At 33.5% G+C, this 129,432-nt stretch overlaps 4 protein-coding genes, 1 long non-coding RNA gene, 3 other non-coding genes and 2 pseudogenes across 9 annotated transcripts; 8 read left to right on the top strand and 2 right to left on the bottom strand.

Annotated features, from left to right (window-relative positions):
- Positions 1 to 21,221: 21,221 nt before the first annotated feature.
- On the top strand, positions 21,222 to 22,736 carry LOC105643941 (putative GDP-L-fucose synthase 2). Its single transcript, XM_012229186.3, has 2 exons — positions 21,222 to 21,512; positions 21,628 to 22,736. Exons 1-2 carry the CDS (start codon positions 21,494 to 21,496, stop codon positions 22,578 to 22,580), a joined length of 972 nt encoding a protein of 323 aa, XP_012084576.1. The 5' UTR covers positions 21,222 to 21,493; the 3' UTR covers positions 22,581 to 22,736.
- A 569-nt stretch (positions 22,737 to 23,305) lies between these two features.
- LOC105643942 (Leucine-rich repeat (LRR) family protein) lies at positions 23,306 to 28,324 on the bottom strand. 2 transcript variants are annotated; one of them, XM_012229187.4, is made up of 10 exons: positions 27,043 to 28,324; positions 26,894 to 26,965; positions 26,717 to 26,809; positions 26,532 to 26,613; positions 26,381 to 26,437; positions 25,031 to 25,095; positions 24,840 to 24,953; positions 24,528 to 24,614; positions 24,352 to 24,432; positions 23,306 to 24,265 (listed from the first exon to the last, which is right to left on the bottom strand). In XM_012229187.4, the coding sequence occupies exons 1-10, from the start codon at positions 27,139 to 27,141 to the stop codon at positions 23,531 to 23,533; spliced, it is 1,485 nt and encodes a 494-aa protein (XP_012084577.1). In that variant the 5' UTR covers positions 27,142 to 28,324; the 3' UTR covers positions 23,306 to 23,530. The 2 variants fall into 2 exon arrangements, with proteins under 2 accessions (XP_012084577.1, XP_012084578.1); XM_012229188.4 differs by having other exon boundaries at positions 24,840 to 24,935; positions 27,043 to 28,323.
- A 23,805-nt stretch (positions 28,325 to 52,129) lies between these two features.
- On the top strand, positions 52,130 to 54,924 carry LOC149498996 (uncharacterized). The gene is made up of 3 exons (XM_089721037.1): positions 52,130 to 52,400; positions 52,833 to 53,015; positions 54,613 to 54,924. Exons 2-3 carry the CDS (start codon positions 52,854 to 52,856, stop codon positions 54,775 to 54,777), a joined length of 327 nt encoding a protein of 108 aa, XP_089577163.1. The 5' UTR covers positions 52,130 to 52,400; positions 52,833 to 52,853; the 3' UTR covers positions 54,778 to 54,924.
- An 11,984-nt stretch (positions 54,925 to 66,908) lies between these two features.
- Positions 66,909 to 67,009, top strand: LOC149498995 (small nucleolar RNA R71; annotated as a pseudogene).
- Positions 67,010 to 76,068: 9,059 nt separating this feature from the next.
- On the top strand, positions 76,069 to 90,157 carry LOC149498992 (uncharacterized; annotated as a pseudogene).
- LOC149498994 (small nucleolar RNA R71) lies at positions 79,280 to 79,385 on the bottom strand. The gene has a single exon (XR_016319054.1). It is a non-coding gene; the product is annotated as a small nucleolar RNA R71 (small nucleolar RNA).
- Positions 79,689 to 86,655, top strand: LOC149498993 (uncharacterized). Its single transcript, XM_089717310.1, has 7 exons — positions 79,689 to 79,712; positions 80,921 to 81,093; positions 81,541 to 81,803; positions 82,374 to 82,424; positions 82,812 to 83,445; positions 85,341 to 85,690; positions 86,651 to 86,655. The coding sequence occupies exons 1-7, from the start codon at positions 79,689 to 79,691 to the stop codon at positions 86,653 to 86,655; spliced, it is 1,500 nt and encodes a 499-aa protein (XP_089573436.1).
- A 9,267-nt stretch (positions 90,158 to 99,424) lies between the features above and the next one.
- LOC105643944 (uncharacterized) lies at positions 99,425 to 100,152 on the top strand. The gene is made up of 2 exons (XR_002285524.3): positions 99,425 to 99,562; positions 99,681 to 100,152. It is a non-coding gene; the product is annotated as an uncharacterized LOC105643944 (transcript).
- Positions 100,153 to 117,267: 17,115 nt separating this feature from the next.
- LOC149498991 (uncharacterized) lies at positions 117,268 to 119,728 on the top strand. Its single transcript, XR_016322620.1, has 3 exons — positions 117,268 to 117,760; positions 117,898 to 117,977; positions 119,490 to 119,728. It is a non-coding gene; the product is annotated as an uncharacterized LOC149498991 (long non-coding RNA).
- Positions 119,729 to 120,214: 486 nt separating this feature from the next.
- Positions 120,215 to 120,320, top strand: LOC149498990 (small nucleolar RNA R71). Its single transcript, XR_016319069.1, has one exon. It is a non-coding gene; the product is annotated as a small nucleolar RNA R71 (small nucleolar RNA).
- Positions 120,321 to 129,432: the final 9,112 nt, after the last annotated feature.

Genomic DNA, 129,432 nt, shown 5'->3' with positions numbered 1-129,432 from the left:
TTAGTTACTCTTTTTGGGTCAGTAAATGCGTCTGGCAATTGATTTGTAATATTTTGCAAATGAATTTGTACTTTTATTTCATACTGCTTTGTGCGAGGATCTTGATATGATAATTAATAATTCTTTCCAACTAATTTATTTTTCCAACTGCTTATTTTCTCTCCCTAATGTTGCAAAAACTGATTCATCAAAATGACAATTGGCAAACCTAGCTGTAAATACATCTCCAGATAAAGGCTCTAAATATTTAATTATAGATGGAGATTCATATCCAACATATATTCCATTCTTCTTTGAGGATCCATCTTTGTGCATCTTGGTGGAGCTATTGGTACATATTCCACACATCCAAAAATTCTTAGACGGGAAGCATTTGGTTCCTAACCGAAAACCAGTTGTAAATGAGAGTATTTATGATAATTTGTTGGCCTCATGAGAATAAGTGATGCCGCATGTAAAATAGCATGTCCCTAAACAAAAATAGGGAGTTATGTTCTCATAAGTAATGGCCTTGCAATTAATTGCATTCGTTTAATAAATGATTTTGCCATACCATTTTGTGTGCGAACATGGTCAGCAAGATGTTCAACCAGTATTCCATTTGCCATGCAATAATCATTAAAAGCTTGAGATGTAAATTCGCCAGCATTATCAAGATGAATTGTCTTAATAGCATAATCTGGAAACTGTGCTCTTGATCGAATTATTTAAGAAAGTAATCTTACAAACGCTAGGTTTTGAGTCGATAATAAACATAAATGTGACCAGGTTGTAGATGCATCTATCAAAATCATAACATATCTAAATGGTCCACATGGTGGATGAATTGTGTAGACACTTTAAATTTGCCCCTAAAAAGTTCAATGATAATACACTGTTTTTCACATAAATTTTGATTGGGACAGCCGATCGTCTCGGTTCTCGACCAATGGTCAGTGGCTGAAATTATCTATGTATTTAACCATTTTTACTTTTCAAGGTCACCGGGCGTTTCACCACGAAATCGGGCCTAGGGTTTTCAGCTTCTTTCGAAATGAATCAACGGTTTGGGTCACAGTTAAGAAATTAAAAGCTAGTGTTTTGCATGAATGTCAGTTTATCAATGCATGGTCATACTAATAATGCATGGCAATTATAAACAAAGCATTAAAAGCATAAATTATTGAAAAGTGCGTAATTCGGAGGGGAACCCGACTTTAGCCTCGTTTATCTAGGATTCTAGGTCATGCGACACATTGCCCTAAATCCCAACCGGTCAGTTTAGTCGGGGGCCCGCTACCTAGGCTGAAATCTATAGGTATGCCTTCATACCTTGTTTGTATAAGAATTAGGGCGCACAAAGTTCTACCATCGATTATGATGGTAGAGTTTTAAAGGTGCCACTCGGGGAGTAGGCTTTAAGGTTCGCCGCCTAACTGAGCTTGCTTGAAACTGGTTTTGTGGTTTTGCCAGACAGACCTAGCTTAATATGCCAGACGGGTTCGGCTTAAAGCATGCAAAGTGCCAGACGAACCAGGCTTGATAGTTGATATAATGTCGGATGGACCGGGCTTAATTGACAAAGTTTTGAGTTTGAGTGATTATACCCTTGATGCGGCTGGATCGGAGCTCCACAGTTGGTAATCGACCAAAGGGTCGAGCCAAAATAAGCTAAGGTAGGGCTCGAGGACCTGAATTAGGGTCCTATATTTATACTAGTGTTAATTGATGGATTATTAATTAATTCTTAAATTAATTAATAATAAATCAACTAACTAATATCTTTGGTCTAAGGAAGGCCAAAGTGTGATTGAAAGTCAAAAGGATCGACTTTTGAGTATCATGTCGGGCTTTAACTTAATTAAAGAAGAAGAGCAAAGTCAGACTATGTTGCCTTAGAATCGTTAAAAGGGAGAATGAGAGTTGTTGATGCTTGAGAAGTGCTCGATTAAGCAATAAGAGGTGTGAAATGAAGGAGAGGAATGCCATATTTATAGGCCAAGGGGGCCCGAGCCTAGGAAAAAACAGTGTTGAAGTCCTCCATATCGGCGCTGATGTGCCCCTAATCGATGCCGATCAGAAGTCCCGGTGCACCATGTATTGGTGCTGATCAAGGGGAGATCAGCGCCGATGCTTGGCTCATTGACGCCGATTAGGGCCTTTTACCAAAGTGCCCTTGCCCTTTGATTTTAGGGTTTTTGGGCTTTTAGAGGTCCGTTCGGGGCCAAACGACATTCGGTTGAGTTGATTCTCATACTGTTGGAACCGTGGTGGAATTTTCTAGATCCTAGTGCTGAAATCATAGTCAACAGCTTGCCCCCTCCTAGAGAATAGAGCCGATAAAACTACAGTCTTTCAGACTTTGATTTCAGCACATCTAAAGAGAAATTTGGTCTGAGAACCATACCTGGAAGATCATGGCGATGTCTGGAACATGTTGTGTTAAATATTTTTTCGAAGCCAATTCAATCTGTCTAGATTTTTGGGCTTTTCCGTGATCATCTGTCAAATCAGAAGGTATGACTGCGTTTTGAATATTGTCACTGACGTTTTGACTGTGATCGTGCGTCAGTCTAAGTTTGGATAGATTCCGAAATGTTCGATCTTCCGGGTAAGGGCAATGCTTATCCTCCCCTTTTCCTATAAATAAGGGAGGGGCGAGCTTCAAAAGCTCACATTTGTTCATTCCTCCTTCTCACTTCCCTCCCAAATTTCTAAAAACTTTTCATTTTGCGAAAACTTTTCAGCACAAACTTCATCCTGAAGGATAGGGAGACCCACCTCTCTGTCCTCGACCAGGGTCCAATAATTATTTGATTAACCCCTTAATCTTTACTCTTTTTTTTTTGCGATTTAGTCCCTAATTGTATGCCTGATAGATTCTAGGTCCGATTTAACATTGATCATTGCATATGACCCATAGAAGCATAGGGTATTAGGATGGTGTTATGAATCACCTTATTAGAAAATGCAATTAGGTCCTTAAATTTTTAGAGAATTGCACTTTTGCCCCAAAACTTGCTCTGTTTAGATTTCAAGTCCGATTTTGTCTCTGATTTGAAGACATAACGTCCTTAGACCCTATGGGTAGTCCCAGTCAGAGTCTAATTTTAATTTACCGTTTGGTCCCCTATTTTTTAGGGAATTACCTTTTGCCCTTATGGCCTGTTTCCAGCTCCGGTTGAAGCTCCAACCTCCTGTGACCCTGTAAGTAGTCGTGAAAGGAGTCTGATAGGTCTGAGAATCATACTTTGAGTCTAATAACTCCTGTAGCTGGTCTGAAAATCTTGATTTAAGCCTGATAACTTCTGTAGCTGGTCTGAAGATCATGATTTAAGCCTGATAACTTCTGTAGCTAGTCTAAAAACCCTGATTTAAGCCTGATAATTTTTGTAGTTGGTCTGAAAATCCTGATTCAATCCTCATAACCTCTGTAGTTGGTCTGAAAATCCTGATTTAAGCGTGATAACTTCTATAGTTGTTCTGAAAACTTGATTTAAGTCTGAGGTTAGTATGAAAACCCTGATTTAAGCCTGATAACTTCTGTAGTTGGTCTGAAAACCCTGATTTAAGTCTGAGGTTGATCTAAAAACCCTGATTTAAGCCTGCTAACTTCTGTAGTTGGTCTGAAAACCTTGTGTTGGGGCTGATTACCCCGTGATTAGCCTGCTTGCTTACTATTATCCTGCATGATTTGTTAGTTCTGCTGTATATAACTCTTTTGTTAGTCTTTTAGTTTGACATGCTTTGAATTCAAAATTCTAAAAATTGACATTCGTGTTATTGTGTGATTGTGTACATACCTGGCAAGCGAGCACCCGTTCCAAAGGAGGGCGAGGGGATCTCTTATAATATGTTATTATAAGAGATTTAATAACATATTATTTCTCATCCTATTATTATTAAAACTCAAACATTTGAACAATAAGACTATTGTCAATTCAGGAAAAATCAAATTTTCTAGTTAAAACTTATAATCTATATTCTAATTGATTTGTTTCTCATCAAGAGTTTGGAGTATAACATCAATTCCTTCATGACATACCAAGAACTCAAGCAAATAACTAAAATAGATGCTCATACTAATAATCCTTGGTTTCTTTATTAAAAGTATGATATAATTATGAAAACCTACTCACCTCCATATTGAAATTTAGTTTATATCTTCCATTTACTAATTTAATAAGAATTCCCAAGCTAAATCACATGAACAGTACCTAAATCATCCTAAGTTCCTTATAAACATGATTCAGACTCAACTCCTACAAATCAATTAAAACATATCATGCTACATGAAGGAAGGAGTCGTAAACCACTTACTTATTCACAAAACATGATGGTTTTTTTATCAAATGATTAAGTTGAAATTTTTCTCTCCAAATTTTTATTTTCGCCAATAATTTGATCGAAAATGAAGAGAATTGTGACCGGGGGAAGTGTTGGTGGCAAGGAGAGGAACAAGTTAGTCGGTTTTGGGCAAGTGTCACTAAAACGTCGAAGGGGAAGCTGAAACTGATGCTATTCCGATCAAAATAGCCATTTCTCTCACTGTTGAGCAATACCGGACCAGAATGGAGAGAGAGAGAGTGGCAGAGCAAGGCAGTGGTGACAAGGAGGAGGTTAGTGCTAGCCAAACTTAGCTGCTCTTGCTAGAAAAATGAAAGAAATAGGAAGTGTGGACTATGTCGATAAGAAAATGACATAAGCTCTCTCATTGTTGCGCTGTCATCAGACTGAAAATAGAGAGAGAGAGAGAGAGAGAGAGAGAGAGAGAGTGTGTGTGTGTGTGTGTGTGTGTGTGTGTGTGTGTGTGTGCGTGTGCAGGGAAGCTGAGGGTTTATGGTGGAGTCACCGAAAAAAAAATGAAATGGAGGAGAGGAGGGGCTATCCAGAATCGGGAAAGAGAGGAGGGGGAGGACTTGTTAGGGATTGACATTTCTGGAGCCTTCTCATTGGCTCTAGAACTATTTGGTTCAACTCGGGTCTAATTAGGATTAAACTATTGGTTTTGAATGGTTTTCAGCTTGATTTAAGGGTTCTCTATGAGATTAGATTGGTTTCAATGTTTGGTTCAATACTTATAACATTAGTCAATCATAACTATATGAAAAAGATGATAATTATAATACTATTAAAATATTAGTTTTGATTATAATATTTTGATTATAGTACTAGTTATCATTAGAATGTCTATAATTCTGATAAAATTAGAATTCAAGTGATTGCAATAGTTATGATTACACTATTAGTTACTACATGGATAGGAATACTAAATATAATGATGATATTAGTCATTATTCATGTTCAATTTTAACATTATTCCTAGTTGGTACATGTGTTTTATCACAATACTAAGTATTTTAATTATAGAATGGTTAAGAATAAGTATTATAATGGTTATTTCAGTTATTTACATATAATTATTTTTTTTAATATATGTCACTCATAAGTTCAGAATATAATGTCATCTATTTAACGTATATAAAAACTATTATTCTTCATAATTATATGATAAAAATTAAAGTACTTTTATATAAAAAATTATATAATTAACTATGTCAAAATAATAATTATTAAAATATTTACTATAATATACTCATTTACCATAATTTTCATATGAATATGATTTTATATATCTATTTAAAAATATTTTTATTTTATTTATTGTAATTACAAAATTGATTTAGTTTAGCATATATATGTGTGCGCGCTCATGCGCCTTCTAAGAAACAATTGTCAAAAGTGGTTTAGTGGTAGAGTGCTTTAATTATATAATAAAGAACATGTATTAGATTCCATCATTCACCATTTTCAGCTTGCTAACACCAAATTCGATTCTAGCCCTAAAAAATAAATTAATTATTTTATTTATAGGTTATAACAAACTCATATTTAATGTCATAAAAAAAACTTAGAAAATTGGGTCCATAATAATTGGTCAAGCAAAATGCCTAACTTGTTCAACATTATGTGGGTCCCATATATGTATGGCACAACCCAAGAGGGGGGGTGAATTGGATTTTCTAAAAATATTTTAGAATTTAAAAACAACAATATAGAATTCTAAGTGCAACGGAAAAATAAAGAACTCGTGAGATTAGATTATGGATTATAACTACTTCACAATGTTCTATTCATAAAAGATAGAAAGACTATGCAAAGTGCAGCTATTAATTAGAACTGCTTCACAACGTCTTATTCAATATTAGAACTTCTTTATGATGGAAAGCTATTGTATTTAGAACTTCCTCATAAAGTTTAAAAAATCATATAAGAATATGTGAAAGACAGTTATTGAAATTAGAACTGCTTCACAATGTCTTATTCAGTATCAGAACTGCTTTATGACGGAAATCTATTGTAATTAGAACTTCCTCATAAAGTTTAGAAAATTAATTAGAAACCCAAGTAGTGAAATATACTGTGAATAGAAGAACAGTTAGAACTTGGTATATTCACTTATCAGAATTCCAGAGTTCTAATATTCAGAGAAGATAAGACTTATTCCAGTTTTTAGAACATCTGAATCATTAACAACTTTAGCATTTCTAAAATATAAACAGGAGTGTAATTAAAGCAGTATCAAGCAAAACTTCAGAAATTAAAAGATCAACACAGTGATTTATAGTGGTTCGGCACTAACTCGCCTACATCCACTCCCCAAGACTCATCTTGAGATCCTCAACTATGTTATCTCTTTTCAAGGGTAAGAGACAAACCAACAGTACAAGGCAATAGATCAACACCTAGATCTACCCTTTATCCCACTAGATTTTCCAAAGGTTCTAGTTAACCTCAACCCTTTCTGTTTTTAGTAGAGTATATAAACTCAATTCAAGACATTAGAATCTCTCTTACGGAGAAGGTTGCTTGATAACCTCTTTCTCAATAGCTTTTCACCTAAGCTATTACACAAATGTTTATCAAATAAAAACCTGTCTACTATAGATTAAAAAATCTAAATAGACAGAAAGAAATGCACATATAAGCACAGGAAAAACAGTTTATCAGATTAGAAATTCGTTTAGAACACAGATTAGACTTTGGATCATTTTGATTTCTTTAAAGAGTATTTTCGAAAACAAATTTTTGACGAAAGAATTATTTTTGAAGAATTTAATTTCCAAAAAATATTTTTAATGAGAGAAAAATAAGTTTTTGTGCTTATAGATGAATTTTCTCTCTATCCTACAATGTGTCTTAAAAAATTTAATCACTAGGGTCCTCGGATATCTTCACACAAAATGTAGGACTTGCCTTATTCATTTTCTTTCCATAAGAATTCTGCATAAAATAATATTAGCACAAATAATATAATTTAAATTTATTTGTTTTGTTTTAATCATCAAAATTTCCGAGATTAGAATTGACCCTTGAGCCAACAATCTCCCCCTTTTTGATGATGACAAAACCAATAAATTTAGCAAACGTAAAAACATGTGCTTCCCCTAAATTTTATGCATATAAGTTCTAAACATGCCAAATGATCTTAATATGAAGCAAATTAGAGCATGCATTTTGCTCCCCCTGAATAGGTGCAATAAAACTATTTTGTGAAAATTAGAACTAGGGAGACATTTTAGAAACTAATTTTAGAACTAGCAAAGATAGACAAGATATTCTAAGTTCTATCAGAACATATGGTCAAAACACAAGAATAGAATAGAAACTGATATTAGAACACAAGATCTTAAAACCAACCTATAGAGCAGATACAGACGCTAGAATAAGGATCTAAGTTCTATGACACTCAGGTCATTATATAAAATAGACCATATAGAAAGCAATAAACACCAACACAAATTAGAAAACAATAAACACTAAGATATAAGAAGTAAGTACTTTGATTACCAAGTACGTACCAAAATATTCAAAATACCACCAAAATACCTGCATTCTCCCCCTTTTTGTCATCATACAAAAGGATTAGAAAAAGGTCAAAACATAATAAAAGAAAATTAGAACAGAATTCCAACAATATAACCTACAAAGAAAAAGCAAAATATATTGTTCATAACACATAAAGACTGATTAGAGAGGCTTGGGATCAGTTCTAAGCCTCTTAGAACTTCTCAAATTCTGAGCTGGAGCAGTTTTAGAGGAGCTTTCTAGACGTTAAAAGAAGGGTGCAATGGAGGCTTTCTTCCATGAGTCCTATGTTTACCCGCAGTGTCCTTGACCCTCTTTGGTTTCTTTGAGGTAGGAGTGTAGGGTGTGCCTTTAACTTTCAGAGTAGCTAATTTCCTTTCATTCACATCTTTCATCCTTTCCAAGGTCTCAATGAGAGACTGATTCTGTTCAATCACAGTCTTGCAATGCTTTATTGCCTCATCGAGTTCCTTATTGTGCTCTTTTTTTAGCTCTCTCTCCATCCTTCCTAGCATAGCTTCCCTACTCATTTGAGCTGATAGCATCTCAGATTCTTTCTCTATTTTGACCTCAATAGACTTTTCCTCATCGCTTATTTCTAGCTTTTCTGTCTCAGCATCACTAACTTCTTCTACTTTCTTTCCTTTCTCAACTTTTCCAAACTCCTTTTTCTCTTCTATTTCTTCTTCTTTTTCTAATTTTGCTTCCTTTTTAGCAGCTTTCTCTTTTTCTGTCTCCTCCTTCCTTTCTTCTTCTAATTTCTTTTCTTCTTCTCCTGCGTCCTCTTCTAACTTTTCTTCTTCTTTTGCTTCCTCTTCTAACTTCTTTTCTTCTTCTTTTCCTTCCTCTTTCTTTTCCTCCTTCTCTATTTCTCCTAATTTCGCATTTCCTTTGTCTTCTCTCTTCTTCTTTTTCTTAGTCTCTTCTCTTCTTTCCTTTTCTTTCTCAACTTTTTCTTTTTCTTTCTTTACTTTTTCAACTTCTCTTTTCTCTTTCTTTTCTTTTTCAATTTCTTCTTTTCCCTTCTCTTCTTTTTCCTTCTCTTCTTTCTCCTTCTCTTCTCCTCCTTCTTCATCTTTCATTTTTAATGACCCGCTGTCTAACCTTGAGACATTGTAACCATCACTCTCCTTTAAATCAACATTCAGAAAATCAAACACTGGTGTAAGGATCATACCATAGGGCAGTTTCTTAGGATTGTTCTGCATCTTGTCAAAGATAATATGACATAGGTTGAGAGGTTTCTTCTCAACTATGTGCCACATTATGCACAACTCAACCTTGTTCACATATGTGAGTGAGGCAGTATTGGGATAATGTAATGTACAATTAGTTTGTACAGCCATTTCATACTATCTGTCAGGTTTGAGCATTCTATTGTACCCTGTTTGTCTGCAGAACCCTCTTTCACAATCTGCTTCACAAATTCTTCCTTTTTGTACTCACTAACCCTAGAAATATCCTTAATCTTTGTCACCCTAGACCCAGTATTTGGCACATCAAAAATCTTGGTCAAGTCAGCGTAAGACAACGCTTTGGTCTCACCCTTAAGCTTAATAGAGATCGACTCTGTTCCACTAACTTTAAGAGAACCGTAGAACTCTTTTACTAAACTTTCATAACACAGTTTATTCAGTGACAGAAAACTCATCCAGCCTTGAAACTCAAAGAGTTCCTTGAAATCAAACTCATTACTACCAAAGAATTTCCAATCAATGACATACGAACGCATGAGAGGATATGGCGAGAGGACAGATTTACCTTTATTGCGTGCCCTAGCTACTTGTTTCTTTGAAGTAGCAGTTTCAGTTTTTCCCTCCTTTGGTTCCTCTTCTGGCTTTTTCTGTTTCGACTCCTTTTGCTCATATTTCTTTGAAAACCTTTTCAGGAGTTGTAGTTCTTGCTCAGTTAAGGAATTGGATAAAGAGGTGGAGCTTGATTCGGCCATTGTTGAGATTTTCGAAACACAGAACAGCTTAGGGTTTTGTTAGCAAGAAGGCGATAGAAAGAATACGAAGCAGTTAATAGAGAAATAAGAACACTTAAGTGGCGGAAGAAAATAAAGAACAGTTTTTAAAGGGAATTCAAAACGACAAATAGGATAAAAGAAATAAAAGGAATAAAAGGAATAAAACAATAAAACCGCCAAAGCACTAAGTATACGAAAACATAATAAAGACAAACACACACAATAAATTAACTGTTTTTGGATTTAGTCTAAGGCAAGATTCTGATAATGACATTAGAAAGTCATATCAAAGCAATATGCGTTTCTTTTTAGACAAAAATCGATTTTCACACAGAACAAAAATTAGAACATAGCAAGTCTTTTATTTTTGAATATAGAAAGCAGTTTAGAACATACTTACAGAGTTCTAAAGTTACGAGTTTAGAACTAACATACCAAGTTCTCTTCTAATTGAGCAGAATTAATTTTCATTCAAAGGTTTAGTAAAGATATCTGCCAATTGCTTTTCTGTAGGAATGAACTCAATTACTATGTCACCTTTTTGTACATGATCACGTATGAAGTGATGTCTGAGTTCTATGTGGTTGGTTCTAGAATGTTGAACTGGGTTTTTAGATAAATTGATGGCGCTTATGTTGTCACACTTGATTGGCATTGTTTCTAATTTCAGTCCATAGTCTGCCAACTGTTGTTTGATCCATAAAACTTGTGCAACACAACTTCCAGTAGCAACATATTCCGCTTCTACAGTAGAAAGAGCAACAGATGTCTGTTTCTTGCTAAACCGTGAGACAAGGGTGCTACCCAGAAATTGACAAGTCCCAGACGTGCTTTTTCTATCTATTCTGCTTCCTGCAAAATTAGAATCACTATACCCAATAAGATCAAATGTATCACCTTTAGAATATCGCATACCCAGATTAGAAGTTCCACAAAGATATCTTAATATTCTTTTTACAGCAATTAAATGAGATTCTTTGGGACACGATTGAAATCTAGCACATAGACAAACACTAAAGTGTATGTCTAGTCTGCTTGCCGTTAGATATAGTAAAGAATCAATCATACTTTTAAACAGCTTGATATCCACATCCTTACCTTTTTCATCTTTTTCTAATTTTGAGGATGGACTCATTGGTGTACTACATACCTTGGCATTTTCCATTTTGAATCGTTTCAACAATTCTCTAGTATATTTTTCTTGATTAATGAAAATTTCATTCTCACATTGTTTGATTTGAAGTCCAACGAAGAAGTTTAATTCTCCCATCATACTCATTTCGAATTCACCTTGCATAATCTTAGAAAATTCCTTACACAGAAGATCATTAGTAGATCCAAAGATTATGTCATCAACATAAATTTGTACAACTAGAATGTCATGTGCTTTATTTTTAATAAACAGTGTTGTATCAACCTTTCCTCTTGAAAAACCATTTTCCAATAGAAACTTACTTAATCTTTCATACCAAGCTCTAGGAGCTTACTTCAAACCATAAAGAGCTTTAGTAAGTTTGTAAACATGATTAGGTTTATCAAAAATTTCAAAACCAAGAGGTTGTTCTACATACACTTCTTCATTCAGAAAAGCACTTTTCACATCCATTTGATACAACATGAAGTTTTTAAAACATGCAAATGCACAAAGCATTCTAATGGCCTCAAGTCTAGCAACCGGGGCAAAGGTTTCATCAAAATCGATGCCTTCTTCATGGTTGTACCCTTAAGCCACTAATCTTGCTTTATTTCTCACAACATTACCTTATTCATCAAGCTTATTTCTAAACACCCATTTTGTTCCAATAACAGAATGGTTTTTAGGTCTAGAAACAAGTTTCCAAACTTGGTTTATCGCAAATTGATTTAGCTTTTCTTGCATAGCAAGAATCCAACTTTCATCATTTTGAGTATCTTCTAAATTTTTAGGTTCTATTTGAGAAACGAAAGCAACACTACCAAAATATCTTTTAAGTTGAGCTCTAGTCATCATCCTTTCTGAGGGATTATCCATAATGTCTTCTTGAGGATGATACTTATGAAATAGCCATTCTTTTGGTAATTGAGAATCTTCGTTTTCTGTTTCTGGCGTTTGACTTTCAACTGTATTCTGATCTTCATGTTCAACTTCTGGTTCAACCTGATTTGATGTTCTGATCACTTTCTGGTTGTTCTAGTTGTTTTGATTGCTCATTCTGCTTTTCATGATTAGAATCTACAACATCATCATTTTCTAATTTTCTAGATGTAGAGTCAGATTCATCAAACACAACATGAATAGATTCTTCTACAACTAGAGTCTTTTTATTAAATACTCTATATGCTTTACTATTACTAGAATATCCCAGAAAAATACCTTCATAAGATTTAGCATCAAATTTAGCAAGATGATTTTTCTTGTTATCTAGAATAAAACATTTGCACCCAAAAATATGAAAATAACCAATATTTGGTTTTCTACCTTTGTATAGCTCATATGGAGTCTTTTTAAGTTTAGATCTTACCAAAGCCCTGTTTAGAATATAACAGGCAGTGTTAACTGCTTCTGCCCAGAAATACTTTGGTAGTTTAGAATCACTTAGCAAGATTCTGGTCATTTCTTGAAGTGTTCTATTCTTGCGTTCCACCACTCCATTTTGTTGAGGTGTTCTAGGTGCTGAGAAGTTATGGAAGATTCCTGACTAATTGCAAAAAGCATCGAATTTTTTATTTTCAAATTCTCCTCCATGATCACTTCTAATTGCTGAGATGTTGTATCCTTTCTCATTTTGTATTCTCTTGCAAAGATGAATAAACACGTCATATGACTCATCCTTATTTCTAAGGAAGAGTGTCCAGGTGAATCTAGAGTAATCATCTACAATAACAAAAGCATAGAATTTTCCTCCAAGACTAGAAGGAGTAATTGGACCAAATAGATCAAGGAGTAGCAATTCTAAAGGTCTAGAAGTAGAAACCATGCCCTTGGTTTTAAAAGATGTTCTGGTTTGTTTGCCCATTTGACAAGCATCACAAATGTGATCTTTTTCAAATTTCAACTTTGGCAAACCTCGAACCAAATCTTTCTTAGACAGTTTAGAAATAAGGTGCATGCTTGCATGTCCAAGTCTTCTATGCCATAACCAACTAGAATTATCAATAGAAACTAAACATATATCTTGGTTATGCATATCAGAGAGATCTACTAGGTATATATTTCCAAACCTTTTTCCAATGAATAAGGTTTTATTATCATGCATGTTCTGAACTTCACAATGAGAAGGTTCAAAGATCACTCTTCTATTTTGATCACAAATCTGACTAACATTTAACAAGTTATAGTGTAATCCTTCTACTAAGCATACATCTTCTATTGAAGGATTAGAACCTATACACCAATACCAACGATTTTACCTTTTGCTTTGTCTCCACAGCTTACTGTACCTCCCTTTTTCTTTTCTAATCTGGTGAACTTCTTTCTGTCACCAGTCATATGCCTAGAGCAAGCGCTGTCCATGTACCACATTTCTGTTTTCATCTCACTCCTTAGGCACACCTGAAAAGATCAAGCAGATTTAGGTACCCAACTCATATTGGGTCCTGGAGGGTTAGTGGTAACAAGTGCATTTAGCATACTGTGATTTTTCTTTCTGTCAAAACTTTGATATTCTAAAGTCACAACATTAGAAACAGCATTTTTCTTATTAGAAACAAAATTCTATTTAGAAATGCTATCATAGCTAGAACTTGTCTTTTCTTTAAAAAACGATTCTGAAATTGATTTTAGAATTCTAATCTCAGTTTTCAAATATTCATTTTCAGAATTCAGATTTTTACATTTTTCTCTAAGAAGCGTTAGATTTTCAGAAAATCGATTATTATTATTGTTGAGATCTTTGATTTTTGTGATGAGATCTTTGCATGTAATTTCTTGAGAAAAAGCATCTTTTAAATGATTACTTTCAGACTTTAATTTTCTGAAATCTTCCCTTAGAACTTTATGCTTTCTAACCAGCTTTTCAAACTCATTGCAAAGATTATTGTAAGTATCTAGAAGATCATTTTCTGATTCAGGTTCTGAAATACTTACAGTGCTTTCTTCATGCTTCTAGACTGTTGCATTTGTTTCGTTGATTTCAGCTTTCTGCGTTGAAGTCAGAGTACTGATTTCTTTGGAGTCAGAATCGACAGTAGCCATTAGACAGATATTAGCAATTTCTTCTTGATAATTGTGGCTTTCAGAATTAGAATCATCTGAATCACTCCAAGCAGCTACAAATGCCTGCTTCAGCTTCTCTTTTGTTGACTTCTTTTTCAATTTAGGACAATTAGGTTTGATATGTCTGGGTTTGTTGCATTCATAACAAACCACTTCAGAAGGTTCTTTCTTAGGTAAGTTACTATTTTTGGGTGGAAAGCTCTTTTTGTTAAGCTTTTTCTGTGGCCTTCCACTCTTTCTATAGAACTTTTTAAATCTCTTAGCAACGAGTGCTAAATCATCACTATCAAGATCAAAAGAACTTTCTTCACTAGAGTCTACTCTCAAAGCCAGTTCTTTCTTTTTCTTATCTTCTATGGTCAAAGAAGATTTCATTTCTTCTGAAACAAGAGCTCCTATAAGATAATCATAAGTGACGGGAGTCTCTTTGTAATTCATGACAGTTCCTATAGAATCCCATTTTTTAGGTAGAATTCTAAGGATTTTCTTAACAAGTTCATCTTCTGAAATTTCCTTACCGAGAGTTTTCAAAGGATTAACTATATTAGTAAATCTAGAATTTAACTCTGCAATAGTTTCTCCTTCCTTCATACTAAACATTTCATATTCTCTCCAAAGGATATTTATTCTGGATTCCTTTACTCTATCCGTACCCTTATAGGTGACTTTAAGTTTTTCCCATACTTCCGTCGCAAATTTACATCCAGACACTTTGTTGTATTCTGTTGCGTCTAGATCACAATGAAGAATATTGATTGCTTTTGCATTTATAGCAATATCATTCCAATCAGCATCTGTATATTCTTCTTCTGTTTTTCTAACAATCTCATCTCCTACAACTTTCATGGAAATAGGAGGACCAGTGATAACATTCCTCCAGCAGTTTATATCAACTGATTTCATGAAGTTCTCCATTCTAGTTTTCTAATAAGAGTAATTAGAACCATTGAACAAAGGAGGTCTAGAAACAGATTGACCTTCTAAAGAAGTAAGAGGAAGTGAGGTTGCCATGGGATCTTATCTCTTAAGCGGTTAAGCTTCGGTAAGTCAAGAGCCAAGGCTCTGATACCAGATTGTGGGTCATGTATATGTATGGCACAACCCAAGAGGGGGTGAATTGGGTTTTCTGAAAATATTTTAGAATTTAAAAACAATAATATAGAATTCTAAGTGCAACGGAAAAATAAAGAACTCATGAGATTAGATTATGGATTAGAACTACCTCACAATGTTCTATTCATAAAAGATAGAAAGACTATACAAAGTGCAGCTATTAATTAGAACTGCTTCACAACGTCTTATTCAATATTAGAACTTCTTTATGATGAAAAGCTATTGTATTTAAAACTTCCTCATAAAGTTTAGAAAATCATATAAGATTATGTGAATGACAGTTATTGAAATTAGAACTGCTTCACAATGTCTTATTCAGTATCAGAACTGCTTTATAATGGAAAGCTATTGTAATTAGAACTTCCTCATAAAGTTTAGAAAATTAATTAGAAACCCAAGTAGTGAAATATACTGTGAATAGAAGAACAGTTAGAACTTGGTATATTCACTTATCAGAATTCCAGAGTTCTAATATTCAGAGAAGATAAGACTTATTCCAGTTTTTAGAACATCTGAATCATTAACAACTTTAGCATTTCTAAAATATAAACAAGAGTGTAATTAAAGCAGTATCAAGCAAAACTTCAGAAATTAAAAGATCAACACAGTGATTTATAGTGGTTCGACACTAACTCGCCTACATCCACTCCCCAAGACTCATCTTGAGATCCTCAACATGTTATCTCTTTTCAAGGGTAAGAGACAAACCAACAATACAAGGCAATAGATCAACACCTAGATCTACCTTTATCCCACTAGATTTTCCAAAGGTTCTAGTTAACCTCAACCCTTTCTGTTTTTGGCAGAGTACAGAAACTCAATTCAAGACATTAGAATCTCTCTCGCGAAGAAGGTTGCTTGATAACCTCTTTCTCAATAGCTTTTCACCTAAGCTATTGCACAAATGTTTATCAAATAAAAACCTGTCTACTATAGATTACAAAATCTAAATAGACAGAAAGAAATGCACATATAAGCACAGGAAAAACAGTTTATCAGATTAGAAATTCATTTAGAACACAGAACCGTTTTTCGAAAGTAGTTAAACAAAATTCTTTTCTCTTTAAAGATAAAAACGTGAAGTGTAAAGATGAAAAGAAAAATGGGGGTAGAGAGTAAGTTTTGAGAGATAAAGATGTGATCAATGAGAGAATGCTCTTAAAACGAAAACTCTTACTTCCTCCACGTTCAAAGAGTGAAAAACTCCTTTATATAGAGAGCTTTGTGACTCTCGCTTTTGGAAAGTGGATATTTTATTTTGAAATCAGAATATTTGCTTTCCTTATTTAGAAGATATGAAAATCTTAGTTACCAAAAGTTTATCTTATCCTTTTGGTAAGAGGATAAAAGACGATTTTACTTTCTTTTAAAAAAAAAAAGATTTTTGGCAGCATTTTATTTGGAAAATATTTTCCGAAAAAGATATTACTTACTAAAAATGAAAAGATACAATCTTCCTTCGTTTTAGGTAAGAGAATAAATTAAAATTCTTTAGATCTTCAAAGGGAATTTCCGAAAAAGAAAGTGTATGATTTATTACCAAAAACGTTAGAGACATAATCTCTTTAGTTTTAGGAAATTGAATCATTTTGATTTCTTTAAAGAGTATTTTCGAAAATAAAATTTTGACGAAAGAATTATTTTTGAAGAATCTAATTTCCGAAAAATATTTTTAATGAGAGAAAAATAAGTTTTTGTGCTTATAGATGAATTTTCTCTCTATCCTACAATGTGTCCTAAAAAACCTAATCACTAGGGTCCTCGGATATCTTCGCACAAAATGTAGGACTTGCCTTGTTCGTTTTCTTTCCATAAGAATTCTGCATAAAATAATATTAGCACAAATAATATAATTTAAATTTATTTATTTTGTTTTAATCATCAAAATTTTTGAGATTAGAATTGACCCTTGAGCCAACACATTATAATTGTCTAATATATTTCCCTTCAAACTTGTCCAAGACTATATTTGTCAAATCAAATGCAACAAGTCAGCTCATGATGAGCCAAAAATCAAAGCCCATTATAAGATTTGAAGGTCCTAATATTACAACATCATCAAACAGTATAGTTGGAAATACGCCCAATGCATAATTTCTCCCCTAAATTTTTTTCAAATTGCCATTTGTGCCCCTTAATTTTGCGAAGAACTGCTTGTACCCCTTAACTAGTGTTTTTTATAGCTTTTTTATCCCTTACCATGCTGGATCGGTGGAAGCATGGAGGAAATCGCTGTACAAAGTGTGAACAGTAATATTTCTATCCGACGTGTAAGAGACGATGTCATATTGGACTCTATTTGCTTAAATCTAGCGTCTTTTTAATCAACAAACTCATTCCCAATCTTCTATCTTTTCTCTCTCTTTGGTCTCCATTCCCATCCCCAGTCTTCTATTTTTTCTCTCTCTTAGTTCTCTATTCTCATCCCCAATCTTCTATCTTTTCTCTCCCTTCGTTCTCCATTTCTCCCAAGAACAGAAATAAAATTTTCTCGCGAAACAAACAAATACAAAACAAAAAATAAAAACTTTCCCAACAACCTTACCCATACCAAAACTGAAAATTTACCTTAATCCATTACTCAAAAACTTCTCATTCCAAATATGAAACGATAATCACGAAATTGAGAAGAAAATCCCAAATATTTAAAGAAATAAAAATTAGAGATTTGAAAAGCTGTTGAAGTTGGAAGTTTTATTTTAGAAATACAAATGCATGCAAACCCATTTGCGATATTGATTTTGAGACTGCAAATGAAGAACCTTGAAAACTATTCAATGCAAATAACTGAGTCGAAGAGAGAGGGTGAAACAAGAAAGAATTTAGTTTAAAGATAAAAGAGAAATTAAAGTCTGAGTTCAGAGATGAAAGAGAGAAAATGAAAAAAGCAAGAGGAGCAAGTCTTCAAATCTATATTGCAAAGGCATTAAAAACTCTTTCAACTTATTCATTTAATTTTTCGTTTTTCTCTTTCCTGTTATTTCTTGAACATGTGGAAACCAATATGTGGCGTCTAAACTGATGACATATCAATCAATTGCTTATGATAGGTCAATGCGAGTGTAATTCACGCATAAGCTTCAGTTTGCTCAAGAGTAAAAAAGCTACAAAAAAAACACTAGTTAAGGGGCACAAACGGTCCCTCGCAAAGTTAAAGGCACAAATGACAATTTGAAAAATGTTTAGGGAAGAAGTTATGCTCAGCCATTTAATTTTTTGTTTTTCTCTTTTCTATTATTTCTTGAACATGTGGAAACCAACATGGCGTCTAAACTGATGACATATCAACTGCTTATGACAGGTCACCACAAGTGTAATTCACACACAAGCTTCCATTTGCTGAGGGACAAAAAAGCAATAAAAAACACAAGCTAAGGGGTACAAGCAGTCCCTCACAAAGTTAAAGGGCACAAATGACAATTTAAAAAAGGTTCAGGGGGGAAATTATGCATTCGTCCATTGGAAATAACATTGACATTAATTCATATATATAAAGTGAATAAAAAAATCCATATAAAATTTATAATCATTAGTGGTAAATCCTACTAGTATATTGGTAATGTAAAGCGTTTTCAAAAAAAAAAAAAAAAAAGAAATTGAGAATATAAACCGTATCTATTAATTTATTGATAGTTGGATGTTGGAGAGGAGAGAATGAAATTTTAATTTTCATTTCGTCTAAACAATATTTTAAAAGGTTAAAAGGGACAATTCAGGTCCTCTACGTAGGATTGATTCGAATCATCATTTCCATATTGCACCACTCTAAAATAAAAAGATAATTGAATTCAATCTATCTATATAAATATATAATCCTGAAGCAAAAAAAGCGCTCTGTTCCTTCAGCGTTCTATTTTCTCTTTTTTAAGAAATCTTTGGATTTTTTTCTTTTTTTATTATGATTTTTTCTTTGTTTTTGATTGATCATTAAAATATTTTTTAAATTTAGAAATTAATATTTTATGATAATAGTCAACATTTTTAAAATTGTTTTTAGGATTTGATTGGCCATCAAAATATTTTTTTAAATTTAAAATTTTATATATTATGATAATAATCAACTTTTTTTGAAATTTAATCTTATTTAGCTATATACTTTTCTTTTCTTCTGTTGAATCTTTATTTTTATCTATTTATTATCTTGTATCTCTAGGCCTTCTGTCCGTTCTCTACTTCTATTGTCTCATCTGATAGGCTTTATTTGCTTGGAACTTCTATTTTACAGATTCCTCTATTGTGCGACAAATCATATTGATGAATCAAGGTATGTACTTTAGTGTATTTTGCTCATTATTTTCATTTGATGAGCAGGATTTGACTATAAAGAGATTGAGAGAGCTTAAGTCACGCCTTAATGATCTTCAAAATGAAAAGGTTTTTTTGGAAACTTCTGTTGTGAATTTGCAATTAAAATAGAACTTTCATTTCAGTTTTATTTCATGCTTTTTATTATTTAATTTTTAGAATTTGTGATTAAGTAAAGAGGAATTAAGAGTAACTAAGAGGATTAATAATAAAATCTAATTAAAAATCTTGATGGAAAATTATAATTTTTTGATTGTTTTTTCGGTGCTTAAAAACATAAGACAAGAGAAGAGAGGAACATAAAAAGCTCTCAACCAGCTTGGTCCTCGCCAAAAATGGAATCTGAATCTCGAATCATTCTTAGGTTAGGTTTTCTTGTACTTTCTTTCTTTCCTTCCTTTCTTTGAATTCTAAATAAATAAAAAAACGAGATTTATTTATAGGTAATTTCTCATTTAATCTTTGATCTTCTTTTCTCATAATTTAATTTCTATTTTTTTCTCTTATGTTTCGCTTTGATTTCACTGTTTAATCTATGGTCATTGCTTTTTTTTTTTTCAATTTTTTCAAAGCAGAAATTAATATTAATATTAATTAATATTTTATATAGAGGTAATTGCTTAACTTAATATTTTAGAGTGTGACATGTAATTGGTCAAAATTTGCAGAGATAGAACAATATTCTAGAAGCACATACGTGATATTTTTGTTTTTAATTATATATATACATTTAAATCATTTCCTGACTAATATTTGACAATTGAAAGGTTATTAGTTTCTCTCGTCTAAGGATATTTTTTCAATATATATATATATATATATATATATGCGCGTGTGTGTTTACATAAATTCTAAATTATCAATACCTTATGTCAATCTTATAAAGGTGGTTACATATATAATGATAAAATTTAATTAAATTTATATTTTTATCTAGGAATTAACATTCTCGAGAATGATTGTGAACCTAGTAGTGTTATTATATAACTAGAGATGCAGTGGGATGAAAATTCAAATATTATACTTCAAATTAATAGAAGTAATTGGTATATGATCATAGTTAGGAAGTTAGCCATCTTCTTTTTTTATTATATGATTGTAATTGATGTATTTTTTTATTAAAAAAATAATTTTTTCCATGTTTTGATTGGATCGTTATTTTAATTTAAAATTAATATTTAATTATATTTTACCATTAAGTAATAAATAATTAAAATTATAAAAGAAATATTTTATCATATATTATTCATATTGAATTATTTAAATAATAAAATGTTATGATAAGAAATAATATTCAACCTGTTTGAATTATAAACTCTAATTAAAACTTAGTTATGATTAATTGAAGTCTCTTCAAAAATAAGCTACAAACTCATCTTCCTCAAGTGTCCAATGCTATGCCGAAGCTGCAAACTCACTTTCCTTAAGTGTCAAATGTGATGCATTGATGCTTTATTTGCTCGATGACTTATAGACTTGCTTGACCACTTGAGTTTATAATTATCTTAAATAAATTAATGGTATTATAACGTTATATAAAACCAGAATTTGATAAAGAAGAAAAATAAATTTTATAATATATATTAAATATAATTTATATATTATAAATATAAATTATTTATAAATTAAAAATTACAAACTATTAGAGCCTCCATCTAGTTACAATTAAAGTGGAATACAGGAAGTTTGAAGGACACTTAAAGTGGATAAAAGAAGTAACATCTGTTCTTGTGTAATAAAAAAAAAGAGTCTGGATCTTGAATCAAGACCTTTCTGACTTTGTTGTTAATATATATACTAATACATCTGTTGTCTAGTTTTCCCACTGTTCTGTGAATCGACAAAAGAAGGCTCCCTACTTTTTTGGTTTCTATAGAGGCTGGGCCAGATTCAATCACTAGGCTCAACTCAACTCTAGCCCCTAATTTCTTCCTTGTATTTAGAAGTTAAGGCCTGGGCTTTACGCTTTAGCAACCGACTTTAACTGCCTTGGAGTTGTGTCGGTGAACTCCGCTCCTCCACATCACCACCACCAAGTGAAGGCGGAGATTCACCTTCTGCAAATGGGCGGCCACAACAATGGTATTCTCTGCTTCTCTTTAATCTGATTTGCACAAGTTCGGTTTATCTATCTTCTTTTCCTTCAGCTACCTAACGTAGCAACTATCTTCAGATCTCACTTATTGTCTTTCTTTAGATTCATCATCTTTCGTTTCCAGCAAATCCTCCAAGATCTTCGTAGCAGGCCACCGTGGTCTAGTTGGCTCTGCTATAGTCCGCAAACTCCAGGCCCTTGGCTTCACCAATCTTGTCCTCCGCAGCCACGCTGAGCTTGATCTCACTCGCCAATCTGATGTTGAATCTTTCTTTGCGGCTGAAAAGCCAGAATACGTTATCCTTGCTGCCGCAAAAGTTGGTGGCATCCACGCCAACAACACTTATCCGGCTGATTTCATAGCGATCAATCTCCAGATCCAAACCAATGTAATTGACTCCTCGTATCGCTATGGCGTCAAGAAATTACTCTTTCTTGGTTCATCCTGCATTTACCCCAAGTTAGCACCCCAACCGATCCCTGAAAATGCCTTGCTCACCGGACCTCTTGAGCCGACTAATGAATGGTATGCGGTGGCCAAAATTGCTGGAATCAAAATGTGTCAAGCCTACAGAATTCAGTACAATTGGGATGCAATCTCTGGTATGCCAACCAATTTATACGGTCCATATGATAATTTTCACCCAGAAAATTCTCATGTGCTTCCTGCATTGATGAGGAGGTTTCATGAGGCAAAGGTGCAGGGGGCAAAGGAGGTGGTGGTGTGGGGAACAGGGAGTCCATTGAGGGAGTTCCTTCATGTGGATGATTTGGCGGATGCAGTGGTGTTTTTGATGGAGAGCTATAGTGGACTGGAGCATGTGAATGTAGGGAGCGGGAAGGAGGTGACAATCAAGGAGTTGGCAGAGTTAATGAAGGAGGTAGTAGGGTTTGAAGGGGAGCTTGTTTGGGACTCATCAAAGCCTGATGGGACTCCCAGAAAGCTCATGGATAGCTCGAAGCTCTTGGGGTTGGGATGGACGCCTAAGATACCACTCAAGGATGGGCTTGTTGATACTTACAAATGGTACTTGGAGAATGTGATCAAGCAATGATGCAGGTGAGATTATACTGTATGATGTGTTTCAACGATGATTTTGGTAATATTACTATTGCCTCGTAATAAATTTTAGCATTCATTTTGTATTACTACCTATATTGGATTGTAAAATGCGACACTTTATTTAAGGTCACTGAATTTCATTTCATAATCTTTTTTGGTTCTTTTCAATGGGTAATTTCTTTATGGATGTATTTGGTGAATGCTTGATTGTATGTTTGGGGATGGTTATCTATAGCCTATAGCCAAAAGAAAAATGGGAAGTTTGAAATTTGGTTTCAGGCTTTCTGGTTAATATTTTTGAAGGCTTAGCAGATGAAATTTGAGTGGTTCATCCATACAGACTCCATTAACCCTACACCATGTTATGCAAGCATTGCCTGTGTATAAAAAGACCTAGTTAGTTGTAATAGGGGCAATACAGCCTAAAAATTGGGGAATTCTAAAATTAATGCGTAGACTATTAAAAAAAAAATGAAATTTAGGAAGAAGTTAAATTTTGAAATTCTGGCCTTCTCAGACGAAATGTAGTTCCACCCATAGTTTTAGAACATCTAAAACATCAGTATGAAGCAAGAGTGCAGGTCACGACCACGAACATAGTCACATGCATAAATATGAATTGATGCCAAACGAAATACAAGCTGAAAAGTTGAAATTCTCCAGTATTCAGACCATAAAGGTTCCATTCCAGAAAAAAATCGTAAACTGAAAAGTGCATTGCAAAAAGTTCAACTCTGGTGATTCATATGGCATCATAATGCAAGCAGAAATGGCTCAAACTGAAAGATCAGGATATTCCAATACATTTTTGGTAGTTCTGTGAAGGCATTACAGATAATGTATAATACGCAAGATTGCAACAGAACTGGAGAAGGAATAGCCTTTCACTGGTTTGGCTTAAAAATGAATCCCAAAGAGCCTTGAAAGATTGTTGCAAAATAATCAATCATCCCATGTTGACGGCCCACCCATTCCAACTTCAACCTCTGCAGGCAACTGGACTGCATGATTAGCTACTCGGTTCTTAGTTTTCTTTTTCTTTGCAGACAAAGTAACCAAGCCACCTGTAGAATTTATGTTCTCACCAGCTTTATCTATCAGTTTCTTTTCAACACTATGTTTCGAACTTTCCACATAATTAACAGAGAAAAAGTCTGCAAATGATGTTTCCCCATTATCAATTGCATCAAGCTCATCCAGTTTCTCAGTTGATTTTTTACTTTTGCGTTGCTTTTCAACTGTGTTTTTATCGTTCCCTTTGACTTGAACATCTTTCTTTGGTAATTTCTCAATTGTTTTCTTCCTTTCCTGCTTTGACTCATCCATAGTAAGATCATTATTACTATTATCTTGGTCCTGTGATTTTTTCCTCTTTAGTTTCTTTTCAACCACATTGTCATCCCTTTCATGGACTGGAACTTCTTCCTTCTTTGAGAATCTACTTAGATCCATATTAACATCACTAACATTATCAAGATGAATGCTTTTACTTTGACCCATATCATGCTTGGACAGCGTATTTCTGCTCATAGATTCCCTTTTCTTTTCTTTAGTAACTTCGAGCTCATTACTAGGAATGAATGAAAAATCATCAACTTCGCCCGTATCTCCCTTTTTGGTGCTTTTATCTATTGGTCTAGCATTGAATATATGCAAATTTGGCAATAATTTTAAGACCTGCAGTAACAATATTTAAAACAACAATGTGAAACAGCAAAAAGCTAGAAAGATACTGAAAAAGACATGCATGAAAAGAACATGACCTTCTTTGTTAATTTCTCCCTTTCAGCAATGGGGTTTCCTTGTATATTTAGGTTTTTCAGATCAGCTAAGAATTTCAGCACCTGCTATTTCTTTAGGTCATGAATATACAAGCTATAATAACTAACATTTAAAGCAAAACAAAAAAGAAGCAAAAAAAGATCCCCAAACGCCTTACCTTCACATCTGACCAGCTTGTGATCACGTTATTCCCCAAGTCCAAATTCTGGAGTTTCTTATTATAAGCCAACTCAGCCGGGAGAGTCTAAGCAATTCAGAGAGATTACAATGCAATTCAGCAAGCAATCAAATAGAAATCAGAAAAGGGGGAAAAACACAGAGAGAGAGAAAGAGAAAGGAAAAGAAAACCATGCAGTAAAAAGCAAAAAGTTATGATATAAATTATGATGCAAGCAATTAAATTACTCCTAAAATCCAGTCTTACCGGATGAGAATTCCATAAAAATCAATGGATAAATAGAACATCTACCTTAATCTCATTATGAGCAAGTCGGAGCTCTTTCAGTGCAATACAAGACTTAAGTGATGAGTCTATGGTCTGAAGTTGGCAATTTGAGAGAGAAAGCTGCAAAACAGAAAGGTTCTAAAAGCACTGGCAATAACCAACAGATATTGCAGCTGAAGGATGATGACCATTGACCAACACATAAAACTGCTTACCTTTGTGAGGGAGTTCACCTTGGCTAGTGACTCACCAATTTCACGGATTGGATTTCTGGAAAGAACTACAGAGTTTACCAAAGCCAAAAAGCATGATTTAATATTTCTGAAGTTTATATGCTAAACAATCCGGTACATATGATTATTCAATTTTGGTACTTATTTGACAAATTCTATTCCAAAAGATTCATAAACCAATGTTTCATCAATCTAAAAAGGTTAAGCAACTAGATTGGAAGAGTTATTCAGACATGAACTACATTTTTAAGTCAAAGAATACACCATAGTCAAAACGATTTTCAAAGCAATGTACAGTCTAAACTGTAAAATGGGTTAAAATCAAATATTAAAATTACTAAAGGAAGAGAAAAGGTCAAAAGAATATCTGTTTTCAATGGAATAATAATAAAAACTACAGCTGTGTGGGTTGAAGACTGCACCACAGAAGGATGAGCGACATAGATTTTGTTTAAATTGCCTTCAGGCTTCATCATCACAAAGGATGAAATGAATATGATTCAACATCATATACACAGCCACATACATATATTAAATTTCTTTCTTAAATGACATTGCTTTATCTGATCTTGCTTGAAGTAGCTATTGTAAGAGTTCAAAGACTTCTGTCTCTGATACCCAAGAAACTGGAACAGAATATAATCCTCCTAGAGTTTCAAATTGTTAACCATCCCACCATTTACCAAAGATAAAATTAAAAGGTTGTAGAGATTGGGAAGGCTTTCAAAAATATTAAGAAGGCCCCATCCTCCATTAACATTGGTTTTCTCAAAGGCCCAGAAGTCTGGAAAGAGCAGAGTTCAAGGATTTCCTGTGTGCTTTTGGAAAGAAACTGAGGAAAGATACTTCAAAACTTGGGGCAGGAAAATGTAATAGAGACTAAGAAGGCTTCTATAAATATTAACAACGCTACATCCTCCATAATCTTGGTTTTCTCAAAGGCCTAGAAGTCTGGCAAGAGCAAAATTCCAGGAAAATTGGACAATATTTATTAGTGATAGATTGGAAGGTAATATGACCCAGGTAAATCACCTAATAAAGGGATTGCTGAAAAGAATAACCTTTATAAGCTTCCAGTTCATTTTGCAGTAAAGGGGAAAAACCAGAGAATAATTCGGAAGAAAATTATAGCACATACTAAAAGCATTTAGCTAGCATGGGACTATAATCCAGCTTTTCTACTTTCTACAAGGTCTCTCCTCTCTCTCTTTTTTTTATCCATTAACCACAAAACTAAATATAATAGATTTTAATAAGCATGAACCCTGGAAAAAGTACCATGAGAAGCCACAGCACAGTAGATAAAGAGTGAAATGTGTTAGTAACTCATACCCAGGGTGTTCAATTCTTTGTTTTGATCCAGCTTGCAAATGGAAACAATTTCATTGTCTGCAACAAAGATATCTTTATAAGTTTGGTAAAAATAAACGACATTCACCTTCTAGGAAACAGCATAAATGAGTATGACAACTACACAACGCACCGTTTAAGATCAAAGCACGTAAGCTTACAAGTGACCTAATTTCTTCCATTGATTTAAGCTTATTTTTGCCTGCATTCAACACCTGATTCACAAGCAAAACATTTTTTGCTGAATGTGCTTTTAAACAGAGTTATTTGAAAGATTATTCACAAAAAGTTTGAAACTAGTGGTTTAGTGCTACTCACAGTGAGCTTAGAAAGCCCTTCAATTCCTTTCAAGCTTTGCAATTTGTTTTTGACAACTGATAGCCACTTCAAGTTCAAGCATGAACTCAATCCCTAATTGGATCATGCAATCAACTAAATATGAAAAGCCACTACAAATTATCTAAAATATGAAGATGAAAAAGGAAATAGATATACCTCGAGTGAAGTGAGGCTATTGAAGGCGAGGTCCAGTCTCTCCAAGTTGCTGAACTCATTCAAGCAAGATACCTGCAAAGAAAATTAAATAAGCAGATTTTCATTGACAAAGATATTGAAAAAGACTGGAGAGGAAAACTGCGTTCTACATCGGAGAGAGCTTTCTGTGTGAGCGAAAGAGACGTAATGGAGTTAGGGTCGCGAGTCTGTTTATCCTTCAAAACCTGTTCAGTGGTTAGACCAGTCATATTCTCTGCAAACCAATAAAATCCCTAAAAAACCTCTTTTTTCTCCGCCCCGTGTTTGTCGCTTTTTGTGGTGTGGCCTGAAAATTTGGGTGCTGCTTCACTTTTCCGGCCAATATGAACTCTCTCAGTGTTTAAAGACAACTGTTTGAGGCTTTGGGTTGGATTTGTTTAAAACCTTTTCCTTATTTCCAAACAACGGAAAATAAAGTTTGTGGGCATAACAAAATTTCTTAACTTTTTTGGGTTGCGAAACAAAAAAATTTTCATACTTTTCAAGGTAAAATGTAATTGTTTTATACCATATAAGGACTAAACTTTGTATGAATCCTTTTTAGGCTAAATCATTAAACAAACTCCAGATTTTGCTGGTAATTTTAATTGTAACCTAAAGTCAATTTTGTTTTTCCAGTATCATAAATTTCAATTTTAGTTACAATAAAAAAAAATGGCTGAATACATAAATTGCTTCGTGAACTTGCACGTAAAAGTCCTGTGACCTCTTCTATTTTCAAATTGATCCTGCGACCCTCTAAACTTATTTTTTTGTAATTTATGCACATCTGGCCGCGTCAAAAAATGGTGGGATGTGAAATTCAAGCGTGAAATGAGTGAGTTGGTCACATAAAAACAACTTGCATGGCAACCTACTGCTTTTTCTCTTCCTCGATTAAATCCCACTTGATTTTCTTCAATCCCAAATGCCCATCTCCTTCAAAACTCGATTTTGAACAACAGTAATGGCACCACCAAATCCAAAAATAGCACTAAGAAAAGGAAAATTCATACAAAATCAATTATTATGCAACAAAACTGAGACTCAAAATTCAGTAACAAATCCCCAAGGCTTTATCGTCTTTCCCGTATAGTATCACTTGCTCTGAAGCTTCCTCCGCAACTGAGGTATGGCAAGTGCCCATACTGATTTTTGGAGCCCAAAATAAAGCCTTGCACAAATTGGATGGAGCGATGACTTGTAAATCGACTGTGAGCTTATATTTTAAGGATTGTAGATAGGAGAGAGAAGGAAATGTGGGATTTTTAATATGGGCGGCGGCAATGGCGGAAGCCCCTGCTTTTATTACATTGCAAGGCGAGAAGAGAGAGAAGGTTTAGCAAGAGAGATATTTCAGTTTGTCCAACAAGGTTAGGATTGTGGTGATGGCTTTGATGGTGGTTCTTTAAATGGTTTTGTGGATAAAGGTGGTTTTGATGATAGGTTTTTTGTTGTTGCATTGATGGCTGGCGTTGAGGCCATTCAATTTTTTTTTTTAATTTCTTAATAAAGTTACAGTTGTCAATAATTTTAGTTACAGAGAGAAAAACTAATTAAACCATTAAAGTGACATGGCAATCAGCAGGGTATCATAATTGCCATCTGTATTGTCATTAATCCAAGTCATGCGCGTGTAATTCACTTAATGTTTTTCATTCAGTTCAAGTGTGTATAGTTTATAAAAAATAAAATTCAAAGGGTCACAAGATCATTTTGAAAATAGAGGAATCCACAAGACTTTTATGCTCAAATTCAAAATGCAATTTATGTCTTCGGCCAAAAAGAAATGAGTATAAAAACCCATGTATGACCGAATGGGTGCACAAAATGAAATTTTATGTGCCTATGTTCTTCCTTGTTACATTCCTTGGTTTATGAATTTTAAATGAGATTGACAAAGTAATTGGTTTAATTGAGAAGGTTATTGATAGTTGAGATGGTAATTATTGCTTAATTTGTCTAAATGCCATAAATTGACGAATCTAAGGTTTTTATTTGTAAATTGAGCAAAGTTTAAAAGTTGTTGCGTAGTGATATATTAGTGTTTAATTACATGATTTTAGTTAAATGTATCCTAAATTTCAGTTTGTGAAGCTATTTTAGGACGGTATGATATGTTATGTTATTTTCAAAGGAGTTTAAACATTAAATGAAACTAATTGATCAATAAATTCTAAATATAGTTTGAAGAACTGGAATTTGTAAATTAAATAGTTAAATGTACCTTTATGTGTGTGTATTTTAATGATTTCAGTTTGTGAATGATGCACCCTTCGTTTTTTTTATATAGGAACAACTAATTTTTCACCAAGATTAAAAAAATAGTTTAACCAACTTTTTTTATCAATTTTTTTTGTAATTTACTCCTAATATCTCATTTATTCATCCTCTAATATCACTATATATCTTAAATTATATTTCAATCTTCAATAAGACTTTAAATGTTTTGTTGGAATGGAGAAAATACAAACAATTGCAAAAATGAAATTTATGCTATAATCTATGAAGAAAGTTTCATTTTTTGTCCTTTATTTGAGAAAGTTGTGTAGAAATATGAAAATTTATACTCATTTAACCTTTCAACTGCTTTTGGTTATTGAAAACGTACTTTAAATAGTGTACAATTTTAAATATTCAGTAAAGTCCGTAAAAATTCCTCTCAACGTGCTTTTTCTATTTAAATTTCATTTTAATCAGTGGTCATATAACCTATACTAGCATATTTTTTTTTCAACAGAAATTGATGTAAAAAATTTATTCTCCAAAATTTATTTACATTAAATGCTCTATACTTTTGTCTCTCACTATCTCAAGAATCTCCCACACTAACAGCTTTACAGGGGACTAAAATAATAGTAAGATAGACTTTTTCCATTGACATGATTCCCAAAGTTACCAAATTAAGTAAATTTTTCTACATAGAAAGAACACTCAAAATATAAACTTTTCCTGTATAAAAAGAATGGATGGAGTAATAAATAATTAACCTAAATGATTTAATTACTGGAAAGTAACTACTGTTAAATGAAGATGTTAATTTAAGTGTAAGTGTTATTTATGAGACTTGTAAGGATTATGATTTAAAAAATAATTTTACTATATTTACAAAAAAGCAATTGATTTTTCTCTCGGTAATTTTTAGTTAATCAAGTTACCTAACTTCTTTGCTGAAATGATTAAATGAAATCAAAGCGAAAGTTGTTAAAAGGTTGAGTTGACTTTCAAGAGCCCTTTTACGTGACTTGTAAATTTGTGATGTAATGTAATTTACTATTGTCATAAGAGTTAATTGTTTTACTTCGGTGATTCTTACTTGATTGGGTTACCAATTTTTTATGCATAAATGAATAAGTTAAAGTATAAAAGAGGCAATTGTGTATATTTGTACATCTTTATAACCAAATGTGCATACTGTGTGCATACGAATATATGAATCCTCGTTTCGTTCAAATCCAATATATTTATATAATATATAAAAGCAGGGTAGTTTGTCTTTTATAGAAGTAAAGTACAAGTAACACAATTTGCCACTTGACATTATTTTGGATTATAGAATAATGAATGTTAGAATTCTAACACAATTTGTCACTTGGTAGTATTTTGAATTAGAGAATGACATATGTTAAAATTCTAATACAATTTAGCACATTTGTAAAAACTGTAAGAAGATCAGTTGTTTTATATTTTCAAACAATCCCTTTATCAAGATAATATCTATAAAAAAGATTATCTCTAGCATATAATATATTAATATAAATTTATTTTTTCTTGCAAAATAATTAATAAGTATTCTACACGCTTAAAAAGTGTGAACAAACAATATATTACTATTAAATAAATAATATGTTAAAATTTTAAAAAATATAAAGTGGAACGTACTGGATATGATAATTTTTAAAAAGTAAGACATCCAAATACTTAGGATACACTATACTAAATAAGTAACATATTAATATTTTAAATAAATAAATAATCATTTATAATAAATCATAAACGTAAAATAAAAAATATTTAATTTCTTATTTCAATGACATAAAAACAAATTAAAAAAAAAAACTTCATTTTCCTTGGTAATGAAAAAAAAAAATATCTTGGTTGATTAGCTTGGTGTATGGAGTAGTCTCATATACTAGAAGTTAGGTTGCACGAACATGAGACACGAGATGCAGAAACGTACAGATATGCCAATTTTTAAAAAAGTAAGAAATCCACGTGCTTATAACGCACTACACTAAATAAGTAATACATTGATATTTTAAATAAATAAATAATCATAAACATAAAAAAAAATTTTAATTTCTTATTTCAACAACACAAAAACAAATTAAAAAAATACTTTATTTTTTATTGGTAATAAAAAACCTTGGTTAATGAGCTTGGTGTATGGAGTAGTCTCATATACCAAGAGCTAGGTTGTATGGACACGGGACATGAGATATGAAAACGTACGAAATCTAATAATTTTTAAAAAACTAGGGTATTTACACGCTTAAAACACACTACACTAAATAAATAATACATTAATATTTTAAATAAATAAACAATCATTTATAATAAATCATAAATATAAAAAAAATACTTAATTTCTTATTTCAATGACACAAAAATAAATTAAAAAAAAAAGACTTCATTTTTTATTGGCAATAAGAAAAAACCTTGGTTGATTAGCTTGGTGTATGGATCGGTCTCATATATCAGGAGCTAGGTTGCATGGACACAGGACACGAGATACGAGAATATATGAGATACAATAATTTTTAAAAAAGGTAAAACATTTACATGCTTAGGATATACTACACTAAATAAGTGATACATGAATGTTTCAAATAAATAAACAATCATTTATAATAAATTATAAACATAAAATAAAAAAAAAAACTTAATTTCTTATTTCAATGACACAAAAACACAATTAAAAAAAAAACACTTCATTTTTTATTGGTAATAAAAAACCTTGGTTGATTAGTTTAGTGTATGGAGTATTTTCATAAACAAAGAGTTAGCTTGCACGGATACGGTACACGAGATATGAGAACGTACAGGATATGATAATTTTTAAAAAAAGTAGGACATCTACCCACGCTACACTAAATAAGTAAAACATTAATATTTTAAATAAACAAACTGATAATATATAATAATAAAATACATAAAAGAACAACATATAAATATATTAAAGGATATTACATTCCTAAGTAAATTCTAACTAAGAGATAATGCAGGATTCTCACAATCCTTATCCTAGTAGAATTTATCTTAACTCTAATATATATATCCCAAATTTACTCCAAGCGAGGATAAATTATCAAATACTCTCAATTCTCAATTCTGATAGTTAACAAATGGTGCGGTGAGCGTGGAACACACCTTCTATTCTTTTTACCTTCTGTTCTTTCCATTCTTTTTACTTCCATTCTTTCCATTTTTTTTTTTTTACGTCTAGGGTTTAAGATTTTCTGAAAGAAAAGAGTAAGCTACGAAATAAAAGAAAAAAAAAGGAAAAATCAAACCGGTCCCAAACCAAGAGAACCAAAAATAATCAAACCGAATAAAAGATTTAAACCGAATCAAGGCATTGATCAATCAAATCAGGAAAAAGTTCTCTTTCCCGATCGTAGAATGGCAATTCCCTCTCCCCTTTCCCGATCAGTTTTCCCGGCCATCGGTCGACGGGAACAAAGCGGTAACTTGCCCACTTGAGACACTGAAGTAATATCCAACTTTTCCTCCATCGATCTCCTTCTGCGACGTTGCCTCCTTCTCCAATCGACATCTCAGGCTAATGAAGCCTTACCGGCAATCGAGCATCCATAGCTCCTATTTTATTGTGCGATTTTGACCTATAGCTTACGTCGCTGAATTTGGGGCCTTCTTGATGTCAGTCTCTTCTCTGACGTACCCAAGCAATTTCAGCAAACTTTAAAAGCAAAGGAATGTTTGTGCAGAAGCTAGATAAGGTAGTGCATTGAAGCAGTAAAAGACTCATGTGGCCATGTTCAGTGTTTAGGTCACCGTCATCCGAGTTGCTCCTTACATTCTCCATTACCTCTCCATGAAAAAGGTGAGCTCAACCTCAAATCTAGGCCACTATATCTCTCTCTTAAGGTAACTCATGGTCCAATCTTATTTTTATTTCTATTTTGGCAAATGGCAAGTTACTTTATGTAGTGATGGTTTCAATATATGTAATATTGTCTATAGAATAGTGGGCAACTATTCTGTTTGGTGAATAATTGACAATGGGACATATTTTTAACATTAGCATGTTGAGAGTGCTCATTCAATTGATTTTATATAATCTGTTTCAAAGATATGATTTTGTGTTTCTAATCGATTGTAGCAACTATTAATAGAATCTGAAGATTTTCATGCTATGAATCTTGTCATGTCCTTTACTAGGTATTGGAAATTTTTAGGGTTTTGTCACTTTTTGAGTTAACTACGCTGCTTCTTCTTTATTGTGACATAATGGACTCTTTCTAATCAAAACATTTTAAAGGGTATACATATATAGTGAGAGATTGATAAATAGATTACTGAATCAATAGAATTAGCTGCTTTTCTCTCTGGTAACTAAGAAATATGCAATCTAGTAGGAATGACGAATATGTTACACCATCTCTAGCGTCTAAGATAAGGAATCAACACAGATATGAAGTAGGACACAACTCGTATCCAGTATCTCGTTGTGGATAATTAACACAGATATGAATTGCTAATTTCAAATTTTAGGCTTGAGAGAGGGAAATAGAAGTGAGCATAGGAAATTCACTTTTTTAGAAGGACATGACAAAGATTGTGCAGAGGAAAATTGTGTAAGAATGCAATTAAGTTATGCTTAATGGATAGCGATAATCTAGTAAGAAATAGCAATCATTTGTTACTTATGGTTTTAGGTGCTTGAAATTAGCATATCAATGAGCTGTCACACTACGGGTATATTTTGTGAAAGAAATTAAGAATTGATTCAGATTTGAAATTAATAGATATTTGAATTTGATGAATTCTATGATTTGATTATCCAATTTGCATTTTGCAAATCTATTTCTTAGAACTTGAAAGACAAAATCTTTTTGCTTCTACTTTTTCGGCTTATTTTCGAGGGGAGGAGGGTTAAGAGATTGTTGGCTTAATTAGCAAATTCATTTTATTGTTTAACTATTTATCTTTTTTCTAATTTTAAGTTCTATTCTTAGCATTTGGAACATTTAATGCTTGTGTCATTTATGAAGTTTTGGGTAAAGTATTGATCTTGCTAATGGTCATTTACTTCATGAAGAGGCCAACTTAATTTTGGTTCTTTGCATTCTCTAGGTTTTCTTTCTTTTAGTTAGTTAGTTAGTTTGTTCCTAGAGTAGTGCTGCACAAATTTATACTCGCTCTTTATATTATCAGATGTGGCAAAACGAGAACAGGCAAACTCACTAGCGCACTGTGCTGAAAATTCATAGATAGATAGAGACTATAACTTGATGAATGATGATAAATTTGGTGAAATAATGGAAGCAACATATGACTATATGAGTTAGATTGGAGCTGTGATGATTGCTGGAAAGGTTTCGTAATTTAGCTCCTATGATTTCTAGTCTTAAATATCTGAGAATTTGCATAACCTATAGTTCTTAAGATTTGGATCCTCTTATGTTTATGGAAATCTGATCTACCATATTTGTGCAATCTCAACCCTTGATTTAATAATGAAATAGTAGAGGTTTTATTAGAAAGATTTTTAATTTTTGTTAAGTGGCTGGTATTTACTAAATATATAAATCTCAACCATCCATTTTGAATTCAATAGTTGAGACTTGAGATTGCAAAAACATTAGAGGACCTTAATCCCATTTTTTTAAAAAAATCTTGTTTGCACAAATCCAGGAAGAAGAAATGTGGATCTTTTTAAATTACTCTTAGTAGGCATTAACATTTGCTTCTTACGTAGATGATAATGCGATGGTACTAGTCTTTGCAAATTACTCTTCCATGAACGTTTAAATTAATCTCTTACAGATTGTAAAATGGATAAAGAGAACTACTAATCTAATTGTGCTTAAACTTGTTCTTCTTATTAATGCTTGTGATCTTTCTGAGTCAGTATTGAAAGTTTTCGGATAAACTTTTCATCCAACACAGCATCCTGCTTTTTTATTTCAATCCGTTCCTTCTCCGCACATGTATCAACATCATCTTCATGCTTCTCATATGGCATTGGTAGTGTCAACAACATCACAAACACTGCACAATTCATGCTAAATTATATTAGATGGAGATTTTCTTGTTAGAGTTTGATTAGAAGATGGTGGATATTAGTGTTCTAGTATAATCAATTAACAATTCCTTTTCCTTCATTATGGAGGAAAAAGAGAAACATCCCAGTTGATTTCTGGAAAAATTTGCAAAGATAACTAGCTAATTATTAGATCAGATGATACCAAACAACTCTCTTATCCAAGACTGATAATTTTGCAGGTTAAGATTCAATCCTGTTGGCTCAAGGGTCAATTTCTAAGCTCGGATTTTGATGATTAAAACAAAACAAATAAATTTAAATTATATTATTTGTGCTAATATTATTTTATACAGAATTTCTTATGGAAAGAAAACGTACAAGGCAAGTCCTACATTGTGTGTGAAGATATCCAAAGACCTTAGTGGTTAGGTTTTTATTTAGGATACATTATAGGATAGAGAGAAAATTCATCTATAAGCACATAAACAAATTTTTCTCTCATCAAAAATATTTTTCGGAAATTAGGTTCTTCAAAATAAATTCTTTCGTCAAAAATTTTATTTTCGAAAATATTATTTAAAAATCAAAATGATTTAATTACCTAAAATTAAAGAGATTATGTCTCTAGCGATTTTGGTAATAAATCATACACTTTCTTTTTCGGAAATTATTCTTGAAGATCTAAAGGATTTTTATTTATTCTCTTACCTAAAACGAAGAAAGATTGTATCTTTTCGTTTTTAGTAAGTAGTATCTATTCGAAAAAATACTTTCCAAATAAAATGCCTTCGGAAAATCTTTATGTTTAAGGGAAGAAAAATCATTTTCTATTCTCTTACCAAAACAATAAAATAAAACTTTTGGTAACTAAGATTTTCGTATCTTCTAAATAAGGAAAGAAGATATTCTGATTTCAAAATGAAATATTCTCTTTCCAAAAGCGAGAGCTTCATATCTCTCTATAAAAAGGAGCTTCCACGTTTTGAACTATGAGGAAGAAAGAGTTTTCGTTTTAAGAGTTTTCGCCTATTGATCACATCCTTTATCTCTCAAAACTTACTCTCTACCCCCATTTTTCTTTTCATCTTTATACTTCACGTTTTTATCTTTAAAGAGAAAAGAATTTTTATAACTACTTTTGAAAAACGGTTCTGTGTTCTAAACGATTTTCTAATCTGATAAACTGTTTTTCCTGTGCTTATATGTGCATTTCTTTCTGTCTATTTAGATTTTGTAATCTATAGTAGACAGGTTTTTATTTGATAAACTTGTGTGTAATAGCTTAGGTTAGAAGCTATTGTGAAAGAGGTTATCAAGCGACCTTCTCCTTGTGTGAGATTCTAATGTCTTAAATTGAGTTTCTGTACTCTGCCAAAAATAGAAAGGGTTGAGGTTAACTAGAACATTTGGAAAATCTAGTGGGATAAAGGGTAGATCTAGGTGTTGATCTATTGCCTTGTACGGTTGTTTTGTCTCTTACCCTTGAAAAGAGATAATATAGTTGAGGATCTCAAGATGAGTCTTGGGGAGTGGATGTAGGCGGTTAGTGCCGAACCACTATAAATCACTGTGTTGATCTTTTTGATTTCTGAAGTTTTGCTTGATACTGCTTTACTTACACTCTTGTTTATATTTTAGAAATGCTAAATTGGTTGATGGTTTGATGTTCTAAAACTGGAATAAGTCTTATCTTTTCTAAACATTAGAACTCTGGAATTCTGATAAGTGAATATACCAAGTTCTAAACAGTTCTTCTATTTACAGTATATTTCACTACTTGGGTTTCTAATTTGTTTTCTAATCCTGGTTAAGGCTCTGTGAAGAAATTCTAATTTCAATAACTGTCTCTCACACAGTCTTATATGATTTTCTAAACTTTATGAGTAAGTTCTAAATTCTATAGCTTTCCGTCATAAAGAAGTTCTAATATTGAATAAGACATTGTGAAGCAGTTCTAATTAATAGCTGCACTTTGCACAGTCTTTCTATTCCCTATAAATAGAACATTGTAAGGAAGTTCTAATTCATAATCTATTCTCATAAGTTCTATATTTTTCCGCTGCACTTAGAATTTGATATTCTGTTTTTAATTCTAAAATATTTTTAGAAAATCCAATTCACCCCCTCTTGGGTTGTGCCATACTCATACGGGACCCACAAATCCCGTTTGATCCCTATATAAAGAAAGGCCTCAATTTTGAACATGCTAAACTAGATTGTTCTATTGGAATGAGATTTAGTGATTCAATTTTAGGAAGACATTCATCTCACTCCTGATATCATGCAAAACAAGAATATAATTAGGAAGAGAATCTGAAGGACCTAATTTTGCATGGATTTGGCATAAAAAAAGAAAGCGATTAGAAATAGATCAATAAAAGAACTAACCCAAGTAAAAGAGGGTCAAAAAAACTAAACTAATTTCCAATAACAGATATGACCTAGTAGACACTCAAATTTTGCCCCTAAAGGCTCAGTGATGATAAATCATTTTTCACATAACTTTGGATCTGGATTCCAGATCGTCCTAGTTTTCAGATCAATGGTCCGTGACTGAGAAAAAACATCTGTTTAACCATTTTTACTTTTTCAGGTTACTAGGCGTTTCGCGACGAAATCGATCCCGAGAAGCACGTCGAGCTCACCGATGCACTTTTTTAGTGCACCGTCCCATTTTGCATGCCACCCAATCCAATTTGATGAAAATGGATCGACCCTATTGCGGGGCCCACTAGTGGCATTATGGATAAGCCTGTGGCTCACGTCACTTTAACCTAGAATCCCTTGTTCGGCTCTGTTCTTCCCTGAAGCCTTCCTGATCTGGGAAGCTTGCGCCATTATGTGGGGTGCACGCCACTTCCCCCTGTGGCTCTAGGCTCTTCAGTTCAGAGGTTCAGAATGTAAACAATCAATAAAATGGCCCTGATACGGAGATCCAGTGGCAAAGCTCCAACCTTAAGTAGTCTGGAATTCATTTCTGTCCAAAAATGGATCAAATAAATAATAGTAAACAAGATTAAGAGAAATGATTGGTGTATTTGTTCATCATTATGATGAACATCATGGCCATGAGCTTAAATCTTGTTCAATCTTTTAAATTACTGCTTTTTAATTACTGTTCTTTACTTTTCAAGCTCTTTATTATTTTGTCTCTTATATTTACTCCTTTTAACTTAATGTATTATGATTATTATTGCACTAACCCTCTATTTATCAACTTTGTAATTAAAAAATGCATCATTTGGGCATTTGTTGAATGGATGTATGTTTAACGATGGTGGATGTATGATTTTGTTTGTGAATGTTCTTGTAGTGTGATTGTATTATTTGGATGGTTTTGTTATGCTTTGTTTTAACGTTTTATTATGGTAACGTGTAAGAGACCTTAATGGGTCTCAATTAATGCATGTTTATAATAATTAGTGAATATTGGAAAATTTGGAGGGCATTTGGGTAGAATGTATCTTAGGTGTGGTTTGTAATCTTTTCTCCTCACCTCCTTCTTTGGTTGTTTATGTTTGATGTTTTATTAAAATGTTTGATTGACATATTCTCTAAAAAGTGCATCAAAAGTATTTGCATCTCATTTTTAGTTAATAATATTATTAAGTGAATTGTGAATTAATAGACAATGAGGAGGCCGGTTTGACCGGATGATTTGGGTGCCTAACACCTTCCCATATCGTACCTAATTCCCGAATACCGTCTCTAGTTTAAAACTGAGTTAGTCGATTCCATAGAATCAATTAATTCGAGAATTTTTCCCTAATACGGTGGCGATTCCAAAAATAAAAAACTCTTACCAAAGTAAGTGATGTTTTTTCCAAGGATTAAAAAATGGGTTAAATAAAGAAAACCGATTGATTGAATAAAAACAACCATGCCCATTCCACTCGATTCTTTCCATATTTTGAAAAAAAATCCCGCGTCACAACATGTCAATCACCAAATTGTTATGAGAAGTTCCTTTTTGTGGCATTTGTTAATTGTTTAGGCAAAGGCAAATGAGATATGGTTAGCTTTATAGTTTTTGTTGTTTGTTTGTTCTCTAAAGTTGATTTTCCATATTAGCAATTTAGCATTACACTGTGCAACAATATTTGGTTAAAATATTAGCAGCTAGGATTATTCTGATAGACATGAGTAAAGAAACATGTGAATACAAAATATTTTTTCTTCAGTTAACGGAGATAATTTTCAGAATAAACTTCACTTTTATGAATTAAAGAGCAGAAGATGCAAAAGTAGCTTGTACATGAATCAAGAGAATAAGAAATAATTAAATCAAAAGATGAAACCAATAGATTGTCCCACCTATATTTCCAATTATGAAAATGTGTCAATCAATCTTTACTTGATTGTTAAAACAAATGCATTATTTTCTTCCTTATCATTTCAGTTAAGAGCAAGCCATGTAAGCTGTTATTTCCTCTTTGTTAAAAATACATCTACGGACCTTGCACTCAGTACTTTCTAAAATGCATGCAATTAAGTAATTTAATTCGTACCCCCATTGTGTCATTTTTGGCTTAAGGTTCAATTTTATCTTGAGATTTTGATGAATATGCAAAACAAATAAATTTAATCTTCTTGTATGTGCTAAAGTTATTTTATGTAGATTTTTAATGTGGAAGTTGCTAATAAAATCAAGCTCCTAGAATCCAATATTCCTTGAAGACCTTGAAGATTATTGAAGATCTTTTAGGGGCCAGCATTTTAGAAAATATTATAGGATAGAGAGAATATTCCTTTATTAGCACAAAATCTCTTTTCTTTCTCTCAAAATCATTTTTAAGATATTCTCGAAAATTGCCTTAAAAAGAAAAGTCAAAATCTTTGCTCTTTTAATTTCACTTACCTAAATTAAAAAGATTTTGGCAAAAATAATTTTTGGCAACAAATCAATAAGTATGTAAAAGATTTCCGTGCATCATCTATTTTTGGAATGTCAAAGATACTCATTAAAGCTAAAGATCAACGTCTTTTATAAACAGAGTTTTTATTCCTCTTATAAAAACATTTTCCACTTTCAAAAATCTGTGGTTTTTACAAGAGTAAGAGTCCATTGATTAAAAGTTTTAAATCTCTCAAAGCTCTCTCTTCAACCCTCCTTTATTTCTTTTCATCTATTTGCTTCAAGAGATATTTTTTTAAGAGAAAAGAAAACCGGTAGCAACTATTTTTGAAGAACAGTTCTGAACTTTATTTTTGTTTTCAAAATCTATTTTATATTCTTCATGGGCTTATAATTGCGTTTCTCTCTGTCTATATAGATGCTTGTAATCTCTTATAGGCTAAAGGCTTTTAAACGAAAAACATTTGTGTAATAGCTTAGGTGAAAAGCTATGGTGTGAAAGATTATCAAACGACCTTCTCCTTGTGTGAGATTCTAATGTATTGATCTGAGTTTTCTGTTCTCTGTAAAATAGAAAGGGTAGAGGTTGACTAGAACCTTTAAAAATCTAGTGGGACAAATGTGAGATCTAGGTGTTGATTTATTTCCTTATAAAGTTGATTTGTCTCTTACATTTGAAAAGAGATAACATAGTGGAAGATCTCAAATGTAGGTGAGTTAGTTCCGAACCACTATAAATCTCTGTGTTTATCTTCTTTATTTTCCAAAGTGTTATTTGATTATATTCTGTATACACAATTGTTAATCTTTTCAGAAATGCAAAGTTGTTTAAGTTTCTAATTCTAAACGTGAATAAGCTATATCTTTGTGGAACATTAGAACTCTGGATTTTTGTATTGTGATTATACCAAGTTCTAATATATCCTTTTAGATTCAGTATAAATCACAATTTGAGTTTTAATTAGTTTTTTAATCTTGCATAAACTTTGTGAAGTAGTTTTAAATGCAATAACTATTCTTCACAAAGTCTTTTTAATCTTACAACAGCTTTGTGAGAAAGTTCTAGACTTGATAACTGACTCTCACAAATGCTTTCTAATTCCACTGCAACAGAATTTTGATTTTGTGTTTTGAAAGTCGAACTTTTAGAAAACCCAATTCACCCCCCTCTTGGATTGTGCCTTACATAAATAGGACCCACAATCTGGTATCAAAGCTTTGGCTATTGACTTATCAAAGCTTAATCGCTTAAGAGAAAAGATCCCATGGCAGCCCCACTTCCACTTACATCTTTAGAAGGTCAATCTATTTCTAGATCACCTCTGTTCAATGGTTCTAATTACTCTTACTGGAAAACTAGAATTGAAAATTTTAGAAAATCAGTTGATATAAAATGCTGGAGGAACATCATGACTGGTCCTCGCATTCCTATGAAAGCTGTTGAAAATGTAAGAGTTCGAAAGACAGAAGAAGAGTGTATTGATGCTTATTGGAATAACATTTCTATAAACGCAAAAACCATTAATATTCTTTCACTATGCATTAGATCCAACATAATACAACAAAGTTTCTAGATATACGTCTGCAACGGAAGTCTAGAAAAAACTCAAAGTTACCTATGAAGGTAATGACTAACTAAAGGAATCCGGAATTAATATCATTTGGAGAGAATATGAAATGTTTAGTATGAAAGAAGGAGAGACTATAGATGAACTAAATTTCAGATTCACAAATATTGTTAATCCTTTGAGAACTCTCGGAAAGGAAATTTCAGAAGATGAGCTTGTCAAGAAAATCCTTAGAATTCCACCCAACAAATGGGATTCTATAGGAACTGTCATGAACTACAAGTAGACTCTAGTAACCTATGATTATTTGATGGGAGCTCTTATTTTAGAAGAGATGAAATCTTCTTTGATTATAAAAGATAAGAAAAAGAAAGGACTAGCTTTAAAAGTAGTTTCTAATGAATAAAGTTCTTTTGATCTTGATAGTTATGGATTTAGCACGTGTTGCTAAGAAATTCAAGAAGTTCTATAAGAAAGGTGGAAGGCTACAGAAAAAATTTATCAAAAAGAATTTTTCACCTAAAAATAGTAACTTGCCTAAGAAAGAACATTCTGAAGTGGTTTGTTATGAGTGCAACAAGCCTGGTCATATCAAGCCTAACTGTCCTAAGTTGAAAAAGAAGTCAAAGAAAGAAAAGCTTATGCAGACATTTGTTGCTGCATTGAGTAATTCGAACGATTTTAATTCTAAAAGTCATAGTGACCAGGAGGAAATTGCAAATATCTGTCTGAAGACCACTGTTGATTCTGACTCCAAAGAAATCAGCATTCTGACTTCAACAAATAAAGCTGAAAGTAGCAAAGCAGATGCAACAAGCCAAAAGCATGAAGAAAGCGATGTAAGTATCTCTGAACTTGAATGTAACACCCCATCTACGACCCTGCAAGGCTAGACAAGGGATGTCACATTCTATGTCAAAGGCACGTACATGCTTGCTTATATACGGAACTAGTTTCAAATGAAAATATAGTACAATAAATGCTAACTCAATTTATAATACAATACAGCAGAAATCTGATGAAAACATAAGCTGCTTAAAACAATCCTATTATAGAAATTAGAAAAAATTAAAATCTTTAACCAGTAGTGAACCCATCAAATATAATTAAATAGTTTAGGTAAACCGTATAGAAAACTGCAAGAGATCCCTTTGAAAATGTAAGTTAAAGTAATAGTTCAAAGCTGTTAATAAAACATTTCAAAAGTATTAACAAAATTTTCAAAGTCTCTTTTATATAATAATCCATATTCAAATCCAATGAAACAAATTCTCGAGAGAAGTTAACCTTAAATTCAATCCTAATAAAATCCATAACAATAATAAACTCAAGCTATCAAAAAAATTCAAATCCCAAATGAGAGTCCATGTGCATATGGGACTAATCAAAATCCTCAAAAGTTTCAAAGAAATGAAATAAATGTACTCAAATAGATAAATTACAAATCCCACATATTAAACTAACGCTCTCATTATTTTAAATTTAACACATGCCATGAGTCTGCAGTATAGACTCATACTCTAGTCTAAAAGTAGAAGATATTCTTTTTGGACACAGATACTCGAGATCCATAGCAGACAAACCTTCAACCTATGCGAGTTAAAAACATCACGCTGAGTATAAAACTCAGTAGTACTCAACAATTCATATGTAATCACATAGCATATAAGTATAGTCTATTGAAACCATACATAATATTAAAATATCATTTACTATAATAGTTTTTATTCTCACACCATATTCCCATGCATATGCTCACAATCAATTCACATTCATGGTTTACCTATATCCTGAGTAACAATATCAATCATAACATAATAACTTGTTTCGCAAGCAATCTCATATATATGATTATTCACATAACTTGCAGTATAGGTAATCTCATATTAGTATCAAATCACATATCCAATAGCATTTTTACTCATATTATCATATACTCAAGGTAACTTGTTGCTCAAGTAATCACATAATATCTTTGATATAAAGATTTGCATTACAGAAGATTATATAACAAAGTCTGAGAAACTAACCTACATCATAAGCACACATTTTACATACATATATCGGTTTCTTGCTTTACAAGTAATCTTACAAGTATTCTTATAAATAACTTGCATGGCAAGGAATCATATAACATCAATCCATGAGTAGCTTATATTACAAGTAATCATACATCATCAACTTATAGGCAACTTATATCACAAGTAATCATATACCATCAATCTGTAAGTAACTTGTATCACAAGTAATCAGTAATTTATAATTGTATTATCATTCCCTTAATCATATATCTAGATAATTGGGCTTAATAGTGACTCAGAAGAAAAAGAAGTAGAACAGATAAGAGAATGGTGTCTGATAACAGTCAGACTAATGTTGGCTAGTTATCCTTTTAACAGTAGACTTATAAAGTCTTTCAGATACAGAGTGAGTCATGCACTCATCCTGAAGACACCCACGTGTTTGGAATATGATCATAGTGCAATCCAAATCAAATCCAAGTATGCTTTTATTTTCAGAAACAGATAACCATATTCTAGTAACTACTCAACCAAGTTCACAGTAAGAGCCCTTTAGTTCTCATTAAGTCAATTCAATTATTTCATTTCCAGGTAACAACTTAATCATTCAAGTATCACTCAATAGTCATAATAAGTAGGCGTATCTGATTCCAGCTTGCTCATGATTTATAGAAGCTCATTTGCTTCATAAAAATCTCAATCATATATGCTCATATAAATCTCAATCATATATGTTCATACATATACATACATAATAATCTCATATCCCTAGGATAGTCAACTCAAACATCTCAAGTCAAACCACATCTATCTTGACTTAACATATTCCAACATTACTTAAATAGTCAAGTAAGTAAGCGTACTTGGTGCATAGCATTAAGCTTTCCATAGCATAATACCAAATTGGTGGTATTATATTATAGTCAAACATAGGTCAAACATAGATAATTAAGCATTTCAAAATTTTAAGTTTTATCATTTTTAAATTTATTTTTTAATATATTATGATAAGGAGACAGATGAAATTTTATATTTTATTTTTCAATTTTATTTTTAAAAATATGATTCTATTTTTATTATAATTTACAATGTTCTGAGAACAAGACAGACAATAAATTGGTGGAGGTAGGTGTTCACAAAAACTGGAGGGTTTGATCTGGTTTAATACAGTTCCACCATAATTTTATATATAATATTTTGAAATATATTTTTACAAGTAAAAATATAAAAATTTATAAATAATAAATAAATTTTACAAAAAGAATTTATAACTACTAAATAATTTTTAAGACATAATATTAAATTTTTTTCATTAAATATATAAAGATGAATTTATGTGTTTGATTATTAAAATTTAAACCTACAACTCCATATAATAGAACTTCAATACAACTATTTCAAAGATATATTATAATAATAAATATAAAATATAATAAATAAATAAATAAAAAGAAAATAGATATTTTTGGAAATGTGAAGTGAAAATTTTGAATTTAATTGACAACTAATGAGCTTTTCAAGAGGCATATGTATTGTTCCTTTTTGTTTCTCCCTTTAATTTTTCTTTTTAATTTAATTTTTTTCCAATAAAAATTGTCAAATTATTCAAATTTTATTAATGGTAATTTACTGATTTGATTGATCATGCATAGCAAAACGTGCATAGGAAGACGTGTATATAAATAGTGCAGTTTTAGAGAACAGTGTGTACAATATATTGGGTTATGTGAATTTATTTGAATAAACCGTGTTATATGCCGGTTCATATCGTTTTTTATCCGATTCTTTAGTCATCCGTTTTAAGTATTCAACCTGGATCGGACCACAAATTGATTTTCTGTTAAATTGGTCGGACCAACCGGTCCGGTCCGATTCTTAAACCATGATAATTAAAATATTTTATTTAGGAGAGAGATAAAAAAAAAGAAAAAAGCATATCTTTTTATACTATTTTTTATATTCACATTAATCTCGTATGAAATTTTGTTTTAACATTATAAAAATCTAAATAATATGTAACAAAAATTATAATATTTTATTTAGGTGAGAGATAAAAAAAGAAAAAAGTATATTTTTTATAATATTCTTTATATTCACATCAATATCATATGACATTCTATTTTAACATTAGAAAAATCTAAATAATATAAAACAAAAATTATAATTAAATGAATATAAATAACAAGTAAAAGTGAATAATGACATAAAAAATTAAATAAGTATGAATAATAAGTATAATCAACATGCAATGCACGTTATAAAAAAACTAATATAGATAAAAGTATAAATTGGGGGAGGAATTTTGGATTCCTAAAATGCTCCTGTTAAGTTTATGAATTTACAAAAGTATCATTAAGGATTTTAATTTTATTGGTTAAAAATAAAGTTAGTTTAATTTTGATTGGTTATGTTAATTTAATTCTATTAAGAAGTTTAATCTAATTCTAACTAGGAAATTGATATATAGTATAGATTATAGTTTTTTTTGTTCAATTTAGGAATCTTATCATAAATAATATACTAATTAACCTTAACTATTTAATAATAAATATATTTATTTTTTAATTATTTTTAGTTATTTTAATGTTATAAGGCTATACGTGAAAATTAAAAATTTTTTTTATTTAACATATATGTTTTTAATTTTATTCACTTTAATTTTATTCCTTTGTTTCTCTTTTCATACAATTGTACCTAAATGTATTTGATTACTTTAATTTAGTCCTAATTAAACCTTAATGCTATATCTTAGATGTTTAATAATCAATCCATTAAATGATAAATCAAAGTGGCAGCTTAAGGAGCTTCATGTGGTAGCTTCTTATCGTCAAAACTTAAGCTCATTTGCCTTTCTTCCAATTTGATTCTCATGACATAACTTATCTTTAAATTGCATTATAACTTCCAATTAATAGTTCTACATATTAAAATCAAGGTAAACCTAATTATTCTAGCTTTCCAGATAATATTAATAAGATGATAGTCTTATGTTCCCATTTCAGCTATAGGAACTCCTCTATCCTAGCATCAATGTAAGCAGAAGGGAGATATTTCTTCCTAAACAACCTCAGGAAATTAGCCAGGTCAAAACTGGTGGCTGTACACTGCTCCTAGGGACTGTCTTCCACTATTCATATGCATCCTCTTAGAGTAATGAGACTTTATAATCATATTTCTGTGCACCGTCACACTGAAGCTTAGTGAAACCCTTTCCATCCTCTCTAACCATTGCTCAACTACCTTAGGGTCAGTGGTGCCCGAGAACTTAGTAGCTCCATACTTGATCATCTTATTTATATGCCTTATAGTTTGCTGCTACATATTACTTGCCATCTGCCTCAGTAAAGCAGCCATCTTCTGTGCTATAGGATCAGCAGCTCAAACTGGAGAAACTGGATGTGCATGTGGATTTGAGCCTTGAAGAGCATCACCAGCTCTCTGCCCACAAATGACTGCTCCTCAAAAAGATCAACATGATCTTCTTGTTTGAAACTATCCATAATATCACTCTAAGGAATATCTTCTATAGAACTCCTATAAAAGAAAACACTCGTCTATTAAAATAGTGTATGATGTAGATAACCAACAATTAACAGTCATTTCATAATTGAGCAAACTTATAAATCACACTATTAACTTTAAAATTTAATCCGGTATGGAACTAAACCGTGGTCTGATACCAAAATAAACATGTCACATCTTACCCCACTGTAAGACATGACAAGTCGCCCGTCATATGCTTATTAAGCACCTATACTGCATAAGAACTCAATAAACATACTACAAGGTACTTAAATAAAAAAATTTCAAAACACATCTTTATTTTTTAATTGAATTAAGAAAAAAACATTATTTAGAAGTAGGGTCAAGAACTCATTCCATTTTTTTTAAATATACATTTATATATATAGGGAAAGGTACTTATAATTAGGCTTGGCCAAATCACGGTTCCTGGAACCGGAACCGCCGGTTCGAACCGGTCCGGAACCGGAACCGGAACCGGTGAGAACAGGAACCGGGACGAACCGGAACCGGAACCGGAATATTTCGGTTCGGTTCCGGTTCCAGATTTTCTGGAACCAGAACCGGCGGTTCCAGAAAACCGGTCGGAACCGGTTGGAACCGCCGGTTCTCCGGCCGGTTAGAACCGCCGGTTCGAACCGGTTCGAACCGGAGGTTCTTATAAACTGTCACACCAAAAAAAAAAAAAAAAAAAAAAGCTCCTTTTAGAGCAAAGAAACCCCAGTACCCCACCACTCTGTCCACCCAACCTTAGACACAATAAAATTATAAACCCTATGCCTACACCCTACAAAGGGACAACAGAAAAATGAAATAAAAAAATAAATACATATTCTTCTTATAATTATTGGTCTGAACGTTGTGTTTTTTTTTTTTAATTTTATTGTGAAATCTATTAATTATTCCTCCCAATAGCTATAAACGGCTATATAACGGCTAGTTTCAAGGGTATTTTTGAAAAATTAATTTTTTGAATTTATTATAAATACCTCATTTCATTTACAAATTCATTATAAAAAAATCTCTACTCTCTCTACTTACTCTCTCTACAATATTTTTTTAAATTATATTCAAACTTTTTTAAACAAAAAATAATTTCAGTTGAAGAATTTTTTTGTAAAAAATAATTATATTCAAGTCTTTAAAAAAATAAATTTAATTGTAGAATTTTTTAATTTTTTAGGTGTATTTTTTTTACAAATAACTTTCACAAATTTATTAAATTTTGAAAATCGATCTTCAAAATTTAAAATTTAAAATTATGTGATTCGCCGGAAAATCGATCGGAACCGTCGGTTTTATCACCGGACCGGAACCGGAACCGGAACCGTCCGGTTCCAAACCGGAACCGGAACCGGACTTTTTCGGTTCGGTTCCGGTTCCAGTTTTTTTGGAACTGGAACCGCCGGTTCTGGAACCGGAACCGCCGGTTCCGGAACCGTGGCCACCCCTACTTATAATGTCATAAATTTTTGTTTTATAATTAAGAACATTCATTCATCGCAAATGGATCCATAATCCATAAGCCTAATTGAAAAGCAGTCACATACTTGATTGATCTCATTTCCGCTTATAAATAATAATAATAATAATAAGAGTAAGTTGCCTTAAGTAAAAATAAAAGCATATATATATAGTTTTCATAAACTACAATTATATATGTCTACTCATATACATATGACTGTTCTTCTAGCGTTCTATACATCATACAAGATTCCAAAAAGGAACTATATATAATAGCTAAGTGGCTCTTATATTTACAATTATTCAAAAAAGAAATCCTGCAACTAGCAGGACTCACTCTTCTGCTTTCTCCTTTCCCTTTCCTATGATAATACAGAAAACACTATCGCTAAGCAAATTGCTTAGTTGTGCATATATATAAAATCAAGTGTAAATTTATATTTTTCCAATGTTAACCATAATTATGAATAAAACTTCATATGAAAATATTTTTCATTTAATCTTTCTTGAAAATCAATCTTTCTCTCAACTCAGTAAAGAGTTTAGTAAGAAGGTATATCAACAATAGTGATAGAAATTCTTTGCTAAAAAATCAATAATTGTCTTTTTATGAAAATGGTTATAGAGCATTATAATCATAAGGAAAGCACTAATTCAATTATAAGTAAAACCTTCAACTTGACCTATTTTCCTGCAAGTCCTACTAAAGGTGTACGAATAGATTTTAGCTTATCAATGTCCAATTGTAAAGCTTTAAAAACATCAAAGGTTAGTAAATTCACAGCACTGCCATCATCCACCAAAATGTGCTTGACTCTGTAATTTTCAATGATTACTTGTACGACCAAGGTGTCTGCATGTAGATATTGTACCCGAGCACCATCTTCCTTCGTGAAAATGATCAGGGGTTGCTTGGTTGGAATCTTTTTCAAGGATTGAATAGATTTCCCTCGCATGATGCTTTTTTGCTGTGTTACTATCTCCACTTGTAGGTTCACCAAAGATCATATTAATTACACCCACTATTTTTATTTTTGCTGGCGCTTTCTGCTCTTTCTTTTCTCCAGTGGGATTTGCTATTCGTCCCTGCACAAAATTCTTAAGCATACCACGTTGTATTAGTTTCTTAATTTCTTTTTTCAATTGCCAATAATGTTTTGTATCATGTCCTATATCCCTATGGAAATCACAATACTTGCTCTTATCTCTATAAACAGATGATTCTTCCCTCATCTTCCCCGATTAAGTGATATAAATTGCCTCATTATGCCTTTGGATCCAATCAAGGATATAGGTTCGGCTTCTTGTTAAAGGTGTGAACTATCACTCCTCACCATCTCTTGCTCGGGAGTACGAAGTTTTAAAAGCATAATTGGTCTGAGCAAGAGGCGGTCTACTAAACCATGGAGGTGGTATCCTTCTGCTTGGCTCTTCCTGCTTCCTTTCTTAAGGGATTTTAGTTTGCAGCTGCTGCTGCTTCCAGGCTTCATCTAGTCGAGCATAATTATTTGCTCGGGCATGAGTTCTATAAAAGAGAGTGGGGGATCAATATTAATTGAGTTGAATAACTTTCCATACTTACAGTTCTTTGCCATGGCACTAATCGCCACTTCTACATTCAAATCTTCAATCTGTATGGCTAACTTTTGAAATTTGCTGAGATAAGCTTTAAGTGATTCGCCATCATTTCTCTTTAATTCGATCAGATCAGAGGAAATCTTTTTGCTCTGTATGCACATGATGAACCGTGCTTTGAAAGCCAAGGCAAACTAAGCGAAGGATGAAATTTACCCTGTCTTGAGCATCTAGTGCCACTTTTTGACTGGACCCTTTAAAGTTGCTGGGAATGCTCGGCATAACAAAGCATCTATAGTCATCTGGATATGCATAATTATTTTGAAGTTGGAAAGATGACTTTTGGGATCTGTTGTTCCATCATATGCTTGGAAGTTAGGCATCTTAAATTTGGATGGAAAGGATACAGCCAATACCCCAGGTGATAATAGGGAATCATTCCTGAGCCCGTAGTCATTACTGTCTCTAGCTACTCTGTACTCCTGTAGGATTTCTCTAATCCTTATCAAAAATGTTTATCATTCTCCCTTTCCAAACATGTTTTCTACCTTCCTACTATGAGTAGTGCCTGTCTTCCAAGAGGATTCAGTTTCTTCTGGTAGATTCATGTGTTCTTCTCCTTCCTCAGGAACAACCTGTCTTCCATTTTGAAGAGAATAGTTATGTCGCTGGGAGGGTTGCAAGGGAGGTTGAGAGTGCATGAAACTTTCCAAGATGGATGCAAAGTTGTTGTATGCTTCTGCCAAAGCTTTTGCAGCCTATGGTTCAATCGCTAGAGGGGGATTGGAAGCAGATGGGATATCACCGAGTTGAACCTTTGGGAGGAATCACAATATTTGAATTTAAGGTTGGAGAAGACTCCAAACCTAGATTCTAGATTCCATCAGGCAAGTTCTAGGAATCATGGGATGCCATCGTGCCTTAATGAGAGAAAGATTGCAATATATTGAATGTGAAATGAAGGTGTGTTCCACGCTCACTGCACCAATTTGAAAGAGGTAAACTCAGAAAATTATAAAGAGATGTCAAGATTGCTGTTTATGTATTAATCGGATGCCCTTTCTAGGTTTTCATATGAATATTTATAATACATCTTGAATTGTAATTAACTATGTATATCTATGGTAAAATTCTTAGCTATGAATATCGAGCGAGACTGTTAACAATTAATTACTTTTAATGATTATTTTGACTGTACTTTAATCAAACGAATATAAACGCTGTTCGGTCTTAACTGGTTGCTCAGCTCTTATGTCGCTTGGGTCTTAGACTTGTTCAGTACAAATTAATAATATGTTCCTATTAGTAATATTTATGATAATTTTGAACAACAATTTGAATGCCAAGATAGAATAAAATACTTGAAAATGTAAAAACAGGTTATTTGATGACAAACAAACCTTACCAAAGTGATATAACTTATCTTTTTTATTAAATTTATTACTTGTTTGATACGGAGTGAGTACAAAATTAAAAAAACTGCACTAGGAAGATAACTATGCGAATTTAAAATGACTCAGGGTATCTTAATAAGAAGTCCACCAAGATAATTTGGAGATCAAGCCTACAATGGAGCAAAACCCAAAGCATGAAGGTCCAAACTTACAAGAAGGCTTGAATCCAATTGTTAAAGATTCCAACATGAACCTTCTTCACTCAAAACGGTAGAAAACTGTTAGTGGAAGATGATGAGAGAAAATGGCAGCGACATGGAGATTGAGAGGGGAAAGATGGTTGTGAGTCTTGACATAATTATGGTGATGAATTTTATCTTTTCACTTCAAAATAACAGCAAAAACTACACTTTTTAGACGAAATGATTAATTAATCTAACAAAAAAAAAAAAAAAACACCTAATAAACGTTGTTATTATTTGACCAAAATACAAATATGAATAAGTTAAATTTGTCAAACCTCAACTTACTACTAAATAAATAATTGTCGTTATTTTATGCACGTTACAAAGGCCCGATAGTTTCAAGTGCATATCCAAATTGAATTTGTGAACCGACACGATCAACACAGAACGACCGCATGCGAACAATTGGTTCCGTCGTTTTCAATATTGTCTGTGCAAGTTCAATCGTTTCTTCAAGGCAGCAAACCATGAAACATTAAGCCTCTCTGTCGACTCTTCACTTTTCTTTCCACTATTGGATTACGCTTCCGTCTTTTCTTTCAACGAACCTCTCAACTTAGCCTACTCACGTACTAACATACCATGAATTTGGGGTTTTCTCTTCGGATTCGATCTGTAAGTTTCTATTTTATTTTATTTTTAAATCAGATTCACTATTTTTGCTGGAATTGGGGTTCTTCTTTGCTTCTGTTGGAGAAGATATTTGAAGGGAACTGAATTCCCATAGCTAATACCCAGAAAATTGAAGTAAAGATCATTCCATGTATCTTATTTTCTTTCTCACCAGCAAGCAAAAGTTGTAGTTCAGTTTGTTGATGGGTCGATTCTCCTAATTGTTTTTGTAATTTTTATATTTTAGTCCTAAGCTTTTGGTTAGGTTATCAAAATTTTTCTTTTAAATTCATTTCTCTATCAAAATTCATATGATTTCAAAACAAAGATAAATCCTCTGTTTAGAAGTAATTGCATACCAAGTGTTTCATTTTTTTTATTGAGAAGTTTAGCATTATTATCATTGTCTGACTTATTGTTTTCCTCTTTGACTAGATATTGTGAGTGCTTCTTGTCATGATGTCTAGACCTATGCTACTTGTGTTTCTATTACTTGTACTCATAATCACCTCTCAGTTTGAGTGGAGACAACAACTTGTAAATGACATTGATGCCACCCCTGCTGTTACCCAGAAGCAGCAACACGTATCAAAGAGGGAAGAAGCTGTCAAGGAGAAGGTAGGAAGTATTGTTATTTTTAAATTTTTAAGCATCTACTTACTGAATGTTTGTTTGGATTAAGTTGCACATCGTTTGATGCTATCTATTAAGCCTGTAGGTTTGTTTATATTAAGTTTAACTATTCCTAAATGGTTATTATTGGGTAAATCCAACATTTAAACTTTAGCATAAATTAGATTTATCTTTTGATACTATTAATTGGTCATCTGGGTTGTTTGGTTTTGATTTTATTGACTGATGTATGGTTTGATTTCTTTCTTTTGTTTTGCAATAGATGTCCCTACTTGACTGGAATTCTCCTAATAGAACACCATATTTTTATAGGAAGGATATAGTTGTATTGTAAAAGTGCAGCTGAAGGCTCTGTGACCATGTCAACTAATTGCATCATTGTTCTTATGCACTTGTCTTCCTGTTAAAGTGTGAAAATTTTTAAAGGTTTCTGAGTGGAGATATTCTCATAAATTTGGAGATTAGACCTTTTTTTTTTGTCTTTTGAACCCAAAAAGTTCTATGTTTGCAGAGAGTAAAAGAACTTCCTTTTTCCAATCCCCGTGCAATATTTAGGTGGGTTCTTTCCTCATTTTTAATCGACAAGCATCTACAGTCAGTTGCTGTGGAAAACTTTGTTTCCGACGTGATAAAACTTTATCTCTAGTGAACAAACTTCCTTCTGCTGAAAATTTATACTGTTATAAATCTTGTTATGCTGCTACATATGCTCACTAACCCTACTTCTGTATCTTAAAGTTCCATATGCTGATATGCCATAGAGATGACTTAATATTTCCCAAACTGCAAAGGATAAATGTGGTTGTGGGTATAGATAACAATGGGTTCAATTTCTCTGCTTGCTCAGCAAAGCTATGTAGAATCATTAAACATGCTAAGAAAGATATTGTGCTAAGAAAGATACTGAGGCACAGAGGCATATCTTCATTATCACAAATAACATAATGCACATGTATCAATTTTCTGTTGCAAATTGATCTTTGTTACAGAATTTTAAGATATAACTTTTTTTTTTCTACATATATATATTTAAGAGGGTGGAGTTGAGTTTCCTGTGTTTCAAATTTTGAATAAATCTTTTTTTTTTCTGGGAAAATTTCAGATTGCAGATGATCATTGAAAAACTAATAATTGTGATGGTTGTGAAAACCATAGGATTTGATTATGAATACTTTAATGTTCTTAATAATACAATGGATATATTGTGCATATTGGTAGAACATATATAGGCCTTTTCGGTTTATACTAGTAATCTGGTACTTTATAAGCTGGTTTTTGTAAAACTTTGGCTCGCCAGCATTGCTAAAAAGATGAAATTCACGATTCCCATTTGTATTTTCATTCATGTTCATGCTTCGTAACTTTGTTTCAAAAGTTTCATGGTTATCTATGAAAATTCCAGGCAGTTTGAGAATTGTTTTAGCCTTTTCTTTTCTTTTTCTTTTCATAAATAGTTCTATCCTTGGTTGAAATTTTTATTTTTTATTTTTTCTCACCAAGCCAGTTTGGGAAGTTATTGATGTTGGCATAGGGTATGTTCTCTTACTTGGATATTTAATTGGGCATGTGGAACTTGTTGCAGATTATCTTATCACAAGAGAGGAATATTTTTAGACTTAATGAGCTTGTCCGGAGTCTTCAACAGCAACTATTGCAGTGCAGGTGCAATAATGATACTAGAAATGGCACTGTTGATTTGACAGAGCGTGTTATTGAGCTTGAACGGCAGCAGATTCTGGAGGACTAGAATAGGACCTTGTTCGGTGTTCTTTACTTCTTCTAAGTAACATTGAAACTGTAAACCTTGAGTTTTCTGCTAACAGTTTGAAGTTCTTTTTGATGCATAAGTGCATCTTATTCATTTTAAATGTCATGGAGAGCGTGTTTATAGTCATTGATGAGCAAATCCATTGTTGATCTGGTTCCAGTTGTAGCAGCCTTTTAATGAATATTGCCAATATGATTTACTGTGTTTGAGGTACGAAAATAGAAAACCATGCAAGTAATTAGTTCAAACAATGGCCAAATTTCATGTCTTTTCAATACGAGGTATGAAAACATCCAATCGAAACATCACAAAAGATGGAAACTTTCCTTTTATTTTTTCTATCTGCAGCCAAGTGTTGATCCCCACTCTACCTTGCAGGGTCAGAATCAACCCCATCTCTGCTGCTGCCAGCAAACCTATTTTTATGGAGAAAAGAGCTTAACCTTCAATTTGCCCCAAATTTTTTGACGGTTATAATCTCACTCTAAATCGATTTTTGTATTTTAAGTACAATGAACTTATCAATTTAGTTGCACTTGCACCCTAATTTGAATTGATATGTAACTCATTATTTCTATGGATATGTAACTCATTATTTTTGCATCTTAAAATTGGTTCAATTTGAAAATCAAATACTAAATCTTGATTTTCTTTTTTTATTACATGAATATTTGGATTTGATTTTATTATTTATTGTGTAAATACTTAGGTATAGAGTCTATTTTTTTTACATTATTTTTTAAAATTCTAACCTTAGTTTACTTTTATGGTGCAATTGCAATAAATCGACAAGTTCGGGTGTTGTAAGTCTCTTTGCACCCTAAAAACAAATTAGGTATAATTGCAACTAGATTGATAAGTTCAAGGTGCTCAGGAAACAAATGTCGATTTAGAGTAAAATTGCAACTACTTGAAAAGTTCAGGGTGAAATTAAAGGTTAGGCCGAACAAAAGTGGTATAGTTAGTTAATTACAATTAGCATGATAAGGGAACCATTTCTGCAAGTGTAGAAGCAAATGAAAAAATGAGAATACATCCGGTTTTGCAAATGAAAAGTGGTATAGTTAGGCTTTCTCGGGCTTCCGCTGCTGAATATATTAGAATGAATTCAACAATTAGTTTATGCGTCTGATTGTTGCCTTGAAGTTGAACCAAATGTTAACGGTCTATCACACAAGTTAAATCAAAAGTAGGTTTACGGGCTTAATGAATATTAACTAGTTTTTTTTGTATGAATCTATAATTGATTTTAAAACAAGTTTCAAACATGAATCTTTTTCGAATTAATTTATAAAGAGCTCTACAAATAACTTTATTTATTGGGTAAAATTATTCTTAATTTTGTGTTAGAATCTTCTAAATTGTTAAACAACTTGTAATTAGAGATGGAAGTAATACGGGTATTTTACGATATCTGTCACGAGAGTAGTTATAAATGGATTTGGGATGAATATAGAAAGTGAAATTGCTACTATAACAGATACAGATAGCGTATGAATATAAGTGTTTTCATACTTGCTGCTGTTATCTACTATATTAAACAGGTTTGTTAAAGCTATTGCAACTTGTGGATCTGTCATCATCGGGAGATTAGAAGCAGATGGGTTCTCATTCAGAAGAAGATTATTTGCAATGACCAATGTGTTTGAGGTTAGATTAGGAGTAGATTCTAATCCGACATTTTAAGAGTCATTGATCATATTCTGAGATTCATTTATTACGATTTCTAGGATTTTTTTAAGATGTAAAATTGAATTACTGAGATGTGGTCCACGTTCACCACACGAAATTGATAGAAGAAAAGACAATTAGATTTTGAAGAAGATCGAAAGAATTTGACAAAAATGAGAATGTCCCTCGCTGAAGTATGACACAAGTATTTATAGTATTTTCAACTATTCTAGGTAAGAGAAAAATGCCGACCGAGAATCTCAAATATAAATTGTACAACAATATAATCCTTTCACTAAGCATTACTTTATTTTAAACTAGTCTAACGCCTCGGTTGATTTTTTGAGAATTATTCTATCAGGTACTACAAGAAAGTTAATAAAGAGATCATTTTAATTTTTGGAAATGAGTTTATTATTTTGGAATGGAACGTGGGACTATTTTTTTAGATAGATGGAGTATTACTTTCAAAAAATAAATATTGAAATTCAATAAACTACAGTTAAGAAAAAATATTCTTAGAAATTTTAAAGCATAAAAAATTTTTAACCCCACAACATAAATAGAAATGAACAAAACAAAAATAAATATAAAAACAGGCGACAAGAAAAATAAAACATTATATGAGACCTTAGGTCTGCTTATTGGGTCAATATTATTTATTCAACTTGGACCTCACAACACTGAAGCACAACACACTCTAACAAACAGGCCAATGACAGGGCAAATTTGTAAGTGCACAAACTTGCAATAAGTAATAAAGAATGAGTAGAATATCGTCCCATGATGATTGTTTACCAAGTATCAAAATTGTGTTAACCTACTATTATTTAAACGATAATAAGAAAGACGATTGTAAAAATAAAAGAATTAAAATAAAACAATGAGAATGAGATCAAGCAAGTAATTGTTGAAAAGAAATCAAAGTTTAAAAGTTACTAGTAATTTTGATCGCACTTAATTCTATCCAATTTATCCTATTAGTTTGATAATCAATTTTAATTATTCAAGAAGGAAAAATAACCTAAAATCGCTAATAGCACCCTCGATGTTTTATTAGCTATTTTAACCTAATTCAATTACTCATCTCTCAATTGCCCAGTCAAATATAGATTAAATCATTGAGTTCTTGTGATTATTCTAAAAAATTTACAAATTAAGGCCTTTAATTTTATGAAAACCCCCACGAGTCAAACCTTCTAGCTCTTACATTAAGTTGTTATTTTCATGAAATTTATTACCCTATTCATATCAAAAACCCTTCTCTTGAAAGTGATTAATAAAATAAATCAATATAGGGGAGAAACTTTGTCTGAAAGTATTAAGATCAATAATAAATTTTATTTGAATAAAAAAAATCAAATCTAATATTATAAAATGGAGTTGAATTTAAGCTTATAAATCAATCTAATATCATATCCCTAGAAAAAGATTTAGTTCGACATAGAAATAAATTAAACTCAATTAAACTTGTAAATAATCCCATAAAGAATAATAAACAAGAAGAGAATTTAGAAATAAAAACTAGTTAATAATTGATTTGAGCGGCTTTCTTGAATCTTGGCACCAACTTAAATACTTGAAGTCTTAAAGAGAGAGAAGCTATATAGAGAACAATATGACAAAGGATGGAATATACAATGGATGTCTCTAAATTATGGCTAGTCTCTCTCTTTATATAGACTTTTTGGAATATTTTCGACTTTGTTTAGGAAAGTGAATCTCTACTGAGAAAGAAATCTTTTGAAAATAGGAAACTGTTTATACTTTGTATTTCTTCCTAATTAGGACTCTTCTAGTGTCTAAATAGAACTTCGGCTTTAATAAGGCACGTCCCACAATATCTTCATGTAGATCCATGCAAGCAGCACAAGTTTAGTCTGGAATCTTAGCCAAGTTGAACTTTGCAGAGTAGCACGGGGGTACTGGATAGCACGCTCTGGGTGTGCTACTTGCTAGAAGTCTTGACAATTGATCTTCCTTTGAATTTTTGCTGATTTCTTATAAAATCTTACAAAATTTCTCAATGTCAAGTGAAATATTATTGAAAGAAATTTTATTGAAAAACATAAATATTTTAACTAAAATAAAACAAAATAAATAAAAATGAAAAAGAAATCCTAGAGAAAACTTAATAAAAATAACTATAAAAATAAAATCTATCAAAAATTCCTAAATTAAACCATGGCTTGTCCTCAAGCAATAAAACTAAAAATAAAATAAAAATAAAAGCTAACAAACTAACAAAGCTAGCTTAATATGGTAGGAAACAATTATTCACAATCTAAAAAAAATATCAAAAATTTCTTAACATGAGGATAAACTAGGTGTTTCTTAAACTAATTATTTTCTTGTAAAAATTCAATTATCAACAAAACACATTCTTTAGTTTAAACACGAGTTAACAAGGTCTTCAACACCAATAATTATTCAAATTATGACAAACAGACTATTAATTTTGAAAAAATAATTACCCAAAAATAACATTTTTAACAATATAAATTTAACATTCCTATAAGCAAAATTAGTGATTCCTTCTCCATAATTGAAATGCAAAACAGTTGAAAAGATCAAAAGGTCTTTAATTAGGTGATAATGGATTTTAGGGGATATAAATTAGCTAAACAAATAAAAAGGATAAAAGGATAGACAAAAAGTACAAAGTATGCATAATCTCAAGATTTTCATTACATCAAAATAATTTTTTTTTTCAAAAGAAAGATTACTATGGAATTTACTAGCACAACATTAGAGACCATTTGGCAAGGATTATTCTTCTTAATATTACTATTTTGATAACAACTTACTATAATTTCCCAAACTTGAATTTTGATTACTTTTTATTTCATAGGATGATCTTCTTTTTTTCTCTTTAATTGCTAGCATTACTGAATTAACTCTCTTTTTTATTCTTTTTTTATTTATTTATGTTTTAACGTAGCTAAATCCCATAATTATAAATTCTTATACTTAGAGTAAGGATTTGAACTTGGTTTAATGGCTAGGTTAAACAAAGGGTACAACAATAAAATTTGGATATAGGCTTCTAATTGATTGCAAAGATCATAATTTAATTTAGAATGGCCTAGACTAAATATGAAGTTCAACAAATAATACCTAAATCATTTTTTTTAAATGTAAGCATATGAAATTTTGCCTCAAAGGGAATTCTAATTTATTCTAGGAATGCCAAGGTTAAATAAATTTTGATTAAAACATACCTATATACCATAAAATCACAAAAATTGGTATTCATAACCTTAAAAACAAATAGTTAAACCAAAGAATCATGTTAAGTCAAAAATTAAAATTTAAACTCAAAAGCAACTAGCTTCGAACAACAACTAAATTTATCAAAAGTTATTAAATTATAATAATACTCAAGTTTGGTCACAATTATCCCAATCATATTAAGCTATAAAGAATCAACAAAATAAAGTAATAAAAAAATATTTAAAATTTATAACTAAAATTTTCCTTCTCCCAACTTAATCTAGTACATTGCCCCCAATGTACTTAAAAGAAAACTCATTCCCCAAACTTATCATAAATTATCATCAAGGTGAAAAAAATAATAGTAGAATTTGAGAAAATATTACCACCATTGTATTAAAAAATAAAATAAAAATCAAGGACAAGATTGGAAATGGATCGAGCATGCTGGAAATTGGAAGAGCCACAAAAAAGACAAACTAAAGAAAACGAACAATATCCAACATACTGAAAATAAATAAGAACAGGGTTCGAAATAAAATGAAAATCAAAAGAACTACAAATTCAAAACATAAAAGAAAAACAAGAAAAAAAATGATAAAAACTAGAAAAATCACTCCGCAGTTGGTGGAGGTGGATATGGCTGCAGCAGTTGAATGATTGTCTGGAGCCGATTGCTGAGTCCATGATATTGGTCTTCATGGTATCCATGCGAGACTCGCGACTCCCATGCATAAGCTCTATAGATTGGAATTGGTCAGAAATCATGGTCTCCATCCCTGAAAGCGAGTATCAAACATGTTCATCCTTAAGGTCATGCGTGTGACAACTTCTTCATTGGACATGTCAGATGCCTGCTGAAATGATCAACCAACTCCAGATGTACCTGCACTAGAAAAAGTACCCAAACTGGGAGAGGTATGCGGAGTATCCTCCTCCATCTTAATGTCATCCTCCCCCGAACCTACCTCAACATTAGGTCTCTCCTCTTGGTTACCCACTAGATAGAACTCGTCTCCAACTTTCTCTACTAATTTCATATGTCCCATGCATCTAAATCAAGCCTAGCACCCTTGCCACCCTCCTGCAATATCATACACAGATCGCATGAGATTCCATGCATTTAGATATGAAGCAATACGAGTCATAAAACACCCCATCATGATAGCGCCCTTATTTCCCTTTGCAATTTTAGCCCATTGTTGAAATAACCCAAAACCAACATTAAGATGTATACCTTGATCTATAGGCCAAATAAAATAAATTTTGTTTAGGCCTAGCACTCCATCACTCTCACTGTGCCCAAAAATTATACTAGCCAAAAAATTTGTGAATATATTTGTATGACGTGTTTCTCAGGTTGGATGCTTGAGAATATCTAGCATTATACCCAATTTAACTTGGTTAACTTAGTCCATGTACGATGATCATCAAAATCTTTGGCTACCTATTTCTGGGCATCCTCCAAATATGTGGCTAAACTCATTCACAATAAGTTCATAGTCCTTGCTAAAAAGCCTAAACTTAATTTTACTCGGATATTGATCATGCAACATAAAAATATCACTAGAGTAAGAACTCAAAAATTATAGAGTAAATGGTGCATAAACAAAATCCTTTATAGCAATAAATCTCTCCCACCCAATTCTTTTAAGAGGTCCAACACGACATCTCTAAGTCCTACTTTTGCTAAGGCATACTCATCCATGAAATGATTTAGCAATATAGGTCTTAAAGATAAATATATTGTACCTTTCTTATTGCTCGGGTGTGATGATTTCAAAAGGTGATAATGGAAGAGCCTTAGGAGGGGTGTAGGAGCCGTGGGGCGAATTCTTGTGGCTATAGAGGCGGCTGAGCAGCTATGTTTGTATCTTGGAGGCATGGTGAGCAAGTGAAAATCAAAGAAATAGAGAGAGATTTGCAAAGGTTTTGGGAGAGAGAAGGAGGAGACGTTGAGAGATTTGTGGAGATAGGAAGTGGAAGATGAGAGGGTGTGGGTGGTTAGGGTCTTTTAAAGAGAAAAGAAGACTAGGGTTGGATTTATGCGTGGTTTCCCAAGTCAACTCGTCTTTTTTAAAATCTGAAACTGTAGCATGGCTAACCTATGCTTTGTTCTAACTTGCTAAAACAGGCTGTCCTCAGGTGAGCATGCCCTAGCTTTGACTTCTCTTCATGGCATGGTTGTGCTAGTGGGCACGGCCTGACCGTACTTTTCTCTGGATCTGTAAAACAAATTAAGGTTCTTACTTGGACACGGGCGTGCTGGCTAGCATGCCCTAGGCATGCTGGGGCTTGTCTGTGGTAGAAACTGAATGGCACGGTTCGTGCTCAGGTGAGCACACCTTGAGTTCGACATCTCCTTGGAGCATGGTCGTGCTATTTAGCACGGTTAGCCTATGCCAGAGCCTGGACTTGCAAAACGAAAAACACAAAGTTTTGCGCGTACCTTGGCATGGGTGTGCAGTTGAGCACAGTTAGGGCGTGCTTTTCTCTGGACCTCTAATGAATTTTTAAAGGATTAGAAGTATGGGGATGCTGAGTGGTGCACCTTGGCTATGCTAGGGCCTAAGACCAAAATTTTTGATCTATTTCCAACTCTTTTCAACCTTTCCCTGACTTGTACATGAGTGTAAAATAATAAAATAAGAGAAAATAATGGTTAAAAAGTGGGGAAACGACAATTTACATTATAAACAAAATGAAAACTCAAGAATTAGAAGAAAAACATGTCCCATAAGCGCTTTTGTTTAACATTGTTAAGCTTGACTCACTGGACCCCTTTTAGGTTAAGGCTAAAGAACTCTTTTTGGGATAAAAACCCCCCTTCATGGTAGCTTTTAGTCTTTGAGCATCTACTTTAAAACTTTTATTCCTTTGATCAATTCAACAGCTCCATAGGAAAATATCTCCTTGATGGTGAAAGGTCCGGTCCAATGTGAGTGTAACTTACCCGGAAAAAGATGAAGTCTTGAGTTATAAAGCAACACCTTTTGCCCTACCCTTAAATTCCTTTTGATGATATGCTTGTCATGCCATTGCTTGGTTCTTTCTTTGTATATTCGGGCATTCAAATAAGCATGTAGCCTCACATATCCATTATATTCACCTGGAGTAGTCTTTTCTCACCTACTTCTTTAGCATTAAAGTTGAGAAACTTGATTGCCCAATATGCTATATTTTCCAGCACTACCATAGATGATAAGCCTTACCATAAATCATTCGATATGGAGACATACCACTTGGAGTTTTGAATGCAGTCCTATAACCCAAAGTGCATCATCTAGCTTCTTAGACTAGTCTTTTCTTATTTGTCCAACTGTTATCTCTAATATATTCTTAATTTTCGGATCTATAACCTCTACTTGTTCACTTGTTTGTGGATGGTATGGGATACCTACACGATGAGTGATAGCATATTTTGAAAGAAGAGTCTAGATACTTATTGCAAAAATGCTTACCTCCATTCGTGATTATTGCATGGGGGGTACCATGATGTGTGAAGATGTATTTCTTGATGAAGTTTATCACACTCTTGGTATGATTATTAGGAAGAGCAACAACCTCCGCCCATTTAGAGCAGCAATCCACCACCACTAAGATGTATATGTTGGAATAAGAAGATGGAAAAGATTCAATGAAATGTAAGCCCTACACATCAAAAATCTCCACTTTAAGAATGTTGCTCAGTGGCATCTCATGTTTCTTTGAGATATTTCTTAACCTTTGGCAATGATCACAAAAACAAACATAGTTAAAAGCATCTTTAAATAAGTTAAGTCAATACAAACCACTTTCTAATATACGTGCCGCCGTCTTGCTTACTCCAAAGTGCCCTCCACACTCCATTAAATGACAGAAACAAAGAATACTCTCCATCTCTTCTTCCAGCACACGTCGTCTAAAGAGCTGATCACTACAACACTTAAACAAGAAAGGCTCCTCCTAATAACAATATTTAAGATCATGAAAGAATTTTTTTTCTTTTGTTGATAGAAAGATTGGGAGGAATAATCTTACAAGCAAGATAGTTGACTATATTCGCATAACATGGAGCTTGCATATTTACTAGAAGAAAAAGATGTTTATGGGGGAAAGTCTTCATTAATTTGCATCTCTTAAAGCCTTTCTTCCCCTAACTCAAGCCTTGACAAGTGATTAGCTACAAGGTTCTCGATTCCCTCCTTATCATGAATCTCCAAATCAAATTCTTGCAAAAGAAGAACCCAACGAATTAGTTTAGGCTTTGCATCTTTCTTATCTAGCAAATATTTGATTGCCAAATGACCAATATATACTATAGTTTTAACTCTAATTAAATATGCTCTAGATTTATCAAAAGCAAAAACAATAGTTAGCAGCTGCTTCTCTGTGGTGGCATAATTTAGTTGCACATCATTTAATGTACGACTAGCATAATAAACGACATGCAACTTCCTTTCTTTTCTTTGCCTAAGAATAGCTCCTATGGCATGATCAGTAGCATCACACATGAGTTCAATAGGCTCCAATCCGATGTTGCAATAATAGGAGCTAATATCAATTCCTTCTTTCAATCTATTAAAAGCAATTAAACACTCTTCGTTAAAATCAAAACGAACATCTTTAACCAATAAATTACAATTTATGATTTTTGAGAAGGCTTTGATGAATCTCCTATAGAAACCTGCATGGCCAAGAAAACTTCTTACCCCCTTCACTAAATTTGGAGGAGGTATTTCTTTCAATTACCTCAATCTTGGCTTTGTCTACCTCAATTCCCTCCTTGGAAATTTTATGCCCTAAAACAATACCTTCACTAACCATAAATTGACATTTTTCCCAATTTAAAATAAGGTTGGTTATCCTCTTACATGACTAAAGAGAGGTTATAAAGACAAGAATTAAAAAAAGGGCTAAAAACAGAAAAATTATCCATAAACACCTCAATGAATTTTTCAACAATGTTAGAATATATGGACATCATACATATTTGAAAAGTCATGGGTGCATTGCACAAACCAAAAGGCATTCTCCTATAGGCAAAAGTACCATATAGGCATGTAAAATATTCTTCTCTTGATTCTTGGGAGCTATGGGTATTTGGAAATACCCCGAATAACCATTTAGGAAATAATAATGAGGATAACTTACAAGTCTCTCAAGCATTTGGTCAATAAAAGGCAAAGGGAAGTGATCTCTGCGTGTTGGTTTCTTCAACTTTTGATAATCAATACACACACGTCAAGCCGTGACAATTCTAATAGGGATTAACTCATTACTTTTATTAGAAATAACTGTCATACCTCATTTTTTTGGAACAACTTGCACGAGACTTACCCAACTACTATCCGAGATTGCATATAATGCCAACATCTAAGAGCTTAATGATTTCAGCATTTAACCACTTCTTTCATGTTTGGATTTAGTCTCCTTTGATGCTCAATTGGAAGCTTATAGTCATCTTCCATCAAAATTTTATGCATGCACACACTTGAATTGATACCCTTTAAATCTAAAATTGTCCACCCTAAAGCCTTCCTATGCTTTCCTAAAACCAGCAACAACCGTTTCTCCTGATCGAGTGATAAATGAGAAGAAATAATAACAGGAAAAGAATTATTCTCACCTAAAAATACATATTTTAAATGGAAAAGGAGTTGTTTCAGTTCTTGCTTGGGTAGTTCACCCTTTTCCTCACCTTTGATGCTTTAGAAGTTCATGTTTATGTCACCTTTATCAATATTCAACTTTTCTTTAACTTATAAGGTGTCTTTTACACAATCATCAATAACATCAACTCTAAAATCATAATTGGAGTCCATAGGATAGTTACAATATTTAAGAACATTAAAAACAACCTCCTCTTGACCTACCCTTAAGGTTAGTTACCTTCATAGGCATCAATCAAGGCCCTTGCGGTTGCAAGGAAAGGTCGACCAAGGATTAGTGATCCCTCTCTATCTTTGTCTATGTCAAGGATAATAAAACCAACAGGAAAAATAAATTTACCTACCTTAATGAGCACATCCTCTACAATACCCCTTTGGATATTTGATTGATCGATACACTAGTTTTTTTAATAGAGACGTAAGATTAATACTTACACCTAAATCAACCAATGCGTTTTCAAAATCAAGATTCTAATATTACAAGGGATAGAAAAACTTCCTAGATCTTTTAACTTTAGAGACAATTTATTTAGAATAATTGCACTAACTCCTCTGTTAACCGTTCCTCGATCATCAATCTTCCTCTTCTTTGAAAGGATCTCCTTCAAGAACTTTGCATAAATATGCATTTGAGCAAGAGCTTCAACAAAAGGAATGTTGATTTGGAACTTTTTGAAGACATCAAGAAATTTAAGGAAGCTTTTATCATCTTTTGATTTTTTTAAGCCTTTGTGGAAAAGGGATGGGTGGAACATAAGGCTTTACTTCCTCTTTCTCCTCAAGATCAATAATAGGAATCTTCTTCTTTTCCTCCTCTTGCTTATGTACCTCCTTCCTAGGTGGATCTTTTAATTGCTTCCCATTCCTTAAAGTGATAGCAAGTACCTGTTCTTTAGAATTTTTTTCAATGTTACTAGATAACATACCTTGAGGTCTAGAAGCCATCATCTTAGCAATTTGTCCCATTTGAATCTCCAAATTCCTTATCGCAGCTTGTTGGACTCTATGATTCTCCTGAGTTTCATTCATAAAATCCATGTGAGATTTAAAAAGAGCAGTGAGGAGGTCATCATTAGGCTTTTTCTCTTAAGGAGGAAAACCTGGTGGTGCATTCAAGGCATTGTTTGGATTCATATAAGAAAGATTAGGATGATTCTGCAGCCTGTTATCATAAGAGTTAGAATCCTTCCTTGATTCATCACGTAGTTGACTTGCTCCAAAGTTTGAGGATTTAGATTATCCAACACACATTCCCCAACTCCATGTTTTCCATTACGTCTATCATATGCTTGCACAATAGAATTAATAGACTTAGTGGTCAACAAATCTAGTTTCTTTACCATATTGTCCACTTTGGCATTTAATGCGATGATGACAACAATCTTATAAATTCTAGCAGGCTTCTTTCTTTTGGAGGTATTTTGGTAATGGCTATTGCTCGCCATCTCTTCTATCAAATCATATGCCTCATCAATCCCCTTTCTTTCAAAAGAACATCTAGCAGTGACATCCAAAGTGATCTTTGTGTTCTGAGACAATGCTTTATAGAAAGCTTGTACCTGCAACCACTTGGGTAAACTATGGTGACATTTCCTATACAGGTCTTTGAATCTCTCCCAAGCTTCATACAAACTCTCTTAATCATGGTGAGCAAAAGTCATCTCATTTCGAAGCTTTGTAGTATTTGAGGATGGAAAGAATTTCGCCAAGAATTTTCTAGCTAGTTCCTCCCAAGTAGTGAAACTTCCAACTGGGCATGATTGCAATTAGGAACGTGCTTTATCCCTTAGAGTGAAAGGAAATAGTCTCAATTTTATAGCATCTTCAGAAACTTTGTTTGCTTGGAAGTATCATTTAAAATCTCCAGGAAGTTTGTGATGTTGGCATTGGGATCTTCACTAGGCAAACCTCCATACTGAATTGAGGTGGATAACATTTGAATAATTATAGACTTAATCTCAAAGTTGTTAGCTTCCACCCTCAGCCTGGTGATACTTGAAATGGCCCCGTTAAGAGAAGGAGTTGTGTAATCATGCAAGGTGTGAACATGAGGTTGGGGCCTTTGATTGAGCTGATGTTGCAGAACATGCTGTTCTTCTTGCACTAATAAATCTCGTAATTCCACTTTGTCAGCCATGGTTGATTGTCTTCTTTGTTCACGTTCTCGACCTCTTTTGGCAGCGTTATTTCTTCGCCAGGTCCTTTCAATTTCTAAGTCAAAAATCAAATGTCCAATGCTACGAGATCTCCTTTGCATAAAACACCTGAAACTTGTTGTAAAAGAAAAAAAAATTAAAGTAATAGAAAATAAATCTTTAAATTAATAATAGGGTAATTAGTAGAGTATCGTCCCACAAGGTTTGTTTACCAAGTACCAAAATTGTGTTAGCCTACTAGTATTTACACGAAAATAAGAAAGATGACTGTAAAAAAAAAAAGAATTAAAGTAAAACTATGAGAATGAGATCAAGCAAGTAATTGTTGAAAAGAAATCAAGGTTTAAAAGTTATTAGGGATCTTGATTTCACTTAATTGTATCCAATTTATTCTATTAGTTTGATAATCAATTTTAATTATTCAAGAAGGAGAAATAACCCTAAAATCGCTAATAAGCTCTCTCGATATTTTATTAGGGTTTTTAACCCAATTCAGTTACCCATCTCTCAATGGCGCAACCAAACATAGATTAAATCATTGAGTTCTTGTGATTATTCAGGAATTCACAAATTAAGGCCTTTAATTTTATGAAAACATCCCATGAGTCAAACCATCTAACTCTCACATCAAGTTGTTATTTTTATGAAATATATTACCATGTTCATATAAAAACCCTTCTCTTAATAGTGTTAATGAAATAAATCAATCCATGAAAGAAACTCTACATGGAAGCATTAAGATCAATAATACATTTTACTTGAATAAAGAAAATCAAATTTAATATTATAAAATAGAGTTGAATTTAAGCTACATCATATCCCTAGTAAAAGGATTTAGTTCGACATTGTAAATAAATTAAACTCAAGTAAACTTATAAATAATCTCATAAAGAATAATAAACAAGAAGAGAGTTTAGAAATAAAAACTAGTCGATAATCGGCTTGAGCGGCTTCCTTGAATCTTGGCACCAACTTGAATACTTAAGTCTTAAATAGAGAGAAGATATGTAGAAAATAATTGGACAAAAGATGGAATATACAATGGAAGTCTCTAGATTATGGCTAGTCTCTCTCTTTATATAAACTTTTTGAAATATTTTCGAATTAGTTTAGGAAAGTGAATGTCCATTGAGGAAGAAATTTTTTGGAGATAGGAAACTGTTTATGCTTTGTATTTCTTCCCAATTAGGACTCTCCTAGCATCTAAATTGGACTCTAGCTTTAATATGGCACGTCCAACAATATCTTTATACAAACCCATGCAAGCAACCCGGGCTTAGTTTGGAACTTTGGCCAAGTTGCACTCTACAGAGTAGCACAAGAGTGCTAGGTAGCACACCCTGGGTGTGCTACTTGTTGGAAGTCTTTGACAATTGATCATTTCTTGCATTTTTGGCTGGTTTCCTATAAAAATCCTATAAAATTTCTCAAGGTTAAGTGAACTATGATTCAAGGAAAGTTTATTGAAAAACATAAATATTTTAACTAAAATAAAATAAAAAAAAATTAAAAGAAATCGTAAAGAAAACTTAATAAAAATAACTATAAAAATAAAACCTATCATCCAACAACACTTGCTGACTTGGCTGACGGTTACAGATTTGCTAGCTATAGTTTCCTTGTTACATGCAATATATAGCTAATACAATGTAAATATCTTTTCATTCGATTACAATCAATACAATAAATAGATATTTTTCTCTCTAATCTTCTTCTTCTAATGAAACTTAACATTAGTTTCTTCTAAACTTCATCATGGTATTAGAGCCTGTAAAACTGATGCCTTAATTGTGATTTGTCTTCTTCCTTGGATCTAGTTATTCTTAGCAGAAATCTTTGACCTAAAAAATAAAGTTTTCATCAATGGCGACAAAACCACCACAGAGAACAAATCAAGAAGATTCAGATATACTAATTCTAATTTGGTTAGTGTATCTCTCACTAGCAGTAACTATCCGTCATAGAGTAGATCCATGCTAATTGCTTTAAGAGCCAAAGATAAACTAGGGTTTATCGATGGTAGACATCCTAAACCTACAACTAATTCACCATTTTATGACAAATGGTTGAGGGCTGATAGTACGCTTGTATTTTGGATCTTGAATTCCATATCCAAAGATATTGTTGAAGCTTTTTTGTTTACAACAGTGCTCAGGAACTATGGGAGGAATTATCTTAGAGGTTTACTGAGAGTAATGGACCCTACTCTACCAAATTAAACAAGAAATATGTAGCTTAACTTAGGGAAACTAGTCTAATATGGTGTATTTTACAAAACTCAAGAAGCTATGGGATGAATTGGCATGCTTAAGACCACTACCTACCTATGATTATGGTACATCTAAGGCTATGGTAGGTTTGGATACTGAAGATAAGCTCATTCGGTTTCTAATGGGCTTAAATGGAAGCTGACAATATAAAGAATCAGGTCTTGCTTATGGAACCCTTCCCATGTGTAAATCATGCATATTCAATGATACTAAGAGTGGAGAAACAAAGAGAAATACACAGTCCAACATTTGAATCTAACGAAACTACAACTTTGATGTATGCACAGAAACCTTCCAGAAATTTTCGAAAACCATAAGGAATACAATGAAGACCAAACAACAGGGAAGAGGTTCTACAATAAGAAGAAAGAGGAAATATTCTGTGATTATAGTAAGGCTGGGGGTCATTCAAAGGACAGTTTTTTCAAGCTTTTTGGCTATCCGGAGTGGTATTATGAGTTGAAGTAGAAAAATGTAAAAGCTAATGCAAGTATGAGTTCACCAAGCATTGAAACACCACTCACAAATTCAATCAACTCCTCAAATGCATATGGTGACATTAATGAGAACATAACAAAGCTGATACAAAGTGAAGTCATAAGAGTAATAAAGGGGAAAGAAGTTTCTGAGAATCACAATTATGAAGTTTCAAAGATCAACACAACAAGTTTTGCATCTGCTTTAAACAGTAATCATCCTGATTGGATTGTGGACACAGGAGCCACAGACCATATGACATATAACGTACATCTCTTTGACACACTTTATAAACTTCCTAAGCCAAAACCAATAAAGCTACTTGATGGGTTTTTCAAATATATCACTCACATTGACACAATACTTTTACATAACAATTTGACTCTATACAATGTGCTTTTTCTACTTAGTTTCACATGCAATTTAATTTCACTTCATACATTAGCAAAAATAAACAATATCTCAATTAAGACTTTACCAAACCATTGCATCTTGTTGGATTTGGAGAAAATGTCATCATTGCCATTGGGAAGGTGAATGGGAGCTTATACCACTTAAATTCTAGCTCATTCCTTGTAAATACAAACAATGCTACCCCCTCTTTTGCAACTATTGATTTTTCAGCTAATAATGCCTGTCACAATCACAGAAAACATATAAGCCTATTGTGGAACAGTAGACTAGGACACATAATGGATCAAAGATTGAAGCATATAACACATTTACAGAATATTAATGTGGAGCCTCTTGATTGTTTTGTGTGTCCATTATCCAAACAATATAGACAGCCTTTATTTCCTACTAGAAGTAACACAAGTGACACAAGTAACATCTTTGAGTTAGTTTACATGGATGTTTGAGGGCCCTATTTAGTAACCTCTATAACAGGAGCTAGGTACATGGTTATTATAGTAGAGGATCATATCAGATACGGGTTTATATGGCGACAAATAAATTTCAGGTATTTGATGTCATCACACATTACTTGAATCTAGTTAAAACCCAATTTAGAACCATAGTTAGAAAGATAAGGACTAATAATGGGACAAAATTTGTAAATAGTAAAATGAGAGACTTGTTTCAATCAAAGGGAATTTTACACCAATTAACTAGCCTATACTCCCCTCAACAAAAAGGAAGAGTTGAAATCAAACATAAAACATTGTTGCAGATTGGTAGGGCTATCATAGTTCAATCCATTTACCAAAAACCTTTTGGTCAGAAATATTAGTCACAGTAACACACATAGCTAATAGAATCCCAATAGAAACATTAGAATGGAAATCCCCCTATGAAATCTTACATAACACAACTCCTGATTTAAGTCATTTCAAGGTGATTCGATGCCTATGTTTTGCGTCAAATGTTAAACCCCAAAAAGGAAAGTTTGATCATAGAGCCATTCCTAGTGTCCTATTAGATTATGCCCCACAACAAAGAGCTTACAGGTTATATGATCTAAATACTAAGGTCATTTTTCATTCTACAGATAAAAACTTCAAGGAAAATATCTTTCCCTTTCACAATTCTAAACCAGAATGCATAACAGATTTTACCCTACTAACTTGTCTTGAGGACCACAAAACAGAACCCTTTTATACCACCATAACCAGTACATATATAACCACAAACACAGAAAACCTGTCAGACACACAAACAACGCATAAACAAATATCCATACCTAATCCAAATCATTCAAATACACCTCATATCACAAACTCAGATACAATAATTCCATCTAACCTAATTCCAATTGCAAATACCTTAGTTTCACCCTTACTAGTTACAGCACCACAAAACCCTATACCAAACCTGAGAAGAAGCTCCAAAACCCATTCCAAGCCCATATGGTTATCTAACTTTATTGCTACTGTCACTTTCCAAGGCACAACATCATTTCCTGCAAATGCAAAAAATACATTAGACATGTCTAGTTGTTCTTTTTCATCTTCATACCTGCTTTCCAAAATAATGTCACATATTCATGAACCTACATCATACTATCATGCAAAATTGAATGAAAATTGGGTAAAGGCTATGCAGAATGAGCTTGGCCCTAAAAGCTAATCATACATGAGATCTGACATAGTTACCAAAAGGAAAGAAACCCATTGGTTGCAAGTGGGTATAGAGAATATAAGTCAGATGATACAATTGATAAATTTAAAGCCAGGTTAGTGGCAAAAGGGTTCAATCAGATGCTAGGGCTTGACTATACCGACCTTTTTTCTTATGTTGCCAAAATAGTCACATGGCTATATTGAGGAAGATATACATACACTACAAAAAAAAAGCGCCGAATTGCGACCGATTTGCGACCTATGGACAAACAGTCGCTAACTGTAGCGCTAAAAATTCCCGCGAGTTTGTTTTTCAATTTGCGACCAGTGTACTACGGATTTGAGACCGATTTGCGACTACCTTTCATTCCGTCGCAAAATTGCGCGCTTCAAAATGAGGAATAAGTTATGAGACCGATTGGCGACCGATAATATGCGATCGACACTTTTAGTCGCAATTTTATTGCGAAGTAAAACGACGTCGCAGAGTTTAAATTTGCGACCGATATTAATGAAATTTGTGACCGATTTGTCGGTCGCAAAATTTAGGGCTTTAAACGCCAGACGCCCTCCTTCTTCTTTCTTCTTCTTTCTTTCTTCTCCTCCTCCTCTCCTCTCCTCCGTTCGCAGCGCCGCTCCAGCTCTTCCTGATGCTGCTCCAGCCCGCCTGACGCTGCCAACTCCGCTCCGTTGGAACTCCAATCACTCCATTGCTGTTTGGAAACAATTTCAGGTAAGTTTTGGTTTGCGATTCTTTTTTGGATTTTTTTTTTTTTTTTTGCGATTTTATTTGTTTTTATTATAATAAATTATGGTTGGTTTTTTATAGTTGCGATTAGGAATATTTAGGCACTGTTATTATTAATTATTAATTATTAATTATTATTATAATTTTTGTTACTGTTATTATTATTATTATTATTATTATTATTATTATTATTATTATTATTATTATTATTATTATTATTATTGTTACTGTTGTTGTTGTTATTATTATTATTATTATTATTATTATTATTATTATTATTATTATTATTATTGTTACTATTATTATTATTATTATTATTATTATTATTATTATTATTATTATTATTATTATTATTATTATTATTGTTATTGTTATTTTAGTAAAAAATATTTTATTTCTTTGTAGGCGTACTCGAAAATGGTAAATAAAACTCTAATCATGACATAATATATATAATCCACATTTTTCATATATTTCTCATGTAATATTAGGTACATGAGAATTTCAAATGAAAGGTCATAAAATGAATTCAATTCACAACATAATCACATAATTAAAACTAATTAAATCAAAAGAGTCAAATTAAGTCAAAGGTTTAAGGTAACTTTGACTTAATTAAGTCTTAAGGCCCATTAATTCAATATTACATTAAGTCCTCTAATTCACCTAATTAATTAATTAACCATTTTGACCTAATAGATTCACAATTTATTTAATTAGGTCTCTAATTTTACTAAGTCCTTCAATCTAGACCTTAATTAAGTTAATTAGTCAAATTAATCCAATTGGTCCACTAATTTGTCCATAGGTCCTCAAATAAGTCTCATTAAGTCGTTAGTCCTTGAATTTGTCCACTAGGTCCATGTTTAGGCCCAAATTTTGCAACGATACCTAATTTCCATCTAAGTTCTCAAGTCCTTTAATTAAATTTCAATTTTAGTCCTTTATTCCTTAATTAATTTCTTTTAAAATTTTAAATTAATTAAATTATCATTTTGGCTGAGGTTCGGCCTCATGTGATTTCTTATAAATCAAGTCCTGAAATTTCATTTTCATAACATTAAGCATCTTAGTCCATCCATTAACATGTTTAAACACTTAAATCACCAATATAATCAACAAAAATAATAAGATCCCCTAGAGGGTGGTTCGGCCAACACAAGAAATAACAGAATCAAACATTTTAAATTCAAACAAAGGTACATATCATACTAACATCTCATAAACCAAAATAACAAAGCCTTAAAATACGAAAACAAGGCATAAAATCAAAGGAAATCCCCCGTGGAGGTTTGGCCTCCTAGAGACTTTTTACATCAAATGCATATAATTTATACCAAGGGTGAAATCACATATTTGCAACATAGTTAAACTCATTTAAGTACTTAATTTCACTAAAATAAAACATTTACACACATAATATGAAAAATGACACAAAAACTATAAAGTACCAAATTTGGGAAAAAAGAATGTAGATTGCATTAATCTTAAATTAGTGCTCCAAATTACACAATTAGGTCGTAATAGGCTCCTTTCTTTTAGTCTTTGAGCTATTACCCTCTAAAAACACAAAAACTCAAAATCACTATAAGGATATTTTAGTAAAAAAAAAAAACTAGTCCAAATATAAGTTATAACTTTGCCACATGATACATGATACAGAATAGCAATAATAGATTGAAGCCAATTGTTATGGTACATGTAATTAAAATTACTCTTTTTTTATAATTATGAAATAATGCATTTTATTTTTGTTATTATTGTTGTTATTATTCTTAAATTTTTTTTTTAATGAATGATGCGTTTGGGTTGGAGACCTAGTAGTGGCCATTTTGCCTTTGGAGAATGTTGGTATGATATAGAAGTGTTTATTGAAGTGTATTTATATTTGAGATTTAATTGTGTTGTACCAAAGTGCTGCCGAATTTTTTTCCAAAAAAGTCAATATGTGGAATAGTACAGTTACCTTTATTAGCTAGGGTAAAGGTAATAAATGAACTTAGTGAATTAATGAACTTAGTGATTTTACATTTATATATAGTTACCCTTATTATAGAAATAACCTTAGTAAGTTAGAAGTGTAAATTGAACATTACATTGTGGCATGTTTAAGGATGGTTTAGACTAATGCAATTACATATAATTTGCCCTTTATAAACACAGTGTTAATTAGGTAAAAAAAATGCGACTTAATCGAGATTGGATGTACTGGAGGTTCGAGGTCAATGGGATATTAAGACAAGAGTTCCTGCAAGGATTGGAGGCGTTTATACAGTTTGCAGTTGGTAATCCCAGTTGTATGGATGGTAATAAGTTGAGGTGTCCATGTAATCACGAGAAGTGTCGAAATAGAGCCTTCTTAAACATCGATACAGTGAAACTTCATTTATGTAAAAATGGGTTCGTGGAAAATTATTACGAATGGATACATCATGGTGAACCTCGAGTTGCCAGTGGGTCAGGCCTCTCCATTCCGGTAAGTTTAGAAGGTCAGCCTTATCAATTTCTGTATGGAAATCAATGCAATGATATGGTAATCGATGCGAGTAGAGTAGAATGTCATTGAGATGATATGGAGGAATTGCCAAACGTAGCAGCACAACAATTGTTTGACATGCTAAGTGCAGCTAACAGTTAACTGTGGCCTAGATGCAAGAATCATTCAGTTCTATCTGTTGTGGCACGATTACTACACATGAAAGCGGAGCACCATTTTTCAGAAAGGTGTTACGATCATTTTTTGCAGTTAGCAAAGGAAATGTTACCTGAAGGCCATTCAATAGTTGATAATTTTTATCGGACAAAAAAATTAGTTCGAGGATTGGGACTACCCGTAGAAAAGATTGATTGCTGTCATAATAATTGTATGATATTCTGGGGTGTTGACTCGAAATTCAGAGACTGCAAGTTTTGTAATCTTCTAAGATATCAACGGCAGGGTCAAGGGCTTTCAAGAAGAAGTATTATTTCCCTCTTGTTCCTCGCCTTCAAAGGTTATATGCATCTAAGGCGACAGCTGAACACATGACATGGCATGCTTTGCATGAATATGAGGATGGTATAATGATTCATCCGTCAGACTCTGAAGCATGGAAACATTTTGATAACATTCATCTTGTGTTTGCTGCTAATATGAGAAATGTTAGATTGGGGCTTTGTACTGATGGGTTTCAACCGTTTGGCCAATCAGGACAACAATATTTATCATGGCCAGTCATTGTCGCACCATATAATCTACCACCATCAATGTGTATGAAAGATGAATATATGTTTTTGTGTGTTATTGTTCCTGGCCCTTCTAATCCGAAACATAAAATTGATGTCTTTCTGCAGCCTTTGATTGCCAAACTTAATTATTTATGGGAATATGGGGTTGAAACATTCGATATTTCGACCAATCAGAATTTCATAATGCGAGCTGCTTTACTTTGGACCATCAGTGATTTTCTAGCATTTGGAATGTTATCTGGGTGGAGTACGACAGGAAAATTGGGTTGTCCTCATTGTATGGAAAACACTAACGCATTTACACTAAAGAATGGAGGTAAACAATGTTGGTTTGATTGTCATCGCAAATTCTTACCAGAATCTCACCCTTGGTGGGGAAATCGACAATGCTTTAGAAAGAACACGACTATTGTTGAACCCCCTCCGCCTGTGAAGTCTGGTGCTGAAATATTACAAGAAATTGAAGATCTGGGGCTTATGAAAGTTATAGAGTTAGGTGCAAATGAGGCAAATGCAAGAATTGGCAGGAATAGCGGGTGGAAAAAGCGAAGCATCTTTTGGGATTTGCCATATTGGAGTTCACGTCTTATCCATCATAACCTTAATGTGATGCACATAGAAAAAATGTGTTTGAAAATCTGTTCAACACTGTCATAAACATTGAAGAGAAAACAAAGGATAATGCAAAAGCGAGAGCAGACATGTGATAAGTGTTAATTTTATAGGTTTTTTTTATATAGTTTTTATTAGAATTTTAGTAAGTTTTTATTACTTTAATTTGATTGTAAATCACTTTTAGTATAATTGTGTTCAAAAGCTTCCTTGATCTTTAATCCGCTTGATCTAACAGAAAATTGTAGGAATTTGGCGCAGAAAAGAGCTTTATAAGCCAAGGAAACAAAGGGAGAGACAGAAGAGAGCACGGCCTGGGTGTGTCAAAAGGCACGGCCGTGTTACAATGGGACCAGGGCGTGTCAAGCATAGCACGCCCATGGCAAGACTAGGCAGACTTCCAGAGAAGAGCACGCCCTGCCTATGCTTTGTAGCACGCCCGTGCCTCAGTGCTTCACTAGCCCGTGCTACCTAGCACAACCCGTGCTTCACTAGGCAGACTTCCAGACCAAAGAACACCCAGCCCGTGCCATGAAGCACGCCCGTGCTGTGCAGGCGGAACCAGCGTGAATTTAATACGCAAATCAAGCTTTTTCTCACATGGGCCGACTTCAGGGAGTTTCCTAAACACACTAAACAAGACCTGGACCTATTCTTGGAGAAAAAGGAGTCCTAATCAAGAAGAAATCAAGAGCCTAAACAGTCATGATCTCCTATAAAGGATTTTGCACTAAATAAGGATTCTATTTCCTAAAAGGAGTCAGACTTGCCTTCAGGAACTCTATATAAAGAGAGGAACTTCTCATGACAAGGGACCTCGTTTTTTATGCAATTTCTTTACATAATTCTCTCTCTCAAAGATTTCAAGCATCAATTAATTGTGCTAAGATTCAAGGAAGCCATCAACATAGTTGTGATACAGTTTTTATTCTAAACTCTTCATCTTGTTTCTTTCTTTATTATTGTCTTTAAATATGATGAATGATACAAGTATGATTGAGTGTAATTTAATTACTATGTCTAGCTAAACTCTTATACTAGGGATTTGATGTAATTTAATTCGATTCCAGTTTATAATATTAGATTTATTTTTCTTTATTCTTGTTATAACTTATTATTGTGCTTAAGGCTTCCAGGCAGAAAATTTCCCCTGGATTGAATTATTTCAATAATCACATTCGGGAGAAGGGTTATTGATATGAAAAAGATAATAATTTACTTGAGAATAATAACTTGATGCGGAAGTTATATGGTTTGACTCAAGGGGGGTTTTCATAAGTTAATAAATTATTAAGTTGTGAACTCACAAAACAACCATGAAACCTAATGATCTGATTTATGTTTAATTTCACTATTAAAGATAGGTAATTAAACTGGATTAGAATAGCTAACAATAAATTGGGAGAGCTTGTTAGTAACTTTAGAGTTGTTTCTCCTACTTGAACAATTAAAGTTGATTAATGAACTAATAAGATAAGCTGGATAGAATTAAGTGAAATCAATTTCCCTAGTAGCTTAATCCTCTGATTTCTTTTCACCTGAATTTTGTGTTTGATCTCTTCTGTTTTTACTTTAAATTTTATTTACTTTACAGCAAATCTCTCCTATCATCGTCTAAATAATAATAGGTTAACATAATTTTGGTAATTGATAAACAATCCCTATGGATACGATACTCTCTTACTCTATATTACTTGTTGCGATTTCGTACACTTGCGAAAAACGCTGTCAAGTTTTTGGCACCGTTGCCGGGGATTGGCATATCAATATCAATACGAATTAACCTATTGTTAATTTAGACATCTTTTTATTTAATTTTCTTTAAAGTACTATTTCCAGGTGTTTTATGCAAAGAAGATCAAGGAAGACTGAACCTCTAATCTTTGATCCGGAAATTGAACGAACTCTTCGAAGGCTCAACGCTGCAAGAAAAACACAAGAAATAAAACTCGAACAACAAGCAGACATGGCCAACGAAAACGAAAACGAAAACGAAAACATAGTCGGGCCACCACTTCAACATCCGGTCCGTACCTTAAGGGATTATACAACACCTAATCTGAATGGGACAACCTCAAGTATTACTAGACCTAGGGTAGAAGCTAATAACTTTGAGATTAAACCCGCAATTATCCAAATGCTCTCTACCTCGATCCAATATGGGGGTTTGCCTAGTGAAGATCCTAATGCTCACATCACCAATTTTCTGGAAATTTGTGACACTTTCAAACAAAACGGTGTCTCTGAAGATGCAATCAAATTAAGACTTTTTCCATTCACACTTAGGGATAAAGCTAGATCATGGTTACAATCGTGTCCCGCTGGAAGTTTTACAACGTGGGATGAATTAGCTCAAAAATTTCTAGCTAAATTTTTTCCATCCTCAAAAACCACCAAGTTGCGCAATGAGATAATGACATTTGCTCATCATGATCAAGAGAGCTTGTATGAAGCTTGGGAAAGATTCAAAGACTTGTTAAGAAAGTGCCCACATCACAGTTTGCCCAAATGGTTACAGGTACAAACCTTCTATAATGCATTATCTCCTAACATCAAAATTACTTTAGATGCAGCTGCAGGTGGATCTTTTGAAAAGAAAGGAATTGATGAAGCATATGAGTTGATAGAGGAGATGGCAAGCAACAGCCACTACCAAAATAATACCGAAAGAAGAAGAACCGCAAGAGTCTATGAAATAGACGCCATTACAGCACTCAATGCCAAGGTAGATAACATGGTAAGGAAATTGGACATGTTAACTACTAATCCTGTAAATTCTGTTATGCAAGTGTGTGATAGGTGCAATGGACAACATGGAATTGGGGAATGCATTATGGACTCCTTAAATCCACAAACTTTGGAGCAAGTGAACTATGTGATGAATCAAGGAAGAAAGAATTACCCCTATTCAAATTCATATGATAACAGGTTAAGGAATCATCCTAATCTATCTTATGGTAATCCTAACAATGCCTTGAATGCACCACCAGGGTTCCACCCTCCAGAAAAGAAATCTCATGATGACCTCCTCACTGCTCTTTCCAAATCACACATGGAATTCATGAATGAAACCAGGGAAAACCATAAAATCCAGCAGGCTGCAATAAGGAATTTGGAGATTCAACTAGGGCAATTTGCAAACATGATGGCATCTCGACCTCAAGGTACGTTACCTAGTAATACTGAAAAGAATCCAAAAGAACAAGTGCAGGCTATCACCTTGAGGAGTGGCAAACAATTAGATGAACCACCAAGGAAAGAAAAGGAAGAAAAGGAACAATCAAAAGTGCCTATCATTGACTTAGAGGAAAAAGAAAAGGTAAAACCCTATGTTCCCCTTGTTCCCTTTCCACAAAGATTAAAGAAAGCACAAGATGACAAGAGCTTCCTCAAATTTCTGGATGTGTTTAAGAAGCTTCAAATCAATATTCCTTTTGCTGAAGCTCTTGCTCAAATGCCTAGCTATGCTAAATTCCTAAAAGATATCTTGAGCAAGAAACGAAAAATTGATGATCAAGGAACGGTAATGTTAACAGAGGAGTGCAGTGCAATTATCCAAAACAAACTGCCTCCAAAATTAAAAGATCCAGGAAGTTTTTCTATCCCTTGTAACATTGGTAATCTTGACTTTGAAAAGGCTTTGGCAGATTTAGGTGCTAGCATTAATCTTATGTCCTATGAAGTTTTTAAGATGTTAGGTATGGGAGAGCTCAAACCAACAAGGATGTCTTTGCAATTAGCAGATCGTTCAATTAAATATCCTAGAGGAATTGTAGAAGACGTGCTTGTAAAGGTAGGTACATTCATCTTTCCTGTTGATTTTGTTATTCTTGACATTGATGAAGACAGGGAAGGATCTCTAATTCTGGGAAGGCCCTTTCTTGCAACTGCAAGAGCATTAATTGATGTCTATGAAGGTAAGTTGACTCTAAGAGTTGGACAGGAAGAGATTGTATTTGATGTACTTAAATCTTGTAAACTTCCTATGGATTATGGAGACTGTTTTAGAATTGATGTTGTTGATGAATGTGTGGAGAACACTTTGCATGTCAAAAATAACATTAACGAACCAAGCACCCTGACTGAAAGAGAAAAGGAACTACCTAAGCATGAACTAAAACAACTTCCACCTCATTTAAAACATGCATTCTTAGGTGATAACCATTCTTTTCCTGTTATTATTTCTTCTCACTTAACGCTTGATCAAGAGGAAAGGTTGTTGCAGGTTCTACATAGGCACAAGAAGGCATTAGGATGGTCTATCTCGGATCTACAAGGAATAAGCCCAAGTGTGTGCATGCATAAAATCTTGATGGAAGAAGACTACAAACCTTCAATCAAGCATCAAAGGCGATTGAACCCAAACATGAAGGAGGTAGTCAAGGCTGAAATTATTAAACTCTTAGATGCCGGCATCATTTATCCAATTTCAGACAGTAATTGGGTAAGTCCTGTCTAAGTTGTTCCAAAGAAGGGAGGTATGACTGTTATTTCTAATGAAAATAATGAATTAATCCCCACAAGAACAGTCACAGGTTGGCGTGTGTGTATAGATTACAGAAAACTAAATAAAGCAACACGCAAAGATCACTTTCCCCTTCCCTTTATTGATCAAATGCTTGAAAGGCTTGCAGGTTATCCTTTTTATTGTTTCTTAGATGGCTATTCAGGATACTTCCAAATACCTATAGCCCCTGAAGACCAAGAGAAAACTACTTTCACTTGTCCTTATGGCACTTTTGCCTATAAGAGAATGCCTTTTGGACTATGCAATGCCCCTGCAACCTTTCAAAGGTGCATGATGTCCATCTTTTCAGATATGGTGGAGAAATTTATTGAGATATTCATGGATGACTTTTCTGTGTTTGGCTCTTCCTTTGATGCATGCCTTCATAATTTATCTTTAGTAATGCAGCGATGTGAAGATAGTAACCTTGTGTTAAATTGGGAAAAATGTCACTTCATGGTTAGTGACGGTATTGTCTTAGGGCATAAAATCTCTCAAAAAGGGATTGAAGTAGACAAGGCAAAAATTGAGGTAATTGAAAAACTACCTCCTCCTAACACAGTGAAAGGTATAAGAAGTTTTCTTGGGCATGCAGGATTTTACAGGAGATTCATAAAGGATTTCTCAAAAATCACTAAACCTCTTTGCAATCTATTAGTTAAAGATGTTCCTTTTGATTTTGACAAAGAATGTTTAGATGCTTTTAACAGATTGAAGAAGGAGTTAATCTCAGCTCCGATCATTACTACACCAGATTGGACTTTACCCTTTGAACTCATGTGTGATGCTAGTGATCATGCTGTAGGAGCCGTGCTTGGACAAAGAAAGGACAAAAAGTTGCATGTTATTTATTATGCAAGTCGCACATTGAATGATGCACAATTAAACTATGCAACTACAGAAAAAGAATTGTTGGCTATTGTTTTTGCTTTTGACAAATTCAGGGCATATCTAATCGGGGCTAAAACAATAGTCTACACAGATCACTCTGCCATCAAATACTTGCTGGAAAAGAAAGATGCAAAGCCGAGACTCATTCGTTGGGTACTTTTATTGTAAGAATTTGACCTAGAAATTCGCGACAAAAAGGGGACCGAGAACCTTGTTGCTAACCATCTTTCCAGGCTTGAATTGGGGGAAGAAGATACAAGCGAGCTACAAATCAATGAAAGCTTTCCTCATGAGCAACTTCTTCTAGTAGCAAATGCTCAAACCCCCTGGTACGCTGACATAGTTAACTATCTTGTTTGCAAAATTCCTCCTCCCAATTTTTCTTACCAACAAAGGAAAAAATTTTTTCATGATATCAAATTCTACTATTGGGAGGCGCCATTTTTGTTCAAGTATTGCAGTGATCAGCTTTTCAGAAGATGTATACCGGAAACTGAAATAGAAAGTGTCCTTAAATTCTGCCATTTAATGGAATGTGGAGGTCACTTTGGAGCAAGCAAAACAGCTGCGCGTGTACTAGAAAGTGGTTTATATTGGCCTAATCTCTTTAAAGATGCTTATAACTATGTTCGTCTTTGTGATTGTTGTCAAAGGTTAGGTAACATTTCGAAGAGACATGAGATGCCCCTAAACAGCATCCTTGAAGTCGAAATTTTCGACGTATGGGGTCTAGACTTCATGGGACCTTTTCCACCATCATATTCAAATCAATACATTTTAGTGGTGGTGGATTATGTGTCAAAATGGGCAGAAGCTGTTGCTCTTCCAAATAACGATGCCAAAAGTGTGATGAGCTTCATCAAGAAAAACATTTTTACAAGGCATGGCACTCCTAGAGCAATAATCACGGACGGAGGTAAGCATTTTTGCAATAAATATTTAGATTCCCTTCTTGCAAAATATGGTGTCACTCATCGTGTAGGTACTCCATATCATCCTCAAACAAGTGGACAAGTAGAGGTCACTAACAGAGAAATCAAAAAGATCCTCGAAACCACTGTTGGACAATCACGAAAGGATTGGTCCAAAAAGCTAGACGATGCTCTATGGGCCTACAGAACGGCATTCAAAACGCCTATCGGTATGTCTCCATATCGCATGGTGTATGGTAAGGCTTGTCATCTTCCTGTAGAGTTAGAACATAAGGCGTTTTGGGCCATTCAATTTCTTAACTTTAATGCCAAAGAAGTGGGACAAAAGCGCTTGTTACAGCTAAACATGATGGATGAACTACGCCTCCATGCTTATGAAAGTGCTAAAATATACAAAGATCGCACTAAACAATGGCACGATAAGTGCATTATCATGAGGGATCCAAAGGTAGGCCAACAGGTGTTGCTCTATAACTCTAGACTCCGGTTATTCCCTGGTAAGTTGCGCTCTAGATGGTCTAGACCATTCACAATCAAGGAAATCTTTCCTCATGGCGCGATTGAAATAGTGGATGGTAAGTCGAATCGAAGTTTCAAGGTAAATGCTCAACGTTTGAGAAGCTATCATAATGAAAACTTTGAACCCATCAAGAGTACAATTGGTCTTGCTTAGCCTAAACTAGGATAAGTGCGTCGAACTTAACGACGTTAAACAAAAGTGCTTATGGGAGACAACCCATCTACTTTTCTTGCTAAGTTTTCTTTCCATTCATTTGATTTTATTTTCTGTTTTAATTATCAAATTCCCAAATTTTATCCATGAGTGTTCTTTTGTTTTTAGTTAGAATTTTTTTGTAGGAAAAGGTGGAAATCCAGAATAGAGCACGCCCTAGCCGTGCTAAATGGCACGCCCGTGCCATGAGGTGAGAAGCCAGCACGCCCCAGGCTTGCCCCGAAGCACGCCCGTGCATTTTTCCAGGGTGCTGACACTTGAAGGTCAGAGAAGAGCACGCCCCAGGCGTGCCCATTAGCACGCCCGTGCCATAGAAAAGGGACAAACACACTTGCAGGTCAGAGAAGAGCACGCCCTAGTCGTGCTAAGTAGCACGCCCGTGCTACTGAAAGGGGGAAAAGATCACTTGAGAGGCAGGGACAAGCACGCCCAAGGCGTGCCAGATAGCACGCCCGTGCTACTTGCGCAATAATCAGCATCCCAAGGGTCAGAGAGGAGCACGCCCCAGGCGTACCAAGAAGCACGCCCGTGCCAGGTATGCCTCTTCTTTTGTTTTACAGGTCAGAGGAAAGCACGCCCATGCCGTGCTCATCAGCACGGCCGTGCCACGATCAGACCAACTCATTTATTGGCGCCCCTATTTAAAGAGCACGCCCCCAAACCCTCCATTTTCCATCTCGCACGCCCTAGCCGTCACCCCTTTTCTCTCAAAATTTTCTCTTTTCTTCTCCCTCTTCTCTCAAATCAAACACTCTCCACCCAAAATTTTCATACAATCAACTCCAACAATATCTCCTAGATACAAACGTAGCAGACCCGCATCTTCCGTTGCTGCTCGAAAGCGTTCAACTACGCGGTCCTCCACGGCTCCTCAACCTCCTTCACCTCTGGCACTTCCATTCGAGTTTGCCTCATCCGATCAACAAGAAAGGTACACAAAATTATCTCTTCGGCCTATTTTACCGAATAGATTTATTGATGAGGTTGCCTTAGCACAAGTGGGTCTTAGAGATATTGTGTTAGAACCACTTAAGAGAATAGGATGGGGGGAATTTCTTGACATGAAGGACTTAGTTTATGCACCTCTCACTCTAGAATTTCTGAGTTCCTATCACGCTTTTATTCCGTTTTTGCCTGATTCGCCACCAAGCAGGGTTAACTTTAGGCTTTTTAGTCAAGACTTTGAACTAACTGTGAATGAAATTAGCCACATTTTTGGGTTTCCTACAGACAATAGCCAGATACAAATATCTAGTGATTTTAGTGCGCGAAATACTTGGCAAAATTTGACAGGTGAAGTGAATTATAATCCTAGATATTCAAAAGCCTCCAAATTAAAAAAACCTTCCTTGCGATACATTCACAAATTCTTGTCTAATACCATTTTTGGAAGGAGTGAGAGCGACGGGGTGCTAAGTTTGAAGGAATTATATTTTCTGTGGGCTATTGAAAATGGGGTTTTGTTGAATGTTGGTTATTGGCTCTGCCAAAAATTTGCGAGGGTGGCTGGAGCCGACAAAGGGGCTATAATGGTGGGGTGTTTTGTGACCCGGATTGCTAGGTACTTACAGGTTTGGAACCCGGCTAGGCCAATTTATGATAGTGTCGGTGGGGGGCGTGGTACTAGACTGGATTTAGATGTTATGATCCACATGAAATTGATTGAAAAAGTCGGGGATGCATACCGAGTAGTGGGTGCTCCAGAGATCAATACTGATGAGGCAGGAGCAGAGGCAGCAAATGGTGCTAACATGGAGGAGGATAACCCTCCACCTTTTACCTCTTCTTTTGGTGCAGGTACTTTCGGCGCTGGTCCATCGTTCCAAGGCACATCCAACATGTCGAATGATGAAGTCCTTGCAAGAATGATGTCTCGAATGGACCTCTTTGACACGCGCCTTAATGGGATGGAAACAATGATCGCGGACCGTTTCCAGTCCATCGAGATTATGAATGGCAGTCTTGATTCTCAGATGGACACCATGCAAGGCCAACTCCAGACCATCCTCCAGCTTCTGCAGCCACCCCCACCACCGGAGAATTGACGGATTTCTCACTCTTCTTTTCTTTTGTTTTATTTCTGTTTAATTTTTCTAATACATTGTCTTGGTTGCTTTCATTTTAGTTTGTTTGTTATTTGAATTTTTATAACTTTTTAGTAGTTTTTGTTCTTAATGTTAGTTGCTCGTTTAGCTAAGACACATTCCACCCGTTCTATTGTATTGATCAATACAATGTTGGTAAGGTTTATTTTCTCTCTCTTACTGCTTTTCTTCTAGTAATGCAATAAGTTTGAGGAATTTATGCACATTGGGGACAATGTGATTGATTGAATTGGGGGAAGGGAATTTTGGCTAAAATTTTTGTTTTTGTTTAACATGTTTGGAATGATTACAAGTAAGCTTGAAGGCTCTCATGTCTAGTAATGAGTGTTAAATATAGTTGATTCTCAATTCTAGCATATTTAAGTTTTGAATTTGAAATTTTGACTCAATCATGTTTATTGATCTAAACTATTTGTTCTAGACTTTTAAACACTGATTTTTATGAAAGTTATGATATATAGGTGTGTTTTGTTCTAAAGTATTTCAAACCTTGGCATCCCTAGAACAAAAATTAGAACTCCCTTCGAGGCGAAAAAATTTAAATGTTTACATTTTGAAAGAGATGATTTAGGCAATTTTTGTTGATCCTTATATGTAGCCTAGATCACCTAAATGAAAATATATGACCTTTGAAACCAACTTTGAAGCCTTAAACCGTTAAATTTTTTTTCTTCTTTACCCTCAATGAACCGAGCCATTAAAGCCAAAGTCAAATCTCCTACCCTAAGTACAAAGGATTGTATGATTAAAAGATTCGACTTTTAATTAGAATATAGCAACAAAAGAGGGAGAACTCATCAATTAATACTAGCAAATAAAGAAAAGAAGAAAGAATCAAGAAAGAGGCACATGAAAAGCAATCAAAAGAATGCAAGAAGAATGGGAAAAGCAAGGAAGAAAAGTGCCAAAATATTAAGAAAAGACCTTGCACAAGATGCCTCTAGCTAGTAAGGAAGTTTCAAAACAGACACTCCCTAGAACTAGTAAAGTTTAATTAAAATAGAATCTTGAATATTATACATTCTTTTGTACTCTTTGACTACCCTTTTATCCCTTCTTTTGATTAAGCAAAAATTTGCACCAAGAAAGCCCCATTACAACCCAAAATAAAGACCTTTTGATCTTTTAATCGTATGCATTTAAATCGTGGAGAAAGGATGACTAATTCTGCATATGGGAATGTCGCTGTTGCACTATCAATTGTCTTATTTTTAAGAGGTTGAAAAAATCTTTAGATAATTCATGTCCTATTTATCATAATTTGAATAAATATTAGTGTTGACAATTTCTTTGAACTTATATTTTACTTAATGAATGTGCTTATTTCAAAAATAAAAGTCAAGCTTGAGTATGAATAGCATGGAGAACGATTGAGTTTATTCACTTGTTTACTAATCATGATATCTTAAAAGATTATTGAAATCATCTCCAACCATGTTAAACTAGTGCCGTCAATTTATTTTTCTTTTAGTTTTGTTGCTTGAGGATAAGCAATGGATTAAGTTTGGGGAATTTTGATAAGTGTTAATTTTATAGTTTTTTTTTATATAGTTTTTATTAGAATTTTAGTAAGTTTTTATTACTTTAATTTGATTGTAAATCACTTTTAGTATAATTGTGTTCAAAAGCTTCCTTGATCTTTAATCCGCTTGATCTAAGAGAAAATTGTAGGAATTTGGCGCAGAAAAGAGCTTTATAATACAAGACACTTAGCTTCCAGCACGCCCAGGCCGTGCTAAAAGGCACAACCGTGCTAGAAGCCAAGGAAACAAAGGGAGAGACAGAAGAGAGCACGGCCTGGGTGTGTCAAAAGGCACGGCCGTGCTACAATGGGACCAGGGCGTGTCAAGCATAGCACGCCCATGGCAAGACTAGGCAGACTTCCAGAGAAGAGCACGCCCTGCCTGTGCTTTGTAGCACGCCCGTGCCTCAGTGCTTCACTAGCTCGTGCTACCTAGCACACCCCGTGCTTCACTAGGCAGACTTCCAGACCAAAGCACACCCAGCCCGTGCCATGAAGCACGCCCGTGCTGTGCAGGCGGAACCAGCGTGAATTTAATACGCAAATCAAGCTTTTTCTCACATGGGCCGACTTCAGGGAGTTTCCTAAACACACTAAACAAGACCTGGACCTATTCTTGGAGAAAAAGGAGTCCTAATGAAGAAGAAATCAAGAGCCTAAACAGTCATGATCTCCTATAAAGGATTTTGCACTAAATAAGGATTCTATTTCCTAAAAGGAGTCAGACTTGCCTTCAGGAACTCTATATAAAGAGAGGAACTTCTCATGACAAGGGACCTCGTTTTTTATGCAATTTCTTTACATAATTCTCTCTCTCAAAGATTTCAAGCATCAATTAATTGTGCTAAGATTCAAGGAAGCCATCAACATAGTTGTGATACAGTTTTTATTCTAAACTCTTCATCTTGTTTCTTTCTTTATTATTGTCTTTAAATATGATGAATGATACAAGTATGATTGAGTGTAATTTAATTACTATGTCTAGCTAAACTCTTATACTAGGGATTTGATGTAATTTAATTCGATTCCAGTTTATAATATTAGATTTATTTTTCTTTGTTCTTGTTATAACTTATTATTGTGCTTAAGGCTTCCAGGCAGAAAATCTCCCCTGGATTGAATTATTTCAATAATCACATTCGGGAGAAGGGTTATTGATATGAAAAAGATAATAATTTACTTGAGAATAATAACTTGATGCGGAAGCTATATGGCTTGACTCAAGGGGGGTTTTCATAAGTTAATAAATTATTAAGTTGTGAACTCACAAAACAACCATAAAACCTAATGATCTGATTTATGTTTAATTTCACTATTAAAGATAGGTAATTAAACTGGAATAGAATAGCTAACAATAAATCGGGAGAGCTTGTTAATAACTTTAGGGTTGTTTCTCCTACTTGAACAATTAAAGTTGATTAATGAACTAATAAGATAAGCTGGATAGAATTAAGTGAAATCAATTTGCCTAGTAGCTTAATCCTCTGATTTCTTTTCACCTGAATTTTGTGTTTGATCTCTTCTGTTTTTACTTTAAATTTTATTTACTTTACAGCAAATCTCTCCTATCATCGTCTAAATAATAATAGGTTAACATAATTTTGGTAATTGATAAACAATCCCTGTGGATACGATACTCTCTTACTCTATATTACTTGTTGCGATTTCGTACACTTGCGAAAAACGCTGTCAACATGAAGGAAATTTGTCGTCGACCAGAACTAGAGCAATCTGTACTTACTGGTAAGTTTCCAAAGGCATGTTATTGTTTAGATAAACCCCAAAGGGAATTATTGTGCGAAGGGCTACAATCATTAAGATTTCCAGATGGATACTGTTCAAATATGGGTAGATGTGTGGACATGGGGAAGTACATATTGTTTGGCATGAAAAGCCATGACTGTCATGTTTTCATGCAAAGATTGATCCCTGTGGCATTCCGGGAATTATTACTAGGAAAAATTTGGGAAGCAATGACAGAATTGAGTCTCTTTTTCAAGGAATTGATGACGACTGTTATCCGATGCGATGATATTGACCAATTAGCGTGAGAAATCCCATTAGTGTTGTGCAAATTGGAGCGAATTTTTCCACCCGGCTTCTTTGATTCTATGGAACATCTGTCGTGTAGCAGGACCGGTACAATATCGATGGATGTATCCATTTGAGAGGTTAATCACTAACATCCCATTCTAATCATTACATCATTTATTTGAACTCATACTTACATATTGGCATTGTATAATGACAGACACCTGCAGAAAATTAAAAAGAATGTGCGTAATAAGGCAAAGGTCGAGGGATCAATTTGCAATGCATATTTGGTGGAAGAATCTTCCACCTTCTGTTCATACTACTTTGAACAACATGTTTTCACCAAGCATCGGAGAGTGCCACGTAACGATGACGGAGGAGATCCAATACAATCTGAGTTTGAAGGAAATCTAACAATTTTCAATTTTCACCTATCCTAGGCGTACGATTAGTAAATCAAAAAAAAGATGATTGACTGATGCAGAGATACGAGCGGCTCAAACCTATATTTTATTGAATTGCGAAGAGGTTACACCATTTGTACAGTAAGTATACATATTGTAGACAGTTTAAACCCGGTGTGGGCCGTAGTTAAATCACACTTATGCTAATTTGGTTCGTTGATAAATAGGAAATATATCAATCTTTTGCGGCTTCAAAATCCCAATTTGACTGATACTGCAGTTGATGCAAAACTGGACTCCGAATTTGCAGAATGGTTCAAATATTATGTAAATTACTTTCAATGTACACAACATGAAATGTACATTTATTAAATCTCACTCCTATCATTACTATTTCCCATAGGCTCGAAGCTCGGGAATCGATATTGGTAACAGATTCATTACGGATCTAGCAAAGGGACCTCTACCAGTTGCTAATGCCTACTCTGGCTACTTTGTAAATGGTTACAAGTTTCACACTGAGGGTTATGGGAGAAGCAGAAAGACAATGAACAGCGGTGTTTGCATAAAGGGATCAAACTACAGTGACGTGTCAAACGATTTTTATAGGAAATTGGTTGAGGTTTTAGAGTTAGAATATCCAGGCCTACCAATGAAGTGCACAATCTTATTCAAATGTGAATGGTTTGATCCTATGCCAAACGTTGGCACGAAGGTTCATCCTAAGTATAATCCGGTAGATATTAATCAAAGAAGAAGATATACAAAGTATGAACCTTTTGTGTTGGCAATGCAAGCTGCACAGGTGTACTATGTCCCATATCCACCGTTTAAACGAGATAGTTGCGATTGGATGGCAGTGTGTAAAATCAAGGCTAGATCAGTTGTTCATGCACTTGAAACCAAACAATCTGCTTCACTCGCAGTATCGGAGCCATTTCAAGAAGTAAGGGTTGATACGCAACCGATGCAAGTTGTTGAAGATTTAACGGATAGATTGGATGATGAAAGCCGATCTTATGTTGAAATAGGAGCATCGGATGATGAAGAGGAAGAAGATCAAATCATCATGGGTACCTCAGAAGACGAATATGAAGAAGAGGAAGAAGATGAAGAGGAGGAGGAAGCAGATGATATTGAAGACACTTAATACTTAGAGCAGTTTTACTGTTACAAATTGATAAATGTATATCTAATTAATATTATTAATGAAGAATTTCAATGTTATTAACGTTCTTTACTAATATTCACCACATGTTCTACAATTCATATAATTGTATAAATTCATTTTATCAAGGTTCTGATATCTGCAGTACAGATGGCTAGAGGTAGAGCGTTTGATTCAGACGCGTCCGGCAGTGGTTCGCGTGGAGGTCGTGGCCCAGGATGCAGTGCCCGTGGACGAGGAGGGTCTATCCCTCCTTCTTCAGGAACGTCTGGGGCTTCATCCTCTGCTCAGCGACTAGTACTGCTCCATCACATCCTTCTTCAAGTATGTCTGGGGCTTCATCCTCTGCTCGGCGACCAGTACTGCCGCCATCACATCCTTCTTCAGGTATGTCTAGGGCTTCATCCTCTGCTCGGTGACCAGTACTGCCTCCATCACTTCATTCTGCTCCTTCGTCTTCTACCCCCGTTTCTGGACCAGTACAGTCTCCACCAGCTGCACAGTCACCTACTGTGCAAGGTAATCATAAATGTCATTACTGTCATTTCAATTATATATTAATTATCTGCATTAATAGCATTTGTCACTTCTTTTGCAGCTTCATCAGATCCACCTATTAGCCTCAGTTTGGTAGCAGGACAGTAAGTACTTATTCACTTTTTCCAAAGGCATATTTTGTTCAGATTGTGATGTTTCGTCTAATTATATTTCACTTTTGTTTTTTTTCTCAGCATATATCCATCTTCTCCAGCATCGAGGCAAATTATGATGATAATCAAGCTACATCTGCATAAAGAAGGATACACATGGGATGCCGTACCACAAGAGGCGAAAGACTTTTATTGGGAGGAGTTTCAGGTACGCTTTGGTTTAAGTTATATCATCATTCAATGTTTACAATTCATCAAGATAACTCCATAATATTCAAACACTATTTTTCATTTTTTGCAGAAGCATTTCATATGGGACGAGGCAATTACGGCTATGCTGAAAGTGGCCTGGGAGAAGTTATGCGCTGATCGATATGCTGACTTCACCTATAGGATGAGAAGAAACGGTAAGAAGCAGCAGTGCGTGTCTCAGGAGATATGGGAGAGCTGGCAAAAGGCTTGGGAGGATCCTGCATTCAAGAGAAAGCGGGAGATATTTGCACAAAACAGGCGCAGTGAGACTGGCGGTGATGGAGCAGGACCTTCTCGACAAACAGGCGGATCAATATCTGCTATAGAGACAGCTCGATTATTAGTAAGTCAACTAGTCACAGTATATGAAACTGATGTTTAATGAAAGGACACTATATATATTAATATATCATGCATCAAAATTCATTACAGGCTGAACAATTAGGTCGTGAGCCAAAACCGATTGAGGTGTTTACATACACTCACACGAAGGACCACGATCTTAATACGTTTGTCGACAGACGTGCGGTGAGCGTCAATGTAAGTAACAATGAATAATATTTACATTTACCCTCTACTTGTTGCGAAGATGTACAAAGTTCAATATAATAAAGCTTGTAATTGCATTGATTAATTAATTTTTTGTTTTCAGGAGAACTATACTACAGCTCGGGAGCGTCTTGTATCTTCTCAGACTGATGAATCTGAAGCTGAGTCAAGAATTGACGAGGTAGCACTTTATCTCGAGGCTGTAGGGGGCGAGAAGAAGAGGAAGGTATACGGCATCTGAGCAACCGCGTACATTTGATTTTGGACCTTTTTAGTTTTCCAATTGTTTTTTGACATTTTGTTCAGTACAATATATAACAATTACATTTTTATATAGTTTTTGAGTTGCGTTTGTGATATATATATATATATATATGCCAGTTTTCACAGGTGCAATTTAAAATTATGATTTTATAATAATATTTTTTTTTTTTTTTGGATTTTGCGACCGATTAGCGACAAAAAATAAAAAATTTAAATTTACAATTTGCGACCGAATGTCATAATTGCGACTGAATTATTCTGCGACCAATTTACGACAGCGTTTCCAACGGCAAATACGACCAACTTTTGCGACCGATTTCTTTAATTTTGCGATCGAAATATCGGTCGCAAATTTACGACCGACTAAAAAATCGGTTGCAAAAAATTTTGCGACCAGCATTTTTGCGACCGATGTTCATCAGTCGCTAATGGAATTTAGCAACCGATTTCTTGCATTTTGCGACCGATTTGTCGGTCGCAAAATGCCGTTTTTTTTTTTTTTTTTGTAGTGATATGACTCCTGCTGAAGGCTATGACAAAGTTAATTAGGGTTAGGTCTGCAAGCTTAACAGGTCTCTTTAGTTTAAAATAAGCTGGCAGGCAGTGGAATAAAGAACTTACCACTACCTTGCTCAATTATGGTTTTAAACAATCTCCTAACAGTTACTGCCTATTTACTATGGGTTCAGATGCAGATTTTCTTGCACTCATTGTGTATGTGGATGACAAACTTATCACGCGACCAACAAAAGATAAAATTATTGCCATTAAAAGAGACCTATAGAATACTTTCACAATCAAAGACTTGGGCCCTACTAGATATTTCTTAGGGCTTGAAATTGTTAGATCAAGCCAAAGGATGATGTTTAAGCCGATGAAAATTTATCTTAGACCTATTAAAAGATGCTGGTCTTGACCAAACCACTATCCATACACCTTTTACACAAGGTTCGAAGTTATTACCTGACATGGGGGATCCATTACCGAATCCGGAGAAATATCATTGTCTCGTCGGCCAGTTACTCTAACTGAATATGACGAGACCTGACATAATCTTCGGTGTCCAGTAGCTAAGTCAGTTCATGCAGCATCCTTGCCAAAGACACTTCCAAGCTACTGTCCATCTCTTGCGTTACCTTCATGGTACTTTGGCTTTAGGACTTTTCTTTCCTTCAGCAAATGATCTTACCCTTTAAGCCTACTGCGACGCTAACCGTGCTGCTTGCCAAACCACACACCGTTCGCTAAGTGGGTATTGCATCTTCTTAGGTGAGTCTTTAATGTCCTGGAAAAAAAAGTCAATTGTAAGCAGATCAACTGCTGAAGCGGAATATCAGAGCATGACAAACACCACATGCGAATTACAATAGGTCTCCTACCTCCTTCGCGAACTATAGATTTCCCCACCATTACCCATAACCCTTCACTGTGATAACCAAGCTGAAACCTATATAGTCGCCAATCCTGTCTTTCAAGAACGAACGAAGCATAGCGATATCGATTTTTTCAAAACATATTTGGTTTTCTCAAAACCTCCCATGTCTCCTCCAAAAACCAAATCGCCGATATCCTCACAAAAAACCTACACTTTCTATCTTTTTCGAAACTCCTATCTAAGATGGGTTTGACCCGATTACCAAATACCATCTTGAGGAGGGGGTGAAATAGTATATGAGACCCTGGGCCTACTTATTGGGCCAAAATTATTTATTCAACCTAGACCTCACAATACTAAAGCCCACCACACTCTAACAAACAGTCTAACAACACTTGCTGACTTGGCTGACGGTTATAGATTTGCTATCTGTAGTTTTCTTGTTACATACAATATATAGCTAACACAATGTAAATATCTTCTTATTCAATTACAATCAATACAATAAAGAGATATTTTTCTCTCTAATCTTCTTCTTCTAATGAAACTTAATCTCAGTTTCTTCAAAATTTGATCAAAAAATACAAAGCAAAAAATAATATGAACATGGAAAAAAAAAGTTAATGTACAATAAAATAAAAAGAAATAGAAAAAGAAAAAGAAAAAAATACATAAAATGACTGAGGACAAATTCGAATCCTCGCCATTGGGTCTAAAGCAGTATGCTATAATCAATTGATCTTGAGTCTCCGCTTCCTTATAAAAATATATATAATGTAACTCCATCTATATAATTAATGCCTTATTCATTTTTTCTTCATATTATCGTTGAATTTTGTTCATTTAAAATTTTTTTCTGTTTTGAGCTTTTGTACCCAAAAAAACGCATTTTCAACAGTAAAATTCTTTAAATTTTTAGTGTAAAAAATTTTCAACTTTGTTGCTACCAAATTGTAATTGGCAACCATATTTATTTTATATGTAACTAAATAAGTTTTATTTATTTATTAAATAAATTTATTTAACTAAATTTATATGTAACTAAATTTATTTCTATATAAATGTATAAGGATTGAATGAGAAAAGTTGATGTCATCCTCCATTTATTAACATCATCGTTTTTTTAAGGGACGTCATAAATCCATCGTCAACCGTTGATCCAATGGGGAGAGAGTTGGGGTTGATATGCCTTTTGGACACGCCATAACTCAATTTGTTGTGTGAAAGATTTGAGTAAACATTGGCAACTCTTTAGGCTAATTCAATATGGTTGTTCAAATTAGTTGCCTAACAACAACAACAACAACAACAATAATAATAATAATAATAATAATAATAATAATAATAATAATAATAATAATAATAATAATATGGATGGATCAATACCATTTGTGGTAAAGGTGTCAAAATCACACGTGGGAATGATTTTTCAAACATGTAAAATTAATGTGTTAGGATTAAATCTTAATACATTCATATTATAAATAGATTGACTTTTTTATAATATGAATTAAAGCAAGTTATGTAACAGATTGACTTGCAATCCATTTAATTAAATATATTGTGAAATTGACCTAAAATATACTAATAGTGTAAGCTTTTGTAATATTAAAAATAAATAAATATATATCCAATACTATATGTTAAGTGGATCGTATTGAATTTTAAAATCTTTCTATGATACACTTAATTAAACATATTACATATATTGTGTTTATATAATTTATTTAAATTTTGTATCATCTTAGAATTTAATATTTAATACGATTAATAAATAGATAGTGTTCATATTAACTTTAATTGTGTCATTGTATCATATCAATTCAATAAGAACATAATCTACCAATCTATTTGAATCGACAAAAACACTATTCATCAACCTATTTTGACATTCTGCGTTAAGGGTGATACATAATCGGTTTGTAATTAAAATTGAATTGATCCAGTTCATTCTAATTTGATGAAATATACTGCTAATTCGATCATCGTCAGAGAAAACCATCTAATATTTTGTCTTTGTTCAGATATCATACATAGTAATCGAATTTACTTTATTGCATAAAATAATTGATTCAATTCAAAATAAATTGAATCAAACCTAAACCGATTCAGTTGGATTTTATTTGTGTTTATAATATTTAGTTTTTGGTTTGGTTATCACAAAAAGACATGTGGTTGAGTTGAATTCAGTTCCATTAAACCTTATGCTGAACCCTATGTATTATTTTACCGTTTCCTATAAATGCTATTTGCTTTGGAAATCTTCTTCATAAATTTAATTAAGTGATGAGAAAAATTGTTAGGGTAGCTAAGCTGTTAAATTAGGTTATTAAATATCATTAAAGCAACAAAATGAAAGTTGAACTTCCTTAGTAAATTGAGAGTTGGATCATTATATTCCGCCATGAAATTGGGTAAACTTAAATTTTCTTAGTTATTCTTTCACCTTCCCTTAAACCTTACTTTTTACTTTCTGCTTTATTACACCAACCATTACTAGTCAAGTACTAAATTAACGCCCTTTTCATACTAATTATTGTTTTTTCCTTTTTTTTAATTAATTTCTAATATTCTAAAGTAAAATAACATATATTATTGAATGTGAATATAAAAAATATAAAGATAAATAAAAAAAATTACAAGGGACGAATACAGAAAAGAAAAGATTAATAAAATAGAATATATATATATATATATATATATATATATATTTTTTTTTTTTTTTAAAAAAAAATTGGCACTCAAAACTTATCATTATTAAATTAATATTTTTATTTAAATGTCACATGATGATGTAGCAAAAAGACGTTCCAACTTAAATAATATTAAATGATTTTAATATATCACAAGGGGCTGGGTCAACGTTGAATTTGTAAATCAATGAAACTATTTGTGAAATGCTTGAAGTTCTATTTCCGTAAGTCCAATTTCAACCACTCATGGAACTCATTTAATAAGTAGTTGAGCTCAAACTCAAATTTGAATACGTAAACGAGTCATAATAAATTTTTATTATAATTATAAATGAGTAGAGTTAAAATTTTATTTTTAACTTAATATATTTTTGAAAGGATAAGGTTTAACTTAATAGGTTTAGTTGACTAAATTTATTCCTAATCCTAGTCAAAATTAATGGAAAATATTTAGTTAGATAGAGTAAGTTTGCGTGAAATATTTTCTAAAATTTCTTAATATATTATAAATAATTAATTTTTTTATGAATTAGTATTTATCATTGATTTTCAGACTTAGCACCATCATCAAAAAGAGCCTCCTCCTATTATGGTTCGTAAAGGATGTATTAGTCCTCCATACAATACGTGTCTAAAACGACGATGAGCCATAATGGAACATTATGTGAAATAATAAGAACATTGTTAACGTAAACATTGCACAAAAAATAACTTTGATCAAAATAACTTTATATTCCATTATGTTGACTAAACATAACCTAAGTTTTTTTTTTTTTTTAATTTCCATATTTTGGAAGAGATGTCTATTCATGAATTAAATTAATAAAAAATAATATTTTATTGAAACGAAAGTATTTCTCACTATACTTAAAAAAATATAATATTTTAAAAAATCTCTATTTTATTAATTTGCTCCATGAGTGAGCCCATAAATAGGGTCTAAACAAGTCTAATCTATATAAAAGTATTACCTCCATTCCTAAATATTTATCCTATTTGAAAAAATATAATATTCTAAAATATTTGTAACATTTGTGATTTCAAGTAGTAATAAATTTTCTTTGTCATGTTTACCCTTTATATATAACCAATAATTACTACTTCAAATTTTCAAACTGGTGTTTAGATATATTAAATTAAGGATAATATATTCAATCTATCTAATAATTTATTGTAACTTAAACAAATTTAATAATTTTCTAAAGACATGAAATTACAAATGTGACAAGTATTTAGGAATGGAGGTAGTATATGTTACTATGACTGAAGTTGATACTACCTCTTTCGATAATACTTATTACATTTGAAATTTCACGTCTCTTAAGAAAATCATTAAATTTGTCTAAATTATAAGAAATTATTGAGTAAATTGACTACATTACCCTTAATTTAATACTTATTCTCTAAAAAAATCATTAAATTAAAGTAATAATTATTAGTTATATACAAAAGATAAACACGAAAAAAAAATTTGTTATTCCTTAAAACTATAAGTGTAACAAATATTTTAAAATAAATTATTTTTTAAAATATTCGTGGTAATACGTGATAGTTCGTCGGTTAATTTAGTTTTTAGGAAAACAAGGACGCAAAGTAAGTTACTTGTCCAAGTTGGTAACCCTATTTTTGCAATAAATATGACGAGAACGGAAAGGATAGAATTTGCTGATTTGGCGAAGAGTTTCCAAAGTTCATCAGACACTCAATTTAATCATTCACTACTACCAAAACATGGTTGAGTTTTTTTTTCTTAGGAAAAGTCAACATTCAATACCTCTTAATGAATGAAATTTATAGTTTGATATTTAGTACATCAGCAAATTAATTGTTTCAACAAGAACTTGCAAAATGGAAAAATATTGGATCGACCACATTTGAGACACTATTATAAATAATTCAAAACATTTTATAATGGGTTAATTATTTTTTCTGTCCCAAAACATATAATATCACTTAAGATTTTTACACGGAATCAATGATGAAATTGTAAAATAATTATTTATAATTCTTTAAAATACTTAAATACATACATTATCATAGTAAAGCGATATTATGATGGGTTTCAATCATCGATATTATTCTCCAATATATATTTAACTCAAATCGACTATACTTTCTTTATCTAGACAAAACTTACCTGGATCGGGTTGATGGGTTTATTCATAAAACAAACCAGTCAAAATAGAGAACAAAAGGATTTTAAAGTTCTAACCATTTTGCAAGCTTAATTTTTTTTTTCTAATTTTTGAACTATATATATATATATATATATATATATATATATATATATATATATATATATATATATATATATATGGAAATTAGAATTAGCAAGTGTTAGGTACAGCTACATATGGTAATTATTTGTTTATTTGACGTACAATGTTGAAAAACAAAAATTAAAAAGGGACCAAATTTGCTCCGTTAATTTCAACTATATTTTCTTTCAATAATTAAGTACAGTTATTATTCCTGCTTATCCTCCACAATTAATTAATTATAATTAAAGAAACCTCATTTCGCCATTCTCTCTCTCTATATATATAACAACCAAATATCCAAATTGAACATCACAAAGCTTTCCTGACAGATTTTCTTGGTAGGCATATCAGCTGTATATATATTTTCAGTTCTTCAATCATCTTTTTTTCTAATATACTATTATTATTATTGTTTCTTTTTGGTACGAGGAATTAATTATTTTTTTTTTATATCAGATTTGAAAATGAGTGGAAGAGGAAAGAAGAACCCAAAGTTGGAATTGAAGCTGAAGTTATCTCTGGCCAACAATGAAAACGACGAAGCTAAAGAAGAACAAGAATCTGCAGGTGGTGGTTCATCGTCGTCTGAATTAATTATGTCACCGAAGAGTTCATGCGTGTCATATCAAGAAACGACAAGTAGTCCAGAAAGCAGTTCATCTTCACTGTTGCTGGTCGGTTGTCCTCGATGTCTCATGTACGTTATGCTGTCAGATGTTGATCCTAAATGCCCCAAGTGTAAGAGCAGCGTTTTGCTTGATATTCTCAACGAAGATCTTAACACCAAGAATTAATTAATTATTAAGACTACTTATCATTCATTAATTAACTCTTCTTCTCCTTCTTCTTCTGCTTTTATAATTTTTCTTTTCACTTTTATTTCCCATATGTGAAATCAATTTAATTCGCCTTTCTTTCTTTCTTTTAATTATTTATCTGATTTTTTTTTTTTTAATTTGTACTCTCTATATATATAGTTTGTGCCTTTTTTCTTAGTCAATTAAGCTTTATTTTATTTTATTTTATTATTAGGAGGTCCAATGGGCTCTTTCCCTTCATTTACCAAATTGGTGAAAACTCTTACAATCGAGAGAACTTGAACTCGAAATCTTTTACTCCTTACACTAGTGAGAAGACCAATCAGATTACATATAGTTGACTGTTAATTAAGCTTTTAATATATGGTAAACAAAGATTTATTCGATCTATAATGTTCTCTACTACGCCACAAGAAAGACATGAGGTATATATAGCTTAGACTATATATGGCTGCACGTGGGTTGAGTTGGATCAGGTTTATCGATTTAGAGTATTTAACTCGTATGTACAGATTAGCGATTTTTTTGACCTGATTCAACTCATTAAATTTATGAACATGTGGGTTTGTGAATGGATTGAGTTATGCACAAATTCAATATAAACTCGGGGCTCAAATAAATAATAAAAAATAAAAAATATTTTTAAATAAATAATAATAATTCGAAAGTAATTACCAACAAAATAAATTTACTTAGAAATATAATTATACAGTAATTTTCATAAACCATAAATATATTTTAACAACAATAAATTTATTTTCTTAGTAATAATAATAATAATAATAATAATAATAATAATAATAATAATAATTAAGCAATACAATGTAAATAGAATTTCCTGATAAAAAAACAATCTAACAAAATTAAAACTACTTGGTAATGTAGTTATATAATATGTTTTAAACTGCAATATATTTCAAAAGCAATATTAAAAAATAAGTTTATACTAAAAAAAAGCAACAATTAAAATGCAATTACTAAGTAACTAAATAATTTAGTATTTATATTTAAAATTATAAATCAAAATTAAATTAATTTAAATAATATATATATTATAGGTTTCATAAGATATGCGAGTTTATTTAGTAAATCCATGACCTAATATAATTTATTAATAATAAAAAAAGTCCGTCCAATCCAATCTCTTCTATTTTCAAACTCACCCAAATTGAATTGGGTTAAGTTGGATTACTCGGATTGGATGGAATTAAATTAGATCAAGTCCAACCTTACATATATATATTTAACCAATCGACCAATCCAGTTGCTTTCATACACTCAACTTTCCGGCGGTGGTTCAACCACTGTTCTCCAAAGTTTCCAAGTTCAGCATCAATTATGCTCATCATTGCTATCAGAGCTGAATTAATATATAATTGATATTTTTCAAATTTTTAATATTAATATGTTCTACAAAATAGAAAGAAAAGAATCTAGCAGAGAATTCCAACTTTTAAAAGTGTAATTCGGACGGTATGGACTGAAATCACCCTCGTTCTCATTCTAAAATATTTTGAAATTTAAAATTTCATTCCACTCTGTTCCAAATTTTTTTTTTAAATTTAAAATTTCATTTCATTCTATTTTACAAAAATTTAGTTTGAAATTCAGTAATTCCAAATTTCTCAACTGTAAACACAAATCTAGTCTATTGTGATATATTTTAAGATATAAAATTTTAAAATTTAACAAAAAAATCAATATAATTATTTAAAATTAGATATAGATATTAAAAACACAGTTAAATTGCAACAAAACAATAAATTCAAGTTTATTGACGAGGAAGGAGGATATATCTTCACTTGACAATTTTCCATTTAATTAGTAAAAGAAACAACAAACAGAGAAAATATAAAATTAGTGAGATAATGAAATAGATATAATAAAATTCAAAAATTCAAAAATTAGAAATTAGAAAGAGAAATAAGAATTAAAAGCAAAAAACTGGTTAAGAGAGCAATTTATATAAAAAATTTCAAAAATTTTTCAAAGTTGATCATAAAAAAAAATTTCTTATCAAGCACAACAAAAAAAAGGATAATATTTTATCCTAATCACTTGATAAGACTCAAGAAGTTCGATGATAAACATGCAAATTATGACTCTGTAAAACATATTTCGTTTTTTTAATTGACTCTTAGATATTCAAGCATATATTAATTATTACTTATAATTAAAATATTTCATTTTAGCATATAGTTTTAAAATGAAATAAGAGTTTCTTCAATATTAAATTTTGAAAACATTTTACTCAAGTTAATATTTTATTATTAAAATATATAATTAAAATTAAAAATGAAAAAAATAAAGGTTCGGTATATGAATATGAAATTTTCTATTAGTTTTTCATTCTATATACCGATATTTTAAAAAATGAACTCCAAAGGCTGTATAATTAAAGTATTTATAGCCACATACCAAACGAATGGAGCAATGGCATAATATTCACGTGCGCATGCCCCTCCCTCTATTTTGCTATTTATTAGTTCAATAAGATGAGTTTAATTATAAATTAAAAAACAAATTTCATACATCCAATGTGGGACAATGATATTTTTGAAATACTTCATTATTTTACAACAGGTTTTGCCCTCTTCAAGTTCAAGAAATTGTATTTACAAAGAAAAGTATAATGACATATTAACAAAATTAAATATTTATTTATTTTTATATCAAAAAATATTTTCAATTATATTATATTCCATTATGATTTACCAAATATAACTTTAGTATTGCAAATTGCTACAATTTTATTCACGTCATTGTACTCAAACAACAAAGGACTTTTCCTCCATATATCATATCTTACCGGTAATACTTTCAAGTATACATTATACTTATATCTCATTCAATTACAAAGAGTTTGATACTCAAAAAAAAAAAAATATTAGAAAGAGTTTGTCAATCAAATATGTTAAACCAAATTAATTAACCAACCAAAAATAGTATCAGTTTGATTAATTTTTTTTCCATTGAATCATTTTTCTTTTCAAAAAGTTTTTATTATTGAAAATCAGAAACTGATTTAACCAAAATTTTAAAAAACCTGAACTAAATCGATTAATAAAATCAAACCAATTGAAACAAATTAAATAGCGTCTGTTAAGTGCGATTTTTTATTAGAACCAAAATATACTCATCCCCAGTATTAGATTTGAGCCTTCCAATCATAAGATTTTTCACCATAACTATTAAAGAGGAAAAGTCACGTCCTACCACCTTCTTCGTAGCATTACACGAGGTCTAAATTTAGGAAAATAAATTCTGATCCATAGGACCACACTACATTTATGAATGTCGGAACAGTACCATGTTGTTGATGAATTGAAGAAGGGGAACCCACCTGAGTTACTTCAAATTTAATCAGAGAGATTAAATGTTCACAACCATCAACTGGCAGTGACCATTAAAACTTCTAGCCTTACCTTCTTCATGTTAATTAGTCATTTATATATTTTACTTCATAAAAATACGGTAATCTTATCATTCAAAAAAAAAAAAAAAAAATTACAGTAATGTTAACTACCAGAATTGTTCTCGTTTGGAATAAATTTGAGATATATATATATTAGAGTCAAGATAAATTATATTAGGATAAGAATTATAGAAATCCTACATGACCTGTTAGTTAGAGTTTATTTAGAAGTCTAATATCCTTTAATATATTTATATATTGTTCTTTAATGTATTTTATTATTGTTTACTATCAGGTAATATTCAGATCTTATTAGAGATTTACACGGATTGAGTTAAAGCGAGTAGTATATAGATTTATAGCATTTAGAGCAGCTTTCACCCTTTGTATGGAAAGGAGATAAAAGAAAATATTGGAGGGAAAAAAATAATAAAGGAAAATAATGATCAATTGTTAACTTCTTTTCCACGGTTATTTTGTTTACGTGGTTCACCCTCAACTGTTTAGGGTTATGTCCACGGGACAAATTCCGAATCATTCTTCCACTATTAAAATAGTAGGTACACAAAGAGAGTAATGCAAAAATAGTGGCACACAAAAGTGTTTTCCAAAAAACACCCCATAATAATTTCCTCACTATTTTTCTCTCCCCTAGTTTTAGGAATTTTCCTAAAACTAGATAACTAACTCTCTCTACATTTTTCCTTCGTCTTTCTGCTATGTGTTGTGTTGAGGTGCATCTGCCTCTATTTATAGGCGAGGATACAAGAGAGGTATTGTGAGAGCCGTGTGTGAGTTACACACGGCTCTCCATTTATGTCATGGTTGGTTGCCAACCTTCACCTATTTTCAATTAACACGTTTTTCTCTTTTTTTTTTTCTTTTCAAAGCGGGTGGGTCCCACATGTCGGAGGGACCCACAACAATTCTCCCCCGCCTGACGACATGGTGGGACTCTCCATTCTTGACGCTTTGACACACAGCTCAGACTTCTCCTTTTGCCTCAGTTGTTGACAGAGCAACACACTTCTGTAATCTTGACTACCACAACACAACTCCCCCTGCAAATGTGATTGGATATCTTGAAAATCCATTTCACTGCAGTCCAATGTTCCTTTTCAAGATTTGAAAGAAATCGACTCACTACTCCAACTGAGTGAGCAATATCTGGCCGTGTACAAATCATGGCATACATTAAGCTTCCAACTGCTGAAGCATATGGGATCTTTTCCATCTCTTCCTTCTCTCCATCGGTAGAAGGGCACTGTTTAGAACTCAATTTAAAGTGATCAGTAAGAGGACAACTAACCGATTTAGCGTTTTCCATTCTAAACCTTTGAAGTACTTTCTCAATGTACTTCTCCTGTGACAACCATAATTTCTTGGCTCTTCAATCTTCATGCCAAGAATTTGCTTTATTGGTCCCAAGTCTTTCATAGCAAAAGGCTTACTTAGCTGTTTCTTCAAGCTATTAATTCTGACCAACAGTCACCATATCAACCACATAGAGCAAAAAACAATGTAGTCACCATCAGAGAATTTCTTCATGAAAACACAGTGATCTGAAGTAGTCTTTCTGTAGCCATGCTCCCCCAGAACAGACTCAAAGTTCTTGTACCACTGTCTTGGTGCCTGCTTCAAGCCGTACAAGCTCTTCCTCAGTTTGCAAACACAATCCTCTTTTTCTACAAAACCCTCTGGTTGCTCCATGTATATTTCTTCTTCCAAATCTCCATGTAGGAAACTAGTCTTTCCATCCATTTGCTCGATTTCCAGATCAAAACTGGCGGCCGTTCCGAGCACTGTCTGAATGGATGTCATTTCACAACTGCTGAAAAGATCAAAATCAATACCCTTTCTTTGATTGAATCCTTTCACAACTAGTCTAGCGTTGAATCGTGGTTGAGAGCTGTGTTCTGCCTGCTTGATCCTGAACACCCTCTTGTTCTTCAAAGCTTTCTTGCATCTGGGCAACTTCACCAGCTCAAATGTTTCATCCTCATGTAAGGACTTCATTTCATCTTGCATGGCTTCAATCTAGTTTCTCTTGTGTTCATTTTCCATAGCTTCTTCAAAGCTTTCAAGTTCTCCCCCGTCAGTCGGTAGTACATACTCATTGACTGGATATCTAGTAGATGGTTGTCAGACTCTACTAGATCTTCTTGATGTTTGAGAACCTTCCGGTGCTGGCGGTTGAACATGAACACTATAATCTTCATCTGGTTCATTCTGATTAGGAACTTCTGGATTTTCTAACTCTAGCACATGTTCTTGTGGAACATTTTCTTCATCTCGAATTCGTCTGCATTCTATTGGAGGGACACTCTGTATTTTTGTTGAGTCTTCATCAGATCTTTTGGCACTCTGCTTCAATATCTTCAATAGTCTGATCTTCAACAAATACAGCATCACGATTTGTTGTAATCGTCTTATGGATTGGGTCATAAAACTTATAGCCAAATTGGTCTTGGCCATAGCCAATGAATACGCACTGTCTAGTCTTGACATCAAGCTTTGACCGTTCATCCTTTGGGACATGTATGAAGACTTTACAACCAAACACCCGCAAAATGATCATAGGAAACATCCTTTCCTAACCATACTCTCTCTGGAGTATCATACTGTAGAGGGAAACAGAGTGAACGGCGAACTACTGTGAGTAACGCTTCACCCCAAATCTTTTAGACAACTTTGCATGTGAGAGTAAACATCTGACTCTCTCCATCAAAGTTCTGTTCATCCTCTCAGTGAAACCGTTCAGTTGTGGCATCTTGGGAGGTGTTGTTTGATGTCGAATGCCATGCTTTTTATAGAAAGCATCAAATGGCCTAGTGTATTCTCCACCTTTATCTGTCCTGATACACTTCAGCTTCTTACCTGTCTGTCTCTTAACCAGGTTTAGAAGACTTCAATGTGTATACCCAGGTCTTCCTAGAATGGTCATCGATAAATGTCACAAAATATCGATTTCCACCATATGACATCGTCAATGGTCCACACAAATCTGAATGAATCAGATCTAATACATTCTTCATTCTAGAAGGAGGGGTAATCTTGAAAGCTACTCTGTTTAGCTTTCCCGCCATACAATCAGGACACTTGTCTAGGTGAACTTCATCCAATCTAGGTAGTACGTTCCTTCTTGCTAGAGTTGTCTTACTCATGTGGTGTAGTCGTTTATGCCACAATTCAACTGTACTATCATTCTCTTCTACACTCAAAATGTCTTGGGAGAGTATCGCATGCATCACGTATAGCTTTCGGTCTTTAGGTACCACAAATGAACCTGTTGTGAGCTTCCACTGACCATTTCTGAAGGTGCTACAGAACCCTTCATCATCAAATCTACCAACTGAGATTTGGACGCATGCTCGAACGCCCATTCCTCATCAGTCTTCTCTTCCGGTTTAGTTGAACTAAATACAGGCAAATGCATTTTAATTACCATAAGGAGATCTCTCATTTCTCCATATACGTTAACACATGCCATTCAGACTGATCATTTTGCTTGTCCATTTTGACTTGTGTAGAATATCATAACCAACATAAACCGTATACGTGAACAATAGTATACGTGAATAGTAATAGTATACTCGAATAGTAACAGTATGCATGAATAGTAACTGTACACGTGAATAGTACTATGCGTGAAAAGTGCTGGGCTTACTTCAACCGGACTCAGCAACAGTAATGCCAATAGTACTATTCACCATCAACTTTGAGTTGCTATTTTACTATTCATCACTAAGTCAATTCTGCAACGTCTTTCCGAGCGGACAACACCAATGGACTCATCGTAATTTTTTCTTCGTCGTGGTATATTTATTTTCAAAATATATCTACGAATCCGATACCACTATCTGACCGGCTAGACCTACCAAAACCTTCGGCTCTGATACCACTTGTTGGAAACTAGGCTCTGATACCACTTGTTAGGAATCAGCTCTAATACCAGTTTTTGGGCATCAGCTCTAATACCACTTGTTAGGTCATTTCAACCAAGTAAGAGAAAATTAACGCAGCGAAAAAATAAAAATGGGACACACAGAAATTTACGTGGTTCACCCTCAACTGTTTAGGGCTACGTCCACGGGACAAACTTCGAATCATTCTTCCACTATTAAAATAGTAGGTACACAAAGAGAGTAATGCAAAAATAGTGGCACACAAAAGTGTTTCCCAAAAAACACCCCATAATAATTTCCTCACTATTTTTCTCTCCCCTAGTTTTAGGAAACCCTTCATAAAACTAGATAACTAACCCTCTTTACATTTTTCCTTCGTCTTTCTGCTATGTGTTGTGTTGAGGTGCATCTGCCTCTATTTATAGGCGAGGATACGAGAGAGGTAATGTGAGAGCCGTGTGTGAGTCACACACGGCTCTCCATTTATGTCATGGTTGGTTGCTAACCTTCACCTATTTTCAATAAACACGTTTTTCTCTTTTTTTTTTCTTTTCAAAGCGGGTGGGTCCCACATGTCGGAGGGACCCACAACAATTATCTCCTTACTTAAATTATGGGTATTTAAAAAGGAGTTAAAGTTTGTTAATTAATTTAGAGTTTTGGATAATTTAATAAAAGTGAGTGAATTTCCATTTTCCTCCATTATTTTCTCTCAAATTGGAGAGATTCAAAATATGTGAGCACCCATCCAAACAAAGGGTTAGTGTTTTGAACTAGTCAGAACACTTATCTGGATTATGGGTTCTGTAACGTGAGATATAAAGTAGCTTTAGAGGATTAGTGATTGTTTGATAAAATGTTATCCCGTCTAACGTTTAGCGTTTTACACCTTCTTATTGGATTTTTTTATAGCCTTATCCTTAATTAATTTGAAATTCTTCCCTTATCATATTATGTTTTTTTTATTTGGCTGCTTTATAATTGATAATAAAAGTAAAGGGTGATGATATTTTCAGAGAAAAAATTGTTAAAACTAGAGCAAATAATATTTTAAGATAAAATTGGCCTCCTCTTGCTTCCATCTCCATCTTAATCCCATCCTTGCGATTGGAACGATGTTGCTGAGAATAATGAAACTGTTAACCGTAGTGGCGTTAAGAAGAAATATAGAATCCATCGAGCCAAACAACAAACTGGATACTATTAGTAAAATGAACCCGTAGTAACATTAAAAAGAAAGATAATGGTGCAATTGCACAAATTTCCAATTCCAAAACATAAATTATTTTTCGGTTTTGTTGATGGTGCCATAGCAGCTTGGTATTTCCAATTTTGATAGTGTGTTTTAAGATGGAGAGGGGCAGTTTATGACAGCTCTTTTTGATCAATATCTATGCATCTCCCAAGTGTAGGTTGTTGAAGCTTTGGTTTTACGGTCCACTCTTAATTGGATAAGTTCTCATTTTCAAGGTCTAGGGTTGTATTTTTTTGGATTACCAAGTTGTTCTTTGAACGGTGATTTTCGCAAGTGTACGAAATCGCAACAAGTAATATAGAGTAAGAGAGTATCGTATCCACAGGGATTGTATATCAATTACCAAAATTATGTTAACCTATTATTATTTAAACGATAATAAGAGAGAATTGCTATAAGGAAAATAAAATTTAAAGTGAGAACAGAAAGAGATCAAGCACAAAATTTAGGTGAAAAGAAATCAGGGAATTAAACTACTAGGGGATTTGATTTCACTTAATTCTATCCAGCTTATTCTATTAGTTCATTAATCAATTTTAATTGTTCAAGTAGGAGAAACAACCCTAGAGTTACTAACAAGCTCTCCCGATGTATCGTTAGCTATTCTAATTTAGTATAATTACCTATCTTCAAATAATGAGATCAAACATAAATCAGATCCTTAGGTTTTGTGGTTGTTTTGTGAGTTCATAACCTTATAATCATTAACTTATGAAAACCTCCCTTGAGTCAAACCATATAGCTTCCGCGTCAAGTTATTATTCTCAAGTGAACTATTATCTTTTTTATATCAATAACCCTTTTCCCGATAGCGATTATTGAAATAACTCAATCCAGGGGAAATTTTCTGTCTGGAAACTTTAAGCACAATAATAAATCATAACAAGAACAATGAAAAATAAATCTAATATTATAAAATGGAATCGAATTAAGTTACATCAAAGTTTAGCTGGATATAGTAATTAAAAAAAACTCCGTCATACTTGAATCATTCATCATACTTAAAGACAATAATGAAAAGAAAAATAAGAAGAAGAGTTTAGAAATAAAAACTGAATCACAGCTATGTTGATGGGTTCCTTGAATCTTGGCACAAATCTTGGATGCTTGAAGTCTTTGAGAGAGAGAGAATTATGTAGAGAATTGCACAAAAAATGAGATCCCTCGCACTGAGAAGTTCCCTTCTTTATATAGAGCTCCTGAAGGTAAGTCTGACTCCTTTTAGGAAATAGAATCCTTATTTAGTGCTAAATCTTCTATAGGAGATCATGACTGTTTAGGCTTTTGATTTCTTCTTAATTAGGACTCCTTTCTCTCCCAAAATAAGTCTAGGTCTTGTTTAGTATGTTTAGGAAACTCTACGAGGCGGGCCCATGTGAGGAAAAGATGGATTTGCATATTTAGTTCACGCTAGTTCTGTCTGCGTAGCACGGGCGTGCCATTGTGCACGGGCTGGGTGTGCTTAAGTCTGGAAGTCTGGCTAGTGAAGCATGGGGTGTGCTAGGCAAGCACACCCTGATGAATCCTTGAGGCACGGGCGTGCCACTTAGCACAGGCAGGGCGTGCTTGCTTCTGCCACTCTTGCCTGAAATTGTCATGGGCTTGCTAGGCTTGACACGCCTTAATCCTATTTTGGCACGGCCGTGCCTTTTGGCACCACCCTGGCCGTGCTCTCTTCTGTCTCTCCCTTGATTTCCTTAGCTTCTAGCACGGTTGTGCCTTCTAGCACGGCCTGGGTGTGCTAGAGGCTGAGTGTCTTGCCTTGTAAAGTTCTTTTCTGTGCCAAATTCCTACAATTTTCTCTTAGATCAAGCGGGTTAAGAATCAAGGAAGCTTTAAACAAATTATACTAGAATTGAATTAAAATCAAATTAAAGAAATAAAACTTACTAAAATTCTAATAAAAACTATATTAAAAACACTATAAAATTAACACCTATCAAAATTCCCCAAACTTAAACCATTGCTTGTCCTCAAGCAACAAAACTAAATTTTAAGAGAAAAATAATTTGACGACACTAGCTTACCATGGTTGGAGATGATCTCAATAAACTTTCAAGATATCATGATTAGTAAACAAGTGAATAAAATCAATTGTTCTCCATGCTACTCACACTTAAGCTTGATTTCAATTTTTGAATAAAGCACGTTCATTGAATAAAATATAAGTTTAAAGAGATTGTCAACACTAATACTTATTCAATTTACGATAAATAGGACATGAATCATCTAAAGAATTTTCAACCTTTGATAGTGCAAAAGTGGCATTCCCATATGTAGAATTAGTCATCTTTTCTCCACGATTTAAATGCATACGATTAAAAGATCAAAAGGTCTTTATTTTGGGTTGTAATGGGGCTTTCTTGGTGTAAATTTTTGCTTAATCAAAGAAAAGGGATAAAAGGTAGACAAAGAGTACAAAAGAATGTATGATATCCAGGATTCTATTTTAATTAAAAAAAATTTTACTGGTTCTAGGGAGTGTCTGTTTTGAATTTTCTTACTAGCTAGAGGCATCTTGGGCAAGGTCTTTTCTTAATATTTTGGTACTTTTCTTCCTTGCCTTTTCCATTCAACTTGAATTCTTTTGATTGCTTTTCTAGGGAGTGTCTGTTTTGAATTTTCTTACTAGCTAGAGGCATCTTGGGCAAGGTCTTTTCTTAATATTTTGGTACTTTTCTTCCTTGCCTTTTCCATTCAACTTGAATTCTTTTGATTGCTTTTCATGTGCCTCTTTTTTTTTATTTTTTATTTTTTTTATTTTTATTCTTTCTTCTTTTCTTATTTGGTAAACTTGCTAGTATTAATTGAGAAATTCTCCCTCTTTGTTGCTAAATTCTAATTAAAAGTCGAATCTTTCAATCATACAATCCTTTGTACTTAGGGTAGGAAATTGGAATTTGGCTTTAAGGACTTGGCTTATTGAGGGTGAAGAAGAAAATTTTATGGTTTATAGACTTCAAAATTGGTTTCGAGGGTCATATTTTTAACTTAGGTGGTCTAGGCTAAATATAGGTTTCAACAAAAAATGCCTAAATCATCTCTTTCAAAATGTAAACATTTAAAATTTTTCGCTTTGAAGGGAGTTCTAATTTTGTTCTAGGAATGCCAAGGTTTAAATAACTTTAGAGTAAAACACATCTATACATCATAACTTTCATAAAAATCAGTGTTTAAAAATCTAGAAACAAATCGTTTAGATCAATGAACATGTTTAAGTCAAAATTCCAAATTCAGAGCTTAAATATACTAGAATTGAGAATCAACTATATTTAACACTTATTACTAGACATGAGAACCTTCAAGCTTGCTCGTAATCATTCCAATCATGATGAGTAAAAACAAAAACCAAAAAAATTTTTAGCTAAAATTTCCTTCCCCCAATTCAATCAATCACATTGTCCCCAATGTGTATAAATTCCCCAAACTTATTGCATTACTAGAAGAAAAGCAGTAAGAGAGTAGAAGAAACTTTACCAACATTGTATTGAACAATACAATAGAACGGGTGCGGAATGGGAAATGAGGTGGTTAAAGGCGTGCTCTTTAAATAGGGGCGCCAATTAATGCGTGGGTCTGATCGTGGCATGGCCGTGCTTCGAAGCACGGCCTGGGCGTGCTTTCTTCTGACCTGCAAAATAAAAGAGAAGGCGTACCTGGCACGGGTGTGCTTCCAAGCACGCCTAGGGCGTGCTTCTCTCTGACCTTTGGGCTGAAAATTTTCACGCAGTTAGCACGGGCGTGCTACGGGGCACGGCTAGGGCGTGCTCTTCTTTGACTCTCAAGTTGAAAAATTGCATGGCTTTTCCCTGACCTTTCAAGTGAATTTTTCCCTTTTCTATAGCACGGGCGTGTTGAGGGGCACGCCTGGGCGTGCTGGATCCTCACCCCATGGCACTGGCGTGTTAGGGGGCACGGCCAGGGCGTGCTCGCTTCTGGATTTTCACTTTTTCCTACAAAAAACTCTAACTAAAACAAAAGAACAATTATAGAGAAAATTTGGGAATTTTGCAAATAATAAAACAGAAAATAAAAGAATTAAATGGAACGAAAATATAAGAAGAAAATTATATGGGTTGTCTCCCACAAGCACTTTTGTTTAACGTCATTAAGTTCGACGCACTTAACCTAGTTTAGGCTAAACGAGACCAATTGTGCTCTTGATGGGCTCAAAGTTGTTACTGTGATAATTTCTCAAACGTTGAGCATTTACCTTGAAACTTCGATTGGACTTACCATCCACTATTTCAATTGCTCCATGAGGAAAGATTTCCTTGATCGTGAATGGTCCGGACCATCTAGAGCGCAACTTACCAGGGAATAACCGGAGCCTAGAGTTATAGAGCAACACCTGCTGGCCTACCTTTAGATCCCTCATGATAATGCGCTTATCGTGCCATTGTTTGGTGCGATCTTTGTATATTTTGGCACTTTCATAAGCATGGAGGCGCATTTCATCCATCATGTTTAGCTGTAGCAATCGCTTTTGACTAACTTCCTTTGCATTAAAGTTAAGAAATTGAATGGCCCAAAACGCCTTATGTTCTAACTCGACAGGAAGATGACAAGCCTTACTGTACACCATGCGATATGGAGACATACCTATAGGTGTCTTGAACGCCGTTCTGTAGGCCCATAGAGCATCGTCTAGCTTTTTGGACCAATCCTTCCTTGATTGTCCAACAGTGGTTTCTAGGATCTTTTTGATTTCTCTGTTAGTGACCTCTACTTGTCCACTTGTTTGAGGATGATAGGGAGTACCTACACGATGACTGACACCATATTTTGCGAGAAGGGAGTCTAAATATCTATTGCAAAAGTGCTTACCTCTGTCCGTGATTATTGCCCTGGGAGTGCCATGCCTTGTAAAAATATTTTTCTTGATGAAGTTCATCACACTTTTGGCATCATTATTTGGGAGAGCAACAGCCTCTGCCCACTTTGACACATAATCCACCGCCACTAGAATGTATTGATTGGAGTATGATGGTGGAAAAGGTCCCATGAAGTCCAGACCCCATACATCGAAGATTTCGACTTCAAGGATGCTGTTTAAGGGCATCTCATGTCTCTTCGAAATGTTACCTAACCTTTGACAACGATCACAAAGACGAACATAGTTAAAAGCATCTTTAAATAGATTAGGCCAATACAACCCACTTTCTAATATACGCGCAGCTGTCTTATTTGCTCTAAAGTGACCTCCACATTCCATTGAATGGCAGAATTTAAGGACACTTTGCATTTCAGTTTCCAGTATACATCTCCTGAATAGCTGATCACTGCAATACTTGAACAAAAAGGGCTCCTCCCAATAGTAGAATTTGATATCACGAAAAAACTTTTTCCTTTGTTGGTAAGAAAAATTGGGAGGGGGAATTTTGCAAACAAGATAATTAACTATGTCAGCGTATCAGGGGGTTTGAGCATTTGCCACTAGAAGAAGTTACTCATGGGGAAAGCTTTCATTGATTTGTAGCTCGCTTGTATCTTCTTCCCCTAATTCAAGTCTGGAGAGATGGTCAGCAATGAGGTTCTCGGTCCCCTTTTTGTCGCGAATTTCAAGGTCAAATTCTTGTAATAGAAGTACCCAACGAATGAGTCTCGGCTTTGCATCTTTCTTTTCCAGCAAGTATTTGATGGCTAAGTGATCTGTGTAAACTATTGTTTTAGCTCCAATTAGATATGCCCTAAATTTGTCAAAAACAAAAACAATAGCTAACAATTCTTTTTCAGTAGTTGCATAATTTAATTGCGCATCATTCAATGTGCGACTGGCATAATAAATAACATGCAACTTCTTGTCTTTTCTTTGTCCAAGAACAGCTCCTACATCATGATCACTAGCATCACACATGAGTTCAAAGGGTAAGGTCCAATCTGGTGTAGTGATGATAGGGGCTGAGATTAACTCCTTCTTCAACCTGTTGAAAGCATCTAAACACTCTTTGTCAAAATTAAAAGGAACATCTTTAACTAATAAATTGCAAAGAGGTTTAGTGATTTTTGAGAAGTCTTTTATGAATCTCCTGTAAAACCCTACATGCCCAAGAAAACTTCTTATACCTTTCACTGTGTTAGGAGGAGGTAGTTTTTCACTTATCTCAAATTTTGCCTTGTCTACTTCAATCCCTTTTTGAGAGATTTTATGCCCTAAGACAATACCTTCACTAACCATGAAGTGACATTTTCCCAATTTAACACAAGGTTAGTATCTTCACATTGTTGCATTACTAAAGATAAATTATGAAGGCATGCATCGAAAGAAGAACCAAACACAGAAAAGTCATCCATGAATATTTCAATAAATTTTTCCACCATATCAGAAAAGATGGACATCATGCACCTTTGGAAGGTTGTAGGCGCATTGCATAGCCGAAAAGGCATTCTCCTGTAGGCAAAAGTACCATAAGGACAAGTGAAGGTAGTTTTCTCTTGGTCTTCAGGAGCTATAGGTATTTGAAAGTATCCTGAATAGCCATCTAAGAAACAATAAAAAGGATAACCTGCAAGTCTTTCAAGCATTTGATCAATAAAGGGAAGGGGAAAATGGTCTTTGCGTGTTGCTTTATTTAGTTTCTTGTAATCTATGCACACACGCCAACCTGTGACTGTTCTTGTGGGGATTAGTTCATTGTTTTCATTAGAGATAACATTCATACCTCCTTTCTTTGGAACAACTTGGACAGGACTTACCCAATTACTGTCAGAAATTGGATAAATGATACCGGCATCCAGGAGTTTAATGATTTCAGCCTTGACTACCTCCTTCATATTTGGATTCAATCGCCTTTGATGCTCAATTGAAGGTTTGTAGTCTTCTTCCATCAAGATTTTATGCATGCATACACTTGGGCTTATTCCTTGTAGATCCGAGATAGACCACCCTAGTGCTTTCTTATGCCTTCTTAGAACCTGTAACAACCTTTCCTCTTGATCAAGCGTTAAATGAGAAGAAATAATAACGGGGAAAGAATGGTCCTCACCTAAGAATGCATGTTTCAAATGAGGTGGAAGTTGTTTCAGTTCTAGTTTAGGTGGTTCCTTTTCTTTTTCATTCAAGATGCTTGATTCATTAATGTTACTTTCGACATGCAAAGTGTTTTCCACACATTCATCAACAACATCAATTCGAAAGCAGTCTCTATAGTCCATAGGAAGTTTACAAGATTTAAGTACATCAAAGACAATCTCTTCCTGTCCAACTCTTAGAGTCAACTTACCCTCATAGACATCAATCAATGCTCTTGCAGTTGTAAGAAAAGGTCTTCCAAGGATTAGAGATCCTTCCCTGTCTTCATCAATGTCAAGAATAACAAAATCAACAGGAAAGATGAATGTACCTACCTTTACAAGCACGTCTTCTACAATCCCTCTAGGATATTTAATTGAACGATCTGCTAATTGCAAAGACATCCTTGTTGGTTTGAGCTCTCCCATACCTAGCATCTTAAAAACTTCATAGGACATAAGATTAATGCTAGCACCTAAATCTGCCAAAGCCTTTTCAAAGTCAAGATTACTAATGTTACAAGGGATAGAAAAACTTCCTGGATCTTTTAACTTTGGAGGTAATTTGTTTTGGATAATTGCACTGCACTCCTCAGTTAACATTACCGTTCCTTGATCATCAATTTTTCGTTTCTTGCTAAGGATATCTTTTAGGAATTTAGCATAGCTAGGCATTTGAGCAAGAGCTTCAGCAAAAGGAATATTGATTTGAAGCTTCTTAAACACATCCAGAAACTTGAGGAAGCTCTTGTCATCTTGTGCTTTCTTTAATCTTTGTGGAAAGGGAACAGGGGGAACATAGGGTTTTACCTTTTCCTGTTCTTCTAAGTCAATGATAGGCACCTTTGGTTGTTCTTTTTCTTCCTTTTCTTTCCTTAGTGGTTCATCTAATTGTTTGCCACTTCTCAAGGTGATAGCCTGCACTTGTTCTTTTGGATTCTTTTCAGTATTGCTAGGTAACGTACCTTGAGGTCGAGACGCCATCATGTTTGCAAACTGCCCTAGCTGAATCTCCAAATTTCTTATTGCAGCCTACTGGATTTTATGGTTTTCTCTGGTTTCGTTCATGAACTCCATGTGTGATTTAGAAAGAGCAGTGAGGAGGTCATCATGGGATTTCTTTTCTGGAGGGTGGAAACCTGGTGGTGTGTTCAAGGCATTGTTAGGATTACCATAGGATAGATTGGGATGGTTCCTTAACCTGTTATCATATGAATTTGAATAAGGGTAATTCTTTCTTCCTTGATTCATCACACAGTTCACTTGCTCCAAAGTTTGTGGATTTAAAGAGTCCATGATGCATTCTCCAATTCCATGTTGTCCATTGCACCTATCACAAACTTGCATAATAGAATTCACAGGATTAGTCGTTAACATGTCCAAATTTCGTACCATGTTATCTACCTTGGCATTAAGTGCTGTAATGGCGTCTATTTCATAGACTCTTGCGGTTCTTCTTCTTTCGGAGTTGTTTTGGTAATGGCTGTTGCTTGCCATCTCTTGTAACAGACTGATTTTTTTTTAGTGTCGGTAATAGTGATTTACCGGTCTGTGAATAGTACCATCGGTCCGGAACTTGGTATTATTTTAGTCCGGAAAAATTACTATGCATAGTTAATATTTTATTTACTATTTTTGGAGCATGTTTGCATGATTTAGGTGGGTAGAAAATATTTAATGAATATTTTTGGAGAGTTTATGTATTGAATGCATAATATTTCTAGTGTGGTATATTAAGAAATAAATGAGGAATTATTTTAGTGGAGTTAATTTAATTAATTGGTGGAGTTAAATAAGAAGTAGAAGAGAATTATTTGAGGAATATTTAGAGCCATTGGATGAGATTACTTAGGACTTGATCTTAGCCACACATTTGCATGATTTTAGGAAGTCAAATTTGACTTTGGCACTTAAAGTAAACACCACAACACTTATTTCTTTCTTCTCTTCTCCTTATCCACGCCATCTCCATCTTCTTCCTCTTTCTTTCATTTCTTCATTTTCTTACCTCCAAATTTACCACCAAACTACCTAATTAAATCATAGATTAGTACTTAATTCTTAAGAATTAAGAAGTAGAAGTTGAGTTTGGTGATTAAAACCAAAGAGAAGTGAAGTTACCATTGAAGCAAGTAAGTTGTGGTTTTTGAGTTTTGTGAATTGTTAAGTAGAATTCATGGTTTAGACATGTTATTGATGCATTAAATCATGCTCCAACTATTTCTTTTGTTAAGTTTTGCTTGTAATGTTGATTTTTCATGCTTTGAAGAGGTTGGAGAACCATCCTCAAAGGGGAAAGAGAAAGCCAAGGAGTAAGGCTTTCCAAGCTTTTTCAAGCTTGTTAATAAGGTTAGTGCAATCATAATTTCACTTGTTTAAGTTGTTTTTACATGGTTAGGGTTTTGAATATATTTTGGGAACTTTGTATGTTTTGTTGAAATTGCTGAATTTTAATGTGAGATGTGTTCTGCCGTGGGATTGGAACTCATTTTTGACCCCTTTATACTTCCCATTTGTTTCTGACTTCTTCATGAAAGTTGTAGCTCTATTTCTCAGCTTTCCAAAACATATTCTTATGTCCAATTTCAATACTTGTAGCTCAACTTATGAGTGAAATACCAAAACTGGTTCTGTTATGGTGTCTTCCCTGTATATCCGAAATGATTGTCCATTTTGACCACTCAAATGGCCAAATAACGTTTTATGTTCTTCATAAAAGTTATATATTTACTTCTTATATTTCCAACCCATCCTCTTGTGTCCAAATTGGAGATACATAGCTCAATTTATGGCTCAAACACCCAAACTGACTCTGTTGTGTTGAGCCACATGCATTACTAAATTGAGTGCCCATTTTGACCACTATAATGATAAGATTAGGTTCTAAGTTCTTCATAAAAGTTGTTGCCCTGTGTCTTGAGAATTCTCTCGTTTTGGATTGGTTTCATTTGAGTGTTTGGTGAAGTAGGAATTCAAGAAACATTGGACTTGGTTCTGCTGAATCAGGTCTGATCTGTTGGTCTGTGTTCTGAGCTTTTTTTTGCTATCTTACTCTATGATCTGGGCTGTGGTCCCTTCTGAAAATTTGTATCATTTTGTCTTAGCTTTCTAATGAATCTGATTTCATGCAATTTGGAGACCCATAACTCAATTTATGTGTTAAAAACCCAGCAGAGGTCAAGTTTATGGAAATGCTGAAAAGTTCTTGATTTATGTACTTTTCTACTATATTAAGTATATATACATTTATAGTGTTTTGAGTAAAACTTTTGAACTGATGAGTACTAAATGAAGAGGTTTTGAGTTATAATTATTGCTTTTGTGAAAGAATGTTTTTGATTTGGGCTCTACTATGCATGATTGAAACGTGGTATGATGAGATGGATTTTCTTATTGTGAAGCTATGATCATATGCTAGGGTTATCAGCCCTTATAAATAGGCGGACGCGCTTATTGTGTGATGGGGTGGTGCTTTCATAGGCCACGGTGGTACTTTCCTAGGCCACGACTGTGTGATGGGGGTGGTGCTTTCATAGGCCACGGTGGTGCTTTCATAGGCCATGAGTATGTAATGGGGGTGGCGCTAATATAGGCCACGATCAAATCTGCTTATGTTCATTCTGCATGAGTATGAGCCTTAACGAAAAATGAAATTTTGTTGTTGCTATAAAAGAATGAAGACATATTTGTATTTATAATCTTCTCATTTCTTTCAAAGTATTTGAATTAAATGAATGCGATTTCGGTATTTATATAGTTGAGTAATTTAAGTTTTGCCTTGGCTTTTATTGTTAATTTAATTGTTGGTTATTTAGCACCACTGAGTCTTCCACTCAGCGCGTTGATTTTTATCACGCGCAGGTTAAGAGCGGAGGGTGTTCTTAAAGACCAGAGGACAAGCATCAGAGTAGAGATCACATTTTGGGTAGGATATTTTGTAAATGGTGATTTTTGGCATGTATGTAAAGATTGTATTATGGAGGTTGTATATAATAAGTTTATAATGTATTAAGAGTTATGATTATTGAAGGAAATAACATCTTATTATATTTTTGGTGTATGATGATTATATATTCCTTGAAAAGAATGTGTTTAGACTATGATGCGTATGTTGATGGATATTTAGAAGTGCTTGTGGTATGTTATGTTGAATTGGAGTTTTGGGGTTTGGAGAAAATTGGAAGTGTGTATATTTTCTTTGTGTGGCAAGTTAATTTTTAGGGGAAACTCTTGCGAAATTTTCGTAGGAATTTCCTTAAATATTATTTTCGTTAACAAAAAAAAAAAAGAAAAAAAAAAAAAAACAAAACAAAACGTTAATTACTTGCCTCCTTATGAAAATTTAACCACTTCTAATTTGTGATCTAGCTTTAATAAGTGACATAAGACGGTGCTCCGGCACTGATTGTGGCATCCGCCGTCTGGTTCTCCGGGATTGACCGGTGGGTGTTACATCTCTTCTATCAACTCATATGCTTCATCAATTCCTTTCTTTTCAAAGGATCCACCTGCAGCTGCATCTAGAGTAATTTTGATGTTAGGGGATAATGCATTATAGAAAGTTTGTACCTGTAGCCACTTGGGCAAACTGTGATGAGGGCACTTTCTTAACAAGTCCTTGAATCTTTCCCAAGCTTTGTACAGGCTCTCTTGATCATGATGAGCAAATCTCATTATCTCATTGCGCAACTTGGTGGTTTTTGAGGATGGAAAGAATTTAGCTAGAAACTTTTGAGCTAATTCATCCCATGTGGTGAAGCTCCCAGCAGGACACGATTGTAACCAAGACCTTGCTTTGTCCCTAAGAGTAAAAGGGAAAAGTCTCAGCTTGATTGCATCTTCAGAAACACCATTTTGTTTGAATGTGTCACAAATTTCCAGAAAATTGGTGATGTGAGCATTAGGATCTTCACTAGGCAAACCCCCATATTGGATCGAGGTAGAGAGCATTTGGATAATTGCGGGTTTAATCTCAAAATTATTAGCTTCTACCCTAGGTCTTGTAATACTTGAGGTTGTCCCATTCAGATTAGGTGTTGTATAATCCCTTAAGGTACGGACCGGATGTTGAAGTGGTGGTCCGACTATGTTCTCGTTTCTATTTTCGTTTTCATTTTCGTTGGCCATGTCTGCTTGTTGTTTGAGTTTTATTTCTCGTGCTTTTCTTGTAGCTTTGTGCCTACGAAGAGTTCTTTCAATTTCTGGATCAAAGATTAGAGGTTCAGTCTTCCTTGATCTTCTTTGCATAAAACACCTAGAATAGTTCTTAAAAGAAAATTAAATAAAAATAAAAGAGTGTCTAAATTAATAATAGGGTAATTCGTATTGATATTGATATGCCAATCCCCGGCAACGGCGCCAAAAACTTGAATGGTGATTTTCGCAAGTGTACGAAATCGCAACAAGTAATATAGAGTAAGAGAGTATCGTATCCACAGGGATTGTATATCAATTACCAAAATTATGTTAACCTATTATTATTTAAATGATAATAAGAGAGAATTGCTATAAGGAAAATAAAATTTAAAGTGAGAACAGAAAGAGATAAGCACAAAAATTTAGGTGAAAAGAAATCAGGGAATTAAACTACTAGGGAATTTGATTTCACTTAATTCTATCCAGCTTATTCTATTAGTTCATTAATCAATTTTAATTGTTCAAGTAGGAGAAACAACCCTAGAGTTACTAACAAGCTCTCCCGATGTATCGTTAGCTATTCTAATTTAGTATAATTACCTATCTTCAAATAGTGAGATCAAACATAAATTAGATCCTTAGGTTTTGTGGTTGTTTTGTGAGTTCATAACCTAATAATCATTAACTTATGAAAACCTCCCTTGAGTCAAACCATATAGCTTCCGCGTCAAGTTATTATTCTCAAGTGAACTATTATCTTTTTCATATCAATAACCCTTCTCCCGATAGCGATTATTGAAATAACTCAATCCAGGGGAAATTTTCTGCCTGGAAGCTTTAAGCACAATAATAAGTCATAACAAGAACAATGAAAAATAAATCTAATATTATAAACTGGAATCGAATTAAGTTACATCAAATCCCTAGTATAAAAGTTTAGCTGGACATAGTAATTAAAAAAAACTCCGTCATACTTTAATCATTCATCATACTTAAAGACAATAATGAAAAGAAAAACAAGAAGAAGAGTTTAGAAATAAAAACTGAATCACAGCTATGTTGATGGCTTCCTTGAATCTTGGCACAAATCTTGGATGCTTGAAGTCTTTGAGAGAGAGAGAATTATGTAGAGAATTGCACAAAAAATGAGATCCCTAGCATTGAGAAGTTCCCCTCTTTATATAGAGCTCCTGAAGGTAAGTCTGACTCCTTTTAGGAAATAGAATCCTTATTTAGTGCTAAATCTTCTATAGGAGATCATGACTGTTTAGGCTTTTGATTTCTTCTTAATTAGGACTCCTTTCTCTCCCAAAATAAGTCTAGGTCTTGTTTAGTATGTTTAGGAAACTCTACGAGGCGGGCCCATGTGAGGAAAAGATGGATTTGCGTATTTAGTTCACGCTAGTTCTGTCTGCGTAGCAGGGGCATGCCATTGTGCACGGGTTGGGTGTGCTTAAGTTTGGAAGTCTGGCTAGTGAAGCACGGGGTGTGCTAGGCAAGCACACCCTGATGAATCCTTGAGGCACGGGCGTGCCACTTAGCACAGGCAGGGCGTGCTTGCTTCTGCCACTATTGCCTGGAATTGTCATGGGCTTGCTAGGCTTGACACGCTCTAATCCTATTTTGGCACCGCCGTGCCTTTTGGCACCACCCTGGCCGTGCTCTCTTCTGTCTCTCCCTTGATTTCCTTAGCTTCTAGCACGGTTGTGCCTTCTAGCACGGCCTGGGTGTGCTAGAGGCTGAGTGTCTTGCCTTGTAAAATTCTTTTCTGTGCCAAATTCCTACAATTTTCTCTTAGATCAAGCGGGTTAAGAATCAAGGAAGCTTTAAACAAATTATACTAGAATTGAATTAAAATCAAATTAAAGAAATAAAACTTACTAAAATTCTAATAAAAACTATATTAAAAACACTATAAAATTAACACCTATCATTCTTCATGGTTTGAGTTCTAAGTCTTTGGATTTCTATGAATTTGGGACAATAATTTCAAATTGTATTGCGCTTTTACCTAACAAGTAGATATATCTAATATCTATTAGATGGGTTTGAAGGCAAGCAAATACAAATACTCACACAATAACTAGAGTTACATTTAATTATGATATCTTTCAAGTTTGGAACTCGGTTCCTACTGTTTTATTGCAATTTTATGAATGAAGTTTGGTTATTTCTGTAATATCTTAACACTATGTATCCAAAGATAAATAGTGTTGAGATGCTACATAACATATCATACGGATTCATTTACTGAGATATAAGTCATACCATGTATCAAGCAGTGGTAACCAGTATAAGAAAATTCCTTACTTTTCACATATAGTCATATATAATATATACATGACAAAACATAATTTAAGTGCAATTTGTTACATGATGGAATTTATGGAGGACAACTCCTTGAAAATATATATAGAGAATTGAGGAGGAGACATATGCAGACACAACAAATCTCAACCTTGGATCCGTTTCTGTTAGTTTGAACAGAAGGAAATTTGACTGCTAATGCCTCCTAACCAAAATCTAAAAAAATATTAACATTTTATATGAGATGCCTCAGTGAGTAAAAACTATCATAAATGATTATTTGGAATAATTAAGCATACAAATAAAATCATCTAAATAAAACTCACAGTACATTCCCAATAACTCAAAATATCTCAAACTCCTCTAACCCATCACTACCCGAAATCAACCATTATAAGATCATAATAGCCATTCATCAAAGCATTCACAATACAAGTTCATAGATATCACATCATTCTCGTTAACAGAAATACAAGTAACAAGTATACACCAACATCACAAGTGTAATACTATAGAGACATAAATAAGATGTATAATGTGGATGATTAACAAATTATTTATGTTATGACTTGTCAAGCCAAACTCACCCCCAGGGTGTTAGATTTTGAGCATATAACTCCAGATAACAGATTTATGAGCATGCAGCTCCAGATTCAGATTATGAGCATACAGTTTCAGATACAAATCATAATTATGAGTTGGTAATGACAATCATAACGTCCTTTTATCTCCGATGCACAATTTGACAGAATTGCGTGCACAAAATAGGCTCGCTGGTCTTAGAATAATGCATACCTTTTTGCTTAATTTGTCATTTTTCAGAATCATATCATATTCTTTTCAAAGTAGAATATCAAATACAGAATATTATCATCACAGATATCTCAAACAAATATTCATCATATACAAATAATCATCTTTAGCTTTTACTACAACACATAAAGCTGCAGTCAAGGCCTGAAAGAGCCTCCTTTTTCACCTTTTCCTATGATCCTTTCACCTATATGAATAAGCAATGTAATAATTGCCAATGAATTATTTCAAACAATTGCTGGATTTAATATAAATTGCTTAAACAATTACTGTGTTTAATTAAAATACAATTCTGCATAATATTAGGTGGGATCTTTCCACTTTTAGTAACTATAATTGTGTCTCAAGACGACAGCTGAAAAGATGCCAGCTAGAATCTTGAAAGGCAACAAAATAGTCATATGAAGCCATCTGGTTTTATACTTGTGTTTGAATAAAAGCCACAATGTTACTAGATGAATTAAAAGGCAAATAAGAAGAAAGAGGCATAAGCATTCTGGGAATTGGTAAAGGAGGTTACTGAGAATAATGATACAATTAGTAATAGTGAATAACGAAATAAAAGATGAGATTTGAAGATGAAACGGAGATAGAAATCACGCTTGGGATAGAAACAAGAGGATGGCAATTTTGTCTTAAAATATTAGTTGCTCTACTGTTAACAATATTTGCTCTGGAAATATCAGTATCCAAAGAAAAAACTATGTTTTTATATATTTGAATTTGAACTCAAGCAAATATTAAAAATTAAAAATAAAGATCCTTTAAAATATTAAAAATTTCCAATTATCTATGTATATATATATATATATATATAGTCTATGTAAAAATACCGACCGTCCACAGACCCATTCGGTTTGGCCTGTGCGGGCCTTGATAAAAAATGGGCCAGGCATTTTGAAAACGAGCCTCAATTATTTTTTTCAGATCTGTAAAAATTACAGGCAATCTTCGGCCATCTGCAGGTTTAGGTCCGTTTCGACAGTACTAGTCTTATCTACATTCTATTTAAAACCTTCCATACATTTTCTTATTATCATTACTTTATGGTAGTCAATCCTATGTTTTACGAGCGAACTAAACATTTAGATATTTGACTATCATATTTTTAGAGATAAGTAGTTTAAACACTTCCTTCTCATATTTCTTCTCATCTACAACTAAGGGATCCTTTCACCAAGTGTCTTAGTTTAACTCACATTATTCTTCTAGTCAAATTGAGGTTGCTTGATTTACAGCCTCTAACTTGAGGGGTCGTACAACATAAAGAATCAGTACACTATAATTTATATATGAACGTTATACTTATTTATTAATATAAATAGGTAGTGGTTCCTTGAACAAAATATAGTTACATATAAAGAGTATGAAAATTCTTTTTCTATAATTCTTCTCTTGATTCTCTCAGTTCATCTTCTAGCACACATTGGTTGATCAATATGTAATCAGTGTGATCACTTGATCCCACTGACATTATAAATTTACTTATCATATTTTGGATATCTATATATTTGCTCCCCTCGAACTTATAAAATTCCCCCATTGAAATATATTGACTGAACATATTTTATTTAGCGTTGACGTTATTGAACCATTAGAAAAAAAAATCATAAATCCACCAATATAGCAATTTTTTTTTTTTTTACTTTTAGAAATCAATCTAAATTGGTTTCGAAGATTTACAAGGTTTTAGTGATTTGTGAAACCTATCTTTCGACTATATATTAGATGAAACAACGATCAAATCATCTTGATGTCTCTGTCAAACTCTGACTTATGCACATGTAAATTGTAAAATGACAATTAATTGTTCAAATATCGATTATTGGCGGGATGGTTTTGATGGATTCAAGCCAAAATGGTGCAAATATAGGAATGAGAAAACATAGAGATTTGATTTTCGATTTCATTTGATTGAATTGGTTATTATATTTTTGTTCGATCCAAAATTGGAGTGAATTCATCAGGCCTGCGCCTATTAAGAGTGTTTAGAGATATAGTGGATTGATAGGCCACAAGCCTATTAATCAAAATTTGAAGATTTTAGGAGAGGGAAAATGAGAGAAATTAAAGAAATTCGTAGGTTGGGGAAAAGACATAGGGATTGAAGGTCACGTGAATGCGCATAATAGCGTCAACCATTATTTATAAGAAATTTAGGCTGTTTGTATTAATTCACATGTTATTTACAATATTGTCAACTACTATTTACAAAAATCCTAGAAGTACATCCCAAGAAAAGTAAATATTCTAAAATATTTACAAATACTACGTCAAACTATACAAAAAAACTTAAAATATCTTTGGTATTTATAATTGTAGTTTTTAGCCCAAGTGGCACTCTTGACACATTCTTGTCCATGGTAAATTTGAGGGGCAACTTAACATATGTCAGAAATGAGGTTTTTGTTGAAAGAGTAATTCTAAATTGACGACAGTAGTTTGTTCTTTTACTCTTCTTTGAATAAGTCTAAATTTGTTTTTATTTTTCCTTGATTTTATGACTTTAGTTGAAAACGTGTTGGTTTTCTGATTTAGTTGGTTTAGGTTTGTGGGAAATATTTTTTCCTTGTTTGTCTAAGTTTCAATTGGTTGTAATGCCTATATAATGGCATCTTCGGCTGTGAATAACTACATAACAAAAGCAATAAAGTCCAATACTTGTTTTGCCTACCAAACGTTTGTTATATTACCTCTTACACTTTGTTTCTTATTTGTTTAGTTCAATTGTTGCAGTTGACAATTCTAAAGTGTGTGTTGAACCCATTTTATGATTTTTTATATTTGGGCTGTGTATTTTGGGCTTGGGTTTGGATTTTTAATTAATTAGAATCCAATTGATATTATTTTATATAATTAATTAATTAATTAAAAAAGAAAGGGATAATAGAAGACGTGAGTGGTAGTTGGGAAAAAGGAGAGCTCTCCTCAAGCGGTTGTTGAAGTATAGAAGCCCCGCTTGCAGGCCTATAGTGACTCCTACCATTGTTTTCGGGACCACTAGTCCTATGTCTAACTCAGGTGTCTATATGACTGAGGCTTCTCATGCTCCTTAGTCGCTAACAGGCATAGGAGTAAGTTAAGGAACTAGAGGGGTTAGTTTTAGTGGAGCTCCCCAGAATACATACACTGGTGTCACTACGGTTCCTCAAGCGACAACTAATCCTGTTGTTCAGATTCCCCAAGTAACCATGGATGTTCTGAGGGACGGTGTGCAGGAGCTGTATGGGCCTGACCTCCAACAGGTTGGCTGCCTAGAGTTTATAAAGCCTTACTTAGAAACCATCGACATAGAGAACCCTTATCCTAAGGGGTACTGAATTCCAGACTTTACATTATTCTCTGGAGAAAATGGATAATCGACCATGGAGCATATAGCCAGATTCACCATTCAATGTGGTGAACTCGCCAATTTAGAGAATTTCGCTAATAATAAGTTGCAATTATTTCCTAACTCCCTGATAGGTACAACTTTCACCAGGTATTCAACACTTCTGACGAAATCAGTCAATTCATGGTATGAGATGGAGCGTGTCTTCTACACCCAATTCTTTAGGGTTGAGCAAGAGGTTTGTGTGGCCAAGTTATCCAAGCTGACACAAAAAAGTGGAGAGCCATTAATCTCTCAAAAATCTTTGGAAATCTCCACAAGGTAGCTTCTGAGAGCCATTAATCTCTTTCTCTATCCCTTTTTCTTTTTATTTTGGTATTAAATCACCATTCTTAAGCCTGGTTGTGAGGGAAACTCGGGATCAACCAAAAAAAAGGCTGTCTGTGTTGAAGTGGTGCACTAAGAACAGCAGTGGCATAAGCCACTACGTGTGGCATGCGCCACTTCTTCACAGACATGCTCTTGAGGCTCTTTATCGTTCTGTGACCATCTGATTAGGGTAAGCGCCTAACGCCACTACGTGTGGCGCATGCCTCTTCTAAGTGGCGCTAGGCACTTCAGTTTAGAGGTCTAGAATATTAATAACCAATAAAATGGACCCAATTTGGAGATCCAGTGGTAAAGCATCAGATTTTAGTTGTCTAAAATGCATTTTTAACCATAAATAGATTGTATAAACAACAATAAATAAGATTTAGAGTAGTGATGGGTGTATTTATTCATCATTTATGACGAACATTAAGATCTTGAACTCTAATCTTGTCTTAATCTCTAAATTTCTTGCATTTTAGTTTTTGTCCTTTATTTTATGCACTCTTTACTTTATGCCTTTAAATTTTTGCACTTTTATTATTGCTTTATAGTTTTTATGCTAACCATTAAATGTTAATTTGTCAACTAAACTTGCATCATATTTCCATTTGTTGTATGATTGTATGATTCTATGAATGGTTTATACTTCTATGAATTTTATTTATGTGCTATATTTACACTTTGTGGATGGTTCTTTATCGCTTTTGGTATATTATGTTTGCCAAATGTAAAGGATCCTAGTATTGCTTAAATGTAATAGATAGTTTGGTTGAGAAATTTTAATAGGGTTCGGGTAGATTGTATTCGTAGGTTATGGTTTGTAATATTTTTTTCCTACCCCCTTCTTTTGGATGATTTAATTTATGTCGGATGTCTGAGATTATTTGCATCTTTATATTTCTTAAAAAATTGCATTAAAACCATTTTTGCATCTCAATTTTAGTTAATCTTATTATTAAATAATTGTGAATTAATTGACAATGAGGAGGCCGATTTAACTGGGCAATTTGGGTGCATAACACCTTTCCAATATTGTACCTAACTCCCTTACCCAGTCTTTGGTTTAAATCGAGTTAGTCGATTCCAAAGAATGGACTAATTTGAGAATTTTTCCTAAAGAGGGTGGTGACTCCAAAATAAAACTTTTACTCAAGTAAGAGAACCTTTTTCTAAGGATTAATTAATGGGTTAAACAATGAAAACCAATTTATTAAATAAAATCAACTAAGCCCATTTTATTTTCCTTTAGCAAAAATAAAGCGATCCTCAGGCTAGCGACTCCATTGGGGATCGAACCCCATAATCTCTAGTTTTCAATTTTGGGTTCGAGTAAGGAGTTGACTTCAAATGTTGTCCACTTATTTACAATCATTAATTATATTATTAACTTTGAATTGAGTTTACTTTGTGTATATATAACTATCATTCATGTATCTATCTCTTCTTAATCTCCTTTGTACCCTAAACCCTAAAGGTGATATTGGGAGTTATGATCCTTTCACTCTACTCGACTGTTGGGATTCCTCACTAGTATACACCACCCATAAGTCAAGTACCTTTTGGTATATCAAAAGAATTGACACAATCAGTTATCATTACTGCCTTAGACCTAAAGTTAAATGAGAGGAAATAACCAATTCTCGCTTTTGGAACCCAAGACCTATTAAGCCTGACCAAAGATCATGTACATGACCCTAGTTCCTTCCCTTAGGGTTACCTTAATAAGTAATGTTGTGTCATCTATATAATAAATGTGAGAGGCATCGGTCCAAAATCCTATGATGGTTTATAGGCCCAACCAATATGTCCTAGGGGTTTAGAAAGACCTTTGACCTTGAATCGCTT

Source organism: Jatropha curcas, chromosome 1 (assembly GCF_041381405.1).
Source record: "Jatropha curcas cultivar XTBG-Jc1 chromosome 1, XTBG_Jcur_1.0, whole genome shotgun sequence".
NCBI lineage: Eukaryota > Viridiplantae > Streptophyta > Magnoliopsida > Malpighiales > Euphorbiaceae > Jatropha > Jatropha curcas.
Note: the sequence above shows the minus strand (reverse complement) of the source record. Positions and strands in the feature narration are given on the sequence as shown.

Bases quoted from the DNA above. Each gene is read 5' to 3' on its own strand.
- LOC149498996 (XM_089721037.1), top strand. From the start codon at position 52,854: ATGATGTCTAGACCTATGCTACTTGTGTTTCTATTACTTGTACTCATA. The intron at 53,016-54,612 runs GTAGGAAGTATT...AACTTGTTGCAG, and splicing joins AAGAAGCTGTCAAGGAGAAG to ATTATCTTATCACAAGAGAG.
- LOC149498993 (XM_089717310.1), top strand. From the start codon at position 79,689: ATGGACAACATGGAATTGGGGAAT. The intron at 79,713-80,920 runs GCATTATGGACT...GAATGTGTGGAG, and splicing joins ACAACATGGAATTGGGGAAT to AACACTTTGCATGTCAAAAA. The intron at 83,446-85,340 runs GTATGGTAAGGC...CATTTTTGGAAG, and splicing joins ATGTCTCCATATCGCATGGT to GAGTGAGAGCGACGGGGTGC.
- LOC105643942 (XM_012229187.4), bottom strand. From the start codon at position 27,141: ATGACTGGTCTAACCACTGAACAGGTTTTGAAGGATAAACAGACTCGC. The intron at 26,438-26,531 runs GTGCGTTGTGTA...TCTTTGTTGCAG, and splicing joins ACGTGCTTTGATCTTAAACG to ACAATGAAATTGTTTCCATT. The intron at 24,433-24,527 runs GTAAGGCGTTTG...AAGAAATAGCAG, and splicing joins CAAGCTGGTCAGATGTGAAG to GTGCTGAAATTCTTAGCTGA.